Source organism: Cupressus sempervirens, chromosome 11 (assembly GCF_028749045.1).
Source record: "Cupressus sempervirens isolate cs-2001-9-10 chromosome 11, ASM2874904v1, whole genome shotgun sequence".
Taxonomy (NCBI): domain Eukaryota; kingdom Viridiplantae; phylum Streptophyta; class Pinopsida; order Cupressales; family Cupressaceae; genus Cupressus; species Cupressus sempervirens.
In genome coordinates this window covers 762,077,596-762,221,774 of record NC_143128.1, presented here as the reverse complement: position 1 = coordinate 762,221,774, position 144,179 = coordinate 762,077,596, and the positions used below count along the sequence as shown (strand labels likewise).

Sequence of the window (144,179 nt, the reverse complement as noted above, 5' to 3'; positions counted from 1 at the left end):
AATTCTAAGAGAGAGAGTTTGATGAGGACTCCAATGATCATAGAGGAATAAGTTTAGGGCTTGATTTTTCAATGAGATCATGGATCTCAATTGTAACTTTTAAAAATTCTTGTTGGAAACAACCTGAAAGACCTTAAAATTGGACATGTTTTTCAATCATTTGATGAATAAATAAGATATTTTTGTTCCTTTCTCTCTCCTTGGTGTTGTTCTCTGTGTTTTTCTTCCATTGTGTTTACTCAGTAAGGTGATTTGATATTCAATTTTTCCTCTAGCCCTAATTAGTTGGCCTACCTTTGTGTCAAAGAAATCTAATGAACTTTGGTTTGGGCATACACTTATTGTGAAATACTTTATAAATTTTTGGAAGAAAATGTTATATCAAGAGAGGGGACAATATAGGAAATTTTGATCTTAGAAGTGATGAAGGTATATTTATTGGATATTCAATGAAAAGAAAAGAATATAAATGTTTTAATTATAGATTGAAAATAATAATTGAAAGCACAAATGTCAAAGTTGATGAAAAAATCAGAATACAAGAGAGGATGCTTGACTATGATTATAATAATGAAACATGTGATATCAAAGGTCTAACAATCAAAATACAAAACAAGAATTATCCTATGAAATTGGTAATGATTTGCAAATTGATGAACAAAGAGAGGAACCAAGACTTGAAGTCAAAGAAGAAAAACCAACACCATAACATAGAATACCAAGATATGTGGAAAGGAATCACCCTAAGAAACAAATAATTGGAAGCACAAACAAAGGATTTTGGCAAGAGATCAGGTAAGAGATGATTTTTGTTTTTTAATAACAAAAGTTGAACTTGAGACTATAGAAGAAGCATATAAATATGAATATTAGATAAAGGCTATAAGGGAAGAACTTGATTAGATATAAAAGAACAAGATATGGGAATTGTTTCCTAGACCTAAAGATAATAATATTATTGGCACTAAGTGGGTATTCAGGAACAAGATGAATGAACAAGGAGAAATGGAAAAAAACAAGGAAAGATTGGTATATAAAGGATATTCACAACATGAAGGAATTGATTTTGAAGAAACTTTCACCCTTATTAAAAGACTTAAAGCAAGTAAGAATGGTTTTAGCATATGCATCCAACAAGAATTCCAAATTATATTAGATGGATGTCAAGTCAACATTTTTGAATGGAGAACTTGAGGAAGAGATTTACATTGGACAAACTAATGGCTTTCCATTGACTGAAGACAAAAACATGGTTTGTGTACTAAGAAAGGATTTGTATGGATTAAAGAAAGCACCTAGAGCTTGGTATTCAAGATAAGAAAAATACATGCAAAGCTTTGGATTCAAGAAAGGTAATTCAAACAATAACATGTACTTAAGACAAAATTTGGATGGATTACTGATTATTGAAGTAATTGTTGATGATAATATCTTTGGAGGCAACGATGAGGCTAGTGAAAAGATTTAAGAGGAAATACAGAGTGAATTTGAGATGAGGATGATTGGTGAGATGAAATATTTCTTGGGATGAAAATAGCTTAGAATAAAGATGAAATTTTTATACCACAAACAAAATATCTCAAAGATCTATTGACAAGGTTTGGATTGGAAAAATGTTAACTAGTTGGTGTTGTTAGATATCTGAGAGTGGGGGTGAATCAATTATATCCATTTATCCTACAAGGCTTTTAAATAATTTAGTATCAATTCAAACTTCATAAAAAATAATATGGTAATTACATTCAACTTCTCAAATCAAACTTATATCAACTTTACTTCAAAATGCTATCTCACTGTTCTTACTTATACCAAGTATCAGAGTAATAACTTAGCTTATACTGAGTTGTAAGATAAAATAAATAGCATGAAAATAAACTTTTCAACATATAAGCATTCACACATTTGATACCAATAAGTAATGTGGAAAATCTGTAAAGGGAAAAATCACTTGGGAATGAACAACCCAAAAATTTCATTCTTTTGAAATGAGCTCTGCTAGAAGCCAACCTTGTTAAAGGTTACATGCACATTTTTAGTGTGACTTGGTCAGAGGATTTTCAAAAAAGTTCATCTAGACCTTATCAATCCTTGACATTACTAAATAGTGGCTTTCTCTAAAGGAATTATGAACATCACTAATTGGTACTACTATATAGGATTTCAAAGACTTGTTAGGCCCACTCAATTAAGAGATTTTATCTTCTATAATGATAAGAAAGTATAAATTAAGTGATCAATTAAGTTTAGTACTACCTTGATTTTTTAGATCTCTTCTTCGCTTAGTTTCTTTGTTTCGATCTCTTACTAGATGATTTACACCTTGTTCTTCTTTCTTTCTTCTTCAACAAAAATTATTGCACAATCTACACTCTATTAGAAACCAAAAACAATCTTGTTCATCTCCTTGAATATGTAACTTCTCCATTCTAGACTCTTATAGAGCTTTTTTGCTTAATCATGATTATAGATCTCATATTCAATGAATTTAATCACTCAAAAAATAAAACTTCCTTGAACTTTGTGTTCATCTCCACTCTATTAAATCTCCTTCATTTGATCTTCATTAAATTTCTTTGGTCATAGATCTTGTAACTAACTTTGACTTTATCCTTTGAATTTTTTGAGCATTCTTAATTTTCATCAAAATTTAGGCTTAGATTAATGTTTTCTTTTGTTCTTCACATTCAAGCTTGGTGACCACTATAAATTTAATTGGGTCATATATCACTCAGTTAAAATTGAAATTACTCAGTTAACACTAAACTTTTAATCTTCCTTTCCAAGAACTCAGTGACAACTATAGTAACTTGGTTAATACTGTATCTCTTCTTTCATTAACAATACACTTATGAAATTCGTCACAACATTACACGATTGTAAAACAATCAGACCAACATTATACTATCACCATCCAATCCATTCAAGTACCCATTGAATACCAAAACTTATTAACTCATTCATCTTCATACTTTCTTCAAATCCTTTTCATCAATCAAATGATATGGTACTCTACTAAATTAGCATAATGTCTGACTAACTAAGGCTTGACATCAATGAAAAATAATAATGGATATGACTCTTTTACATATAATAACAACATTATTATTTAGGGCTAACGATCTCCCCCGTTGGAATTGATGACAACACATAAACATAAGATTTTACATTACAAAATCCCTCTAGCTTTATTCAAGTACTCTGCAACTAATTTCAACATTGGATTCACTTGATATGTATCTTCAACAACTTTATCTTCACAAATTATGCCCTTTAGGTATACTTCTCTTTTCGAATTCTCTCCCCCTTAGTTGTTGATTTCATCTTCACTGATTTTCTACTTATTACTTCACATCTTTAGCTCTTCTCCACTATTGACAACAATGTTAAAGGTAAATATAAGTTCCTATGTGAAACTTATAAAACCTTGTGGTAATACATTGTACCTTGCATGTATTGTATATATCAGTTTCATCACAATCACTCACATATCTTTAGAAAAAAGTTCCTAAAGAGTGAACTCTTACATCAACCACACAAAAATATATTTGATCATCCATGAATTGATGCAACATACATTTTTGCTTAGTGAATCATGGATAATGGAATGACCCCTAACTTACCTCTTAGTTACTCAAAATCACCCTCAAGCAATGGCTTAGTAGATCATCCATGAATTGATGCAACATACATTTTTTCTTAATGAATCATGGATAAGGGAATGACCCCTAACTTACCTATTAGATACTCAAAATCACCCTTAGGCAATGGCTTAGTAAATATGTCTACAATTTGTTCTTTAGATTTCACATATTTAATACTTACTTGCTTCTCTGTTACTTGCTCTCTCAAGTAGTGATACTTGATAGACATAAGTTTAATTTTTTCATGTGTCACCAAATTATTGGATATGTTTATTGCACTAGTGTTATCGCAATAAATAGTAATAGGCTCAGTTACTTCTTCTTGTGTTCCTTCCAATGATTGCTTAATCCAAATAATATTAGAATGGTTAATTGTAGCAACAACATACTTAGCTTTAGGTCGTTCTATGTAGATTTCCTCTTTCAAGTATTCCATCTAGAAATGTTGGCTTAGCATCCATTTAATATGCCTTGAATTTCTTGTAAGTAGCATAAGCCAACAAAGTTCTAACTCATTCTAATCTAGCAAAAGTGGCAAAAATTTCACCATAGTCAATTCCTTCTTCATGGGCATAACCTTTGCAAATTCATCATTCTCATTCAATTTATTTATGAAAATCCACTTTGTTCCAGTATGATCAATCCAGGTACTAGTGTCTATGTTTTATTTTTCTCAATTTGATCAATCTCTTCATTCATAGTATTAATCACATCTTCATTTTCAAGTGCAACTTTCACAATTCTTAGTTCAAACTCAGCAATCAAACATGTACTATCCTTCAAATTACTTATTGTCATGAATCCAACACTTTCATCTCCAATGATTTGCTAAGGTGAATGGTATTTTCTCACATATTTTTCTAGCACAAGTTTTGTTCTCTAATTTCCAACATTATCTTCACTCGGTTGGACTTAACATCATGTTCATATTTTTCTATCTATGACTCAGGTCTACAGGTTGATGCCCAGTGGCTCTTTGATGTTGATCAGTCTTATGGAAAAAGCATCATCATATACATAGAAAAATTTGTTGTAATCATTTGGCTCCTTTTTACTTTCCTCATTGTTCTTGTCTACAAACTCATCAATTCTTACATTTGCACTTTCAATCATTGTGTTAATAGCCTTGTCCAAATATTTATAAGCCTTTCTCTTAAAAGAATAACCAAATAAAATAACTTCATCACCATTAGAATAAAATTTACAATTCATTGGATCTTTATGAATGTAAGATCTACTTCCAAATATCTTGAAATATCTCACATTAGGTGTATGACCATACCAGAGTTCATAAGGCATTTTATTTGTTCCTTTCTTAAGTTGAAATCTATTGAGTATAAACTATAGTGCTAATGGTTTCTCTCTAGAACATTTGAGCAACTCCTTTTTCAATCACTAGTGTTCTTGCACAATCAACAATTGACCTATTACTTCTTTCAACAACCTCATTTTGTTGTGGTGTCCTTAGTGCTAACAACTATCTTTTATTTCATGCTCAACATAAAATTTAGTGAATTCAACATACAAAAACTCACCACCTCTATCAGATATCAAAAATTTCAATTATTTACCAATCTTTTTGTCAACTTTGTCTTTATACCATTTAAACATATTAAAATCATGTAACTTCAACTTCATAAATTTGATAGTCATCATCCTAGAACAATCATCAACAAACAATATGAAATATCTATCACTATAATAACTTTCTACTCTTATTGGTCCACACAAATAACTATGCACTAATTCCAAAATATCATTAGAAGTATGTGTCTTACTTGAAAATCTTAAGTCATCTTACTGAGATAATATTGTTTGCAAATAACATTCTTAGGTTTATGCAAATTCGGTAAGCTTCTAAGTCTTCTCTTTCTAGTGACCTTTACCATATTCTCAAAATTGACATGACATAACCTCTTATGCGATAACCACACATATTCTACTTTTGCAAATAAGCAGGTATCAACTAGAGGATCAAGATAAAATAGATTACCTTTTGTTTTCTCACTAGTGGCAATCAAATTTATATTGTCATCATAAACATTGACCTTCTTGTTCTAAAATTCCATCTTGTGACCTATATTATTCAACTAAGAAACACTCAACTAATTATATTTTAGACCTTGTACTTAATGTGCATTATCACATCTATTTTTTTGATTCAGCATCAATGAACCTCTACCTTTTATTGGACATGTAATATCATTCCTTAATTTAATAGTTCCATCATCACATTCTTCAAGCTTGTCAAACTTACTAATATCTCCAAACATATGATGTGAGCATCCACTATCAATGATCCATGTATCATTCTTACTAACATGTGAAATATGAGCTTTCTCATCCTCATACCTTTCCTCATTAGGGTCTTCTTTAATAACAACATAAACCACTTCTACTCCATCTTTATAATCCTTAGTGCTTGACTCAGTGTGCTCTTCCTCAACAATGAAACATACTTTACTCCCTTTGTCCATGTAGTATTTGTTATTTTTGTATTTATAATCTTTCTTATCATTTCTATCACTCTTTCTATTGTTAGGACATCTTGCAAAAATATGACCTACTACATTTCACTTAAAATAAGTTTACCTTTGAATTTACCTTTACCTCTTGGTAACCTCCTTGCAAGAAATACTTCAATGTCATCCATATCATCTTTTGATTTTGACTCACTTTCATCTTCATTGCTCTTTTCCTTCTTTGAACTACCAATGTTTAGAGAAGTCTTGAAATCATTCCCAAGTGTAGGCACACTATTATCAAAATTACTTACTTCAAATGTAGTCAAACGACCAACTAAACCATAAAGTGTAAGAGCATTACCAGACATAGCTTTGACTTCCTAAATTGTAGAAACTTTAATAGAATAAATAGGTAAGAGAGTTATGAGAACCTTACTTACAACTTCAGTATCACTGATATCTCATCCAACAGCTTTGACTGCACTCACAACTTCCTTGATTTGGTTCACATACTACACATCATTCTTACCTTCTTTCATTCTCATGCCATCATATTTGCCTCAGACTTTCTTCTCTTTCTCTCAGTACATTTTAATCTACACCATTTACAAGTGAAAACTTGTCCCACGTTTCTTTAATATTAGTATAGTTATTGACATCATCAAACTTGGCATCATTCAAGGCAGATGTAATCTCAATCATCAAACTATTATATTATTTCTTATGAACCATCTCTTTTATAGTCGTAGGAGGGGTAGGAGAAACATATGCATATTGTATCCATTGTGTAGCATTGTCTTCAATTCTAGATAAATGTAGCCTCATTCTATTTCTCCATGAGGATAAGTTCTCCTTGTCATCTTTAGTATCTTACTCTTATACATCTTTAGATCTTTAGTTCAAGTCCCTTCAAACTTCTTTCTTCAAGCACTAAGCTCTGATACCAATTTTTAGATAACTGAGAGGGGTAGTGAATCAATTATATCTAGATATCCTAAAAGCCTTTTAAAATAATACAGTATCAATTCAAACTTCATAATCTTTCACAACAATAACTCGGTAACTACATTTAACTTGTCAAATCAAGCTTATATCAATGTTACTTCAAATTGTTATCTCATTGTTCTTACTTATACCGAGTATCAAAGTAACAACTTAGCTAATACCAAGTTGCAACATCAAACAAATAAAATCAAAATAAACTTTGCAACACATAAATATTCACACATTTGACACATATATTTAACATTGAAACCCTATAAAGGGAAAAGCCACCTAAGAATTGACAACTCAAACATTTCACTTTTCTAAAGTGATCTCTACTATGATCCAACCTTGTTAAAGGTTACATGCACATTTTTAGTGTGACCTAGTTAGAGGATTTTCACCAAATATCATCTAGACCTTATCACTCCTTATCATTACTAAAGAATGGTTTGCACTAAAGGACTTACAACCATCACTAATCAATGCTACCATATAGGATTTTAAAGACTTTTTTGGTCCATTTGATTAAAATATTCTATCTACTACAATTATAAGAAAGTAAAAATCAAGTGATCTATTAGGTTTAGCACTACCTTTCTTACTCAGATGTCTACTTCACTTGATTTCTTCCTTTTGATCTTTACTGGTTGATTCACATGCTTTCACTATCACTTTGGACTTTCTCTACTTGATATTTTCGCTTATGTTATGTTTGGTTCACCTTGTTCTTATTTCTTTCTTATTCAACAAAAATTCTTTCACAATCAATGTTGTATCAACAATATTAGTAACCAAAAAAAATCACATTCATCTTCTTAAATAGGTAACTTCATCATTCCAGACTCTTCCATATTTTTTTGCTTAATCACAATTGTAGATCTCAGGTTCAACAAATTTAGTCACTCAAAAAATATAACTTCCTTGAAATTTGAGCTCATCTCCATTATGTTAAACCTCTTTCATCATTTTTTCATTAAACTTATTCAATTGTAGGTCTTGTAACTAATTTTGACTTCATCCTTTGAATTTTTTGAACATTCTTAATTTTTTGTCAAAAGTCAGCCTGAGATTAATCTTTTCTTTTTTTCTCAATATTCAAGTTTTATGAACACTACAAATTTACTTGGGAAATACATCACTTGATTACCATTGAAATTACTCAGCTAACACTAAACTTTAACTCTTCCTTGTCAACACTCAGTGACAACTGTTGTAACTTAGTTAATACTATATCTCTTCTTTCATTGACTAAAAAGTTATCAAATTCATCACAACATTACATGATTGTAAAAAAAACAAATCAACATTATACTATCACCATCCAATTCGTTCATGTATCCATTGAATATTGACACTTATCAACTCTTTCATTGTCATATTTTCTTCAAATCCTCTAAATCAATCAAATGATATGGTACTCTACTAAATTAGCTTAATGTCTAACCAACTAAGTCTTTACATCATTGAAAACATAACAAATGATATGACTCTTTTAAATACAATAAAAGCATTGTCAGTGAGGGCTAATAGGTGCACCTATGGTTACAGGTTGCAAAGTTTCAAGTAAAGATGAATCTATTAGTGCAATGCAAACAAAGTATAGATCAATGCTAGGAGGATTAAAACACCTAACTCATACAAGATCATATATAGATAATGCAGTTGGTATTGTGGTTAGATTCTGGGAAAATTATAAAGAGACATTTATTAGATGTAAAGAGGATATTTAGGTGTTTGAAGGGCACATCTAATTTTAGATTATGGTATGACAGATCACATGGTTTCACTTTATGTGGATACATTGATGCATGTTGGGAAGGAACTATTGATGGCATGATGAGTGTTAGTGGTGGATCATTCTTCTTGGGAGGAAGATTGGTTTCATGGTTAACCAAGAAACAAAAATGTAGTTCATAATTTACAACAAAAGAAGAGTATGCAGCTGCAACAAAAAAATATTAATAAAATCATTTGGATTAAGTAGATGTTGTAGGATATATGTATTGAGTTTCTAGAACCTATTATTATTCTTTGTGATAACATAAGCATAGTTAGTATGTCAAAGAGTCTAGTAATACATTCAAAGACTAAACACTTTTCTATAAAGTGTCACCTTTTAAGAGAGAAGGTAGTAGAAAAGGAAATCAGATTGTAGTATGTCAACACAAAGGAAATAATAGAAAATATTTTTACAAAACCATTGGCTAAAGATACTTTTGATTGCCTTAGAATCATGCTCAAGGTAATTCTTCAACCTACTTCAGAGGAATTGATAAAAGATTACACTAGTTGAATACTATTCACAACACTTTTTCATACACCTGGACTAGATATGTGGTGATGCTCTCATGAGGGAGTAGTCCCTTTGGAAAGAGTTATTGAGAACTCTTGAGCAATGACTTGTATAATAGTGTCTGTTGGCACTTGGCATTTGTACAGATAATTTTGAAGATGATTTTAATAATGAGAGCACTTCACATTCTTAGATCTGCATAATGTAACCTTTTTCATTGATGTCAGTTGGGAAGAAGTATACATAAAAAACTCATATATGAATTGGGGAGAACTTTCAGAGAATAGTATACGAATGTGAGAGAGATTCAGAGGATAGATTGATATTTCTTGGATTGATGGTTTTTCATCATATGTTGTCATCGATACCAAAGGGGGAGATTATTATCATTAATTTTGAGGGGATATTTTTAGCATGGGTGGAAGATATTGTTGAGTGGTTGGAACTTGGATTGATTTCTTATGTGTTGCATTCATGACATGGTTTTTCATTGATGTCAGCATATATGTATTCAAGTCTATGTTAGACACTATTACAGTATAACACAAAGGAATATTTGATCAATGAGAATAGAATGTGAAGAGTTAAGCTATGTGATCTTAGAGTCATGTTCATAAATTTCCTTAGATGCTACATCTATGTTCATATAAAGTTTTCTAAAGGATTGCATAAGTTAGAATTGGATATGTAAAGACTAGTCATAGGTTAGTGTGCAAGAAATAGTCTATTGGTAAATAAATTGTATTTTTTGAGTGAGATGGAATTTAATTGAGAGATATTTGATAGTGATTAAGGACATGTTCATAATGGTATGTTCAAGGTATCATATTTTAGAGATGATTTTGTGGAGGTCATTGAAGAGTAACATGTGATATATTCACTATCACTCAACTTTTTGGTTGTATTCTTTTGGGATGTGTAAATGCAATGTAATGTGTATTGCAATATCTTAATGAGGTCCTATATATTTAATTATACATTTGGGAATCCTCAAGGGTGACTCAAATAGTTATTAGGAAAAGGTATAAAGGAAAGGTTATTTCCTTGGTTGTAAGTGTCATTGTGTGGAATTGTGTTTGTGTTGATGTTGAGGATGTGAATTTGATCATAGAAGAGCAGTAGATGATGATGAGATTGTGTTGAGAACATCAAAGGAACTATATAGAAAAGAAGGTTTCTATAATAGTTAGTTCACAAATGGAAATTTTATCCTATAGATATATTTTGTGAAATAATTTTGAAGCAATTTGGACAATGGGTTCGATTGTCTCCACCTTAGCTCCTAACTAGGTTGGAATCTTCTAGCAGGGATTCAAAGTCTCCTAACATGGACTCAAATGTATTGATTGTATATAATTGACTCCTAACAAGGTCATATCCTTATACAATGAAATTTTATATTAGTGCATCATCTTGTACACATTATTCACATCAGAGTTTTCCTACTTAACATATCTTATGTTACTGTGCATGTTTCTTATCTTATGGTGGTTGCATATAGTGGTTATTGGAATTGAATTTAATAAGGTTAGTTTGAGTTTTAATATGCACAAAACTAATTCACCCCCCCACCAGTTGTGTTGGTGGACTTTACTTTCAACAAGTTATTACATACCAAGCATGTAACATTGAACTGCCACTCCCTTCTAAGAGACTTTAATGTTTGGACCGGTGATGTAGAAACATTGAATTTAATTAACATTCTTCATCTTTGTGTCCATATTTATTGCATATATACCAATATCCATTAAAACTAACAAAATTGGATCTACTACTAGGTCTAGATCTGCATTCATAAGTGGTATGACCATACTTATGAAAATTATAGAAATGACCCTCAAAAGAATAAGGTTTATTCACTAGTTTTCTCCTACACACATTTGCAATATGACTAGGCTTACCATAGTTATAACAAGTGTGTTTGTTAGGTTTCTAACAAAAAGAATTTGATCATTTTCTGGCTTCTTAGGTTTAAATTTGGACGACTCGGTGATAACAAATATTCCTTGGCCTGTGGAACTAAGACTAGTTGTGTCATTGTGTCTTCTTTCAATCTTCAATTTTCATCAATATTTTGCAATATTTGACTATATTGTTTCCTATTTCATTTTCCTCTTTCTTAGTTCACGATTCCTTCTTCAAATTCTCATTCTCCTCTTTAAGTCTTTCATTTTCACTTGTAATTTGGGTTTTCTCCTCATTTTTTGGATGAAGGTGCACATGTAGGATAACATTCTCTTGAGATATACGAAAAAATTAGTTCTCCTTTCCTCCAATGCATCCTCAACAACTTTATTTTCATCTTCTATAGTTTTCCTCAATTCTTCAACTAGTATTTTCCTTTCAAAATCTTCACACATCCTGATGGACTAACTTTCAAGCTCTCTTTTCAGATTTACAACTTTTTATTTAAGCTTATAGTTCTTATTCATCAAATTTGTAAGTGTTTCCTCATATTATTCGTGTTGGAAATATGAGAGGAGCAACTGAAAGGGTAGGGGTGAATCAATTACCACTAAAATAAATCCCAGATCCCTTAGATGTCAATACAAAACATAAACTTTAATAAAACTATTGCAACAACTCTGCCTCTACTATAGACTTAGAAATGTAGTTCTACTTCTTATTTTTCCAAGACATTAGTCTTTTACCAAGAAAGAATGCTCCACCACTGGTGCTCTTCCTATCATCAACACTTCCCACCCAATTAGCATCAGTGAAGGCTTTCAAATCTAAATTTCCTCCTTTCTTGTACCATAATCCATAGTCTTTAGTACCCTTCAGATACCTCATGATTCTCTATATTTCCATCATATGATTTTATTTAGGATTTGCTGAGAATCTTGCCACCGTACCAACTACTAATGCAATATCAAGCCTTATATGCACTACATATTGTAGTTTTCCAATCATTGATCTATATGTGGTCTAATCTACCTCCTTGGAATCATCATTTTTGGAAAGCTTATGTCTAGTAGACATAGGTGTTCCAACTGGTCGTGAATTCTCCATTCCAAACTTCTTCAATATCTCCTTGATATACTTAGATTGAGTAGTGTAGATACCATCTTTCTTCTATTGAATTTGTAATCCAACAAATAATTTTATCTCTCCAAACATAGACATCTCAAATTACTTACTCATTTCCTCTAAAAAATCTTTGAACAAATCATCATGTCTAGTAAATAATGTGTCATCCACAAAAAATTATGCCAACATAATCTTCTTGTCTAGTCCTTTGTCCTTTTAAAACCAATCTTCATCAAGTAGTTATGAAGTCTTTCATACCAAGCTCTAGGATCTTGCTTGAGAACATAAAATGCTTGGTGCAACTTGCAAACCATATCCTTTTTGCTAGGATCTACAAAAGATTTAAGTTTCTCTATGTAGACTTCCTCTTCAAGAATTCCTTTCAAGAATGTAGATTCACATCCATCTAATAAACCTTAAATCTTTTATGTGCAGCATAAACAAGTAAGGTCCTAACACCTTCTAATCTTGCAATAGGATAATTATTTTCACCATAATCAATACCTGCTTCTTGAGAATAACCTTTGCATACTAACGTTTCTTTGTTTCTTGAAACTTCTCCACCTTCATTCATCTTATTTTTGAAAACCCACTCTGTGCCAATTACATTCTTATCCTTGGGTCTAGGAACAAGAGTCCAGGTCTTATTCCTTTCTATATGTTATATCTCTTCATTCATTGGTTCAATCCAACTTTCATCAACCAAAGCATCTTTAAGTGATCTAGGTTCAAATTCAGTAAGCAAACATGTACCTTTCAATTTGCTTCTTGTCATAGTTTCATCAGACTTGTCTCCAATGATATGATCAGGTGCATGGTTCTTTCTGACCTATCTTGCTAATGCAAGTACTTTGGATTTAGAACTTTTTTTCACTTGCCTCACTATGATTTTCTGCATCATGTTCAAGTCCCACTGTCTATAACTTGGGTCCTTCAAACTCAGTTTTCTTTGGCTGCAACTCAGTAGCCTCTGACTATGACTTGAGTCCTTCATACAGTAACTCAGGTTGCACTAGATGCAACTGGTATGCTTCTAGAGATTTTGGGGACTTGGGAGGTGAAGTTTGTTGACTTCCAATTGGATTTTTCAGTGTATCAGGTTCAAATTAAATGAACTTTCTGTAATCTTTAGGTTCTTTGCTACTCTCTTCTTCACTATTTTCTACAAATTCATCAATTTTCACATGTGCAGTTTCTATGATCTTATGAGTAGTCAGATTCAAACATTTATATGGTTTACTTATGTTGGAGTATCCTAATAATATGCCTTCATCACCTTTGACATCAAACTTACCTTTCCTAGTCTCTTTTAGAATATAACATTTTCTACTAAATATTTTCAAGTAACTTACATTAGGTTTGTAGCCATAACATAGTTCATAAGAAGTTTGATTTGAATCTTTCTTCAGTTGTACTATGTTCAAGGTATGCACTATTGACTAATTGCTTCCTTCCAGTATTTGATGATTCTTTTCTATCATCAAGGTTCTTGCACAGTCCATGATTGATCTATTTTCTTTCAACTATACCATTATGATGTGGTGTACTAGGGGCTAGTGCTTGTCTTTTGATTCATCCTTTAGTGTAGAATTTAATGAATTGATTATAAATGAATTCACCTCCTTTATCTAATCTTAAACATTTTAGCTTCTTTCTTGTTTCCTTCTCTACATTTTCTAGATACCACTAAAACTTTTGAAAAGCTTCAAACTCATCTTTTAGATACATTACATTAATCATTCTAGAATAATCATCAACAAAAAGAATAAAGTACTTATCTCCATTATAGCTCTCAATTCCAATATGTCCACAAAGGTCTATATGAACCAACTCCAAGACTTCTTGAGAATGATAGTTCTTGCTCTTGACACTTGTAATGCCCATCTTACCAATTTGACAAATTTTCCATAGGCCCATATCAGGTTTCCTCAAACTAGGAATACCTCTCACTCTTTTGTTTTTGCTTATCTTGACCATATTATAAAAGTTCACATGACACAACCTCTTACACCATAACAAACCTTCTTCTACTTGAGAAATGAAACATGAACTTTCACTAAGATCTAGGTAGAATAAGTTACCTTTTGTTTGGTTACCAAACCTAACTAGATTTCCTTTTCCATCTAGCAGCTTGGCCTTCCCATTCATGAATTCTACCTTTAATCCAATGTTATTCAACTATGCCACTCTCAGTAGATTATGCTTCACTCCTTCAACCCAATAAGCATTATCACATCTAAGTTCATTGGTTAGTGAGATGCAACCTTTTCCCTTTATGCAACATGGTTCATTGCTTCCAAATCTTACACTTCCACCATCATAGTATTCCATATATTCAAACTTTATTTTGTCACCAATCATATGATGTGAACAACCACTATTAATAATCCATGTATCATTTTTTTCTAACATGAGAGATAAGTACCATTTTATCTTCTTGATCATCAGATTCATCTTTTACAGCAATATAAACCATTTTATCATCATCACTATTTGAATCTTTATCCATAAATCAAGACTTCTTACCTTTATCTTTATAGTCCTTGTAGTTTTTGAAATCCTTCTTGCCTTTGTACTTGCTCAATGTTGTTCTTCTTTTCTTCCATGTCTTCTCTATTTGGAAAGCTTGCAACAATGTGACCAACTTCTTCACAAGAAAAGAAGATGAAAGGAATTTTACCCTTGTACTTTTGTTTACCTTTGGGATGCCTTCTTACAATTAATGCTTCAATGGCTTCAAGATCACTATCAAAAATATCTTCATCTTCACTTTCAGGTTGTTTTCCTTTAGACCTTTTAGCTTTCTTCTTGAGTGACAACTTCTCTTCAAATGCATACTCAAGATTTCTAGAACTAGGAACATAATTGTCATAGTTATCTAGCTCAAATGTAGTCAATCTTCCAACTACTACATCCAATATTATATCATTCTTTAGATTGCATCTCATCTCTTGAATTGATGATACTCTTATTTCATATATAGGAATAAGTGTTTTGAGAAACTTACTTACCACTGTCTCATCATCAATCTTTCCTCCTGAGGCTTTGATTGCACAAACACTGGCTTTGATTCTATCAGTGTACTTTGTAATGTTCTCATATTCTCTCATCTTTATTTGATCAAATTGTCCTTTGTGACTTTCAGCTTTGGCTCTTCTTACATTATCATCTCCTTCATAGATGGCTTTCAGCTTGATCCACATCTCATAGGCAATACCACAATCTTTGATTTCATCAAATTAGGCCTAGTTGAGAGTTGAAGCAATATCAATCATCATAATGTTATGATTCTTCTTCTCTGCAATTTCTTCAACAGTCATAGTTCTAGCATGTGTCACATACTTGGAGTTAAGATATTTCAAAACTGAATCACTGATGGTTGTTAAATGTAACTTCATAAGTTTTTTCCATGCATTGAAGTTATCTCTGTTCAAATTAGGAATCTCCCTTATGTAAGACATCTTGATCTTTAGCTTAGGTCCTTGAAACCTTTTCTACAAGTACCAACAGCTCTGATACCAATTGTTGGAAATATGAGAGGAGTAATTGAGAGGAAAGGGGAGGGGTGAATCAGTTACCACTAAGATAATTCCCAAATCCCTTAGATGTCAATACAAAACATTAAATCTAATGAAACTATTGCAACTCAGTTAACACACAGGCACTCAATTAACACTAGCACTATGTTGTAACTTGGTGACCACTGAAATAACAATTGTTGACAAATACTAAACATGCAGAACTTTTTGATATTATCTATGATTATTCTTCATTAACTTAGTTGCATGTACAAAAGAAATAGCATGAACACAAGTGACACCAAGATTTAACATGGAAACCCAATTTGGAAAAAACCACCAATTACAAAATTTAGTTAATGATTTTCACTCTTTTGAAGTGAGTCCTGTTAGGAACCAAAAATGTTAAAGGTTACAAAACACACTATTAGGTGTGACCCTATAAGAGGATTTAATCACCCTGTTAGGAGTGGCCTTGTTAAAGGTCTTTAGATACTTCAATCTAAAAATGCCACCTTATTAGAGGATTTACAAATAGTTGTTAAGCCAACTTTTCTAAGAGATTTAATTCACTACTACAATGGTTAGAGAGTAACAATGATATGATCTAATTTCTGATGCAACTATATTGCTGATTTCATATCTCAATTCTAACTCGAATACTTGATCTTTTCTGCTCGAATGTATCTTTGTAGCTCCTCAAGGATATTCTTCTTATCTTTCTAATTCGCTTCCTCTTAGCATCTTCTATTTTTCCATACACTCACACTCATTCAATCCTCAACTTGACCTTATATCATACACATTGTCAAGTTGGCTTGAATACATCTTAGAATAATCAATATTTATCTCCTCAATTGGATAGAACCAACAAAAAAATCAATTAAACTCAATATGCCAAAACTAGAAAATCCTTCGTTAGCCGAGCTTGCTTAGTAGACACTAACTTAGAAATGATTTTCTTGTGTTAACCAAGTGAAATCGGTTAACACTACATCTTCGCTAACTTACTTTGGTAACCAAGCGAGCTCAATTAACATTGGTTTCATCCAACTTTCCTTCATTAACCGAGTGAGCTTGGTTAATACTCAACTTCTGCTAACTTATCTTCAACGCCTAAGTGAACTTGGTAGACATTGTCTTTTGAACTTGGCAAATACTGGAATGCTCGGAAGACATAGGAAACTATCTTCATCATCTGAGTGAGCTTGGCATACACTGACTAGTAAAGACATGAAATTTTGTGTAACATTAAAGACAATATACAATTGATCAATTATTTTCAACAATCTCCCTCTTTGGCATTGATGGCAACACAACATGTCATAATACAATGAAATTCTAGGGAAAAGCAATAGTAAGGTTAATATCCTTAGTTTCATTCTAATTCTCATCTATGAGAACTCCCTCTATCAGTGTGAACTCTCTCTAACTTGAATTTTCTCCCTCTGTCAGCAAACTTTGTTTTCAACATCTTCTTCTGATAGCAAACCTCTGTCCTTTGATATCAGACCAAGTTCATCCTCTTTGACATCTCTGACTAATATATGACTAAACTCTCCCTCTTTAATATCTTCAAGCAAAATTTTTGTAATATGACACACACAACTATCCCTTTTTAGAAAATTTCTATGAATATGACAACAAACTCTCCTTCTTTGACATCTTTATGCCAAAGACAATATTCAGTGAATGTCAATGTACCTAATGTACAGATTCATATGCAATCTTCCATTTCAATACTACATCAACTTGACTATTCTTCAACATGCTCTGGTTGATTCATCACTAAACTTCATTTAGTGAGCTTCAGATAGAGGAATGACCCCTAACTTTCCTCTTAGATATAAATATGCATCCTTAGGTAATGGCTTGGTGAATGTCTACAATTTGTTCTTTAGTATTCACATATTCCAATCTTTCCTCTTTGTCTTGCACCAGTTCTCTCAAAAAATGGTATTTTATTGCAATGTGCTTGGTCTTGGTATGCATCACAAGATTCTTTGATATATTAATTGCACTTGTGTTATCACAAAAGATAACCACTAGATCCTTGATTTCTACTTTCATACCTGTCAACAGTTGCTTGAGCCAAACAAAATTGGAACAATTAATTGGAGTAACTGAGAGGGGAGGAGTGAATCAATTACAACTAAAGTAAATCCAACACTTCAGACATGCCACCTTTAGATAATTTGATGAATGTAGTCTTGAATTTCATTTAACTTCTTAATAAGTTCTCTCCTTATTTTGATTTATTTCCTCAAATTTTCCTGCAGCTCATTGGTCATCTTGTTTTCATTTTCAAGTTGCTTCTTATATCTACAATTCTCCACAAATGTGGATATTTTCCTCAAGATTTTAGACTTATTACCAAGACCACTAGATTTATAATATCATTTTTTTGTCCCAAGGGATCAAATTACTTGGGTGGGGGGGGCAGGGCGTGGTGGGTGAATCAATAATCAACTAATCAAACACCTTTTCAACCTTTAAATCCTTGTCACAAGAATAAATTAATAGCAACAAATGAAAACTTAAATCACATAAACACATCCAAAAAAATTGACACAAAGATTTGGTTGAGTGGAAATCCAATTTAGGAAAAATTTGAGGTGAGGTTTGGTACCTACAAATTTTGCACTCTTTTGAAGTACAACCTATGAGGAGCTTAACCCTGATAGGAGTTTACAAAAACACTGCTAGTGCCACCCAGTTAAGGGGCTTACCTATAACCTTATTAGGAGCTATACCTTTGTTAGGAGTAGCCTTGTTAAAGGACTTATAAAACTAATTAAAGTTCCACCCTATTAAACGATTTACAATATAGGACCTATTAGGATCCACCTAGTTAAGGGATTTCACCGTTGTAACCGTTAGAGAATAACATAAAGAATGATCTATATAATAACACTACCTCTTATTGATTAGATCCACTAAAGATCAAACACCAATCACAAGATACTAAAGTCTACCCTAGCCTAGTCACAACTTGCACTCTTCAACTGCACTTGTTCAACCATGATCAAAAATTAAAATTGTTCAACTTTATATTGAACTTTTAAGTCAGCCATCTTAATCAAGCCGTAAGTTTAGAATAGATATGAATTTCAAATATCTTTCTTAGATCCAACACTCTACAGTACAAATTTAAAAATATAAACCACCTTTCCAAGGTTTTTCTAACCAAAATAATGTTTTACATAAAAATTTGTGTGAAGAAGTCAAACACATTTTGACAAAAAAATACACTTCCTCTAGGATCTTTTTCATACACTATCATCAAGCAATGTGATGCTAGATCATCGCCTCTAATCATGAAGATAAATCAACATGTTGTGATTAACTCAACTAGAGCCATTGGAACCTCAACATCGATCATTGATAATGAATTTTTTAACCATTACCCAAGAAGACAAAGCACTTCAATCTATTTAACAACTCTCTCTTTTCTCACAGATCACTTATCCTTCACAAGGGTCACACTAATGAGTTTTTGTCAAAACCATATTATCTAAATAATTTTATTTACTTTTTTCTCTAATTTATCCATATAACTCATCATGGATTTGATAAACCGATCAAATCACTTATCAATTGGCAATAACTATTCTAGTAGTCCCGGTGTGAACATTCATCTGATCATAACTTTCTCATGATAATTTTAACAATAAAGGTCATACTATATACCTTCAAAGGCATCCCTAGTTTTCTCATTAGGCTTGCTACCAATGAAACTCGATGCAAAACCCTATCCATCATGTTTATGCTCGACAACATACTAGGAACGCTAGGTCAATAGTTGACATCAATGACGACATAGTAACTGATCATTATGGAATCAAATCTATATTACAACAACAATAATCATCATCTAACATCACAAGTTATTCTAACACTTTTTTTATTTTCTCGATCAAGATAATATCAAGACTAGGTCTATTAAGGCCGTAGTTGTGGCAAGATATTATAAAACACGCTGGATGCAGATTCATCTTCATTACATAAGAGGCTATGATTACATAAGAGACTATGAGGAAGGAAAGTTAGGCATGATATAGTTTCCTCTTGTTATAGGTCTAGCCCATAATAAACTTTCATGATACAAGAGAGGATATAGTTTTCATCTTGAATATCTATCATAGGGATTTTATCTGTCATGATATATGTTCCTCTTGTTGTAGGTCTAGGCCATAATTATTTTTCATGATATGAGAGATGATGTAATTTTCACCTTGAATGTCTATCATAGGGATTTTCTCTATTATAATGAGAATTTTGAGGAAGCATTGATCCTCATCTTCTAGATTAGGCCATATAATTTTTTTTTTGTGTTTATATGATGTTGGGGTGGAGGATGAAGGACTAATTTTTTGGTCACATTTTCATTGGGAATAAACACACTTCTTAACTTGTAGCCAATAAAAGAATCTACAATAGCCAACCATAGTCACCAAAGGATTATAGGATATCCCCCTAAATTGGCATTTTTAGATACAAGAAATTGTAGGGCATTCTCATTAATCTAATGTGATCTATATCACCTAAATTACCCCCTTAGATATGATGGTAGAGCTCTACAAGTTGTAAAATAGTTGGTATTGGTTAGTTATTCCTTAATTATCTACTAAACATTATCTTTTTGGTCATGACATTTGTGATTTCACCAAGATCAATTAGAATATCTTTGATAAGGGTATCATTGATATGCACATATACAATAGGGCTACAAGGGTTTAAGTATTTAGGGACTACTAGGATTCCAAACATGAGATTGGCTAGATGTCCTATGACATGGACATTCTAAGGATCTTCCTTCTTTCTCCATAGATGTTTAAGACACAGGTCTCTAATATTTTAGTATTAATTGATACATATTTAATATCTTGGATGAGGTTTAAATATTCTTTAACATCCCTATAAGGTCAAAATTAGGCCCAAAATAGTAATTTTTTGTTAGCCAACCTCTTTGGAAAGGGAGTAACTATCTTCAGAGAAACATGTGGTTGGATCTATTTATGATGTGCATTGTAAGGGGCATGTATATTAATTTACCATTAGATGATTATATGTAGATTCTTTCATGTGTAAAGGTGGATTTCATTGATTTCAACCACATACATTGAATTCTAGGTGGACTCATTAGAATAGTCCTATAACATGTTTGTTTTTAGGAATGGGTGCAAGTTAGGAAGGCATTTTTTGTGCTCTTTGGTTATGTGTGACAAGAATTTTTTTGATTTGGTATGATGTATTTCTATTGAGATAAAACGTTAGGCATGCGTGTAGACTACTAGGTCAAATGTTGTTTTCATTACAAGTAAGACATATTGGGTTGTTTCGTTTGTTGGTTTCTTATACATAGTTGTGACCATGAACACTAATAGGACTGCCATTGATTATAATTGGAAAATTTATATTGGTATTCTTGTTTCTATTGTTGGAAATACATGTTTGAATGTGACTCTCTTAGTTGTCATTAATGACAAAAAATATGGTCTAGAGGTGTTACTTTGTACTCAAACACTATGGTCTAAAAGTATTTTTTGGTCACGTGATCATGTATATTTATTTGTTTGAAAGAAGGAAGTTGGTCCAAAAGAAGTAAGGTTGTGTGTTGAACATGTTAGTACTATAGAAAAATAGAAGACATGTATGTATTCAAGGCTCTAGAATAGTGAAAGATGTGTATGCATTCCTAAGATCATGTGAGCATGATGAAATGATTTTTCCAGTGCTTCAATGATATATTCTTATGTTTGAAGGTTAGTGGTTCAATATCATAGACATACAAATGAAGGCTTAAAATCAAAGATATATAGTTGACAATGACAATTATTCAGTTGTATTTTTCATAAGGTTTCCACTCCATAAATAAAGGTTCAAGATGTGAAAATGTGATTTGAATCATCCAAATCTGATATTAAAAGACTTCAAAAAATTGATATTGTTCCCTAACCTCTTGTCAAATCAATGGATCACACTAAGCTTACAACACACAAGGCTAAGTATTTTTGTTCCTATCATCATAGTATTAGTTGCATTACATTTAAAGGATGTATTTTAAGATCTTATAAACAAAGGAAATATAGACATTAAGCACACCCACGGATCCACTTCTCCACTTAATTATTTTAAAATTATGAAACTAAATGATGTGTATCTAGAGATTGTTTGTCTTCCCCATATCACATCCAATGAAGAAATTATACATGAAAAACAAAAACAAATAATACAACATTGATAAGTTGGTTCTTCTAGAGCATACATCTCTAAGAATTCCTACATCTCACTCTTGCTCATGGGGCATTGATCATGTTTATACATCTTCCAAGCACATTATGCACATGACTAGTGGGAATAGTTTCATTAGTTAAATCCTTCTATTCCTTATTGCCTTAAATTGGATTTCTTCTTCAATACTTTTTTTGTTTATGTTATGTCAATAATGTTTACCATATTTATTGTTACATTTTAATCATTTGTCTATGTTTAACATCTTTCTTGTTCTCATTATGCATGTTTTATATCATGGTCTATACTTTGATTCTCCATGCTAAGGAAATATTTGTCATGTTATGAGTTGTCATATTCATTATTCTTTTCTGCATCCTTCCAATTCTTATGGTTGTTTTCATTCTAACATACCACTCTAGTTTATTACTTTTTCCTTTTCTACATACTTTTATGATTTATGTTTTTTTATAATCCATGTCATTTATATGCTCATTATGCTAAACATGTGTGATGTCTTCAACATTCCACGATTGCTATCATATGGACACTTTGCTTGAATATTACATTCTATCTCATAATTACAAGTCTTAAACCCCCGTCATTAACCTATTTCACGCATCCAATTGATATTATTATAGTCATGTTTTTCTTTTTAAGGTCTTCTTCTTCTAATCACTTTTCTCATATTGGGAAACAATCATCCAAATCCATATATTTTCATTGTATTACCCCACTTGTGCTTGCATATTTATTCCCTCATTTCATTACATTCTTCATACACATTCATGTTCATGGATGATTTCCCTATACGAAGGGCAACATCTACATTGATGTGCAACCCTTGATTTTTAAAATCTTACTAGCATCTTAATATCTGATGCTACATCATTACATGATTATCTTGTTGCATCTTATGTCATTTCTTGGTGTTTTCATTTATTACTATCATCTTGTATTGTTTTTCCTTCAAGTCTTATACTTTACATTCTTTATTTCAAGATTTGATTAAATGATTATTATATTTGTTAAACCTAATTTTAATAAAGAGATCCATTTATCTTTTTATATCCATCCCTTCGAATTGTCCCCAACCAAAATAAACTAGAACACATGCTTCAATTTGATGATACGTCTCTTTGTCAATTACTCATTAGTTGTAAAGTCGTCATGGCTACCAAGTCTTGATGAAACCCAAAAAGATTATCCAACTTCTTATCTCAATAATGAATGTCTCAAAACAATGTGTAAATAATAATATAACTACCATAAATCAAAGCTTATCAACAACTCCCACTCTTGCATCAATTTTGAATAGAGTCCCCACCATAAATCATTAATCCCGCCTTTGTTTCAAGCCTCAAGATGAATATAAAATCTTTGCATCATGTGCTTCTAAGCTCTTTCTCTCATGTGGGTGCTTTGGAGCCTTTTCTATTGTGGTTGGGTCTAGATTTCATGTTGCCTCAACAACTCCTATTGTTTTGTGTGGGTGATGCTACCCGCCCAGTTAACACTATTTGTGAGGGGGCTTTTCCCTCTGTTGTGGATGTTCAGATCCCCCTTTTTAAGGGTTTTTCCCACTAAATATAGGACATTCTTTAGTCATGTTTGTAGATCTACTATTGCTCGTTCTTCCAAGGAAAAATCTCATCCTCTTCCTTGTGCCAAGACCATTGCTTTTGTAGTTTGTGCCAAAACCTAGTGGAAAATGTGGAATTCAAGATTACAAGTTGGTGTGTAGCTTTGTTGGTCTCTAACTTTCTTTCTGCATCTTGATCGTTGTGTGATATATTCTTGAAAGCCTTTAGTTGCTGGCAACATTGAGTTCTTCCCATGTGCTAGGGTTTTTTATTGCTTATTTGGCTTCTTATGATCATGACTTTGTGAGCAAGTTGTGAGTTTAAGGAGTTAACTCTCTCTTGGCCAAACCTTGGACACCTTTAACCCTCTTATTGAACCACTCAATCTACATCTAATTTGTGTTCATCTTCCCAATTTTTTCCTTCAGTTTTCAGAGAATTCTTATTATGAGGCCACTAACAACTCAATCAACTATGCCTTGAAAGTTGATGCTACCACTTCATTCATGGGTATTCTTTTTTCTCATACATTTTGATTGATATTAACATCTACATGACTCTTCTTAGGGATATGTTTCTCATAGCTGGGGATAGGCTATGGGATCAATTGTGGGGTTCTAAGGGACTCCCCATTCATTGTCATTGATGCTTCTTAACTATCGCTTGGTCATAGATTATTCTCTTACATCGTGAAGGAACTCATTTGTAGTAAAGGCACACTAACGATAATCACTTGATTGTCCAAGATTTTGATTCTTCTTTTGATGTTTCTTACCAGAATGATGATGACTTCTCCTAGGATGTTCATGTGCCTCTGGTTACTAGTGTGACCTCTTTTTTTCCATTTGGTCCTTGTTGGAGAACCTCATTCCCCATGTGTGCATCCTACTCTACATGGTGCCCCTATTCACCCTTAACCTTTTATAGAGGATGTCCATCCTCTTCCACTTTATGAGTTGAAAGGTTATTTACAAGGTCCCCCCCTCATATTTCCCTTTTTTTTGGTGTTCCTAATGACAATATTGCATTGACTATTGTTAGCCAACAAATGAGAGGTCATTCTCCCCCTCTTCCCAAACTCTTCCTGAGCAATGGGCTTGAGTTTTACCAACTCTTGATGTGGGTTGATAGTAGCGTGTATGTGGTTTGATCTTGTATTATATGTGATATGTCAATGAATTGTAAAATGTTGTAAGTAGCCTATTTTTGCCATGTGCTTCTTTTCCTTAGCTTTTTTTGTAGAGGATCAACATCCCAATTAACTATTTTTATTAATAAAACAATATGCAAATAATAATACCAAATTTAAACAACCTAAACTTAAATAAATTATATGTTAATACTCGAGCATCTAAGTCTACTTCGTCCCAATCTTCGTAAAAGGAATTCCCACTTCATACGAGTAAATATAATGCACAAAAATCAACCATGCAAAATTAATGAGATGAGAAACCAAATCCCTCTAAACACGAAATAAGAGGGAAACAAACATTTTTTTTTATTAAATGTTTATGATGTCATAAGATTAATCTTATAATATTCATTGCTCTGTAAATTAATCTACGAATTCTTTAGGAATGGACCTTCCCTTCTATGAAGGGTGAGGAAGGAAGGCAATCAAATTTGACAAAAGAACACAGAACAAAGGCTTATATATTTTGAGGAGACAAATTTAGGCAATACTTATGATCATTTCTTTTAATTCTCAAGACATTTTAAAGTATAAGGGAAAGAACTGCACTTAAAAAAATAGAAAAGACTTAGTAACTACAATTGTCATCCATATAATTAGAATCTTGAGGTGACTATTTATGAACTTTTACTTGCAACATTTGATTTTTCTTAAAGATGCCATATGAAGTGGTTTCTTCTATTCAAATCCCTTCTTACCTTTATTTTACCATTCATTTAAAAAGAATAATTCTATTACACATCAATTTCATGAATGTTCATAACTAAGAGCATCATTATTTATGAACAAAACATAATTCTTTATGGATATTTGCAAAGTTAGTTAAAATCCAACCCACTTAACCAAATGATGGAAATGTGGAGTTAGGTGAACCATTTTCTTTCTGGCGCCAATAAATATTGTGAGGACCATAAGTTCCAAGATATTAATAAAAAGGAAATAATATAGAATGCATTTCATTTGTCATTTAAACCCCAAAATTATGGACAAAACATTCATAGAAAACAAACAATCACAGAGACCAGCATAGAATTTGCATAAAAAATGTCCCATATCACTAAAAGGGGGATTGAAATATTCACCAAAAAAGATGGCATCATCATCTTGAAGCCTATTTAAGACAACTATAAAGCACCAAAAAAGAGCTAAGAAAAAATTAAAATTCGATGAGGTGCCCTGAGCTGAAATTAAATGATGAAATCAAAAACAGAGTTGAGAGAAACTTATGCACTGGCCACCATAAAATGCATTAAAATTTTAAAACTAAAAATGATAAGAAAGAGCATCAGCAAGAGTGTTCGAGAAGCCAATTCAGCAAATCCAGAGAAAGGAAAAAGAAACTCATGTTCCTTGGTAAATAAAAACTATAATGCATATTGAAGTAGGTTGTATACAATAACATTTGGCACAAAGCAGATGCCCATAGACGCTGATAAGAAAATAAATCTGAATCCAGAGACTGAGTACACTACCAAAACCATTCATATTGAGCATTAACAGCTTTCACATTACTGGGAACCAAGGGCATGTAGCCATAGAGAGTAACAAAATCATTAAGACATTTATTTCTCCGTTGACTATGTCCTTTCAAGCTACTGATGCCACTTGAACCAATTTCAAACACTTTACCTGCCACAAATACAAGAAACATTAAGTAAAATCATAGTATGGTTCTCTGCCCAGTTCAAATAAAGTTTACAAGAGAAAAGTTAAAAAGTGTTCCGAAAGTGTGCTGTGTAAAACTCGAGAGAAAATAAAAAATGTTGTCAAACTTCTTAATCAACAGTTTTAGATGTTCCTTAAGATCCCTGGAATTTAGGTATGCCCCCACATTAGACAGAATTATGTGGTTTCCCTTTGGTTCTTGTATAGAAAACCTAATTAGTTATTTGTGATGCCTTGAGTTCTCTCTCCCCCTCATTGCATGTTACAATGCTTAATAATTGGCAATTTCCATTGAACCTTAACTACATTGTCTTAGGGAAGTTAATTAGATCTTTAAAAAAAATCCTGATCCACAAATGCATCATTCAGTACAACCTCAAAATCTGTTGCTAAAGAAACCCTGTTGTTTTTATGTGCTAGTTTTACCGTGGGCAATGATTGCCCTCCCAACCATAGACAATACAAGATTGTCTCCCCCGAGCAATGTTTCTTCTCAATAATACAGATTGTGTATTCATTTCATTACTGAGAGAGGAAGATGAGTTCTTCCTTTGCACCAATCAGAGGTGCCCCTAAACCAAGGGGCACCACTCTTCCAAGTTGGCCCAATAATTAATTATATATATAATTAATATATAAAAATATTATCACTAAATGTTATAATATACAATAAATATTATAATTATATTATATTATTACAATAATAATATAAAATTATATTATCACAACCTTTATGTTATCTTTGTCGATCTGAAGGAATCCAACTATAGCTACGATAACATTAATACTCCCTCTTAGCTAGGGAGGGCGGGTTCATCATGGCTACTCCCATGAATGGAAATGCAAATGAACACAGGTGCTTATAAGTCTAGAATAAGCCCGCAAGGAGTAGCATACTACATTACCAACCAAGGATAATACATTTCCCACGTGTATTATTTTATAGTGATTAAAATTGAAAAGAAACCTGTGCTGAAGATGCCAAGGAAACCTATGTTGCGAGTGTTTGAAATAGACAACATTGTGATCCTCTCCACCTCAGATTTGTGTTGAAGGATCTCATACTTCAAGAGGACAGCAAGGAGAGTAATATACGAGTGGACAGCAAAGAACCCAATTAAACATAAGCTGTTATTGCTGCTAAGGAGATGAAATAGTGATTGTATAGATAAGAGGCATTTCCAAGCCTCACGTGGGAATAAAACCCATTAATCAGAATCTTCCAAACTGTTTCAAAACCATGGCTCAAAGATGATGGATGAAGACAAAACTGTTTGCTGGAACAATAACAATAAGTTGGCTATTCTTGGCAGAACCAATGAAGACAAAACTGTTTGCTGGAACGATAACAATAAGTTGGCTATTCTTGGCAGGACCAATTTCTGGTGTGTCGTTCCATTAGTTATTATTTGTATGGTCTACATTATCAAAACAGTTGTATAGTTGTTATAGCTGTGTATATATAAGCAGCGTAATGCAGAATAAAGTGTATTAATATTCTCCATTTGTTTCATCTGAGGAATGAAATAACAGTTCTGCTGATTAACTGAACGTAGAAAATCATAGTTTCTTCACTCACCTTGCAGACCAGAGAAAAGGGCCCGCTCTTGGAATGTTTGGTGAGATAGTTAATATTGTGAATTATTTTATAATGTATGCTGAGTGATATGTTTCGTACAGGGGAACTAGTCTGCAATATTGTGATTTACAGCTCAATTATCTTTTGAACTCTGAGTCAAATGGTCGAATTTGTTTAATTAAAATCATATTTTAATCGATCAATCCAATATTGAATATAGCTATTATCTAGAATTGGAATGTTTGTGTAGATTATTTATCATAGTGTTTGAAAATCTATTTTGTTTTCATATTTATTTGCTGCAAGTTTGCATTCTTGATTTCATCTTCGCATTTCATTCAAGTTCTCATTCTAATTTACTTCAAGAGTTATTTGTAGGAATAAGTTGTGATGTTCCCGTCATCAGGAAGTGACAGATCCTGCCGCTGGGATTTATTTGGTTTTTCATAGATTTGCTTTCACGTGTTGTAGCTGCATTCATAATCCCTCATCTCACAACTATCACCCCTTGATGGCATATTGCCCAGACACTTTTCACAGGGTTACGCTCTTGGATTGACACGATTAGACCAAGCTGAAACTCATCTAAAGTATTAATTATTTCTTAATTATTTGCCCCAGTGTTGGCCTATCAGCTACTCCCATGAGTGGAAAGAGAAACAAGGGCTTTCACCTCAAATTTCTCCATCTCAAAGAAAAATGAATTACAATGGCTAACACCTCAAATTTATTTGTCTCCAAGAAAAATGCATACAAGGGTTGATACCTCTAATTTCTCTGTCTCAAAGGAAAATGCATACAAAGGCCGATACCTCAGATTTCTCCATCTCAGAGAAAAATATATCCTGTGGATTGCACCTCAAACTTCTTCCTCAATAAGAAGAATTCATTAGCAAAGGATTGCACCTCAAACTTCTCCCTCACAAAGAAGCATGCATTAAAGTACGTTTCGAAAAATCACAAATGGTGAGACCCCCTCTTAGTAAGGGCTTCATTCTCAATAATTCCAAGCTTGTCTCAAAAATGCCTCACTTTGGCAAGAGGCTTGGTAAGAGTATCGGTTTTCTGAACTTCAGTGCTTTGGTACCTCAACTAAATAGCATTCCTTTACACCATACCTCTAATATTGTGATATATGCCCTCCATATGCTTTGACCTATCATGTAATACAAGGTTGGATTCTACATCACTCTTGGTGAATCCCAAGCTCACCATGTATCCATCAATCCAAGAATGTCATAACCTAGGTGTCTACATAAAGGCCTTCCAGCCTACATACATGGGACTCCATCTCATGAATCATAGTTCTCTGACTGCTATAGCTTCCTGGTCACTAGAGAAACCATCTTGACATGGTCTACTCCCTTTGAACCAAAATGACCAAGATCCTTGAAAGTCAACTGAAGCAGATCCTCTAGCTTCTCCCTCTTACACAGAAGCATACCCTTCTCACATGGTCCCAATCTCGAAAGATATCTTGTTCCAAGAATACCATCAAGTCTGAATTGTCTCCAATGTCTCCAATAGACTTCCACTTAAATAACATCTTCCAGTCTGAATCTCTGACAATTGAAAGGATTTGTTGCAGTCACTAGATGGATTGCCTGGCTTGACTGGATATTCTTTGTGTTCTATCTGTTCTTGATTATCAGAACTGTAATTGGTAATCTCCATATGTACATCATCCACCATCTGCTGTGTGTCGATAATCATCTCAGATTTTACATTTTTATTTTGGATTGAGAGAAGCATCTTGTAGGTGGCAGCTTAACTTGGAGACTTCAGAGGCCAGGTCCAGTGAAGAAATATGTGCTGCTATTGTATTATGACTGTCAGCTATGTATGTTAAGAGCACATCTATGCTATTGCCACTGAATTCTACTGAATTAGGAGTGTTTTGTTGTGGAAAAGTAAACTGTTCTTGACAACACGAAAAAAATTCCAGTCTGCAGAGCAACATCATTTGCAAAATTTTGTTCACCAAACTGATCAAATGTGCCAAAACAGCTTTGCACATTTTCAATGGCATTGTGTGGATTTTACAGGATCGGGGGATATTCAAGTCCTGAGAATTCATATATTCTTGAACATCCATTCCAGAATTTTGTTGCTCACACTTATCAGACTCATTGAAGCTTCCTTCCATTGAGAGTCTTAACAGTCTCTTTATGTCAATCCAACATCAGAGTTGCATATTACTTGTAAAGAATCTTCATAAATTGATTCACTGAGTTTCTTTGAATCATTGTGGTGAACATAGTAATATTTCTTTATGATGCTGCCCCTGGAATCCTTAGTAGAAGACAAAGATGAACACACATTACTAGAAATAGTCCTTTCCTTCATTTTCTCAAGAGTCTGTGCATCATAAGCAGCAGAACTATAAGAAAAGATTTATTCCCACTGATCTCTCACCTAAAATCTCTTCGTGTCAGCACCATAATCAGACCAATTGGAGAGTGAATTCATTTTCTTTGACCTTTTGACTCAAAGTCTCTTCCTTGTTGATACTACTACCAGATGAAGAGGCATTGTCTGAATTAGACTTTTCCTTGATTTACTATCCATTGCCTAGCTAGAATCATGAGTGTACAATTCCTACTAAGATAATACATTTATGCTCCTCTAAAGGGGTCTAACAACTCTTGACAATCTCTATGGGTAGCAAATATAATGATCTCTATATCTTTGAATTAATTTCTACCACTTATCTTTGGTGGTGTATTAGTCTAGCAATCACAATATGGTGAAGTCACGATAATATAAGTTCGTGGCTTGGTCTATGGGAAGAACCACAGGAAGCGATGTAAGTGCAACTAAAGCTATGCCTATATCTCCTGCTCCCAGCGTCTCCTAGGACTTGGTAGAGGAAGTTGGAAGCAAAGTACGATGTCTCACATGCTTTGGAAAGAAGCGTTTTGTGACACCATCTCCTTTTCTTGTGATGAAATTATCTTTATTCCATCTGAGAGAGCTAAGGGCACATCCCTGAGTTGTTCCTTATTCACACAGAGATAAGGCATTACTTTTTTCACTTTCCTGCTCTGCCTTAGATGATACTGGCACGGGCTTGTGCCCTTCCTCCATAGCAAAGGGACAAATTATTAATTCTTCAATTTCCTTCTTTGCCGCATATGGTAAATGTGAGTTTTTTTTCCCGCATTGCTGAAAGTGCCGCCTTCACCCCTATCTCAAAAGCATTCTCTGCACCTATGAAAGCATGTGGCCCAGCCTCAGTCACTGAGATTTTCTGAATTGCTGCAAGCGCTAGCTTCACCTTTTCATAAACATTCTCTCTATCAAAAAAAAGCAAGTGGTACAGCCTCCTCAGTTGCAGATTGGCTTGCCTCCATTGTTGTATGCAGCACTTTGGCCCTGCAACTTCTGCTCATCTGAGTTGGCATAGAAATGCCAGGAAATGAACGCTGTGGAATGCACCACTTAAATCTTGAGAACTCAATTGCAAACATTATCTCTCTTGCATTCCATTCGGAAAGTGCCATCCAGAAAATGCAATGTATAAAAATCAAGCGCTTTAATTTTATCAGGACTAAGATCAGACAAGAAGGCAGCTCTCGACAACTGTTTTTAAACCCGGTCACTTATCACTGATGTCTGTCATAACTATATTAGTCATTTACTTCAGACAAACATCTTTATTCAGACAGGTAATTTTAACAATTACTGATGTAATTAATCGCACATAGATATAGTTTTATGATTTATCAACTTTAAGCACCTCCCAACAATAGAAATGCAATCTTATTATCTCTGTTGAAAGTTGAAACAATAACTGTACATTCTTCAGAACAAATATTTGTATTTTCAGACCAAATAGTGAAGAGTTTCAGATTTTGCAAAATTGACTTTGTTGAAACCTCACACGTTGGCAGGAAAAATCCGCTTTACTACGATGTTTTTATGTGCTCATTTTACTGCGGTGTATGATTTTCTCAACCAACCATAGACAATACACAATTGTGTCCCCTAAGCACTGCTTCTTCTCAATAATACAGATTTATGTATTAATTTCATTACTGAGAGAGGAAGAAGCATTCTTCCTTTATACCGATCAGAGGTGACCCTTCACCAAGGAATGCCACTCTGCCAAGTTGGCCCCAATACTTAATTATATAATTATATTATGACAGTAATACTATAATAATTATATTATCAATATAATTATTATATCACAATAATTATATTATCACAACCTTTACATTATCTATGTCGGCCTGAAGGAATCTGACCATAGCTACAATAACATTAACAAACTCCTCAAATTCTATTGAACTCGAATTGTTGTATACAACTGAAACATAATGCAATCGATAAATTGTGTCTAAACAAACTGAAAATTGCTTCAGCAGTACTAGGCATATTACCACAAAGGCAACAAAATGGGAGATAGATGAGTAGACAAGCAATGAAATGGGGAGAAAAGAATAAGAGACAAGTTAAAGTACTCTGTTCAAGCAGCTACACTCCTCAAGCTGGGGGGCATGTGTAAGAACAGGTTAACAAGCATCATGTCAAAACAATAATATCTTCATAATTAGAAAAATCTTTAAAAATACACCCCTCGAACATGACTTGTAAGTTGCAACCCTTTAGGTGGTCAATGGTAGATGGTGCGCTCTTCCCATATTCGAAAGATAGTGGATACACATTACTTTAGCAACAAAAAGAAAACTAAATGAAAAATAGAAATTAATATTTGTAGTATTCCAAAGTTCCCAACTCTGCAAAATAACATATTTTACAGTGTAAGTGTAGATTGAAGAGCAACAGGAAATACTGAGAGGCAAGAGGGAGGGTGATCAATATTTTAGAACTTTTCAACTTTTAAATGCATAAACCACATAAACATAAAGAAATCAACCACCAAAAAATGCTAACACCAAATTTCTTGCAGAGAACCCTTACGGGTAAAAAAACATAGCATAGAAAAGCTTTTATTAACAAAAATGGGCACCAGCCCAGATTACAAAACTGAGCACCAACCCACAGAGTACCAACTCTGAAAGAGCATCAACCCTCTATGAAGAACCAACTAGGAACATGGAGGCACCAACTCTCATTAGCTGAAGCACCAACCCTCTTTGAAATACCAACTCCAAACAACCAAGGCACCAACCCCAGTTTGAGAGCACCAACTCTCAAAACACAAATTTAAAAACAATAAGCAAAACACAAATTTGAAACCAATAAGTCAATGAATTTGCTCATAAAAAACTACACAATTAAATCCTTATAGAAATATCACAATTTGATTTGTTGGGGAAAATATCTCCTACTTATCAATTGATGAGCTTAAGGAGCTTTCTAATGAATGGTTCATAAGGCATAATACTTGTTGAAGGTTTTGCAAATGGGGTTGCAAGAAGAGTGGGTTTAACAAGGAGGAAACTTTGTAGTTAAGCATGCTAAAGTTGGAGTTGTACTGGGATGGGTGACCTCCAAGGAAGTCTTGATGCTTCACCTATGTGAGCATCACTTAGATGCAACAAGTGCTAAGTGTTCCATTAATTCTCATGAGAGATGGGTTCATGTGAACCACTACTCGTGAAACATGGGTCAAAAGCTTGACTCAAAATAAACTATATGGTTGAATCTTGATAGCAATATCACAATTTGACTTGTGGAAAATATTTCCTACTTATCAAGTGATAAGCTTAAGGGACATTCTAATGAATGGTTCATAAGGAACAATACTGCTAAAGGCTTTGCAAATGGGGTTGCAAGCAAAGTGGGTTTAACCATGGAGGAAACCTCATAGTTAATCACACTCAAGTTGGAGTAGTACTGGGATGGGTGACCTGCCAGGAAGTCCCAGTGCTTCACTTCTATGAGCATCACTGTAAGAGCCCTGCTGACTTACACTAATGCAATGCTGGAGAATGTTTTTCTTTTTGTAGTTTAAAATTTTTTTAAAAAATTATATAAGGTTTTTTGAATAAGAATATATATAAATGCTAAAGCAAATAACATGAAATGTATCGGCTAGTAACGGTTGTAAGCTTGGAATTTCAATTGCAATTTAAAGTTTGCCAAACAATGAACAATCTCAAAGAACAAGTGAATTTCTAAGAACCTGATTCGTTATGCAGTTAATTTGAATATCGCTGCCAAGACAGGGAATATGGAATGCCACCTTTCAGCTTGCAAATACCAGTAGATAAACTCCCAATGTGGCTTTGGACTTGAAACGCCACCTTAGACTCGTGAATGCAGACTGTGAAGTGCTGCTACAGCAACGTCTTGACTGCTAGAACACCAAATGCAGGACCTTAGGAGGAGATCACAGCTCTTGCTAGCTTCTCAAACGTTCACTGTCAATCCCTTAATTGATGAAGTACATGCCAAACACTGCTTCAAATATTGCAGAGGTTAACCCCAGGAGTAATCACCTAAACTAATGAGGAATTCCTTCACCTTTCTTCAGCTACAGCAGTAATATTTTCCCTTACACATGAAACCCTTTTTGGACACCAATTCTCAGATTAAACAGTGCTCAAATTGTTATACAACAACAACAATTTGATTAATGATCAAAATCAGAATACCACATAATTCAAAGGCTCTCTTACCACCTCAGAGAGTCAACCACAGATGAAGGAATCAACCCTCTCAGAATTCCAGCGTGAAAACCCTCATCAGTTCACAAAATGTTAAAAAAAGCATAAGGCAAAGAGATGGGTCGATTTTCTCCATGAGGTCTATTTTATAATACAAAATGACGTGTATCTTCCTCCTCACACTTACACTTTCAAATTATAACATTATAATGATAAAGTTATTCATTAAGATAGTCTCAATACATAACTTATAATATGAAGCTCCATTAAATGAACCAATCGATCATTGAAGATGCCAATCACCAGGTGCCTCAACTGCATTGCTAAAAAAAGTAACTAGGCTAGAACCGACTCACTATAGATAGCAAGTCACTCAACTGAGACCCTCAAAACATGTCGTCAGCTCACGAGGGTCGCGATGATGAATTGACATCGCCAAGCTATAGGAACCTGCTAAATTGGGGACATTACAATCACCTAGATGCAATGAGTGCTAAGTGTTCCATTCATTCTCATGAGAGATGGGTTCATGTGAACCACTACTCATGAAACATGGGTCAACGAGTTTGTCTCAAAAGCAATTACACACTTAAATCCTAATAGCAATATCACAATTTGACTTGTTGTGGAAAATATCTCCTACTTATCAATTGATAAGCGTAAGGGCTTTCTAATGAATGGTCCATAAGCACAATACTTGCTGAAGGTTTTGCAAATAGGGTTGCAAGCAGAGTGGGTTTAACCATGGAGGAAACTTAGTAGTTAAGCGTGCTCGACTTGGATTGGTACTAGAATGGGTGACCTCCCAGGAAGTCCTGGCGCTTCATCTCTGTGAGCCTCACCTAGACACAATGAGTTTCATAACTTTATTTATATCTTAATATCATTCCATAGTTATTGTTATTATTCTTCCTATATTTCTACACTTCCTTATTTATATGTTTTTTCCTTTTTCTTTTTGCCCAGTATTAAGTTTGAGTTTTATTGATCACTAGGAAAAGCTTGGCCCAAACCAGGAGTAATTATACCTTCCCAATGAAGCACCAACAATAAGACCCATTAGAAAGTCCAACATTAAATCCTTCTAAAAACGCCTCAAACTAACACCCTCTGAAAACAAGTAATTAATATCGTTTACCATTCGCACGTCCCTTAGTCTAAGAGCGTACTTCCTTATTGAAAGGGTCCTTCATGCTTTCTTTTCTTTTTTCCTTTTCACAGCTTGCCAACCTTCTTCCACCTGGGCAATCTTGTTCTGCCAATCCAACCTAAGTTACCGATTCGTCCTCAGCAACCCTAGATGCAGAAGCTGGTGTGTGTGGATGCCAGGTGTGTCCAGAAGCCTTGTGGATGCCACCCATAGTCACCCAGATGCGGACATGTATAGGCAGGGATTTCTGTGCATTTCTACTTGATGGTGTTGGCGTATAAAGAGGGAAAAGATGGTATTGGCATCCATCGTCTTTGCATTTATCTGTTTCAGTTATGAACGTAACAACAAAACTTTCATATTCCTTGATGAAGTCCATGTGTCTCTTTTGGAAGACTACTCAGCATGGGCGCATCGCAGAAAACAAGGCTTTGGTCAGCATATGGTTCTTGGGGAGTCCAAGTTAGAATTTTTTCTGAAGCGTGATTTGTTCTGCAAAGAATCTGAATGTCTAAGATATATGTTTAATAAGTTGAGATACTGGAGATGTAGCAAAGTTGCGATCGTGTATCTTATTTTCATATGATCAATACATATTTTGTTAGTGTATTTAGAAGTTGCAGTACCTGTGAGAACACATCCGCATCCCCCCCAAAACAAAAAACCCGCATCCACTTCCAGATCTGCATCCAAATCGGTAACTTAGAATCCAACAAACCCTCACAAGGGTTCCTCTATATGTCAAATAAGCAACAATCTTTCTGAATCTGACCTCCCTCTACCACCATTTCCTCCTCCTCATGTGACCCCACAGGCCTTTTATTCTCCCTACCCTCCGGTGTCACAGCAGTAGTTTTAAGCCCATCCAGTATTACAGTTTTAACACTGTTTAATACAAGAGAATTTGGATTGTCAGATAACTGTTGTGACCCACCAACCCTCACAGCCTGCCAATAACTCTGCTGCTTCCCATTCTTCTTCTCAACTGTGTAATTCCTAGTGGCGGTATCCTTCCACCAAGTAGCCATTTTCAGTGCTTTTGGTTTGGCACCGTGATCAGCCAAATGCCCCATCTGAAAACACCTACATCTCAAAGGAAACCCTTCATAATCCAGTGGCTATTGCCACCAGTGCATTGAAGTTTTTATTTATATGTCTATTATTGTTCTTACATATATGTTCTTCAAATCATATATCTTTTACAGTGATCTTCTCATTTTTGCATATGAAGATATGTAGATATTTATCAGTATATCTATCTATGCCTTTAACTTCTAAGAGTCACACTTGGCATAGATACTTCTTGGAAAAGACGTGTCTTCCCATTTGCTGCATTTCTTCCTCCAATCAATAATTGTTTTTATCGCACTAAAATCGTGTCCTCACTAAATCTTACTATGGAATATGAAATCATTTTAATTGCGCTTGCTTACTCTTGCTTCTTAAGTACACTTTTTGAGCACTAAGAAATGCATCTTTTTGAATAATTTCTGTCTTTAACAAAGATTAGTTTACTGGGAACTAACTTCAATGAATCACACCTTGTCTGGCTTTTCAAATTACACCTCTAATCATATAGTGAACCACTGCTCTTTATCTCTGCCTATTAATTTTTATATTTGCTGTCTTCTTTTGCCTGTTAAATTGTATAGTTGCTGTCTTCTTTTGGCTTATACGACTTTTATCATATATCACTTATGTCTTTTGTCTTTTTCTTTATTTTGTCTTATGTGACTTGTTTTTGTCTTATACGCTATATTTGTTGCCCTTTATTTGTCTTAGTTGGTAATCCTTGATCATCAACCAATCTTCAAGTTGGCTGATATATAAATCGGCTGTTAAAGTCTCAATCGCTGTCTTACATAACTATCTCCTTTTTTATTTCTTTTTGTAAAGTGCTTGCCTGTGATTTGCCTTGATCATAGTCATAGTCCTGTGATTTGGAATTGTATGGCGTTTTTCAGCAATATTGCTTCAAATCTTTTTGTCTGCAATAGCAACCACCTTTCAGATTTCCTTGGTCTTGAGTATATTATGCAACAAACCCTCACAAGGGTTCCTCTATATGTCAAATAAGCAACAATCTTGCTGAATCTGACCTCCCTCTAGCACCATTTCCTCCTTGTCACATGACCCCATGGGCCTGTTTTCTCCCCTTTTTTCTCCCCACCCTCCAGTGTCACAGCAGTCGTATTATGCTTCCACTTCTCAGCCCATCCAGTATTAGAAGCATTAACACTGTTTAATACCAGAGAATTTGGATTGTCAGATAACTGTTGTGACCCACCACCCCTCACAGCCTGGGAATAGCTTTGCTGCTTCCCATTCTTCTTCTCAACTGTGTAATTCCTAGTAGCGGCATCCTTCAACCAAGTTTTCATTTTCAGCCCTTTTGGTTTGGCACAGTGATCAGCCAAATGACCTGTTTGAAAACACCTCCTACATCTCAAAAGAAAACCTTCACAATCCAGGGCTGTTGCCACCACCACATTGAAGTTTTTATTTATATGTCTAGTATGTTCTTACATATATGTTCTTCAAATCATATATCTTTTACAATGATCTTCTCAGTTTTGCATATGAAGATCTGTAGATATTAATCATTATCTCTATTTATGCCTTTAACTTCTAAGAGTCATACTCCTTGGCATAGATACTTCTTGGAAAAGACATTTCTTCCCATTTACTGCATTTCTTCCTCCAATCAATAATTTTTTTTTATCACACTAAAATCATGTCCTCATTATATCATACTTATGGAATATGAAAACATTTTAATTGTGCTTGCTTACTCTTTCTTCTTAAGTGCACCTTTTGAGCACTAATAAATGCATCTTTTTGAAGAATTTCTGTCTTTAACAAAGATTAGTTTACTGGGAACTAACTTCAATGAATCACACCTTGTCTGGCTTTTCAAATTACACCTCTTGTCATATAGTGAACCACTGCTCTTTATCTCTGCCTATTAATTTTAATATTTGCTCTTCTTTTGCCTATTAACTTCTATATTTTCTGTCTTCTTTTGGCTTATATGACTTTTATCATATATCATATATGTCTTTTGTCTTTTTCTTTATTTTGTCTTATATGCTATATTTGTCGCTCTTTATTTGTCTTAGTCGATAATCCTTGATCATTAATCAATCTTCAAGTTGACTGATATATAAATCGGTTGTTCAAGTCTCAATTGCTGTCTTACATAACTATCTCCTTTGTCATTTCTGTTTGTAAAGTGCATGCCTGTGATTTGCCTTGATCATAGTCACAGTCCAGTGATTTGGAATTTTATGGCTTCCTTCAGCAATACTGCTTCAAATCTTTTTGACTGTGATAGCAACCACCTTTCAGATTTCCTTGGTCATAATTATATTCTAAGTTACCAATTCATCCTCGGCAACCATGGATGAGGGAGCTGGTGCATGCAGATGCCTGGTGCATAAGGAAGCCCTGTGGATGCCACCCATAGGCACCCAGATGCTCACATGTCCAAGCAAGGATTTCTGTGCATTTCTACTTGATGGTGTTGGCATCTAAATCATAATCACCGTCTAAGATGGTCTTGAGGGAAAATTGAAAATATGGTGTTAGCATAGAAATCATAATCACCGTCTTTGCATTTATTTTTTTCAGTTATGAACGTGACAGCAGACCTTTCATATTCCTTGGTGAAGTCCATTTTTCTCTTTTGGAAGACTACTCAACAATGGGCCCATCACAGAAAACAAGGCATTGGTCAGCATATGGTTCTTGGGGAGTCCAGGTTAGAAACTTTCTGCTGCGTGATTTGTTCTGCAAAGAATCAGAATGTCTAAGATATATCTTTAATAAGTTTTGAGTTACTGGAGATATAGCAGAGTTGTGATTGTGTATCTTATTTGCATATGATCAATACATATTTTGTTAGTCTTTTCAGAAGTTGCAGTATTTGTGAAATACTCTTTTGTTTATTCTGTTATCTATATATATGTATACGGATCCATACACATCAACATTCCCCCGCACCCACCCCCAAAAAAAATTCCTGCATCCTGCATCCTGATCCAAATCGGTAACATAGATTATATTCAATCTTTCTTTTGATCTGATTAGCTATCTTCTCAAACCTGGTTCAACGGATGGCTTGAATCCATGATCTTTATCATCTCATGGAATGCTACAGCAATCATCACTTTTCATGATCAACTATAACATCTGATCTTAATCGCTATATATCACAACATTTTGTATTATTCATGCACGATTGCTGTCCATTATTGCCTATCTATAATCTGCATACTGTCATAGCATTATCCTTCACGAAAATTTGTGAATGAAGACATCACTATAAGGAAGATTCAATGTTGACATTAATGGCTTAATATTGGAAATCTTGTCTATTTATTTTGACATCAATGAAATTTTTTCCCAACAGATACATATTCATGTTTTCTTCTTGCCTTTTCTGATGCTAACAGAGTCAAAGTAGGGACAAAAGCAACTGATTGTAGCAAAGTTAACAGGTTAATGAATGAGGTTTTCATGCATGCTCTCAGCCTTCTCAGAACACCTACAAAAGAAACTCATCTTGCATTAAAAAATCCTACATTTATTAAAAACATGTTATGGGCTATTCCTTGGAGACCTCAGCTCAGAAAATGATTCTGGTCAAGAAAGGAGAGATGAAACTGGTGTCTTCAAGTATACTGTTAAATTTTGAGATCAGATTTATTCATCTTAACTGAATTTAGTATGAGAGTTGTTAATCCTTTTGATAAATTTAAATCTTTTCAATCAATATATTATATTAAATATATTGAACCTTGAATGCTAGATTGTGTGTCTAATTTCACTTTATAATGATTAGATGAAAACCGTTGAGATGTTCTACAAGCGAACCATAAAATGAATCGCAGTCTGCTTAAAATGTTCTCAGAACCCATTAACTTTGGCAGCGATCAAGTCAACTTAGAAAGCAGGTAACCGCTGCAATATTAAATTGAACTAACGCTGCACTGTATTCACCGAAGACTGTAATAAGGTATGTGTTCGATTTGTTTGATGTATTCAAAATACAGTAGCAGCAAGTATCAAGTATATGGTCGGGAAGTCACATCCCTGATGGGAGTGACTCCAGCGTGGAGTCATGTCCCATCGGGCATGTGACCCCGATCTTAATCAAACTAATTCAGAATTTTACGACTGTTAATCCATTTATGGACCATAATACAGTCAACACATATAGTCAATCAAGTACATTGAATACTTGGTATGTAATATGATAGTATTATTGTATAATAAGTCCCTTTTTAAATATCAACTTTAATATATGTTTGTGTGTGTGTGATATCTCAGTTAATTTTACAATAATAACAACATAATATATTGGAAGATTATAGTGATATATAACACAAATATATCTATATTTTATCCGACTGAACAAACTCATTAACATATACAACTAAGTCTACAAGGTGGTTTGTATGTATGGCACACCCTACCTATATAGGTGAAACAGGGCGCTCTTTCAGCACCAAAATCAAAGACCACAGTGCCGATATCAAGTATAAGGTCAACAAATCTGACTTAGCCGAACACTCATCAGCCGCCAAATACCATATTTGTTTGGGAAACACACAAATCATATTTAAGGAGCCAAACTTTTTCAAGAGAAAGCTTTAAGGAAGCCATAGAAATCAACCTCCAGCCAATCAACCTCATTCAAGATGAGGGTTGCTCCTTAAGCCTATCTTGGCAACCTTTGATAGCTGTCATTGTCCTTAAGCCTGGCCTGTTTCTCCCTCTTTTCTTGTCTTTTTCATTATCCCCCGCCTTGGCCTTTCCCTTGTTTTCGTTGTTCCTTGCTCTCCCATCCTCTCCTTGCCTTCCCTTTCGTGGTCCCTCCCCCTCTTGCTTCTCTCTTCCCCCCCCCCCCCCCCCCCCTTTGTTCTTTTGATGGTTCTAGCCCCCTTCCTCGTCCCCCTTCCTTTTCCTCTCTACTTCCCGTTAGTGTGCTTCAAATCTATTTTTTGTGTTGTTTCTGGTTATTCTTGGTTGCTTGTTGTCCTTTTGTAAGTTTTTGTTTTGTTCTCCTTCCTTAGCTCATTTCTTTTGTTTCCTTCTTTAAAATCCTTGGCTTCATAGTTTTTATTGTTTCCCGTCCCTTTTCCTTTTCTTCTTTTTCCTTTTTGTGGTGTTTTTATGTGGTTAGGTGGTCTGCATGTTTTTAGGTCTTTATGGATATTTCTTTTTGGCCTTGGTGTTAGGGCTTAGAGTCCTTGTGCTGGTTGCTTGTTGTCCTTTTGTAAGTTTTTGTTTTGTTCTCCTTCCATAGCTCATTTCTTTTGTTTCCTTCTTTAAAATCCCTGGCTTCATAGTTTTTATTGTTTCCCGTCCCTTTTCCTTTTCTTCTTTTTCCTTTTTGTGGTGTTTTTATGTGGTTAGGTGGTCCACATGTTTTTAGGCCTTTATGGATCTTTCTTTTTGGCCTTGGTGTTAGGGCTTAGAGTCCTTGTGCTTAGTTATTTCATTTTGTTCTACTTCTCATGTCTTTCTGAGCCTTTGTTTTATTTTGTAGGATGTCTTAATTCATTTCATATAGGTAGTGTTTTTGTTATTGATGTATTATATATGTGCGTGCGCACATGCGTAAATATTTACTTTCTTTTGTATTGTTTAGGTTTTCTTAATTTTGTGAGATATTTCTTTGCTTTCAAGTTCATGGTCTTGTTTTGTATTTAGTTTATGATATTTTGTTGTGTTTAGTTATTATTTTTTTCCTCTCACACCAGCTGTCACACACACAAATCTGTACACAGAATTTTGTAGGATGATGTGTTTATATATATGAATAAGATTTTTATTTCTTATTATATATAGGTCATGTATGCATATATATGTATGTCTGTACATATGTGCTCAATTCATATTCCATTTATATATTTTTGCATAATTTTGAGAAGCAAGCATTTATTTTGCATTCTTTTTTATACCATTTTTAGCCCTCCTTAGTGTGTTGCTTATATTAGGACCTCACATTGCACTTAATTGCATAATTAATTTAAATCAAGGTCTTTTTCTTCCTTCAATCTTGCTCAAAACTCTGAGTTGGCCCTAATTTCTATACACAATTTCGCATTTATCCATCCATTTACATAATTCACTTTCTTCTTGGCCCCATTTTAGCCTTTACACTTGATTTTCCCACTTATCTTTCCGTTTTTCCCCAAAATTTTAAATACTTCTCAGATCCTACACAATTTACCTCAAATTTAACCCTTCTAGGTATAAGTCGCACTTATAGAGGCCTATACCTATACTGGGTATAGGCCACAATTATGGCAACCTATACCTTAGGGCTTTAATTTCTGTGAGTTTTGGGGCCCAATGCAAAGTATTTACTTTTTCCCGGCCAGCAGAGTCAACCTTTGTGAAAATTAACCCCAAAAGCACTATAAAAGGAGACTTCCTCTCTTCATTTTCACATCCATGACATCCATCAATTGAGAGACATCCAAGCAATCAAGCAAGATATTGTGCACCTAGGGTTTCAAGCAAGCAAGCATTCATTGAAGGCATTCATCCATTATCCATCAAGCATGCATTTCCTTCTATAGATCTAGCTTCTTTCTTCATTGGAGACAAAGGAGTTGGCCATCAAGGGAGGATATCTACATTCATCCATTCAAGCTTTTCTCTTCCATTCAATATTGAGCTGAATTACAAGCATCTACTACATAATGTTTTGTATTACATAAATTCCTTTTGGTTTTTATGTTGAGTCAAAGCTATTGCATCAACATATTTGATCACATACTAAGCAAACTTGCATTAACATACTTCATTGTTGTTTAATCTCTACTATATGATAGCATTTCTTTTATTTCAATTAAAGATTAATTCCAAAATGGGCTTGACCAAGGCAAGCCTCCTCCCTCTAACAATTTCCCCTTCTCTTTGGTGTGTAGGTGCAGATTCACAAAGTTCTAGATCTAGACTATCATAAAGTTTACTAAATTCCACGCATGAAGTTCGAATTTGGGCGAACTACAAATATTTCAATAAAAATCATTAAAATTTGACTGGTGTTTGTATGAAAATGAGGATGGGATTTTTCATCAAGGCAAAAATTTTGAAACAATGTTTAGGGGTTTGAAATACCATTGTTAAGGGTTTTCGACTCTTGCTTTTCTAAACAATGCTGCTTGACTTCATTGTAAAATCTCATGGGAGTTGATTGTTTGAGGGAGGCAAGACAGGAGCTAAGAACCAATCCGAATTCAACTAATAAAGTCAATTATTTGTTGTCCAATTTGAGCTCGTAGGGATGGATTTCAAGCACATATAGGGGCAAGCCTCCACTTTTGTCGATAAATCCCCAACATTCTTGTTAGGATTAACCACATACAGAAATAACAATTACATGCAAATATAACCAATAATCATAAAATAATAAATTGCACAAAAGAGAACACAAGACAAAGATTTAACGTAGTTCACCGAATCCCTGGGCTACATCCACCAAACAGCGAGTCCAATATTTTATTATTTAGTGATTACAATTCGTAATCCCTTACAGCTCAATACCGCCACAAGAAGCTACTATCGCATCACCCATTATGAAATCCCTAACCCTAAGCCATTTTATACAATATTTTTGCCGCTTTAGGGTTATAGTCAGTTACAACATGTCGGCCCAAAATTTGCCGATAAAATAGCCCCAAATTTTTTTTTGGAGAGTGCACAGTACTTCCCTGATTAGTCACCACAAACCAACAATCTCCTACTTGGGGATTGATCAGGCTCCACACTAGACAACAATCTTCCACTTGGAGACTGATCCTGTAGCAATACCGCTACTCCATGAGGCTCCCACTAAATCGAACCACCCTGGACTCAACTATTCTTTTTTTCTGTTCAGTCTAAAGACCAACTGAAACTAAAGAGGAGTTCAACTTCTCCCTTGTCACTACCTTGGCAAACATATCTGCTAGATTATCATCTATATGTATCTTCTCCAGCTTTAATTCTCCATCATCCAAAACTGACTGAATGAAATGGTACCGCAATTGTATGTGCTTTGTCTTTGAATGTAGAGCACAATTCTCGGCAAGATGAATGACACTCTAACTATCGATATACAAATAATTATCCCTTTGTAGATGTCCCAATTCTTCCATGAAGAATTGAAGCCATAACATCTCCTTGGTTGCCTTTGTAGCAGTAAATACTCTACCTCTATAGTGGATAAAGAATTCACTTTCTGTAACCGAGAAACCTAGCTCACTGTTGTCCCACCAACAGTAAATACATAACCTGTAGTACTCCACCTAGTATCAATATCCCTTGCCAAATCTGAGTGAACATAGCCTTGTAAATCAGTAGTAGAGCACTTAAAATGTAAACTCTTACTGGATGTTCCTCTCAAATATCTAAGAATCCATTTAGTTGCATTCCAATGCCGAATACCAGGATGACTCATATACTTGCTAACAAGTCCCACTGCATGTGCAATATCTGGTCTAGTACAAACCATGGCATACATTAAGCTCCCTATAGCTAAAGCATAAGTTACCTTTGACATTTTATCCTCCTCGTTTTATGTCTTTGTACACATCTCCTTAGTCAAATTCAAATGACTAGGCAAAGGTGTGTTGACAAATTTTGGCATTCTCCATAGAGAAACGTTGCAACACCTTCTCAATATAATTAGCCCGAGATAAAATTAGTTTTTTGTTCTTCCTATCTCTACAATTTTTATACCAAGGATTTGTTTTGCAGCCCCCAAATCCTTCATAGCAAATGAATGTGCTAACTATTGTTTTAACCCCTGAATGTGGTGCAAGAGAACCTATTCATCGGATGTCTCATGGATAAATTCATATTTTAAATTGTCTTTAATATGGTTTCAATATTATGTAAGGACCTAATTACCATTTGGAGTTCATTCAAATTATTTTTTAAGGCTATAAAAGTCATTAAAATCATAGTGACTTATAAGGTCCTTGAAAAGTTATGATAAAACCAATCAAATGTATAAAAAATTAAAAATAGAGTTAAACTGATATAATTTGTCTTGAAGTTAGAGCTATCATATTTTAAAGGGTTTATGAAAAGTTTGAAGTCATTTGGATAATAATTGTAAAAGTTGTTCAAAAGTTGTAAAATTGTAATGACAACTTTTACAACTTGGTGACAACTTTTTAAAAGTTGGTTTAAAGATGTTAATGGGTAGTTGTAAGTTGGTTGGAGAGTTTAATGTGATTAAAATTATATATATTTGGTCTCCAAAACACAGTGTAACACAGGGACGTCCTCGGGACGGGGGGCAGCGCCTCGTCATTTCGGGCAGCGCCACTTAGAACGCCACCTCCACCGGAGATGACGAGACATCTCCTGTGTATGGGTGCGAGGGGACGCAACGAAGTCTCCTTTATTGTGGGGGAACGCGACGGAGTCTCCTTTATTGTGGGTGTGGGGAGACTTGTAGTTTTTGTTTGCATTATAATATTATATACTTATTTTGATATCATGATTCATGGCACGTGATACTTATTGTAATCATCTTTATGCCATGACTCATGAGTCATGACTCATATGATCATTGATTACTTTTAGATAGTAGAATCTAGATACTCATACTATTGATCTGAAGACTGATATATAGACTAATATTTGTTGATGTTCAATGTCAATGTTTATTGTTTGTTTGTCATTTGATCATGAATCATGATGTTCCAATTCAAAACTTCAATGCAATGTTCAATTTTAAATTTTTATTGTTTAAGTTTACTATTTTTTTACATCTTTATATGATTATATCAAGTTATATTATATAATTGTAGAACATATTTTCATAACTAGCATTTTAAGTACCATATGTATAGTATATACACCCGTGCTCCCCCCGCCACCCACCCATTCCCGGCCATCGTCCTCTCGCCGTCCCCAAATCAAGGCCCCTTTGTCTCCACCTCTTGGAAACTTGTCCCACCATCCCCCCGTCTCCCAAGGCGGTGTAACTATGCCAAAACACAAAATTGTAAGTTGGAGAAGTTGGAGGAAGGATTTGGAATGGAAGAAAACTTATTTTGATGTTGTATATTTCAGTTTTCTGGTTATTTGTTTCTTGCAATTTCTCTAATATTTTGGTTGATGTGAACTCATTTTGAATGATACAGACCTAAAACTTATACTTTCAGAAAGGTATATGAGTTATCTTTCATTTGGTTTTGGTTTGGATGATGTTAATTACGTTTGGAAGAAGTTATGGTCATTTTTTGTGAAGACTAATAAGATTTTGTCATAATATGAACAATATTGAGGAAATTGCCATAACTTTTATTTCCTTGCTTGGATTTGGCTACAAATTGGGAAAACTGTTGGTAATTCACTGTTCTTTAATTTCACAAAAGGAATTGGTTGAATTATTTTATTTATGAGTTATAAATGATTTATTAAGGGTTTTAAATTCTGCCCTCGTTGAGAAATCATTCTTAAAAGTTGCAACATTCTTGCATTCATTTGAAAGGTTGGAAAAGATTATTAATGTGAATCCCTACCTAAGAATTAAGTGGAATAATATATTTGAAGTTTTGTATTGATTCTATGTACCCATTCCTTGGTACTTTCTTTGTAATCCAAGTTTAATTAGGCCTATTAGGTCTGGGAACATAGTAAGGGTTAAGGAGTGTTGGAGTAGAGTTGGCTCTATAACTTTGAAATTTTGTGGACAGCCCATAAAGCACACTTTTGTTGTGCTCTTTGCATCAGAATGTGATCCATGTTAGGCCCAGCTACAAGCATATCATCAACATATAAACATAAAATAATGTAGTTCTCATCATCCGACCTCTTAAAATAAACATAATGATCTGAATGACATTTAGCATATCCATGCTCATGCATATAACTGTCAAATTTAAGATACCATTGCCAAGGTGCTTGCTTCAAGCCATATGAACTTTTCTTCAATCTGCACACTAAATTTGTAATAACCCAACTAGCTCACACTACTATAATGTTTGATAAGATTGTTTTTGTTTTGAAATGTCTTGCAATCTTGTATTTTTTCAGAATATATGAATGTTTGGTGTATATCAAATACTGGAATATGCAAGTAAATAACTCACAACTAATAATGCCAAATATCAAATTCTAAACAATCTTGCAATTAATGACTTGCAAATTTATTGTTTCACAAATTGAAAATAACAATTGAATATAAGGGGAACCTGAAATGTTTGATATAATTCCAAGTTGCAGCGGATTGAACACATTCCACCTTGAGCTTTAAATGACACCAATCACAGCATGTATAAGAAAGGCCCACATCCTTCAGCAGTCACCAACAATGCCAACAATGGCTCCAATACTGCAGCCCTTTAAATTCCCAGATAATGGCATTAAAACCAGACTTCCGATCAGTTTCTAGACACCTAGATTTGTGATTGTAGCAGCTTGGGAAAGCACCAATAATGATGTCTGAAAGCTGGAATTCCCTTCACAAATTCAGCCAGCTAAACCCTCTCCTTAGAAATAGTAGCAACTGTCAAGAGGAATGACAAATCGTATACCTCAGCACAATTTGCCAACCAATCTCGGAATAATTCTCAGAATTGAATCTACAATACTTCAACTATAGATCCCAAACTCTTATATTTCAACAAGGGCACAAAATTCAAAACTTTAGAAGTGTCACATAAACAACAAAGAAAGAAAAGATAATCAAATAATTGGAATGCTTTACTCATCAAATGGGCTCATATTTATAATCTCCAAATGGCACAAAGTTTCCCAAATGAACTTAAGAAGCTTCCCACACACAATATTAAAATATAATAAAGTGCCATCATAAACTAATTTATTAATTGTTTTTGACTTTGAAAATGACCTTTTCCACCATAACTTCAAATTCTGACACGTAAGGCCACTTTTTCTTGTTCCCATGATTTAAAACTTTTTGTCCCGGTTCCAACAAGCTATGATACTGAGGTGACCGACGAACAACACCAATGAAAATAGCAACCTTAGCGTATTTAGATGAATAATAATAATTCACCCATCTTGCAAAAACAACTGAAGAAGCATCAGAATCGAAATCTAACAACATCAAAGTGATCCTGATGATGAAAGATGATGAATGAACCTAACGGGGTGACTTACTATAAATAGACGCTCCCTCCAAGATTCTTGGAACCCAAACCGGAAGCCTGAAATAAAAATAGAGAGCATCCTCCAACTCCTCTGACTCAAATGAGCTCATTAGAACCAATAGATTGGCTTACTATAAATAGTAAGTCCCTCAAACAGAGTCAAAATACACCATAGGCTGTTGGAAAGCCTATAACCACACAACTGAGACCCTCAAATCCTACTGTCATCTCACGAGGGTCACGATGGTGAACTAACTTGGCCAACTGCAAGAACTTGCTAAAAATGGGGACATTACAAAATTCTCTTTACCTTTGACCTCAAATCCCGGTGGTTATGCCATATATATCTCTTCATCCAGATGACCATGAAGAAAGGTTGTTTTAACATCAAGCTGCTCCAAATGCAAATCTTCAGTAGCCACAATACTTAAAACAATGTGAATAGAAGTCCTTTTAACAACAGGAGAAAATATCTCATCAAAATCAATGCCCTATTTTCTGTATAAATCCTTTTACAACTAACCTGGCTTCAAATCTTTTCTTACCTCCATCATCTTCTTTTAACCTGTAAAACCATTTATTCTATAAAGCCCTTTTACCTGCAGGTAACTTAGATAAATCCCAAGTCTTATTTTTCAGCAAGGAGTCTATTTCTTTTGTCATTGTTGACTCCCATTGAATCTTTCTATCCACCTACACAGGTTTACCATCATCTGTTAATAAAATAAAATAAAAAGAGGGAGAAAATTTGTCTGGAGGTCTACTTAGCCTTGTTGACCGTCTAACATTCACTGGGTGTGTGGTATTCGTTGTTGTGGTTGTTGCGGAAAATGAAGGGTTATTGGAACATCATCCTTTTGAGTATCATCCAACATTACATAATCATTTTCTTTCTTCTCATGCTGCTACAACAGATCTTTGTACAACACTTTCTTATTGAATATGGCATCCCTACTTCTTACAATTTTATGATTTTCAAAATCCCAAAACCTATAACCAATTTCATCAATGCCATATCCAACAAATATATACTTCTTAGATTTAGCTTCCAGTTTGGTTCTATTTTTAGAATCTATATGTGCAAATGCTTCACAACCAAAAGTTTTGTGAAAAGAATAACTCACGATATGAGTCCATGCTTCCTTTGGAATACCATAGCCCAAAGGAGTAGAGGGACCTCTATTAATCAAACATACATCAGTATTGACAACCTCTACCCACATGTTTAAGAGTAGCCCAACATGCAATCTCATACTCCTTATACTCTCCATTATTGTCCGGTTCATGCGTTCAACCACTCCATTTTCTTGTGGAGTCCTTGAAACACTTTTTTGCCTATGACTACCATTAGTGGAGCAATAATCTTCAAATTCATTGCTGCAATACTCACCATCACTATCAAATCTGTGATATTTTAATTTTTTACCAGTCTCATTTTCAACCAAGCATTTCCATTTCTAAAAAGTTATAAATATATCAGATTTTTGTCTAAGGAAATAAACTCATACTTTTCTAGTTGCATCATCAATAAATATAATATAATAATGAGAGCTACCAAAGGAAGATACTTGAGTTGGTCCTCATACATCTGTATGCACAAGCTCTAATTTCTCATTTTTCTTTTCCTCCCAACTCTTGAAAAAACTTACTTTGTTTTGCTTTCCATACATACAACTTTCACAGAAATCCATATTGGCACATTTCAAACCTAGTAAAAAATTCTTTGAATGAAGTAATTTCATACATTTCTCACTCATGTGCCCATGTCTATTGTGCCATAGTATTGTATCAAAATCTACAGTTGTTTGTTCTCCCCGCTCAATTGCAGCAACTATTCCTGAACATTCATTTTTCTCTTAAACAATTATAGCAGAAGGAACAGTATGACCTATACAAAGATATAAGGTGCCTACTTTCACACCTTTTTCTACTACAAGTGAGCCTTTTGAAACCTTCCAATTTTTATCATTAAAAGTAACTGTGCAACCCTCATCACCTAGTTGCCCTACTGAAATTAAATTTCTACTCAGTCTTGGAACATGTCTTACCTCTTATAATAGCCAATGATTCCCACTCTACAACTTAATCTTAATTTTTTCCTTTCCAACAATCTATAGGGTTCATTATGCCCCAAATAAACAAGCCCAAAATCCCCTTGGACATAATCACGGAAATAACTGTAGGAGTTGATGAAATCCAACTCCGCAGTCGCCAAGATCACCGACATGTAAAATAACCTGTTGAAAGGAAACCAAGAAGGAAGAGGTGGAGCTTGAAAAAACCCTAAACGGATACGAGAGAGAAATAATGCAAAACAATGAAATTGTATTTACAATGAGAATGCAATGTGAGTTACAATGAGAAAGCTCGAATATAAAGGCCTCATGGAAGCTTGTAGAACAAGCTGGAAAGAGGTAGAAGATAAGGTTGACAACTAAGCACTCTTCTACCAAAAGGCGGAACATGCTAGAAGGGAACAAACTCTCGTGTTGTCAACAACTCATCACTACAACTATTAAATACTAAATATTAAATAAATGCATTAACCTAAGTAAGCTTAAGTAAATAGAATAAATAATTAATAATTAATTAATTATTTACTCTAACACCCCCCCTTAAGTGCAACTTAGGGAAATGCCTTAAGCTCACAAAACTAAGATGAAATGCAGAATGGGTCTCGACAACGAGGCCATGTTAGGTACCTATGTACAATTCAAAGAGATGCAAACTTTGTAAATGGGGAAAGAGAGAAAACCACATGGGAAAAACCCTCTCCCAAAAAGAGGTAAGAACCTAGTGAAGAACTGAAGAAGCCTCCAACTAGGGGAATGTCCCCTAAAACAGGAACAAAAAATGATCATGAAGGGCATCATTGAAACATGAAGAAGCTGCAAAATTTGCCATCAGAAAGAAACTACTGATCTGAAGAACCTCCATGGAAGAAGAAGGCACGAACCGAGCATGTCTATATTGTAGCTGATCCATCTCACCGAAATGCATAGGTAGCCAGCCACTACAATCGCCTCGTATATAGGATCAACCACTGAATACATAGCTCACACTATCGAACCAAGGATGCATTAAAACAATAGCATAACCCCCCCTTAATGCAGACAGGGTGAGATGACAGGCAATTAAGAAGGTGGGCCAAAAATCTCCTGCAAACAGAACCAAGAACGGCGAGAGAGGAAAAGGTACAAACACCTATAAAGACACGATCACAATGACGCTGCATGGGGCTAATGTCGTGGAAGGGACACTCACTTGACAAAGGGAGAAGGCCTAAAACAGCAAACAACTATCCCCCCCATGGTGCTTTATAAAAATAGTGCATGTACAACTATCTCAAAAAACAACATTCATGAACCCGAATGCAAAAGTGGCACTTTATCTCAGTGCGTATACAAAAGAGCTTACAAATGATGTCTACAATGATCAGAACAAAGAAAAAGCTGACACAAAAGAAAGTACAGCCTAAAACAAAAGAAACCATGCCAGGAAAACAATCCTCGGACCTAAAACAACCAAGATATCCACCATAGAGGAAAAACGCCAAAAATATGATAGAAAGAGCATAGGCTAGAATCTAAGGAAAAAGACCACATTTCTAAAAAGGTGACAAAACCAGCTTCCCAAAAATATAACGTTTTCAAAAAACTAACATGGGACACAAAATATATGCATGTCGGAGTCAAAAACAGAACTTCGGACTTCAATTGAAAAAATGGGCAACAAAACTACATCAAAACTTGAAAATACCTGAACCAATGTCTCCGTCTCGGAACCAGCTTTCCAGCACTTCTTTCGGATCGAAAAAATACCTCTGTATGCTCAAGTTATGGCCAAAAAACCGAAGGTAAGTCAAAAAAGGACCTTGGAGAGGTGGAAGAGGATGATGTAGGATGACGTCATGCTGATGTTAGCAGACAACGAGCTTAAAATTGACGGCCTACGACCCGTCGAGGCAAAAAAAGATGTCATGTGGCAGTGCCAAGTGGATACCACATGGCAAATAGGATGACATGGCAGTGTCCATTTGGGCCCAAAGTGCTCCGAAAAAATGCTCTTCCCTTGGATTGAAGAAACAAACTAGGGTTTGTGTCTCCGAATCACAACTTCAAAAAACCTTCAACGAAGCAGCAAAAGGGAGGCTTTGATACCATGTAAGAGTTGATGAAATCCAACTCCACAATCGCCAAGATCACCTACATGCAAAATAACCTGTCGAAGGGAAACCAAGAAGGAAGAGGTGGAGCTTGGAAAAACCCTAAACGGACATGAGAGAGAAATAATGCAAAACAATGAAATTGTATTTACAATGAGAATGCAATGTGAGTTACAATGAGAGAGCCCGAATATAAAGGCCTCATGGAAGCTTGTAGAACAAGCTGGAAAGAGGTAAAAGATAAAGTTGACAACTAAGCACTCTTCTACAAAAAGGTGGAACATGCTAGAAGGGAACAAACTCCCGCGTTGTCAACAATTCATCACAACAACTATTAAATACTAAATATTAAATAAATGCATTAACATAAGTAAGCTTAAGTAAATAGAATAAATAATTAATAATTAATTAATTATTTACTCTAACAATAACCTCTATGGGGAGTAGCATGAAATGAAGCCCTTGAATCTAAAACCCATGAATCATCAACACTTTCTAAAGAAAGAAGCAAAACATCCTCTTCGAATTTATTACTTACCACATTTGCCTCCTTGTTCCCTTCTTGTTTGTCTCCTTCATTGTTTTTTTGAGTCCAACAATCTTTCTTCTTATGCCTCACTTTCCTGCAATACCAACAATCTCTTGGTCCTCTTGATTGAGACCTCTTCCCCTTCAATTTTCCTCTTGATTTCCCACGATTTCCAGAATTGTTTCCTCTCATTTGTTTTGTCTCTACTCTGTGCATTCAAAACACTTCCTGATGTAGATCCACCTGAGTTTTTCCTACAAGTTTCCTACTCTAAATAACACCAATCACATCATCAAATTTTAGGGTATTTGATCCAAAAATAGAATTACTAACAGCCATTACCAAGTCATTCCAACTTTCAGGCAAAGAACACAAAATCAAGAGAGCCCTAATTTTCTTCATCAAAATTAACATTTAAAGAAGATAATTGACTAGTAGCCGTATTAAACTCATTTAAATGATCTGCAACAAATCCACCTTCTGTCATCTTCATATTAAATAAATGCTTCATGAGTAATACCTTGTTTGAAGCGGAGGGCTTTTCATACAACCTTGCTAAGTTTGCATCAACTCTTCCATCGTCTTTGCTTTTGTAATATTAAATGTCACCAATTGCGTCAGGCATAAACGAATACTTCCAAGTGCCTTTCTATATAAAATCTCCTAGTCCTCATCTGTCATAGAGGTTGTTTCTTGGATTTTCCTTCCAATGGCTGGCATAAATCCTTTTGATAACGATAGCGTTAGAAATAGGAAATATTGAGAGCAGGTTGGGGGTGAATCAGTATTTCACAAACTTTTACCCAAAATTGGATATATTTAGCATCCTTATAACTTGCATAAGAAAGTAAACTAACTATGTTGAATAGTAAACATAACCATGCAATAAAGTAACTCATAACAACATATCTTGTTAATTAGGGAAACCCTGGCCAAGGGAAAACCCCGATGGGGATGCTACTGACAAAATGATCCACTAATCAAAAGTATCTGGTTAAAGATATTGACCCTGTTAGGAGTCTATTACATTTGTATAGTGTCTCGGACCTTGTTAGATGACTTAGGCCTTGTTAGAAGCGTCAACCCTATTAGGAGTTGTTATATGTAATTACAAAATGTATGTCCCACCGCTCAAACATGCAATGTCCAATACAGTTATTCAATACAAAAGATAAATACAAAAACCTTTGTGTTGTTGCTGATATTTTCAATATCTGATATTGTCTTTTTTGCTCTTTCACAAAACTTTTATCACAATTTTCATTCCTCTTATCATACATCAGAATTTGCATCATACACAATTTCATTCGATCTACACAAAATACTTCACATAACTTTGCATTTTCAATATTTCCTTTATACCTTGCTAATTAACAAATATATGCTCAATCGGCCTTCATACATTTATACACTTTATCAATATACAAAATCAACTCTTGCCCACTTAGGGTTGACATCTAGGATGTCGTCCCTAATTAGTTAAATACTTATTTCATAAACAAAATAATTCCTTAACCAAAAATATCTTGTCATGCTCTGTTCTGCATGTACAATATTGTAATTGATAAAATCAATATAACTCTGTCTGTACTGACCATATTGTCCTGCGAACTTGCACACGTCATCATCAGTCTCCGATAGCTGTACCTAACTCCATATGTGTCCATAATATGCCTATGAAGTTCGCCAATCAAAACTCTAACTATTCTGCTAGATAAACTACATAACACTAAGACAATTTTCTAAGTCTAACTGTCATAACTTCATCTTCATGCTCTACTCACTTCATATGATTGATATGTTGCCATAAATGACAACATCATAAAGTCTGACCTAGCCAAATTGTCAACAGATAGTCCTCCATTTGCATTTTCTATAACTGAAAGTTCTACCCATTAAACTTCTCAACCTTCAGCTTACTCTTGTCTGCCATTTCTCCCACTCAACCGTGAGGCTTTCCTGCAAAGAATAACTAAAGCAACTAGGCTCTAATACCACTGGTTAGGATTAATCACAGAAAAATAACAATTACATGCAAATATAACCAATAATCAAAAAATAATAAATCACATAGAAGAGAACACAAGACACAAAGATTTAACGTGATTCACCCAATCCCTGGGCAAAGTCCACCAAACAATAAGTCCAATATTTTATTATCCAGTGATTACAACTTGATTACAATCTGTAATCCCTTACAGCTCAATACCGCCGCAAGAAGCTACTATCACACCACCCATTAAGAAATCCCTAACCCTAAGCCATTTTATACAACATTTTTGCCACTTTAGGGTTATAGTCAATTACAACATGTCGGCCCAAAAGTAGTTCCTTTCTCATCAATCTAAATCAACCAAAGAAGAAAGATAGGTTGTCCGCATTGGGTCAGGTGAAATTGCTTCAACAAGACATACTCTAGCAATGAGAGAGACGAGATCACTAGACTTAGCACTCTACTTCTTTCCGTCGTGTCACACAATTCATTCTTTTTGCACATTAGCTTTTCCAAATGCGACAGCAAGGCTTAATGCAGGCCAACAATAGTCAGACATTATTATTGTTTTAGGTTTCTTAGTGTTTACAGTTAATTTTATGTTTAATATTACTATATAGTTATTCGTTTTTCATATTTAGGTTTTCTTATATGATTTTTAATCTATTTTAAAAAGTTGAAATATTTTGCTAATTTACTATTTTATATGTATATGGCAAATTTAATGTCAAACGTTTTTTTCCTAATTTTTTCTCTTGCCGAACTCCGTCCAAATTTTATGGTTGTCGAGCTCGAATTTGAATTCGAACCTTGTGACTTAGGATCCAGATTTGGAGCTTTGGAAGTATAACTTCAGTCATAGTCCCAAGACCTCCAAATTTAGCCCTCCCAAGTATAGGTTGCCTCATATTCGACCCATACTAGTATAAGTTGCCCCAAGTTCGAATTTTTCCTCCATTATTCAATTTTTTTCAGCAGAGAGCTCCAACCTTAGTTGTTCTTGGTTTCAGTATAGTTTGATAGGGGTTCCTACAAATTTTAAGTCGCCTTTGCTCGCCCTCAAGGTGAGTAGCTTTTTTCTCTCTTTCATAGCACTTACTTTGATACACTAGATCTGATATCTTGTTGTCTATCATTGCATGATTGTTTTCTTTATTTTATCTAACAGAAAAGACCCTAGAATCATACATCCTTTTGCAACTAGATCTTGCATTAGCACCCCTTCCTCTACTTAGGTTGTGCTAATCAGGCTTAGTTAAAGGGGTTACATTTTAGGGGCCCTTCCAATGTATGTGTGAACTAGTGATCTACCATTGATCACCATTTTATATTATACATTTTCTTTATATATTGTTTGTGTGCATTTTTCATATTTTCATTTTTGTTGATTGTGTGCGCATATATCTAATTTTACCATCTTATTTCTTTTTATATGTTATTTAGTCATCCATTTAATCTCCTTTTTATAATTTATATATATTCTGTCATAAAGAAATGTATGTTCTCTTGATGTATGCATATTAACAAGTGTGTATACATATATTTCAAAATATGCTCTTTTATATGTTTAGGTGTGTATGTTTGTATATATAGATATGTTGTTGCATTTATTTGTTTGAGTCTAGACATGTTTATCCATAGGTTTATCCTCTCTTTGTTCTTTTCTTTTTCTTTTTCCTTGTTTGAGATTTTCTTCTTTTTATTCCATTCCAACCTCTTTCCTTCTCACTTTTTGTGTTCCCCCTCTCCCCATCTCTTCATATATCTCTTAAGTTGGTCATAGTTTGCACTTTACATTATTCATAGCTCTTTCACTCTCTCTATCCTAATGATGGATTATAGAATGTGATCTGAAATGTTGATGCTAAGAATAATTACACAATCAAATCCAAAAGATCATATTGTTAGCTTAAAGATTCTCCATTGCAAATCAAAGGCAATATGCATGCATGTGCATGTAGACATTATTATTGGGAAGTACAAACAGAACTAGAATAGCTAATGTCAATATTCAAGTAAAGAGAAGAAAGATAAGCTTTGCATTTTCAAGAAAATAGCCTAATTTTGGATTAAGATGAAAATCCTCCAAACTACAAGGCACAAATATGGTGTTCACACATAATGAAGAGATGTGGAAATATTGAGTGTTAATGTAAATGGTTATCTCACACATCACATAGATAGTTCCAAATGGCATTAAGCCTACTCAAGTGTCCAAGTTAGTGGGAGTTAGTTCACCACCTCTTGTAAGTCATAGGGAAATTGACTCGTCACCACTCTCAATTAATGGGAATCGACTATCTAGGTTTCTTCACTATTCAAGGTGGCAGTTTCTTCCTTTTCCTATATGTACATATATTTTGATGGCTTAATATATCAATGTCGATATCCATTTTCATGTGCAATCAATGTTTATTCATTTATCTCATAGGTAGGACTCGGAGCTTGCATGTGCTAAACTCTACTTTGATCTAGTATAAGCATTCAACATGAAGGAACTCGGCCGGATTCTTACATGGTATCAAAGCCAGGTTGTTTATCAAATATTTAGTTCATATAGTTTATTTTAAAACATTAGGTGTATGCCCTTCTTTGGTTTGTTGTGGACTGTGTGTGGTGCTCTTACATGTGTGTACAAACGAGAATTCATAGCTTCTCTCAATTTAATTCTACGCGTTTGAAGGCCAATCTGCATATATTGAAAACTGTGTTTGCATCTATTGTGAATTGAGGTTTATCAAATGGGAAGCTAAATCCAGTGTTTATGAGCAGCAATCTCCCTTTTTTGTGTAAAGTCCCAACCAACACAGGTGAAGGCCAAAGCAACATAGAACCTAAGTAGTGGTCATTGTGTGTGGAGGATTAGGTTGATAGGAAGGTCCATCCAACATAGGGGTGTCTTATGCAGGCACAATACATCATGCAAGGGTGACTTGCATAGGTGCATAGGTCTCTAGTACAAGAATGTAGCACAAAGGGCATCAAAATTAGCACAGCTTGAAGATGTACTACTCATTAAATGCCATGAATCAATGACATAAGCATTTACACCCAAAATTAACGTAGCTTGAAGGGGTACTATTCATTGAATGCCACAAATTGCTAACATCAGCATTTTCACTCAAAATACATTAGTAGGGAGACAGACACCAACAGATTAGCCCCTGGTCATTTGAGGGATTAAACCCCAACCAACCTACTAGCAAGAGCTTAACTTTAGTTTCCTCTCCAATCTCCACTTAGAAGGCAATTTTAAATTTGTGAATGCAGTTTATGTAGGCAATATAGACTAAAAGAAACTATTGGTAACTTGAATAATATTTTATTCCCAATCCATTGGCAACATCATCATGCTAAATTTTTGAGTACTTTTTTTTGTCTTTTGTTCCATTGGACTTGCCTATCCACTAATCATATAAAGTGCCAAATCTGTGGATGCTTCTCACAGTATTGAATCAAAGGGGGGTGTTTTGCATTGTATAATGAGCACTTCCACATTTATATCAATTCTGTAACATATTCGCCTCAAACATGGATTCAGATTAGACTGGCATGCCTTTAGTACCCTTTTAATTATCATTGTTGAAAACTAGAAGTACGGCTTGTACTAAAGAACAAAGGGGTGTTTAGTGTAACAAAGGGCATTGAGAAAGAACCTACTGGTAAGGTTCTAAGGAAGTTAAAAAGAAATGGATTAATAGATGTGAGTAAGATTCCGAACTCTTATGCCATAATGTGTCTCCTGAGATTTTCTTTCCTGTATAAACCTTGCATGCACTCACCGAAGTTTGGTTTGCTTTAGAAAAACTCTTTGGGAACATAGATGAAAGGAAAGGTCATTGTAATGTCCCTTTTTGAGATACTCCTGATTTTTGCCTATAAAACAATAACATTTACTCAAAATGATAATAGCTTTATCAAAGATTAAGAATTTACAATAATATTCAGATTAATAAATCATAGCGCAATTCTCAAAATCAATCATGTAGTGGATTCTCTTGAAAATACAAATTTTCTGAATGAGTTTAACACAATTGTGGCAATATCAAGATTTTTTGCCCTTCCAACAGCATTAAAAGATTTTTGTCCTTCCAACTCTTAGTCCACCATGAAGGTTTTGATCCTCCTTGACCAAGATTTGAGGTTTTGCCCAAACTTGACAAGAACAATGAGGATTTCAATCCCTATCCTCTAATGAGCTTGGAAGGGATTTTATCCTTCCTTTTTGCATGACACTTCCTCAAGTACAAAATTGATTGCTTGATGTATTCACTATATTATTTCTGACTGCCTTTGCTGATTAATATTTCTTGATGAATTGAAAAGTCAATGTTTGGATAATGCTTGAACAATTTTACAAATGATTGATGTTTGAATTGTTTTTCTTGCAAGGTTCATGATCTCTTCCCCAAGAAATGGTCTCCCCTTCATATCTCATTCTTGAGGCAGTCCAGGCCTTTAACAAGAAATGAGTCACCGCTCTTTATTGCTTCCCTTTTGACAATATTAATTTATATCCAATTTATTGCTTGAACTAATTCCTTCATTACCAATTGATTAATGAATGCTTGTTTTTCTTATGAATTAACAATCTATTCATTTTATACCTTTGATCCTCCAGTAGTCATAATTCTTTGTTTCATGCACATGACCATTCATTTAACTTAATTTAACTTTTATTCTTAGTCTTCATATTTTAATTTATTATTATATTCAATTTATCCTATTTCAAATAGGGGAAATTATAGTATAGTGTACACCCTTCCTAGGATTGTTTGTCCTCAAGCAATCACAAATTACAATACTTTTAACACTTGACTAATCCTAAAATTGTGAAATCTATGATGATGCATGCACATTATTTTTCACCTCACACTTGAATTCGAGAGATATGCCATGTAAAATCAATAATTGAGGCAGTTGTAAGGTCCATGGTCAATCCAGATACAAGTTGTCCTTCCTAGATCACCATAATCAAAATAAAAGTCTTCAAAACTTTCAAGAGTAGAAATAGGGAAAGAAACAACCTAGGGTGATTCGAGTGGCAACCCTTATCCAAAATCTTGTTGACCATCAACAGCTTCAAGAGGTTGTAGTTGGCAATGGATCATCCCACTAGCATCAACACTGAACTCATGGGTGGGTAAGCAGGATCACTATTGAAATCAAGCCCATGGAATATTGCTAAAGGTGGCTTGTCCTTGAATAGAATGAATCACACATCCTTGTGAGCATCGCTAAGTGCATCCTTGGAAATTAAAAGATTTCTTGATGAGTTCTTTGAATATCTCCCCAAGTTGATCAAATGCAAAGTCCCACTATAGCTTGGCCTTCATCTTGTTCTACCATGGGGTTGCATGTAGAAATTTCTTTAGGAACATCTTGCAATTCTTCATGTGTATTCTCATGAAGCATTGATTCCTCAAAATTAACAAGAGAACCATCACCAAACATCCTCATGAGTTCATCAAATTCAATTTCAAGTGGTAAGATCTTTGAGGTCGAAGTTGATGGTGAACAGAGCTACTTCCAACAAATTATCTATCTTGGAATGTAGTTGGCAATTATTGCCTTTTTGTTCTTTCTCTGAGACCATTCAATCCCATTGCCCCTTAGAATAATGTGGTGATGATGTCATGTAATGCCTTGTCAAATTTCTCTTCATATCTGGATCCATTCATAATTACTTAGAGTTCTTTGTTCAACCTGTCCACTTGATTGCTTCCTGCTCCAAGGGTGTTTGAGATTTGTTGCAATTCATCCTCAAGAATCTGACCTTGGAGCATACAAGAAAGTTCACCGAGGATAACCTCTTCAAACTTGTGATGATCTTCTTGTAGTTCTTTAAGGGTTTCCCCATGTCCACCTTCACTTGCTGTCATTTCTTTTCCTTGAATGAATTCTTTTGCTTCCTTGATATATCCTCAACAACTTCCTCTTGTAATGTGATGCATGAAAATTTGTGTTTGTCATTATTCTCAAACATGCCATTCTCTTGCAAGTTGCTTTCTTCTTTGTCGGATGACAATATGCTCATACTTGCTGAAAGGACTTTTTGAAGTTACTGTTTTCAAGTCCAATGCAATTCATTCTTTGGAAAATATTATATAATTAATTTTCTTCTAGTCCTACGGACTTATCTTTTCTATAGCAAAAAGTATTCCTTTTTGTCTTATTATTTGTCCTACCCTTGGTCCTCCATTTATTCCATGGTTTTGGGATAGAGATTTAATTCTCCTTTCTTTTCCCATGCCCAGTAAATACATCCATACCAGTAATCTATATTTTCCTCCACAAATGATTTTTGAACTTCTATTTATACGCGGCTAGATAGAAGGGTCACACTATATGGAGAAAACATATAATGCCTTCATAATATTAAGGAATCTACTTTGTTAATTGCATTTTACAATTATCAATCAGCCTCTCTTTATTAATTGTTTTCCTTAGGACAATTTCTTGCACTTATGATAACTAGTTATCATAATCATGTTTGGTCAGTATTTGTTGATTCTCGTTATTGTATTCATTTATTCCTTGCATTATTATCACTTTATAGTTATTTTAAGAATTAATATTTGGGTTTATTAATCTTATTTTTTATCATGATAATAGTGAATATCTTATATCATATAATAAGGGTGATCAACATTATTAACTGAGTCATTATCCCTCATGTATTGATACTAAATGTTAGTGATTGTCTTGACACTTACATTGCCATGTTTATGAGCCATTATTTTGTCTCTTGATAATATCTATTTTTAGTCATTGCTCTTTCACATTTTGACCAATCATATATTTAGGAGACGTACCAAATAGATTGAATTTGGGATATCCTTCCATTGTATTACACTATCCAAAACTCACATTGATCAAGTATCATATGGAACATAATCGTTGATGGTTATAGCGTCTTTTCTATCGTCTACCAATTCCTTCCTAAGGGATTCTATAAGCACTTGATGTTGTGTATGTTTTAATTTTATTATTAGTCATTTATATACTGTTTTTTAAAATTAGGCCATCATCATTAGGGTTTCAAATGAGGAATATGACACAATTGCAACTCATGGAAAACCATTGACAAAATATTATTTTCCTTCTTCACATTTTGCTAATCATTATTTGAGGCCTTCATCTTTTCTGATATCTAAACATACATTATTAAAGATTCCTCAATAAATACTATCCCATCAAACATAAGTTTACTAAACCATTTATAAACTGTCAAAGTGATGGATGATTCCTTCTAATTTGTTTCAGTTTGTTCGGGTTCAACCCTTCAATAAGAATATTCACACTTTGGTCAATAAACCGATAATCCATTTGCAAAACAAATTGGATAAAGGTAGTCAAAGTGTTTGTTTACTCGTTTCTATGACACCAAATTATTTTGCTCCTCTTCCTCGACTCTTTTCGCTAATGCTCCCATAGAGAACTTTGCATGATAAATGTCCCCTTCAATAGTAGAAGGACCAATATCCACTCCACTTAAAGCTAAAGTCCTATTCTATGACTTTGTCTTCATTTTTTTTCTCCAATTTGGTCTGCAATCTCTAAGAATCTATGGCCAAAATTGAGGTCAATGACCATACTTGACATTCTCCTGGCTTTCTTAATTTTGGGACTATCCTATAGCAATTCAGCTACACTGTCGATCTCTATGTGTACCATTAAAGTATATATTTTCTTTTTCTCTACAACTTTCTTTAATCAAGGAAGAGAGATAACAATAAAAGAGCTAGGAACATTGGCTGTTGCATTAATGGGTGCTCGAGGTGTAGAATCAAAAGGAATAGAATCACCAAGCATAGAATAATCTGAAATGTCAAAGAATGTATTGGAAATGTCGTCTCCACCAATTTGGTTTAAGATGAAGGAATCACTTTCTTGGGAAGTCCCTACTGATAAGGGGGAAATGTGAATCAAGGATATAAAACCTTAAGTTCATCACATAACCCGTTTACACAACTCAAAGAGGGAGTCAAGGAAATTGATCTTCTCAATCCCAATTCTAAAGGACTAGATCTAGAAAAATTAGTGCCAAGTAAAAGAAAGAGGAACACCAATGCAAGCTAGCTCTAGTGGGGGTCGAATAGGGGAATAGATGCAAAAGTCCTTGAGGTCCCTGTGAGATAATGAAAGCTAGGGCTACAAATGTAAATAAAATAAGTTGATGTGCTGAAATGACAAGGAAGATAGAGGATAGACCTTTTACATCTGATTTTATACTTGTTGTACTGCTCAAAATGGATAAAAATCTAAACCTGAAATGCTGAAATCTAAGACACCCAGAAATCATTTAGTGATCTGACAGGGGTGACTTCCATCGACAAGGGTGACGTCTGTGGGCACTAAATTCAGGGCCAACCTACTTTGGCCTTGTAAGATTGTATGTGACAGAGATTCTGATTTTGCAATTCCGAAGAAAGCTGAAAAGAGTATCCAAATCTACATGTTCGTCAATCTAAGATTTGCAACCAATTGATTTGGATCAAGAAGATGAAGATAGATGGATGCAAAAGATGTATAAAGGACCTTGAATGGATTAAAGGATATCTTGAAGATAAACTCCTTCAATTGCTTGAATGCTTGAATCCTTGATCTTCAGTGGAGGAATTGCTTGAAGGATGCTTGAATACTTGAGCGCAAGTGCAAGAGCTTGAGAGTGCTTCATCTTGTGAATGTGTGATGATGTGAAAATGAGGAAATGGAAGGGTTTATAGAGGGCTCGGAATTGGCTAACTCTCGCAAGGCAACCCACCTAGGAAATAACACCCTGAAGTTATCCGGACACAGGACCCAAGCAAAGGACCCAAAATAGGGCCCAAACAAGGACCCACTGTGCTTCTGATTGGCCCATCAGGGGTGCATTGTGTCCTTGTCAATCAAGGCCTAGAACCTTTGAGAATCCCTCGAGATCTCGAAACATGTCCCAGATTCCATAAATCGGGTACAAAGTCCAAGATATAACCGTTTCAGTGCGGATAAGAGATTCTGAGTGATTGGATGAGGGAAAGGGAGGACCTAAGCGATTAGATCCTACCTCGAGCTTTATGCCATGAAAAATAGAAGCTTTAAAGAGGATCAATTAGATCTTACCCCAATTCCAACTAGGAAAAAGGAGAAGAAAAGAGGAGAGATGAAAGGAGATAATGATCTCATATTAAATAGGTGCTAAACCTTCATTAACTTGGGGCGCTTCCAATTTAAGACGGTACACCTACAATAGTTGACAAGTTGTCACATGTTAGAGAAAACACGAACAATAGTTTCTTTGTCTACTTTTTCCTTAGTGGATGTTGATGCATCTTCCTTGTAGATGGGTTTTAACTTCATATTGTCCTCTAGTTGTTCTCAATCTCCTCTAAATTGAGAGTTAATTCTTAGGGTAGTAGGTTGAAATGGTTGGAGTCATAGAAACATCGGGGTTTTAAAATGCACTTTGTTCCAAGCTTGGTGTCCCCTTGGATACAAAGGAACCAACACCTTCTTTTGCTTTCTTCTATATCCATCTTCTTTTCGTTTCTGTAGGTAGCATTTTCCATTGCACCAAAAGCTCAAACTCTTAATGCCCGATACAAATGCTAAGAATTACCCAGATCCAAAGCACAAATCTCCAAGAAGGTGCTAATTGCCAAGTCAACACTCTCAACAATCTTCCCCTCAGCATCGACTGAGCCTTTAGCTCCAACTAAAGGGAGACTCAAACCCGTGACCCAAGGGCTCTAATACCAATTGTAGGTAGCATTTGTCGTTGCACCAAAAGTTCAAACTCTTAATGCCCAATACAAATGTTGAGAATTACCTAGATCCACGGCACAAATCTCCAAGGAGGTGTTGATTGCCAAGTCAACACTCAACACTTTCTGCCACATTAGAGGTTATGTCCATGCCATACTTATTTGACCACGAGAACAATGGAAGAGGTCCAAGAACAATATTCTAATAAGTTTCATCAACCATTGTTGAGTTGTCAACATATTAGAATAATCTTTATGTTTCTTTTTAATGCTCACTATTGTATCTTATTGTATCTCTGTAAATATTAGAATGTTTCTAATATTTAGGTGTAGACTAGAATACAATGTTTCTATTCTATTCGACTCTCCTCTTTGTATGTATAGATCATTTTGATCTCTAATTAATAGAAAAAGTATTCTGCCATTTACGTTTGTAATATGGTACCAGAGCCAATACTTCAATTTCTTTCGACAAACTTATTTTCTTTCAAAATTATTTGTTCAAAATTTTCAAAAATTATTTCAGTCTCTCTACAACCCATCTGGGGTTTTTGCCTTGAGAAAATTGAATGCTAAAACGCATCTAATTTTTGTCTCCAACTCGCGTTTGAAACAGGTCTATTTTTTTTGGCTCCAAATCGTTCCTAGAAACACATCTACGTTTTGACTCCAAATAGCATCTGAAACACGTCTTGTTTTTGCTCCAAATCGCATCTGAAACACATCTGGATATTTGCTCCAAAACGCGTTTGAAATGCGTCTAGTTATTTGCTCCAAATCACATCTCATCCTAGGGTTTTTCCTCTGCTACACTTGCCATTTTTTGAGGTCGTTTCTAGTAGATGTGCGACCACTAGACTCGTGTTTTTAGGGTGAAATCATTGTTTTTTTGTGACAACCTTTCATTGCCTTTATCGTCTCAGCAAAAATGTGCCCAATCTGCAACTAAAATTGGCCTGTTTTGTTCACATCTGCCTTTTTTCTTTTCTAAAAATTTGACTCTCCAGTCCGTCGACTAGTTTTTTGGCTTGAAACCCTAATTTTTGGGGTCGAAATGTTTTTTTGTTTTCAAATTCTTGGTGGATTTTTTGAGATCTCAAATGGGTTGTCGTCAAATTTTTCTGGGTGCCTCAATTTTTGTGCCTTGATTTTTAAGCGAGCGGATCCGGATTCCAACAGCATATTATTTCTAGGTTTTTCAAGCTCTCTTCTAGGTACTTCTCTGATTTTTTTGGGTCTTTCATTTTCTCACCTTGAAGTTTGTGCCATTCACATATTATGAGCATCTATATCAGCAGCATCAAAAGTCAAACTCAATTAAAAAGCAAGTCAATGCTACCCAACACTCAAAGCAGAAAGAATCTATCTACCATGCCTTTATGGCCAGCATACCTGCAAATCATGTGAAATCTTCTGCCTGGTACATAGATTCTGGCGCCTCTCGACATTTCACTCACAAGGGTGATTGGTTTGTTGAATTCACTCCCTATTCTGACTCAGTAATCTTTGGAGGCGGCGAAGAATACAATATTATCAACAAGGGCAATGTTCAGATTCAGTCCGGAGGAAAAAGACTCATGTTCCTCAATATATGTTATGTTCCTAGCATGAAACATAATCTTTTGTCTGTTAGTCAAATTATGAAGCACTCGCCTCAGTCGGATGTCATTTTCAATGGAAATAAGTGTTTGATTATTGATCATGCTTCTCGCACTACACTTGTTGTAGGTCTTGAGGACCATAGTATTTATAGGCTTGTCGATTAAGGCGATTCCCTTAAGCATGCCTTCATCGCCAAATCATCCACTCTCAGCAGCCTCTGGCATCAACGATACGATCACCTAAACATTCAATATCTAGCACAACTTGCTCAGGATAATTTAGTCCATGGCCTACCTAATATCTAGACCCACAACCATTGCATTTGCAGAGTTTTCCAAGCAAGGAAGCAACATAGGACACCATTTAAGGATGGTGAATCATAGCAGGCATCTAAAGTACTCCAGCTGGTCCACGCTAATGTATGTGGTCCTATGAATACTCCTTTTGTTACTGGGAACAGGTACTTCGTACTCTTTGTGGATGATTTCAGTCGCAAAATGTGGGTATATTTTCTTAAGCAAAAATCAGATCCTTTTCCTGTATTTCAGCAGTTTAAAGCCCTAGTAGAAAAAGAGTCTGGTTCCCCCATCCGTACTCTTAGGACTGATAATGGGGGGGAATTCTGTTCTTCTGCTTTCTCTACCTTCTGTACTACTCATGGCATTAGATGTTAGTTCACCACACTTCACACCCCTCCGCAAAATAGTGTTGTAGAGCGTCGAAACCGTACCATCACAGAAATGGCTAGAACATAGAAATGTTCCCAGAAAATATTGAGCAGAAGCAATATCCACAACTGTCTACCTTCGTAACCGGTCACCCACCCTTGCAGTTAACCATAAGACTCCTAAGGAAGCCTGGTCTGGTCACAAACCTAGGATCAACCATTTGAAATTTTTTGGCTCTCTAGCATATGTATGGATTCCTAATGCCAAATGCACTACGTTGGATTCCAAAAGCCAGAAACTCATGTTTATAGGATATAGTCACACACATAAGGCCTACAGACTGATTGATGTAAACACTGATCGTTTAATCTTCAGTCGTGATGTTGTGTTTGATGAGAAACTTATACCATTTCAGCTCTCTACCTCCTTGCCACATTCTAAGATTCAGTCTTCAACAATCTCTAACTTGGGTCCTTCTATTTTATATGAGTCATGTAATGTTATTGATACACCATCTCAGCCACCTCCAGATAATACAGCTCCTGCTCTTGTTCCTCATCCAGCTATTCCGATAGCATCTAATATTGGATCCCCTACTCTTCGGCCAAAATGGTGGGCTCAAACGATTAGTGATCTTCATCCTGATGAACTCATTGAGGCTAGATCCTCAAAAAATAAGAGCATTCAGCACAACACAGTTAATGTTTCTCTTATGGCCAACATCCATAGTATCCCTAAGCCCTAGACATATGCAAAGGCCAAAGGAATTCCAGAATGGGAATAGGCAATGGATGCTAAGCTTCAGAGTCTTCAAAAGAATCACACCTAGGTTCTTTCAAATCTCCCTCCTGGGAAGAAACCCATTAGCTGTAAATGAGTTTATAAGGTCAAGTACCATGCAAATGGTACCTTGGACAAATACAAAGCCAGACTTGTTGCTCAAGGATTCACCCAGCGCAAAGGCATTGACTATGAGGAGACCTTTGCCCTGATAGCCAAGATGAGCACTATTCGCATTCTTCTTGCCATTACAGCTCAGTATGGTTGGAAAGTTCATCAGATGGATGTGAATAGTGCTTTTCTCAATGGTGAATTACAGGAAGAAGTCTACATGACGTAGCCCCCAGGTTTCAAGGTTGCCAGTTTAGAACCAAAAGTATGTAGACTCCAGAAGGCCTTCTATGGTCTTAAACAGGCCCCTCGGGCTTGGTACATAAAGATTGATCAGTACTTGGTTGCTCAGGGATTTCAGCGCAGCCCATCAGACAGTAATATGTATATTAAACACTCTAGTAATGATATTCTTTTTCTTGTTGTCTATGTTAATTTCAGAAATCAAATAGGATCTATGCAGAACTTTTGATATGACAGATCTCGGATTGCTTCATTATTGTTTAGGTACTGAGGTTTGGCAGATTGACAACAGTATTTTTTTGTCTTAGTCCAAGTATGCCAGAAATTTGCTTGAGAGGTTTTGAATGTAGGATTGCAAACTTGCCTCCACTCCTATGGAGACTAGTTTGAAATTGTCCGCACAATCTGATTCTCCTCCTGTAGATGAAACACTCTTCAGGAAACTAGCAGGTAGTCTCATCTACCTTACTACTACTAGACCTGATCTCAATTTTGCAGTCAGCTACATCTCATGGTTCATGACGAACCCCAAGACTAATCATTAGATTTCAGTGAAAAGTGTGTTACGCTATGTACATGGTACTTCAGATTATGGTCTTCTTTACACAAGGAGTACTACTCCTCAGCTCAGTGGATTCACCGATTCCAATTAGGCCGGCTCAATTGATGACAGGAAATCTACTTCTGGCTATGTGTTCAATATTGAGTTTGTAGCAATTACCTGGACTAGTAAGAAGCAACAGGTACGGGCACTCTCCTCTATAGGAGCAGAATATAGAGGAGCTGTCAAGGCAGCTTGTGAAGTAGTATGGCTCCATCAGATGCTTGCAAATATGCATATTCCTCAAGCAGGTCCGACTTCTTTGTTTTCAGACAATCAAGAAGTACTCAAACTTGCCAAGAACCTAGTTATTCATGAATGAACCAAGCACATAGAGCTTCATTGCCATTACATCCGACAATTAGTAGAAGATGGATCTATTCAGTTACTCTATGTCCCTACCTCAGAGCAACCAACAGATATTTTCACAAAACCCCTTGGTCCTAACAAGTTTGTAAATTCAGGGGATCTATTGGTGTAGTAAATAGATCGAGCATTAAGGGGGGGTATTAGAATAATCTTTATGTTTCTTTTTAATGCTCACTATTGTATCTTATTGTATCTCTGTAAATATTAGAATGTTTCTAATATTTAGGTGTAGACTAGAATAGAATGTTTCTATTCTATTGGACTCTCCTCTTTGTATATATAGATCATTTTGATCTCTGATTAATAGAAAAAGTATTCTACCATTTACATTTGTAACACAACAGTCTTTAGGAATTGATAGAGGTAACTTAAAGGTCCTGACTTGATTTAGAGTCAGCCTCATCCAATCTCTTTTATGCACTTCACTTCAATTTGGGAAGTCCTCCCAATAGTCTCCTAATTATAGATATGCAAGTATGTTTTTCTCCCATTTAAATTAGCTAGAATAAAGCCTTTCTTGTTATTATAAGGCCTCTAAGATAGAAATTGGAAATTGAACTTTAACAAAGATTTTTTTTTGTCTTGGGAACTTTAATTCTCTTGCAAGAGAAATCCATTAGGGAAAGGGGAAATGATTATCCCTTATTCATATTACCTACACATCTAACATTCACTCACACCATCTAGCATCTTTCAACACACTTCCAAGAGCACGAAATAATTAGAAACATATTTGGGAAATTTAAACAAGGCATTTTCTAAACACCCCAATCCTTATGTAGGAAAATATGTCAAATTAAATGGAGTAGTTGCCATATTGAGTCACTAGGGCTGCAGCTTCAAAAGAAATCCTCTTTTCCAGTGACCCTTCAATCTTCTTAATCACAATTCACATAAAGGTGTTACTAACACAAAGATAATTCTTCATTTCTACTCTTCTCTGCAATTGTGGAAAGTACTCATATATAGGTGTATCTGCAATGGGACTCTAGGGTTTATAGGAGAGGCCAAGCAATTTCTCTACCAAAAAGAATGTACAATGAACACATATGGAAAGATTCCCTTCATCTATAACTAGCCAGTTGTTCATGTAAAAGTTGGCTCATTGACTTTGCCTAGTTAATGTATTGATTATCACTATAGATGACTACCATGAACTGATACATCTAGAAAGGAAATTCTTCTAATTTAGCAATCCCCACAACACGATGCAATAGAATAATTGCATCAGCAATTTCTTCTTTAAAATGACCCCACTTGAAGAGTGAGGGGAGTCTAGCTTTATCATTCCTTGACTTTTTGCTAGCTCGTAGCAATACAATTTAGGCACCATTCTCTTTTATTAGAAAAATAATCCCACTCAAACTTCACATATATGTTCACAAATTGCTCCTAGTCAAGTAGCTTGAGCACTTGACACACGACCTTTGTGTCAATTTGACAATTATTGAGAAACTAGAAGTTGGAAGCTCACGAGACTCAAGGAGGTAATGGTTGGCACAAGAAACAACCAATTCAATACATGGGAAAGCAATTGGGAAACTGCCAACTTCGAGAAGGCTACTCTCAACGACTTTCTTTGTAATGGGGGAAGTAGATTCTAGCACAAAAAATAGTTAACTTTGTGATTTTGGTTCGCAAGGCATAGGTATGTTGAAGACTCACAGGATTTTGTCCCACGGGCATTGTCCCCGAGGAATTCTTCCGCTTGATGTCCCCGTGGACTTCTTTCCGCGAAGACCCCTTTTTTTTTTTCTCTCTCCGCGGATTTGTCCTCCGTCCGTTGCAAATTGTCCTCCGCGGGCTTATAACTCTTTTCTGCGGGCATACAACAGGGTTTCCTTGCATACTTTGTGCCTTCGGTGATAATCCTTAGCAGCAATGACATCCGCTGTGCAATGGTCGACTTGGCATGATGGATACGAGGTGACGGCGGACTCAGATCTCCACCGCTTGGTGTTCTTTGAAAGGCTTGTCTGTATATTGGTTTTCATTGTTGGAGGAGACGTTTCACCAGAAGTTTGTTGGAGTTCTGTTTCTCATTGAGTTCGTGTAGAAGATGGGTGTGAGCATTTTTTTTAGCAAGCTAAAAAAAAAAAAAATGACGACAGATTCAAGTTGTTCAGAATGAGTTACAGATGGTGCCAAAGGGAAGGGGACGCATCAGTGGTTGCCAGAAAGAGTGCAGAATTGGCAGATAATGACAGAAATGGTGTGTTTCATGCATTTCTGTGTGGGTTGCGAAGTGTTAATTTGGTCTTGGCATCGAGGGGCGCTGCCCCTCGACCTCGCCCTGTACTGTGAAGCGCACCCGGGGCGCTGCCCCAAGACCCCGCGGGGGCGCTGCCCCCTGGACCCCCAGTCGTTGCAGATATCAATCGTGGGAGTCTGACCAGTTGAGAAGAGTTGAAGTTGCTGCAAGCATGGACTTTCTGTGTACCAAAGGCAGTGGGAGCAAGTGTTGGCTGTGAGGCTGTCTTGGTGGATGCGTAGAGAGCTCGGGAGGAGTTGATCATCCAGTTGGAGGCAGTGTAGCGACACTTGGCTCAGGGTACCGAGGAATTGAAAACAGAGAAAGCAGCACAGGTGGCTATCAAGGTCAGCTTCATCAAGGAGGCAGTGTTGTGTTAGCAGAGGTTACAGGCACGGGACGAAGTCGTCATTTGTCAAGCAAACTCATAAGTGAACTCCTAAACTTATCGCACTAGCTAGCTTTTAGAAAAAGATTCACTTCTAAGTAAAAGAAGGGAGAAATGGGAAAGAGAACTACTAGTCTAACAATTTCATATATGTATCTACAAACTCTCCTTCATTGTTTTTGGCTCCTCAAGCCGAAATGAATGTTTTGAAGCAGCATTGCCCTTTTAAAGGAGAAACATTAAATTCATTTAATTTCCGTATTAGGAGTACCCTCCTTTTTCAAAAAAAGTCTCAATAGACTGGCATGTCTTTTGGCACCTAAACAATCATTAATAAATCATACTTGCTAATACCTTGAGATAATTGCACCTCAAGGAATGAGAAATCTCTTTAAGTCGAGAAGTTGACATTTTTTTGTACTTATTGAACTATGACAAACAAGGGGTGTAGTTTTTAAAAATCCTTGAACTCACTGACTATGAAGACTCCACTAACACGGTGACAAGCAATGAGGCGCATATTATGATAATAGATAGTTTCTAATTACTCTCTTTCGTCTTTTTCTAATGGTCACTCTCTTTGTAATGTTTCATTAACTCTCTTTGTTCGTTATGGAAACTTTCTCTCTCTCTTCAAAATGCTTCTATTTCTCTCTCTTTGTTCGTTATAGAAACATTCTTGAGTATACTTGTGTATATAGATCATTTATGATCTTTGATTAATAATACATTCAATATTTTACCATAATATGGTATCAAAGCAAATTCCTCGCCTCTTCGGAAAAATTTAATTCCTTTTTTTGAAATTATTAGTTCAAAATTTTCAAAATACTTGCCTGAGTGTATTCAAAATTTGCATCTTTTTTTCCCTCGAAACCCGACTAGGGATTCGGCATCCAATTTTTTTTGCAATTTTCTTTGTGCAAAATCGCAAGTCATTACAATTGCATTTTTTCCTCAAGATTGTGGGCATCTTCCTCCTGTTGCAGATGCGTCTCTGACTTCTAGTCGTATTTTTCTTGTTTTTTATGGACTTAGGGATTTTTTGATGTTCTGCAACCCTTTTTATTCACCCATAGTCTCTTTTTCTGCAAAATGCGCTAGTTTCATCGCCCTTTCTAGTGTTTTTCTGCAACGTTTTGCTCAAATGTGATGCTTCTTTGACCTTTCTCGCGATTTCTGCCTCTATCTTCTACATTCTTAAGCTAACACGACCCCTTGCATGGATTAAAAATCTGCCTTTTTTCAAATCCACCCTCTATTCAAGAACTCTGCAAATTTTTTCTATATTTTTAATCTAACTAAGTTTTCTTTGAAAACCCTCAATTCTCATGTTGAATTAACAAAAAATTTGCATATTCCTGGTGGGTTTTTCCAAACCTCAATTGGGCTAGTCTAGCTTTTTTTTGGGTGTTTTATTTTTTGTGACTTGATTTTTTAGCCAGCAGATTCTACCTGTCTCTTCAAATTTTTTGGGCCTTCTATCAATCCGCCTCAAAGCTCATGTCATTTTTTATATTCATGTTTTTTGCATCGAAAAATGTATCATGGCATCTCTCACCAATCTTCTCTTAGAAGGCAATCAATGATTCAATGGAAAGAACTATAACACTTGGAAGCAAAGAATGATGACAATCTCTGAGTACTGTCGCCTTGAGGCGCTTGTTTTGGGTACTAAGACTCATCCTGCCATAATGGATGCTACTCAAGAGAAGTTTGATGAGCGTAATTGTGAAGGGATTATGCTTATTAAGCTTTCAGTTACTGATGATCAATTGCCTCAAGTGTTATCTAGCAAAACAGCTGTAGAGATCTGAACAACATTGAAGGATCTCCACAAGACATCAAATAAAAGCAGAGTGTTCTTTCTGAAGATTTAGCTATTCTCTATTATTATGGATGAACATATGTCCCTACAGGAGCATCTACTAAAGATTAAGGATATCAGAGATCGGCTTGGGCCAATGGTTGTAGTATTATAGTTCAAAATCTCGTTCTCTGCCACTTATCGGCGAGGTAAAAATAAAGTTCTCGCAAATATCGGAGATAAATTGGCAACTTCTTGAGAAAAGTCGAGAATTTTTAAAATGACGTAAATTTAATTAGAAAAGCATTATTTTGCTAAATTCAATAAGGATATGTGTCTAATGAGCCAATAAATGAGTAAACAAGCCAAACAAGCTGATCTACATATATATAAATGCAATATGTAACAAAGTTGCATCCTCATGTGGAATGTTGTTGATTGGTAGCCATATTCTGAGACTCTGAACTCTAAAGCAAACTAGAAATAGAAAATTGTCTTTGTTAAAAGAGAAGAAAATATAAGTGTCAAGTAAAATATGAAACTAATCTACATCTTCCTCTTCTTGTTTCCTTTCCCACTAAAAAGAAAAAAAAATTAGAAAACTTACTCGTGAATCTGAAATCTGCCTTGAATCTATTTGTGATCTATCTACAAGGCTGCCAAAAACTCTCTTTAGCAAAACCCTTCTCCTCTCCTTCAAACACTGAAAATCGCAAAACAAACAATGAATACGCAACTTGTTGGTGTTCCAATTTTATTGGTGTTGCCCAAGAGTAGTTAAGTTATCGCAAGAAGTTCACAATTTATCGCAGAGAAGTGGCCAACTTATCAATGAGAGTTTGAGGTCTTCTCAGCTTGAACTTCTCGCCATAAAACCTTACATTTTCTCATTTTGGAAAAGTTCTCGTGAGAAGTAGAGATATCAACCACTTCTCGGAGAGATTTTAATCTATGGGTTGTACAATGGAGGAAGAGGATATGGTGGTCATTACTCTAAAAAGTCTATCATCATCCTATGAGCACTTTGTTGAGACACTCATCATTACTACAACTAATGTTGACCTCAAATTTTCAGATTTGTGTACCAAATTTCTGCAGTAGGACCGTTGGAAACAATAATTTGGCAGCAATGCTCCTTCATCCTCTTCTGAACAAGAATTTTCAGCCCAATCCTTTAACAAGGATAAAGGCCCATCTCAATCATCTGCTCAGTCTTAGAATAGCTCCAAGAAGAAGCAAATCCGATGCAAATATTGCCACAAATATGGTCATGTGATCCAAGAATGCAGGACTTGCATTGCTTCTGACCAATGGAAGTAGGGAGAGTCTTAGCCACAGGCCAACATTACAGACCTCTCTGATCAACCCGAGGCTGCCTTGTACACTTTTTGAGGACATGCAAATTTCTATTTTTTGAAGATAGACTAACCAATAAGGGAGGGTATTACAATAATAGATAGTTAATATTTTCTCTCTTCCGTCTTTTTTTAATGGTCACTCTTCTTGTAATTTTTCCATAAACTCCTTTTGTTCATTATGGAAACTTTCTCTCTCTCTTCAGAATGATTCTATTTCTTTTTTTGTTCGTTATAGAAACATTCTTGTGTATACTTGTATATAGATCATTTATACTCTCTGTTTAATAAAACATTCATTATTTTACCACAGTAGCAAACGCTTTGAAGAGTAATCAAGCAATTTACAGATTTGATAGCTTATGAACCATACGAATGAAAGGGTACATAGGTTCAAGGATTACCCAACTGACCTAATGGAACTCTAAATTTTGGCAAAATTTAGAGTCCCAAGCACCATGGAAAAGAGGAAATGTTCAGACCTTACCCACTACTTATATTCAAACAATGTTTCAAAATGCTAAGAAAAGTCATGATCAGAAGAATATGGAAAGGGAAGTTGTTTCATATAGGCATGCATTTCATCACTATCCAAAATGGCTTGATATCAGACTCATCATGATGAACTTTCAGATCAATGCCCAACCTCATTAATTGTGAAACATGAAGGATGTTATATGCATATGAGAATCTGGTCCAGAAAATCACTCAATGTCTCTCAAGTTAATGAAGATTTTGTTTGTTTTCAATAAATCTGTGGATGATGCTATAACAGGATAGTACTTTTTTCTATAAAGACTGTGTTTGATATATGTTTAGCTAAAGAGTCTTTCCCAAAGGACTGGTTGAGATATAGTCAGATATGCTGGAATTAACCCATTCCTGCTAAAGACTGTTCTGGAATGGAGTTTTATTGTAGAGTATTGTATGCAAAATGGTCAGCAATCAATACATGAAGTCCTGTCATTATGTTAACAATGATGGGTAGACATCCTTAGCATATTAACTATGTATTCCATGCAGAGGTAAATCACACGGGCATCATAAATATTTAGTAACAACAGATTATGGTAGAGTATGTGCGGCAGATTGAATGAGACAATATGCTGGAGTTTATATCTGTATATTGGGGGTTTCTAAACCATCAATTCCCTACTGTACACAGAAGATTCACAGCCACATACATGGCAAGAAGCAATGTAAATAAGTCTAATCCTATCAACAAAGTTTGGGGGATTATCTATATCCAGCCAATGATTTTTTCTCAGGCAAAATGATACAGAGATACTGTGTGTTTTTAAAGCAATTCATTATCAAGATCTTCACCATATCTGTGAAATCTGGAGATGATAGATTATTTTCAAGTCTTGAACATCTGTAAATTGCTCTCTGTATTATATATTTGTGGATTCACTTATACAGGAACTAATACTGGATATGTTTGTCGAATAATAAGAATATCATCCTTTAGGCACTGCCTTAATATGGTTTATGAAGTGATGGAAAATGAGCAACCATATGATCATTCACCGAAGTTATTTTGAAGTTTAGCATATCGATAGTCAAAGGAGAACATATCTGTGTGTTTAATAGATACGAGCGATGAAAGTAGATGCCCAGTTAGACATCTGAGATGGAAGGTACAAACAAAAAGGATATTTGTAAAATATCTTGTCTGGTGAAGGAGTTCAAATAGTGCCCATGTGAAAAGTAGATGCTATCGAGAATATCAAGCAGCGTGTGTTTGGGCATTGGAAATCTATGGAAAAGCCACCTTGTTCTCTAGTCGATTAATATTTCATTTATTAATCAACATCTAATGTTTCTTGGCATTTTTGAATTTTTCACAGGAACACATGTGAAATGAGGATTAGTATGGGATCTCTGGAACTTTCATCGCACTTTCTGAACATTGACCAGACTCCAGACGTGGTCATATTGTGTTTATGAGAAAGGACACGCCTGACTATTTGTAGACACAAATGATGAAAATGCGAATTACACAGGAGGCATCAAAATGCTACTCAATTTGCATGATTCAGAAGCCAAACCGATCATTCTGGTTTAATTTAGCATTACTTATTGCTTCTTTGTGTTTGTTGCAGATTTAATGAAAAGTGTGCCGGAGATGAGAAACTGTGTTCAACCATAGATATACGAGTTTGGAGATCAGAGTGGAGGCAACTGATGAATTCATACGTTATTTGTGCCTAAAGAGGAGAATGGCAAGAGAAAATACGTAGAAGCCCATTCATTTCCAGAATTCACTTTAGAGCCCATGATTCTTTGGTTGGAGATCTGCTGTGCACCTCTGAGGATATGAATATACACAAACAATTGTCTGGATTATGTATGCAGGAGCGCCTTATGCAGATCATCTGGAGTTCACAGCGTTGGTATTCCAGCAGATGTTTAAGCATTTGGAATTACACGTTGGAAGGAGGAAGCGCTTGTATTGATATGGAGTGGATGATTCTAGCCTATTCACGCATGGAACAAACTATTTAAATTATTCATGCCACTGAATATGATTCGCAAAGTTATAAAACCACCAGGTATGTCAAATTAAAATTATGATTAATTCTTCAGTTATTTGTTATAAAAGGGTGCGATGGTTAATAATGCCCCTTCATCCTTTATAAATAAGGAATGTAAAAGACACAACAGATAATACACACACATATACATATACAATTCCAAAAAAATTATGGCACACCTGATATATTATTTTCTCATTGGTGGAGAAAGGATTTTTTGAACTAAGCCAGTGGATTGTGGATTACAGAATAAATTATTATGCGTTTTTGGGATCAAATTATAGTGGATGGATCATCCGTAAGGAGTGTCTCCATTGCAATTTTATTTCCGACATGATTAGTAAGAATATTTATTTTATTTTATTTGCATGAAGCTTTAGAGTTAAAATATTATATAGTTTCGTCCTTTTTAATTATTATTTTTAATTTTATAAATAATTTCTATGATAGATAAGTGGACATGATCAATTATAGCATTTTAAAATTGAATATTTATAGATATTGAGAAATATTTAATTGTTTCCAAATCTATGTTTGGTTTGTCTCTGAACCACAGGAGTTTAAATACATTCAAGACTCTTTTAAAATTGCGTCCATATATTTGATTTATCGCATCTTGATTACTAAATTGTTTATAATTTATGTGCATAGAATTTTATAAAGTTGTATGTTTTGAACTTATAATACTGACTCTATTGCTCTTTGGCACTGGTCTTTATATTTTTCATAATTTGCAATCCATACGCTGGCAATTATTTCATATCTTTTCTTTGAATAATTAATATATTCATTTGTTGCATTAATCTATACTTCTTATTTTAAAACATTCATATATTATTTATTCTTAATTCATAATTTGCAAGTTAAAAGCTTTCTATAATTCTTGTCATTTTGGAAGCTTTCATTATATTCGCATTCTAATCAATTTGCTATAAGCATCCTAGGCTTAAGTGCTTTATTCAAGATTAGGTACACCCACCTTGGTTTTGCAAAGTCAGAAGCGCAGGAGATTTGGATCACAATGATCAGTCACGTCAAGTTGGCCATAACTGGTTGGATATCCCACCATCGAGTTGGCAAGACTCATACGATTCCAATTTGCGGTTTTGGGAACCAACATGACCAGCCATGAAGACTCTCTTAACAAACATGACCACCAATAAAAATCTTGAACCTACGGAATTGCCAAGCAGTCAGCAGTTTTACAAACTTTGCACCATGAACAGTTCAAAAACCTAAGAGCTTGTTGACTGGGTAAAAAATTTGGACAAAGAGCTGACTATGAATCGAGTAGTGAAAATGTGAAGTCCGGCTTAAACCAAGAACAGGATTTGAATCAGAACTTGGGTTAAAATGAGGCAGCCAACAATTTCAAAATTTTAGGGTAACAAAAACAAAGGATACATAAATAAAAATCTTTTTTAACCTTTCTCGAACAAGAATTTCACTTTTGTTTTCCTTGTTTCAGATCACATGACGCAAAGAAGCAAAGGATATAGCAAAGTCATAATCCTATTTGACAAAACAAAAAACTTAAACTAAAGGACAAACTAAAAAAATAAAATATGACAACTTCTTGTTCTATAATTGAAAAGGTTAAGATTTGATTACAATTCATTTATATTATTCATTGAATCATGATCCTTTTGCAAACTAATAACTATTGAAGCTAAAATTTTGAATTGAAATTTGCAACAAGGTATATGAATTTTATCAATAATGACAACAATATACAACTAGGTAAATATGAATTTTGTCAATGTTGATGACAATATATGGCCATGTTAATGGATTCTATCAACACAAAAATGACAATATGCAAACTGGTGTACGAACTTTAACAACATACGTGTCACTATACAACCGATTGAGCATATAGAATCTAATATCTATCAACACAATTGCTAATATACAGCCTGGTATATGACTTTTGACAACATGAATGTCAGATAATTGTCTTTTTGGATTAAACTGTGTCTGATTTTTTACCATCGCCGGCCAGTTATATACATTCTATCAACCTAATTGATGGTAGATAACCTACTATATAGATTTTAACAGTATAAATCATGAAACAAATTTTTAAAAATCTAAAAACCAGTCATAGAAGCCTATCTCTTGTATGACAAATGCTAGTTTTAATCCTTATAGAAACTGGGCATTACTCCTACTCTTGCTCCTCCGCAACCCTCTTGCTGTTCACTTACTCTTTCACCTTGCACTTGCAGGCATGCTGCTCTTACTTTCACACTCACTGCTATCAGTTGCTTGTTGATTTGCTTTTGTGATTTAAATAAGATTAGGATGCAGTTTATAGAGTTTTTTGGGTTTGGGTAGCATCTTGACCATTAGGGTTTGACCCTATGCATAGGGTTCAAAACAATTGACTTTTTTCTAAAGTTATTTTTTTCCTGCGTGTCCCCAAGAGAGTCGGGACACCCCTGGGAGTCCTCTGGACGTCCCAAGGATATCTAGAGATCCCTTGGTCTCAGAAAGGTTTCCTATGAGAGGGAGATGTCCCAAAGACAACTGTCCGTGTGGCAAAGTGGCGGAGGGTATCTCTGGATTTGGGGACATCCCCTCCAAGATCCCAAATCCAGAGATGTCCCTGCCCTAGAACTGCAGGAATTTTTATGGGGGTGGGGGAGGTATCCGTGGTATTCTATTACTGTACTACATACGGATACTCAAAAAATGAGGATAATATTCACTTGTCAAAATAATGGTCATTATCACTTCTAAAACAACACAAACATCCTCTGATAATAGGAACATACAACAATAATTCCTACATGACTAAAAAAACAAAATCACATGGCTGTGAACTCATTTTGACATTTCCCTATAATTTTTCCTCAAGGAGGCACAATACTGCAAGTGTAGAACAACCAAGCAATTTAAAACAGAACTATAAGAAAGAGATATCAATGCATTAGATAGATGCTATGGTAGTCTCAGTTACCTTTGACCCAGATTGGAGGAGCTCCAGTTGCGTTTGCAACAAGAAATGACATTGCAATATCTTCACAATTCCTGTAATGATAAATGAAAACAATAAATATTTTTTGCCTCAGACATGTCACGCATTGTCAAAATAATAAAATTAAAATCATCCATCTTCATTGAGATGTAAAAATTCCTAAACCAAAACCTGATTTGCTAATTTGCTGAACAGACCTTTCCCTGCTTACATATTCTTGAACTGACGCTGGCATTTGATAAGTATACATTTCTAAATATTTTTTATGAAAAAAGGCTGCTTTAGAAAGCACCATGCTATAAGTGCCCATCCACCAAACAGACCACCAGCCGCCATAGTTATAATGCAGAGCACCAGACTTCTGCATATGAAAGAACAAAATATTGAAAGAAAAATCAGGGGAAGGTTATCAGAAGGTAAGTGTCTAGAATATCAATTTGAAAGAAAAAACAGCAAATCCAAATGCATACTCAAGAATTCAGAATTTTCCCATAACTGAATCTTAACTTGTGAAAGATCTGAATTATTCCATAGGAATAAGAAACACAAATTCGATTCTACACTTGCAACAGAACTATTCCATGACAATGAAATTAGTACCAGCCTTATAGTCTATGGAATTATCTTGTGACAATGAAACGAGTGATCTCATCTGTCCCGAAGCCGTATTATCTTTTCTTAATTTTCTCTTGTGTTTCAGGAAAGTGCTTTATCAATATACTGTGAGAAAATACATCTACTTGAACAATTTCATTTAGATAATCCCATTAGAAGTTTACCAGCTTAGAACTACATTCCAAATTGGTGAAAATGTTAGTAGTGTATATTGAAGTGTAGCCACAGATACATGCTCATACATTCAGTGTAAAAGACTAGAAAGGAAAAGATACAAGGAAATGAATATTAAAGACAGTTTCTCGTTTTTTGGGTATATCAACTCTGGAAAAATTCAATACAAAATTCTAGATGAATCCATCCTATATTTGATGCTGTGGGTTTTTCCATGGTGCTCTTTAGACAAGAGACAAATGTCTTACTTGTGCTGTCCACAAAGAAGCAGCGGGGATTAAAGCCAGACCGGTGCAAGAATTCTGATGAGGTTTATCTCCCTTAAGTAATGAGAACCCATTTTAGCATAGAAGAAATGTGGGGATATGGGAAACCCATTTTTCTCTGTGACTTCTTTGAAGCCTCTTTTTGGCTCCCTCTTGCTATTGTCTCTAGTTGTATTTTAAATTCTGGCCCATTTACGTCACTTATGGAGATAAATGTAATAAATTAATATCTTTATTTTTGTATATTTCATCCAGTTTCTGCTTCTATAGATCTTGACAGCAACTAGGTTCAGGGATCTGAAAGCTGAGCCAGAGTAATCTTCAGTTTCACACAAAGCAATAACAAAACTATTGCCTTACTGGAAAACATTCAGCCACCAGAAAACAAATTTGAGCTAATTATGAGGATTTCATTAGAAAAGAAATCTGATGGCACAAATTTTGAATAACCAGTTGTTAATTCTATATAACTCTGATATCATATTGTTCTGAACTACAGATTGTACAGTTCTAGTAAAGCATGAATATCCTTAGAAAGGATTGACCTCTTAAATAACCTTATATGTTTAACCAAATCGGCACCTTCTTTGGGAGCATTTAAAATGTTCTAATTGCATAAGTTACTATTAGTTTACTTGCTAACTAATTGTAATCCTGGGAGATGCCAATCTTGGCAATATATTTAGTAATTTATATAGAGGGCCGACCTGGAAAGAGTAATGTCCTTTCTAAGGACATGCCTCTTGGGTGCTATAAAAGTAAGAGGTAAGAATGTGGATAAAGGACACACGAATTACAAGTCTGCTCCTTTAGCATTTACTGCCTCCTACAATTTTTAGCGGAAATAAATATTTATCAGAATTATACATCATAACGAGAACACTTAAATATAAGATCTGGTATATTTAAAGACCATCTTCAGCAAGTCTAAAGGCACTATATCAGTATTGGAAGTTCAGAATTTGCAGAAACTTTACATGGTATTAGAGCCCTGGTAGTCGAACATTGGCTCTGCAAATTAGTAATCAGACTTAATTCATATCTAGCTTCATTCTTCTACCTACAATGACTGCAACGGCTAATGCAATCAGACCTGAAGATAGATTCGATAGTAAAGAACATTTCATTGCATGGAAATTCAGAATTATGATGGCTCTTGACGAAAATGACGTATCACACTTCGTTGATAAGGAATCCAAGCAACCTGATATTGAACCTAATAAAACTACTTGGATCAAAGGAAACAAGAAAGCCATGAGAATCATATTAGATGGAGTAAAAAATGAAATAGTACCTATGCTAATTGTAAGAATTTGCCTAAGGGCAAAATTCACCTAGGAACTAAGAAATCAAACACAAGCACAACTGTAGACCAAGAGAGAGAGAGTATGATCAGAATAACGATATATTCAATATGCCATGATAAGAGTACACTAGGAGTGCCTGTATATAAAGGTCTCTCAGGAAGCACCTAGAATGTCTCTAGAAACAACCAGGAGATAAGACAACTAAGCACCTTATCCAACATTCTAGATGAATGGATAAGAATGACAAAGTGTCATATATGTGTAGAAGATTCCTATGTTGTAGACATGTGCTTAAAAAAGGTACGGACCCCTATGATGTCATCATGACAACTCACAAGAGTGCACATACTCCTAGGTGACTAATAAATAAAACTAATAAAATAATGCAAAATAATTAAATAATGCATTAACCTAAGTAAACTTAAGTAAGTGTAAATAGTGAATACTAATTTACACCAACACCCCCCCTTAAGTGCAACTTAGGGAAATGCCCTTAAGCTTATGAAAACTAGGATGAAGATGCAGAATGGGTCCCAGCTACTATGCCATGTTAGGTACATAATGAAGATGCAATCTCTCGTAAAGCGGAGAAAGAGGGAAAACCTCATGGGAAAAACCCTCCCTCAAAAAGAGAGATAAATAGGGATGCATCGATGGATGGAGTAATCAAGACCCCCCCATTACGACATACATCCAGTATATACATAAGAGAATGAGAGAAGGAAGAGAGACAGAATAGGCTCCCCCAGCAAAAGAAGAATGCCAACAAGTGAAAGCCGCTTTGATGAAGAAGCTGGTCCAAGAATGCAGAAGTGTTCCTCCCCTTAGGAAGAAACAAAGGCAAAGGTACACTCCTAAAGATGTATGATGGCCTTGAAACCTGCTCAAGTATCCCTGTGTTGATGCTGGTGTTCACCCCTTTCAACTATGCTGAAAAGAATGAATGCAGATCTGGCAAGGATGTCTGTTGAACCTATTCCATTGAACCATCTGTCTCTTCAACTGACAAAGAGACCTCCACTAATTGTTGTTCATAACGATCCACAATCATGCCAACCTGTACAGATTGATCATGTAGAGAATGGACATGAGGGTCAGAGTGAGCCCTCACAACAACTGTAGAAGGATCATTGTCATCAATGAGGTGGTCTCCCAAATCAAGTGAAGCTGGAGCTGGAAGACAAGATGTACCATGCGGTGATGGACCTTTCACTGTGGCACTGTAAGCATGTGGACTGGACTGATGTGACCTCTCACTGCAACTGTCGATAGAACCCCACGTATTTGAACCTGTTGAGGCACTATCGCTAGTGTCACTATCAATTTCCACTGTGTATGATGTGCGGAGAGGAGTAGAGGACAAGTTGGGAGAACTTTCCTCAAAGTGAACATCCTTCTCCACAAAAATCTCATGTGTCTCGGGATCCATTAGCCTATAAGCCTTTGCACTGTCTTCATAAGCGATGAAGGTACAAAGCCTTGGTGCCAGTGCCTTGCAACTCCTGGAAGAAAGGTTAGCCCATGTTGGACAACCAAAGACTCTAAGGTGACTCACAACTGGTTTTCTGCCGCACCATGCCTCAAAAAAAGTCTTCCAATCTAAGGCATTATGAGGAGACCTATGAAGTATGTGAGTAGCACTGCTAATGGCTTCAACTTCAAGTGTAGAATTGAGATACTTGACCTTTATCATGCAACTTGCCATGGTCTTGAAAGTCCTAATCCTCCTAGCTGCAACATCTGTCTTGTGCGGACTGAATGCTCGTGAGTTCTGAAGATCAATCCCCTCAATTCTGCAAAAGTTCTTGAGTCTTCTGTCTACATATCTGTTCTCATTGTCCACCCTTAGTACCTTGATGGCTTTTCTTGATTTGTGTTCAACATGAGTCTTGAAATCTTGAAGCTTATGAACCACTTCATTCTTATGATGAAGGAAGTAGAGCCAAGTGAATCTTGAAAAGTCATCAACAAATGTGAGGACGTAGCGGCCTTGACTGATTGAAGTCACTTCAAAGGGTCCTGCTAAAACCATGTGAACTAACTGAAGAACAACTAGAGCTCGAGAAGACTTCCCTTTATCATACTTCTCCTTGAGATTCATATCCACTGAACAAGATGAATACTGTCCCGCAGAAAAGTTGATATTAGGTAAACCTTTGACCATATGTTTTGGGCAAAATTGTTGAAGAAAGCGAAAGTCAAGGTGACCAAACCACTCATGCCATAAGTTGATGTTTGAAGTAGAGTGAGTCAACAAGGCTTGAAAAGGAGACTTAGGCACAAAGTGGGAGAAGGAATAAAGCCTCTTGTCATCATTGACTTTCCCCACTGCAACCAATGAATCATCTCTTAGACTTTGAACCACCACTAAATCTGGAAGGAACTCAACTTTATGACCATCTCCAAGGTGAGTGATTTTGTAAACTGATAGGAGATTGGAGCTAAGGTTTGGAACATAGAGAACATCTTTGAATTCCCCATTTTCCATTTCCACATGTCTTTTCCCTTCAACTTCCATCTTAGTATCATCTCCCACGAAGATGTGTGGTACCTTACACTGCTTCAATGAAGAAAAGTCTTCCTTTGAAGAACTCATATGGTAGGAGGCACCTGAGTCAAGTATCCATTCCGAAGAAGAACTTGCATTTTGCATAAGATCTTTCCCTTTACCCTTTGAAGAGGTTGGAGTAGAATCCTTGGAAGTACCTGCCACTTGAATCTTGTTCTTCCTAAGTAGATTTTCTAACTCATCGATTCTTTTTGTCTTGCAATGATACTCGTCATGATTTGGCTTTTTGCAATATGCACAAAAAAGTTTGTCCTTTTCATTACTTCCCTTCTTGTTGGAAGAAGAATTGCCTTGTTGAGAGGAGGATTGTTGTGTCTCAGATTGTGTTTTCTGCTTCCACTGCTTCTTCTTCTTGTTACTGTTCCTCCCTTGAATTGATTTGTGCTCATCACTAGCCACCAAGGCTTTGGTCTTTGATGACTTGAGAAGTCCAAAATCCATCAAGTGAGATTGTTCAACAATCAACATCTCTGCAAATGCATCAAAGGAAGGATTGTGGTAAGCAAATCCCATGGTCAACCTGTGAGTATTAAAACTCGAAACAAAGTTAGCGTACTCAAAAGGTAGCCTCTTCAAGATGTGATGAATCAACCTATCATCCTTCATGGGATTTCCACAATCTTTAAGAAGTGCCCTATGCTCATTGACTTTGATGATGTAATCCTAAATTGTGTCAAAAAAATTTGGATCCAAGAGAAGTAGATCATCCTCAATCTGAAATCCCTTTTCTTCATCCACCTTACCATACAACTGTTCAAGTTTATCCCAAGCTTCTTTGGATTCTTAACAATTTTTAATGTGAAAGAGAAGATCCCCATGTACACAACTCCTGATAACTCCTAAAGCCTATCGGTCTTGAGTTTGCCAATCAATGAGTTCTTTAGCATCAGTAGGTTTGGTAATTGTACCATCAACATAAAGACTATATCCTTTTTCCATTAATTTACTCCATGCAATATCTTTCCATGTAGAATAGTTGTGTGAAGTTAGAGGACATTTAAAACCCATGATGCAGAAAATGAAAAGAGCACAATAGAGAGACACAAAAACACAGCACACACCCCCCCTTTTCACTCAATCAAAAGACCCCCCCCCCAAAAAAGATACTATTGGCACTTTATAAGTAGTGCGTTTACAATGGGCCACTTGTTAAAATGAACAAAATGGACTTTCTGATTTTGCTTTTACAACTGCCTTATAAGGCTTAAATCTATCACTTAAGCATTGTAGCTCAGATTTACAACAATTCTGAAAAAGAATGAAAGCTTTACAATGCCGAAAAGGCCTAATTCTAAAAGTGAGAAATTGGTCCACACAACCCTAGAATTTGACTTCAGATCTGAAAAGTAGACGAAAAAATACGAACTTCTAAAAAAACAAAACCTGAAAAAGAGACAAGATGTGCCCGTATAGAGCTTTTGAAGTTGCAAAATGCAGATTATGCAAATATAGTTGCCAAAAAATGCAATTTTTGCAAAATCTGTGCACCAAATCCAGAAAACAACACCACCACTTGAAAATTTAGGACATTCTACCCAATTTCAAAAAAAATTGCACCTGAATCGGAGTCCGGATGTCCGAGTTATGGGCTCGCAAAGTTAGGCTGTCAAACTGAAAAGCAATCTGGAGAGGGGTCTAGAGCAAAAACTACGAGTCTAAATTTGATGGTCAAACGATTGTCACTGCAATTGTAAATTGACTGGGTTTGACAGTCAGACGACCGTCAATTTTAATACAGTAAAAATATGATGTCAATGAAAAACGGGCCCCTCGACTAATGTGTCAGACTGATTTGGCATCCGTACAGTACGAAATGATGACGTGTCGAACTACTGTACTACTGACGTGGCACTATCGGATTCCATGTGGCACGTGGCAATTCCAGACTTACGTGTCCACTGAGGTGTCAATGCAGGCTAAGTTGTCTAATGATGATGTGTGCCATCTGTGGTAGGTCGGACTGAAGACATGTGTCCAAGTCTAGAGGGCCCGTGTGTCAGTCACTGGTGCAGTACGCGGCCACATGGCAAAACATTTTTGCCGGAAAAGGTCAAGATAGCTGCCGCAAGTTTAAACCCATTACCGGAGTTAATGAATGTTGCACCGGAGCAGGAAGTTTGCTATTTTAAACAGCGTTGCCGAAAATTTAAGTCTGCGACGCCGAAACCTTGTGCGCGGGGTCGAATTTCGTTGGCAGCGTTGCCAGAAAATCGTGAACTGCCAGAGCAAACAAGTTTGTTGATGCCAGTTTTCAGAGAGTGCGCAGTTCTCCGGTTTTTGAAATACGGAAGCCAGAAAAGCTTTGCGCTGCCGATATTTGAAAAAGCGTTTGCCGGCTTATTTTAAAAGATCCCACATTGGTGGGATGTGAGGAATACAAGGTGAATAAAAGTAATGCGCCCAACTCACATAAACAAATGTGAAGCGCTCGTGTGCGAAATGTTGAGGAGCCTCTCGCCGGTGAAGTAATTCCGACCGGTGGGGAAGTTGATTATCGCCAGATTTGTCTGTCCGCTGCGGATTTATAGATCTGCAGTACGGCCTCTGGTTTGGCCGCGGATTTAATAAATCTCTTGCAACAAAATAAATACCTCCAAAAATGGCAAAGTCGAGGTGTCACTGCCTGGTTCTGCTAAAAAAATCTCTGTCGGGAAATAAATTTCGAAAATTTCTTACGAAAATTTAAAAAAATTGCAGAGAAAATAAAAAATACAAATCGAAAAATAATAAATGAGATCTGCAAATGACCATACCCGATCTGCAAATCGGGGCCTCTGGGTTCCAATTTGCAAAAAAAATTTGCCTCACGGTCGACTTTGGGCCAAGGTAGCCAAGTTTATAGTCAATTTTCACCGAATCAACATTTCGGACGCAATGCCAAGGTCAGATCTGGTTCTAGACGCTCCCAATTTCTGCAGTACTCCAGATTCAGGCTGAGGTGATGAAGCAAGCATGGTCTCGAATGGCTATGTGATGATAAAATCTCCAAGCGCTCTGATACCATGTAAGAATTTTCCTAAGGGCAAAATTCACTTAGAAACTAAGAACTCAAACACAAGCACAATTGTAGACCAAGAAAGAGAGTATGATCAGAATGACAATATATTCAACATGTCATGATAAGAGTACACTAGGAGTGGCTGTATATAAAGGCCTCTCAGGAAGCACCTAGAATGTCTCTAGAAACAACTAGGAGATAAGACAACTAAGCACCTTATCCAACATTCTAGATGAATAGATAAGAATAACAAAGTGTCATATGTGTGTAGAAGATTTTTATGTTGTAGACAACATGTGCTTAAAAGAGGTGTAGACTCCTGTGATGTCATCATGACAACTCGCAAAAGTGCATATACTCCTAGGTGACTAATAAATAAAACTAATAAAATAATGCAAAATAATTAAATAATGCATTAACCTAAGTAAACTTAAGTAAGTGTAAATAATGAATACTAATTTACACCAACACTAATGAAACATCAAATGGCATTCAAAATTATGAGTCCACTAATAAATGCACATGAGGTTAATAATAAAACCAAAACCCTCTCACTAAAAAGGCATCTAAATCATATAAAAATAAGGAAGGGAAGATCTATGAATTCATACTTCCTAAGGGTGGCTAGTCGAAGAGATGAACTTACAAGCATTGGGTACATAATTGATGATGAAGAATTAACCTTAATGGCAATAGATGGATTACCAGATTCATGGGAAATATTCTCACAAGGAATAAGTGCTAGAGACAAACTTCTAAACTTCAATAGACTTAAAGGAGATTGCCTTCAAGAATAATCTAGGCAACTCAAGAAAGGAGGAAAATTGAAAACCAAAGATGAAGAACTTCATGTTCTCAACATAAATTTCAATAAAAGTGAGAAGAAGCACTTCAAGAAGAAGGGTAATCGAAGAAATGACAAACCTAAGAGAGATTTATCCAAAATAAAATGCTTCAAATGTGAAAAATTTGGACACTATAAATCTAATTGCCCCAAGAATACAAAGTAGCAAGTAAACTATACAAACGTTACTAGGAAAGAAGAAAACTATGATCCTGAGAAACATGTATTGTATTCAACATTATTAAATGAAGTATCAAGCAAAGCATGGGTAATTGATAGTGGATCATTTCGACACATTACAGGATACAAAGAAATACTAGACTCAATATCAGAAAAAGTTAATGACGAAATTACCATAGTTGATAATTCCACTCATTCTGTAAAAGGAATTGGGAACTGCACCTTGAAACTTAAGTCGGGTATTTCTCTCCATCTCAAAAGAGTACTTCGCTGTGTTGGGTGGATGTTTTTCAACCGACGGTTTTGAGTAAAAACCTAGTTGCAAAATAGGATGACCAGCCACAACATGTGAGACAAACTCTTTCCTACCTTAAAGGGAAGGCTCCCCCTTCTCACCATTCCTTGAATCAACTCAAGGTGAGCAAGAAATTGAGAGATTTATAAACAGGGTGTTACTATTATCCTTTCTTAACTTTCAAAAAATGATCCACTTACTCGTAGATCGAATAATGGGTGAGGTGAATCTCTAACTACACTTCTATCAAGAGCTAGAAACAGTGATACCGATAAACTTTTACTAACTCAAAGGCTAGCCAAAATGTACCAGTTTGGCTCTAAGTCCGGTTGTACTTCTATATGGTAAAAGTTTTACAATTAGGGCACAAAGACTCCTAAAAGTAAGAACAATCTAACTATTTTGCAAATTAAGACGAACATATAAGCTACAGACAAAGCTTCTAGCTATGGATTTTCACAATTGTTCCAAAGCTTGGGCTTCAATTGTTTCTTAACTCTTTTCTATCAATTTAAAAGATATAATATCAATAACAAAAGATAGTACGAATAAAAGATAATTTGAATGAATTATAGACAAAGCTTACAATTCATACAAATAACAATTTCACTTAATCAAAGTTAAGTCTCAAATGCTCCTTTCTATTCAGTTTCTCTCAAAATAATGCTCACACAAAGAAAGTTATGCTAGTACAATTTCTCAAGAGCTCTCTTGCATAAAGATAATGATGATTTTACAACGAGGGGGCACTGCTTTATATAGGCAAAGAAGTTGAGGAAAAGGTCGAGAAAAAAGTGGGAGCAGCTCAACCAACTTTGACCAAATCTAACTACAAAAACTAAAAGGTTATATGCAACTGCACATGCAATGCGCATTACATCTTTTGCATACATGCAATTACACTTTTTCATGTAATACATTCTAAACAACTATGAAATAAAAACTATACAACAATCTTAGAGATTGCTTCTTAATGCCTTGAATTTCACAATGACGTCATGCACTGTGGGAAGATCAGTAATCTCCATAGTCTTTGATATGGCTTTAATTCTCATTGCATTTTCATATGTCGATTGCACAAATTTGGAATTTGTTGTATTATCTAACAAGTGTTTTGTCAAGGATTTGTACAAAACAAACTTGTTCATTGTGTGCGAACCAAAATCTTCGAAATCTACATCAGCATTGATCCTGATTGTATATTTTGTATTCACTCTCTCTAATGCCAAAAGATTACCAAGATTATCAGTAACACAGCATCCCAATTGCTCCAAATCATAAGTAAGGCTTGTTTCAACTGCTTGACAATCTTCAAGAGCCATTTGCAATTTTGTGATCAACTTTCTTAAGGTCTCATCCTTGTAACCAATGAGTCCTTGAAATCTGAAAACCATTTCACATGATGGAAGAACGTCACATGAGACCATAGCATTCAAATCAAATTTTATCATTTCATCCCAATCCTCAAGGATTTCCTTCAAGATATCTGCTTCTTGAGTCAAAGAAGAAATTAAGCTTAGTTTCATTTTGTTCATCTCTTTGACATGCCTTAGAACAGCAAGCGTTTCTGTGATAGCTCAAACTCCTTCAACAATGATTTCCTGTATCCAATACTTAGCAGCTTCAATCAACCTTCTCTCTTTAGATGTTTGTGATGTAACAATAACATTTTGAGAAGACTGCTTTTGGATGACCTCATTCAAACAAGCTATTTCCTGTTTCAACTGATTCTTCTTTTCTCAAATCTCATGACTATTTTTTGATACATTTGTCAATGCATCTTGAGCATCTTGTAAACAACTGAAACGAGATTGCTTTCCAACTTCAACCTTAGTAAACTTATAATCAAAACTAGTAAGTTCTTCAACAAGCTTGTCTATTAAGGGCTTAGCAACCTCAACATATTTGGTTTTGTCAGAATCAACCAAAATTATGGAAACAATCTTGTCTTTCAGAGATTTGGATTTAGTCTTCTTTACAGGAAGATTGTCAGGAGGAATAATTACTTTCCTTCTTTTTGTTATTATTCTACTCAACCATGCAAGTAGGCTGAAACTTTCATCCGCAGAAGCAGGCACAGTGAAGACCATTGGCATTGATCCAGACTGTATATCTGTAGTGACCGAGCATGATTCAATCTATACTGCTTAAGGCATAGGAACATGTTGAGAAGACTCCTTCATAAAGAGTTCAAATCCTATCAAAGATGTATCAAGTTGGGAAACTTGACCACTGGTAAGAGTCAGAAAATCTTCAAACACATTTGCTCAGTGTTCATATTGATCATGTGCAGGAACACGAGGAGTAGCAGATGAAATCGGAAGAGCCATGGTGTTAACTTCTAAGACTGGAATGGAGTGAGTGAAAACAGTAGAGAATGAATCTACATCATCATCAACTTCATGCAAAAAGGGCTGTTCATGTCGAGAAGATGTGCAAGCTCGTACAGGCTTTGGAGGAGATGTGATCCTAATTTCTCCTTCATTTGAATCTTCTTTCTCGAATTCTGTTTCCAATTCTTCTTCTGATTCTGTCGCTAATTCTTGAATTGGTTCAGGAACTTGAGATTATTTAGTTCCTTTTCCGCCCTTTAATTTGAATATGAGGGTATTCTTGGCATTTAAAGATGAGGCACCATCTTTCCCTGTAATTTCCAATTGTGGTTTCCTACCAGGAGGACCAAAACTTCCACAATCCAGGCCCATCTTAGGATTTACTCTTTTAAGGCCTTTACTTTTCAACCATTTGTTAGTGTTTACTAGGATAGATTGAAACCTATCCATGATAGATGTACCTTCCTTTTGTTGCCATTGAATAGGGAAAGGGCTTCTTATCAAAACTAGCTTGATGGAATTCTGGATCAAGGATGTGGCCATCATCTTCAACTTGAAAATCTGAAGGGATTTCCAACATATTAAGATCGATTATTTGTTGCAAGGTTAACCTACAATAATCCATCTTCATAATGTCAAGTTCTATTCTCATGTCAATCCAAATATCTTCAATGCGATGAACATGAGTGCAAGCCCTTTTTATCTAAGAGTTCATCTCTTGATAATCAAAACCAAATCTAGTTTTGAACCTCTTCAATGTAATCAATTGCAACTCTACTTCATATTTTTCGCTTTAGGCACAAAAACAATTGAATAATTGCCAATAGATAAAGGCCTAGCTGAGGTAATGCCAAATCTAGGCCTATGTGAAGTATGTTGATCACTCTGCACGTCCATGAATTGTCTTGCTAACTCCATTAGAATGATTCGATCTGTAGCATACCTAGGTAAGGTATATGGTTCTCCCTTCAAATATCCAACTCTCAAGTATGTAAAAGTGGGACATTGAAGAAAAATGCAGCCGTACTGGTTTACCTTTTCCCATGCTGCATCAAATACTCTTTTGATAGACAACTGTTTGTCGAACAAACACTTGTAATGTCCAAAGAAGGCATCTTGGACTCTTCTGTAATGGAATTTACTATTAGCCAAAGTGATTTGGTCATAGTATTCCCAAACCGGTACTTGAAGATGATCACCTTTGGTAGAAAGACCCGAAAAAATCCCATGGCAGCAGCAATGTAAACTAGATACGAATTCATGTAAAAAAGTACTGATGTTCCTACATTGCATATCTGCTGACAGAGTGCAATACTGATAAGCTCCCCAAAAGATGTGTTCTTTGTTCTCTATAATTTGAAACATAAATTTGTACATCGATGGCTCAAAATCGGAAGAATCCTTAAGACCACAGATCCTGCTAAGAAGGATGATGAGATCCTTGTATTCTTGTTTAACATTTGACTGATGAAGAGTCTTTGGCCACCTGGAAAAATTGTTTCTTTTGTTGTCTAACCAGTAAAGGTTGACATACTTTTGATAATTATTTTTTTGCTCATTCCAACAAGCCAATGACGATTCTTTGGTCAAATCAGCACATTCTAATTTATGAGGAACTTTGAAGATTTGTTCAATAACTTCAGGATCAAAGCTAATGATAACCTTTCTGTCAACGTCTTTGATATTTCTTGTCTTAAAAGTGAACTGCCAAGCACGTCCATAAACAAAATTAGGTTTTATAGCTGCCATGGGATGTTGTTTCTTTTAATACGTTTCATTTCATGAGTAAATGGAGCTTCAATCCTTTGTAGAAAATCAGCCACATCTACATAACCAATCTTGGTGTCTAGCACGTTATCCAAAACAGATGTGACTGAAGAAGGAACTGCATGAGTCAATTCTTTATCATAGTAATATTTCATCTTGCCCTTGGATTTGAATGGCGAGGACATATCTTGTACTTGTGCTGCAACACAAAAATCTCAAAACATAAATACATCATCAGAAGGAATCTCCATGCAAGTGAACTCTGGAGCGACAGTGAAGATTTGAAAAAGGAGTGACTTTCAAAGAGAAGGCATATGCATATGCAATGGAATGGAAAGTGAAATGAAATGAACAGAAAGTGGAATGAAATGATATGAAAGTGCGATAATGGAAAACGGAATGGAATGGAAATGTGCGAAGATGAAAAGCATGGGAATGCATGCAAAATGAAAGTTGCTGATTTCAAAAGTGACCTAATGTTTTCAAAGCTTTATTGTATGAAACATGCATATACGTAAATGCAATATGTAACAGAAAGTGGAAGGTGAAATGAGATGCAAGTGCGAATGAAAGGTACACTTTACGTGTATATGCGGATGAAGGATAGCATGTAAAGCATGTAATGAGGTGGAAACATGTACTTATTCATGTAAGTGCAAATGCATATGAGAAGATGGAAATGAAAAATGGAGGTAAGATAATGAGTTATATAGTCACTTTTGGAGTAAAGAAGTCAAAGTATCCGGAAAGCGAAAATGACATCTTTTCGTCTTTTCAAAATATGACTTTTGATCAAAATCGGACCTTTTGGATGCAATTACATGTAAGACATTTCGTGTAATCGTGTCGTGCGAATGGAAGCGAAAGGTGAGATGGATGAAAATGGAAACGGAAAATGGGATTACATTCATGTGTGGATGGCGAATGAGATGAAAAACATGTAATTACATTTGTCGAATGAGATGTGAGATGGAATGACATGAAAATGGAAAGTGAAAGATGATAATGTTTTCGCATGTAATGAAGGAAAAACAAGTTTTTTGCAAAACATTTGCAACTTCTCCAAATGGAGAAAAACTGACAAACAACCACACAAAACCAAAACAAAAGAAAAAACGTACCTTTGAAAACAACTCAAAACATGCCAAGATGCAATGCACTCCAAAGTTTAAATTCAAATTTGGGACTTGGGGAAGACCCAAAAACATCAAAATGAAAGAAAACTTCATATTTAAAGGAAAAAAAAAAAGAAAACTTCATATTTAAAAGAAAAATGCACATTCTAAGGCAAGGATTTTTACAAATGACAACCATTCAACGATTTCATGCATAAAATCAGCAAAGATGAGCATGAATTAAAATGCAAGAAGGAAGAAGTCCACTTACATGAAGAATAAGTCTCAAAATTGAAGGAAAAAGATGTTCTTTGTTTGAAATCTTCATCAAAAATGGTGAGAACTTTTCCAATCTTGTAAATTCGAATGATGAAGGGCAGAAAACAAGGAGATTAATTTGCAAGATGCCAAAACGTGCCCTAAATCCTCTCCCTTTTCCAACGTTTTGAAAATTTCAAGCTCTTGAGACTTTTTTGCAAAAACGTGTTTCTTCAAGATTTCCAAGCAAATCGATTTGGTGTTTAAACACCAAAATAATGATCACAATGCAATGTAATCAGCTAATAAGGCAAAAATGACTTGATTCCAAACAAAAACATTTTCAAAATTTGAAGATTTATGGAGTTTTTTGCAAAAACGTGCCCTAACTTGGGAGATTTAAAAACGTTTTTTTGGCTCATTAAACTGATTTTTAATGGAGGCAAAACGATCACCAACCCAAAACGCCTTGAATGCAAAAGATTTCATTCAAATACATGGAGAAAATCTTGAGTTATGGCTAAAATCGGATTCTTTGGGAGCAAGAACACATTTTCTTCTCAAAATAGGACATTTTCATGACCATTGCATATTTTAAAACATGTATGCTTGTAAAATCGGACCTTTTGGAGTCTACTGCATGTTTTAAAATGTCTTTATGCATAATCTCACTTTTTGAAGTGCATTGCATATTTTAAAATGTGTTGATCGGCAAAATCGGACCTTTTGGGGTCACTTACATGTTTTAAAACATGTCTCACCTTTTTGATGCATAAGCACAAAAACTCTACTTTTCGTGCCATTGCATTAAAAAGGTCCACTTTCACAAGCTTTTGATGTAATGGCATGAAAAGTATCCTCAAAGTGAGTTTTTATATGCAATAACATGAAGAGTTTTTACTTTTCATAGTTTTTTACATGCATTTGCACATAAAAAGTCCACTTTGAGGCCTTTAAGTCATGTATTTCACTTAAATTTAATAAAATGTCATCAATATGGGTCAAAAATAACATTTATGCATCATATTATCCAATATAATACATAAACATTATGTTAAAGTGACATTTAGATAAGGATTTGATTTTAAAATCAAAAATTTAAAATGTAACTATATAGTTCTATAGTTACTTTAAGTGAAAAATTAAAAAGTAACTCAACTTAAAATTATAACATAAAGTGCACTATATTCACTTTAAGTTATAAATTTAAAATAAAAGTAACTTCAAAACATAACAAAAAGTGAGTAAAATGTTATATTTTTGAAAAAGTGAATGTCAAAATAAAAATATAACATCATTTTTTTTTATTCGTGCTATTGCACCTAAAATGTCCACTTTTGAGACACTAAAATGACCATATCTCTTGACTAACAACTCCGATTGACCTCTAGGTTAGACCGAATCAAAAGGAAAAACGAAAGGCATGACATGAGCAAATCCAAAGGACTAAAAACAAGCAGAAGAAAACTCAAAAGGAAAGAACGGACTATGAAGGCTTCAAAAATCAAGCAAAGGCTCGACAGAAAACAAAACGAAAACGACTTGACGAAGGCCTTCAGTAAAACAATTTGATATTTGAATTGAAAAGAATTAATTGATCAACACTAAGCAATTGAATATCAAATTCAAACTTTAAAAAAATCCGAAACTAGCTTAAAAAAGTTTCGCATTGTTACCTACATTTTGTGATGACAAAATGCAAAACAACATGCTGCACCATCTAGAATCTTCAGAGAAAGCAAAAGACCCAAAAGATTTTCTAGTTATGCAGCAAACATGAGTGATTTATCTAAATCAGAACCAACCAATGTTTCAGATGCTATGAAACATACAGCTTAGAAGGATGCCATGACAGAAGAATACCAATCCATTGTTAAGAATGATGTTTGGGAAATTGTTCCAAGGCCTGAAGGAAAATTTGTTGTTTCTTCTAAGTTGATATTTAAAATCAGGCATGCTGCTGAAGCTAGCATTGAAAAATATAAAGCCAGATTCGTAGCCAAAGGATTCTCTCAGAAGGAGGGAATTGATTATGAAGAAACCTTTTCTCCAATTGTCGGATACCTCTGTAAGAGCAGTCCTAGCTATTGCAGCATTGAAGGGATGGAAAGTACATCGAATGGATGGGAAAACAACATTTCTGAATGGAAAGATTACAGAAGAGGTATATTGGGAACAACCTGAAGGATTTGAAACTCATAATCATGAAATCTTTGTTTGCAGACTCAAGAAGCTCTCTATGGGCTTAAACAAGCTCCCAAGGCTTGGTATGAAAGAATTGATACATATCTCACCAGTTTAGGATTCTCTAAGAATGAAACTGATCCAAATCTCTATTATGAAAGGAATAAAGATGATATGATTATTTTGATACTATATGTTGATGATTTACTAATAATAGGTGATGATGTTCTTATAGATCAATGCAAGAAAGATCTAATCAAAGAATTTGATAGGACTCCTTCATTACTTCTTAGGACTGGAAATGTAGCATAACTCTAATAGCATCATACTTAATCAAGGAAAGTATATTGTTGTGATGTTCTCACACCATTGCCCCAAAATTTTGGGGACCCCCCTTTTTTAATCGCCTTGGCAAATTTTTGGATTGTCCAACAATTTTAATTTTCTGAGAATTTTGAGTCTTAGACACCTTCAAGCCAGATGGGGAGAGAGCTAGATTTATTTTCAACCGCTTTCAGCTTGATTTTCCAGAGCAACCAATTTCATCCTTAGGCCAGACAAAATTTCAAGAGGCAATGCTCAGCAGGATAAAATTGTAAACTTGTACTTAATTGATTTCTTTTGAAAATCTTGTTATAATTGTGTGAACTTAGAAAATTTTCAAAAAAAAAAAAGAAATTTAGTTAGATTTGAGTTTTGGAAAATCTTAAATTTTTCTTTGGCGAAAAAATTAATTTTGTGGAGATGAAGTCAAATTGCAAAATTGGTTTTAGACTCTAGAAATGATTTTATTTTTGTCAAAATAAAATTAAATGGTATAGCAAAATCGATTTGGATAACAATTGCAAAAATTGACTTTAATGGATTAAAATTGCCTTGAAAAAAATTTTAAGCCTTTAATGAAATTGGTAATTTAATATTGAAAAATGGCTTTTGGTTAGCCAAAATCCAGTTTTAATGACATATTAATTACTAAATCCTCATTAAATGAGAATATTTAACACCTCCAAGGCATTATTTAATTTCTTTTTGCAATTTGGAACTAATTGACAATTTAAAAAAGCAATTTTCATTTTGGCAAAGTTAATTCCGTGCTTAACATTTAATTGGGGGTTGTATCTTGTGCACTAATTAATTTATTTTTGCTCCCAGGGTCCCAATCGGCCAGCTTGGGAGGATGAACAAATTGGGTATAAGAGGAAACTTTTTCCTCTCATTTCCTCACTTCTCACTCTTCCTCCTCAAGGTGTTGGCAATTTTAGCAAAGGCAGTCCTCTCTTCTTTTTGGGCGAATTCTACCTTGGAGCAGCTCTTCTCCTCCTTTGGCGATTTCTCTTGGGGGGCAGATTTTTTGCATTTTTGGGCAATTTTGCTTGCAATTAAGCATTTTCAGTCCTTGGCAATTTTTCATGGAGGCAGATTTTTGCATTATTTGGTGATTTTTCTCCTTCTATTAGGGCTGCGATGTATGCCCTAGATGACTTTGGAGGGCAAATTGGAGACTTCCCATGCTTTGGCAAATTGATTTGAAGGCAGAACTTTCCACTCTTGGCATTTTTTGAGGGCAGACCTGAGTTTTGTGCCATAGGCAATCTATGATGGAGGTCTGATTTTCTCCATTTGGGGACTGTATTTTTCACATCAGACTTAGGGGATTTTATTTGGGAGGAGATACATGAGTAAAGTCTATTTTTTAGGCTAAAGGTGGACAATTCCAAAGAAGTAAAATTCTGATTTTGCAAGAGGGTTTGAAATTCTCAAGGTCTGATCCTAAATTCCAAAAGAGTCAAGATCCGGCTATTGGTAGAGGTGACTTTTAATCATTTAGAGTTGAAAGTGGTCCTTAAGCTGACTTCCTTCTTTCGTTCTAGTCTAAGGATTGCCTCCCTTGGTTCTGCTAGTGTAATTGTCCGCCACTTTCCATCCCATGATAGGGTGATGAGATGGAAGATGTTAGTACAAGCAAGAATCCTAAGGGGACAAACACTAAGAAAAACAAAGAGGATATGATGCCCAAAACACCTTTCTTCTCGAAAATGAAGCGAATAACTGACACCAATATCGGTACAGTAGACATAATACGGGTAAAGGACAAACTAAAGGAAGGACAATCCCCCTTGGCAAAAAAGATATATAGAAGCGGTATTGTACATGCAGCAGCTTTCCCTCCTACATTGCCTTGTTAGGAATTGGTTTTGGAATGCACGTCCAGGTTTGATCTAACCAGTAGATCCATCATTTTTGATGAAGGGAAGAGAGTGTTGGCCACTATTGGCGGACAAGCAATTGAAGAAGCATTTAACATTCCCCAATACAAGAGCATGATAGTAGTGATGATGGATCAAGTAGCTAAATCATTTCAAGATAACCACGAGGCCTATTTCAGACATCTAAAGCAGAATTGGCTACACGTGGGAAAGAAGGAAGTTAACAGATCATCGAGGCTTACAATGGCGGACTTCAAATCAGAATACGGAGATCTCATTGTTCTTCTTAGCCGAATCATGGGCCTAGCTCAATGCAATTTGAAAACTGGATGTATTTTTTCATTGATGAAATTGAAAAGGGAAAAAGAAGATTTGATTGGGCTAGGATCATAAGTGAGAACCTAGAATTGCAACTCAAAACCGTCCAAAACCAAAAGCAATTCTACATGGAATCTTATATGTTTACCTAATTGCTAGATTGTACAAGAGTCTGGGATTTAAGGCTTTAGGAGAAGTTGGCAAGGGGTCGGGGCAATATTTGGTACATGAATGCTATCCACAGCTCCATTTGCACAACAATAAGGATTACAAGATATTCTATGACGCCTTTGCCATGAAGACGGTAAGGGTACTACAAGGGACACCTGCTAAGAGACTTTCATCAGAAGTAGAGGCAAAGATAAAGAAGTTTGGAAGTTGGTTCATCCAATTTCCGCAATTCACCTACATTAGAGTAGCAAGGAGTACAGTTTGTCCCAAGAGGCTTCCAAGATACCCACCCGACAAGGTAGTTTTGATGGAATTGGCTAGGCAACTTGAGCACTATGATAGAATAATGAGAAATAAAGGTAAAACAGGCATTACCTTCTCACTCGCAATTGGCAATGATAGTTGCCCCAATCGGGCCACCTTTACAGCTGTAGAGAAGTAATTGGAATGGTATCCTCTAGGATGGTACAGAGCAAGGCAAGAGTTTGATCCTAATGGTCTTATCAAGGTATCTCATGGAAATGAATTTAAGCATGTTCCACTATATAGGACTTTTGGGCCAACGCCAAAGATGACTTTCAAGTGAGAAAGCTAGCTTTCTCAAGATTGTCGGTCAACATGATGAGAGATATCAAATGGAGAGGCCTTGATATTCCCGATCAACTAGAAGATGATGGAAATGTGCTGAGAGAAGATTATGATATAGTAGAAGGAATAGAATTGAATCCATTTGATTGGGATGATCATCAAGATCCTTCCTTGGAGGCAATCACCAGGACATTTGATTTGCATACCGAGTCGTGGTATATAATGAAAGATTAAGGAGGCTACAAAGACAAAGGGTACCCCTTATGAGATGATGAAGCCAAAAGAGGGGCAAACAGAATTAGTCGAATAGAGGAATGAAATAGCCGGCAACAAGAAACAGTTAACAGCAAGAAGAGAGCTTTGGAGGTTGAGAAAAGAAAAGAATATCTGAAACCTCCAGCCAAGAGACAGCATGCAGCACCGTCAAGAGAAAGCATAGTTGAGGCTAGAAGCCAAGAGGTCAATTCAAGCGATAAAGGGACCGCAGTGGAAGTAAGCTCTGATTCATAATCAAGTGGTTATAGTGAGAGCACCGAGTATTCCCCTCTCTCAGAAAACCAACAAGGAGATGATATGGCAGTAACTAGTGGAGAAGAAGATGAGCCAATCGACATTGAGGCAATAAGTGAGGCACTCAAGGCCGTTGGTGATGCTTTGTTAGTTGAACCAAATCCAGATTTGGGGAGATGCACCGCACCACTATGGTTAAGGCAAATGCTCATGCCACGAGGCAAGGTGGTAACTGCACAAATAGTGGAAGACATTCGAGGATTAATAGAAAAGGGTAATAGCGAGAATCAGAAACAAATGGAAAAGACGGTGGCAAAGGTAATCAGGAGCGACAATGATGGTCACCGAAAGGTTCAGATTGCTATACCAACAGTCAATAAGGTAGTGGATGAGATTGCGGCCCAGGAATATCAGATAGTGGAACAAAACTTGGGAAGAAACACGGATGATATGGAATGTGAAGAGATTCAGGAGGGTATAGCTTCAATCAGGGAAAGGTTGAGGAAGGCAAATGAAAGGATCGAAAAGTTGGACATCGAAAACAAATACTGGAGAGATTGCCAGCCCATCCAACAGTTGCACCAGGCAGCCCTTCCTCAAGATAGCTGGAGCAACCTCGAAGAGACATCAGCTCAGCTACATGAAGTTAGGGATTGGATCCATGATACAATCCAAGATGGGCGAAATTTCTTGCCTTCCTTCATCTCGACATTTCGGTCATTGTGATGTGAATATCAGGATTTAACTGTGTGATTTTTGAGTCAAACTCGATGACCCATGTTTCATGAGTAGTGATTCAACATGAATCCATCTCTCATGAGAATGAATGGAACACTTAGCACTCATTGGATCTAGGTGATGCTCACAGGGGTGAAGCACCGGGACTTCCCGGGAAGTCCTGGTGCTTCACCCCTGTGAGCATCACCTAGATCCAATGAGTGCTAAGTGTTCCATTCATTCTCATGAGAGATGGATTCATGTTGAATCACTACTCATGAAACATGGGTCATCGAGTTTGACTCAAAAATCACACAGTTAAATCCTGATATTCACATCACAATTTGACTAGCTGTGGAAATCATCTCCTACTTATCAATTTCGGTCATTACTGACTATTAAAGACAAGTTCAGATTATTTGAAGAAGAGTGGAAAGATTTCCTTCCCATCAAAGATTTAACTATTCCCAGGCTACAGGCATTCATTGGGCTATCGGAGGCATATTTGTAGAGGGCCAGGTTGGTTAATGAGAGAGGATTGGGTACGGTCGAATCTTGGTTTGTCGCCTTGACTACTAGATTGAGAATACTCGAAGAGATACGGGAAGCAGTTGCACAGAACAACCCAGGCGTCAACACTTCCATATCAACCATGATGAACGACATTGGGATGGCACTTGATTTTGAAGACATCAGAGAAGAGGATATCAATGAGACAAGACTTGGATCGATATTGGATGAGCTAGGAAAGGTTGCTATCAAAAAGAAACATTTGAACACCCTTTCCTCCCTAAATGCTTTTATTGGATTCGCAAAGGAGTATGAGAAAGATCATGAGAAGACACTACAGGCAGCAAACAGCGTGATGAAATCGGTGGAGCTCAAGATAAAGCACACACCTTGTCCTCCTATAGAGGAAGTCAACGAAAGGCTAGCTAGGTTCATTGCCTTAGCTAAAAGAATGAAAGAAAAGGGAGAAGTTATATTAAAAGATCATTTAATGTAAGCGCAAGAGGCAATTTCTCTCTCTTCTAGAATAGGACAAGTGTCTATTTCTGATTGGCTGCCATTTTGGTGCCTTCTCATTGGTTGCCACTTTTACACTTTTTTCATTGGTCCATTGACGAGGTGGCGTCTTCTCATTGGCCGATGGGGTGGCAACCCTAATTAGGGTTTCTAGGATTCAATCTAGATCGTCAGTTTTGCCTTTGATCTCTACCGTCGGTTGTAATTTTGGCATCTATAAAAGGCCATTTGCTCTCATTTGTAAGGGTCAGAGAAAATTGTTGCATAAGATAATACCAAAATTCGCTATTTCTTTCTCATTGTTGTGACTTGCATGGTGATTAAGGGCCTTTGGTATTATTGCATGATTTCTACTTCCAAAAGCTAGAGTAGATTTCTTTTCAAGTTGTCGAAGAAAATTTCATTTCAAGTTGCTAAGTAAGAGTAAAGTAGATGGATAGTTGTATGGTAGCAGATGTTTGATAGGGATCAATACTAGACCACTAGCATCCTAGCAGCTTGTTGGGAAGCCTCGTGTGGCAAACTAGTTTACTTTTCCTTCGAATCATTGCACTTGTGGAAGTGAGGCCACTGGTTAACTTTCATTAGGTTCGATCCCAGTCCATTTGCTAGTCTTCCATCCATAGGAGTAGGAGTAGGATAGCAAGTAATTTAGGACTTAGAATTTAAGAGAAGAGAGTTACAAAAACACCAGCCGTAAGAACCATTCGCCCTCCACCACCATCACTTTCCCATCAACGCCATCTAGCATTCACACCGAACCACAACCTCCATCATCCCACTAAAGTCCAAGTCATCCTCAACAATTTGCGTAAGGCCGCCTACGTGATTACCAGCGAATCACATTGATAAAACTAAGTGAATATCCACAAGTGTAAGGAACATTGGAGTTATCCTCATATCCATGAGCAATAACTTTTCAAAAGAGGAATTGTATGTTTGATACTCCGTATCGGATATCCAATTACTAATATGTTATGTAAGTGATACAAAACTCGCATCAACATATACCTTAGACATCTTGAAGAGATTTGGAATGTGGAACTACAAACCTATGTCTTCTCCAATGGAGACTAATCTACACAAACTTAAGGAAGTAGCAACAGAATCACCTTCCATAGATTCTACTCTTTACAAATAGATAATTGAGTCTCTGATGTACCTGATATATGCTATGTTGTTAATGCCTTAAGTCAATTTATTTGTGAGCCAAGGAGATTCACCTAGTTGCAGTCAAACACATTATGAGATACTTACAAAGCACTCTTAACCTTGGGCTCAAGTATGAGAAAGTTGATTTGGACTTACATGGGTTCACAAACTCAGATTGGGCTGGAAGTGTTACTGATAGGAAAAGCACTGCTGGATGTAGTTTCAATTTAGGCTCACTGATGATATCATGGATATGCAGAAAGCAAGCATCAATAGCACAGAGTTCCACATAAGCTGAATATATTGCAGCAGCAATGGCCTCTCGGGAAGCAGTTTGGCTTAGAAAGTTACTTGTGGGATTATTTGGTCAACCCATGAATCCCACTATTATTTCTTGTGATAATCAGAGTTGCATCAAGCTTTCTATGAATCCAATTTTCCATGACAGGTCCAAACATATTGAAATTCCTTACCATTATGTAAGAGATATGGTAGATAGGAAAATTGTCAAATTAGAATACATTTGCACTATAGATCAGACAGCAAATATTCTTACCAAACCTCTCTCTCGAGTGAAGATAGATCACTTCAAGAAAAGACTTGGTATGGTTGAAATATAATACATTTGTATTCTTTAATTATTAATAAAATTATTGTGTTAAAATTATTATTGTCAGGCTATTGACTATTATGGACTTCACCATTTGTATTCATTATCTAAGAGGTGACGAGCTCTGAGATAATGAACACTTGTATAAAAGACATTATATGAGATGACGATCTCTAAGATAATACACTAAACAGTACAGAACTACTCTCAGATTTGGATGAGTTCAAGATCACATTGTGATGTAAACATTTCTATGCCTATGAGTCATAGCTTGGATAAAGAAAGAATTTAATCATTCTCCAGATTTTATCCTATATACTAGTAGATCTTAACTCGGGATCATATTGTGATATAGGCCTGCCAGTACCTATGAGTCAAAACTTGGATAAAGGAAAAATTTAATCATTCTCCGGATTTTATCCTATATACTAGTAGATCTTAACTCGGGATCATATTGTGATATAGGCCTGCCAGTACCTATGAGTCACCACTTGGATAAAGGAAGAATTTAATAACTCTCCGGATTTATCCTGTATATTGCATACCATGCAACACTGTTATCACAGGTATAAGTGATAAGTCATATCACAGGTATAGTAATATGGCATAGTATCATGTGTTCAATAATACCACAAGCTTAGAAGATTCAGATAGATTTAGAGTATCAATCTATGCTTATTCATCTTAATTGATGGTGCTAGATATGTTACCTCTCAATATGATTATCAAGTTAAGAGGGAGTGTTAATTCTATATAACTCTGATATCATATTGTTTTGAACTACAGATCATACAGTTCTAGTAAAGCATGAATATCCTTAGATAGGATTGACCTCTTAAATAACCTTATATGTTTAACCAAATCAGTGACTTCTTTGGGAGCATTTAAAATGTTCTAATTGCATAAGTTATTGTTAGTATACTTGCTAACTAATTGTAATCCTGGAAAGCGCCGATCTTGGCAATATATTTAGTAATTTATATAGAGGGCTAACCTAGAAAGAGTCATGTCCTTTCTAAGGACATGCCTCTTGGGTGCCATATAAGTAAGGGGTAAGAATGTGGATAAAGGATGCACAAATTACAACAAGTCTTCTCCTTTAGCATTTACTGCCTCCTACAATTTATAGCAGAAATAAATATTTATCAGAACTATACATCATAACCAGAATACTAAACATAAGATCTGGTATATTTAAAGACCATCTTCAGCAAGTCTAAAGGCACTATATCAGTAGTGGAAATTCAGAATTTGCAGAAACTTTACACCAGTAACTCTGCATTTATTTTTCTTCCCATGCAACAACTGAGGAAATGTTAACACAGCAGCTACCATCTATTTGATCACAACAAGGCCTTAATCACAGGAAATAGCTTCAGCAAAATGTTTGCAATATTTATGTCGACGTCAATAAAGGTGGCCAAGGCACACACCAGCTCCTCCCACACCACTTGAATAAAGTCTTAAATAGTCCAAGCGTCTATTTCTGCTATATTTAGCATGGAATGTTGCTCAATGGCTTGAATGAGGACCAAGGTGCAACCACATATATACATTAAATTTCTTTCAAGACAGATCAACCTCCAACATAAAAGAAGGTCAGCCTTTTATTGGTTCACCTCCATAACAGGCTGGTCCTCTTTGATTTTTAGCAATTATCATTCTCTGAGACCAACCAAGACAATGAAAATCATAAAACCTTGTTCCAATTTGATTGACAAAAAGAAAGAAGTCCAAGAAATGGTCTTCAAAAGGAAAGCCAAGTATAGGTGCATCATACTTTATTTCATGCTTAAAGTAAGTTCCAGATTGATTGGTCTCTTGAACATGATAAAATCAAAGATGCAGAGTGTCTTTACTTCAGATGGTAAACAATTATCTGGCCCCTTCATCTGATGAAACATAACTTAGAAACTTGTTGAAAATTTTCATATTAAATTGCGGATAGGTAAAACCATAAAAGTATAAATCATATTATCCCCTTTATATCAATTTCAAAGAGACTTGGAAGTCACAGTCTACTGTCTAAGTGACAAAAAACTGGGCCTCAATGAGTTGAAAGTTGAAACCTCATTAAATCTTCTGTGGTTAATTGAATTTAAACCTTAAAATTGATAACATAAACTTTACATAAACATAAATGATAGAAGATTTGGCTAAGATATAGAAACCTAAACAATTAGCCCATTTTGCAGGTCATAACAGAATGTATGGTGTTAGAAATCAATCATAATACTATAACATCACAATCTGAATGTATAGTGCTAGAAATGAATCATATTGCTGTAACATCACAATCTGACATAAATGTTGTTCAATAACATCAATTGAGCATAGATATCATGAGCAACAAGATGTTGGAAAAAGGATCCATGTCAATGGATTGTAAAGCAAAACATTCATGTTGATTCTGGATCTTACATGAAGCAGATCTTTGCAGATGATAAGACATCAATCATAGAGGTGTAATGATGTCATAATTTGCAACCTTAAATGTTTTTCAATTTGACACAAAATGTGTGAGTAATATGCCACTGAATAAAGTATTTTTGGTAAATGAGTCGCACAATGGAACATCCATGTCAATTTTGGATCATGAATGTATCAGATCAATTCAGATGTTACATCAGCTTCAGTACTTTCAGCAGGTCGGTTTGTTCATTGATATGAAGCTAATGATTCTAAGAGTAATGAATGAGATCAAAGAGACCCTATATTGCCTATAGGAACATTTTGTATTCCAATTAGTAAATAGTACATCACGATCTTCCATAATTCTCCTCACCATTAGCTATTGGAAGCATTGATCTGATATGGAAGAAGTCCAAACTTCTACTTGATTGCTGATAAGCTTGACATATTCTGGAAGAAATCAACTACATATGCACTTCCAAGAGATATACTCTTTATGGTTCTGAGTCATTCATAACTGTTAGTACTAGCTGCAAAGCTTTATCTCAACCTTATCCTAGACCAACTTATCTAATGCTAAAAGGTTTATCCAACCCCAAGAACTGCTAGCAGATTTATATGAAGTTGAGCGCTGAGGCCATACTATCTGAAGAAAGCAGGAAAAGTAAGTTTTATTACAATTAACTATCCCTTCTTACACAGAAGAGTAGCATAAACAAAAAAGTGATGCATCTTCAATATGACAATCAGCAAAATATTTCAATTTCCTTTCTATGAACCAAAGTACCCACAATTGTTGATTACTAAAAGGTGGAAAACATTAGACATAGCACAACAGGAAAAGGCACTCAAAGATTTGTAGTAAGAGTGGATGCTTTTGCCAGTTGGTAATGCATGGTTCCACAGAGATTTGTTGCAGTTACTCTGATCACATTGACAAGCCTCCGGCCTGTTACATTCTCTTGGCTCGAACCCTCCTGTTACATTCTCTTGGCTTGAACCCTCCTGTTACATTCTCTTGGCTCCAACCCTCCTTGCCCTTCTATTCCATGATTCTGCATCTTGATATTTTATCAATTTAGGGCATGTAAGTTGTTTACTAATTTTCAAAATTATCTTCAGGCTAACTTGATAAGAAACCATCAAATATTCTAATTGTTGGATAATTCTTGTTTCTACCAATCCTTTATTGGGTTCGTTAGGTTTGTTTTAGCCTTAATGGTTTCACTAGAGTGTTTCATCTGTTGCTAAAACCCATGATGCTAGATGGAGTTAATTCAGGCCCAACCAGCTTTTCATTTTGTAGTTCTAATTTAAACTCAGTTGTGCTCATCCTCATTGTAGGTTGGTTACTCCAATCTTATATTCTTCTTTAGCTATCCATTTTTTGTTCTGAACTGGTAGTCATGTGGTGTTTCATGAGTGATGTTTAAAGTGGATCTCTTGCTAATCTAACCCTTCTGGATTTTAGGCTTATATTTTTTATGGCTTGTCCTCTGTAATCTAGACTGAACCTTACATGGATTTTTATATTGATTGCCTTTTATAGTCTAAAAGGTAGCTGCATTACAGCCACAAAGTGGAATTTACATAGAGAGGCAACAAGCTTGAAATTTTATGGCCTGTTAGGTAGCCTGATGGAGAGTGCCTGTTACAACTATTATGGAATTTTCTATATTTCTATGTTGGTACATCCTCAACACGTAGAGCAACTGGTTTTCAGCATCCCTCAAAAATTTGCCAGTTGATTGTTCTCTTCAGTTTGTTCTGTTAGCTTTACATACACTGCATTGTTAAAATGGATACAGGTATTTGTCATTTTATAATAGTTATGCAGTCACTTTCCAAGTTTAAAATTGTTGGAGATTGTAGCTGCAATAGAGATTTTTATCTCTGGGCATTAATACCGTTATGGTCACCTTCAGCGGAAAAGGACATTTATGATAAATTGTAATATTAAATATAAAGGCATGTGTCATATAACATGCGTTGAGGCATGAAAATATGAAGAGTTGTATTTGAAAATAATGAGTTATGTTTTGGGAAATTAAAGAGACCTTTGGTTGTAATGTGAAGAGTCTCTTTATGTGTTATATATATCGCATTTAGCAAAAAGCATTGTACACTTGAATTTTATTATCAATAAAAGTGATCTTTTGTTGTGTGGTTGGGATTTTCCCTTCATTTTAGAAGGGTTTTCCCAGGGTAATTTTGTGTCTCTTGTATCTGGTTTGTCTTTTCCTTATTGCTATTTATCTTTATTTTTCTGAGCAAATATATAACATGGTATCAAAGCCAAATTAGATTACAGAATTGAAGGAAATGTTTATGTTAATTCTAGGAGAGTTCCTTCTTTCCTATTATGTTTGTGAAACTCTTTTCTATGCCATATTGGAGATTTTATTATTATGGCAATTGCTGTTGTGTTCATTCTTCCTAGTGGGCATAAAATATATGTTCCTTTCCGTGGTCAATGATGTTCATGGCTGTCACCAGTTAGGATTTTGTGACATCAAAAGGTTTCTTATTGAGATTGTGCAACTTCCTTAATTATGATCAAGTTGTTCTTTCATCACCTGACTTTCTCCTTTCTGCTGAGTTAGTATGTATGGCATTGTGTATGCTTTGCCTTGGTATCGTGATTTTGTCTTAGTGTTTTCGTTTGGCAGTTGCAAGTTTTTTTGCTTCGATTGGTATGGATTGATTTTGTATTGGCTCTCTTCATATGTCCCACAGTGAAAGTCTTATCAATATGAGTTGGGTGCTCTCTTTTGTTCCATTGTGAAGAATCATTTGAATTCATGCTTTTTGATATCGTGTATCAGCAATATTAAGGCTATTCATGTTGTTCGATATGTTCCTGTGATACTTAATTTATTGTCATCTCCTTATTCCCCTTTTTCTTCTTCTTTTAACAGATGTCATGGCAATATGGTTTCTCCATGGTTGAGGTGGCGCATATGTTTGTCTTGCATGTTCTTGTCATCACTAGATGATATTTTAACCACCGACGTTTCATTTAGCTTTTCAGCAATGTCTATTGGTTTTTTCCAAGGTCATCGAGAGATGGGGGGACTTAGAGGTCTCCGGTACTAGTACTAGTACCGGTACAGCAATTTTCCAAAAATAGGAGACTAGGATACTTGGAGACAACAAAGTTTTTTTTAATAGTTTAAGAAGTCTAATACTAAATACAAAATAGTAATTCTGCAAAACTAAATAACAAAAGTAAATAATAATAGTAATGTCACATTAATATAGTCAAATATTTCCAAACTCGCATAATCACATTACTGTATCTCATAGTCATACTTGTTTTCTGAATATTGCATATGATCATCATCATATCAGAGTGATAATCACTAAGATTATCATTATATATTCAAATTTAAAATTTAAAAAAGCACAATTTGATGCTGAATTGCCAATATGCAAACAAAAATGAACAAACTTCGTAAAGTTTACAAAAAGCAGAAATCTATCTAGTACTAGTATGTTGATGGTACTATCATCTACTCCACAAGGGTTCGATCATCGATCTCAACGTCTTCAGCTATCATGCTCTCCAAAAAATCATTTAAATTGCCATTGGTCTTAATTTTTCCATTAAAAAACCCTTAAAATGAGGACTAAAATACATAGAATAATTTAATATTAACTGTTTACATTTTTTTAAAATTTTTTATTAGGAGACTTCAGGGAGACTTCACTTTTTGGATTAGGAGACTAGGAGACTTCAGGAGACTTCGTCATGGAGTCTCCAACCTTTTATGAGGTCTCCAGAGATGCAAAAAGTCTCTGAGACGCGTCTTTTAGGGGGGAGACAGGTCTCCCTGTAACCATGGTTTTTTTTGAGAAGAGACCATTTGTTTCTCATAGAGTGTTTGTGTGTATCAATCTTATAGAAGCTTCCCTTCAGAGTAGAAGGCGCTCAATTTTTATCCTTAAAGAAAGATTTCTTCAGTTGCTCCGTGCAATCTCTAGGAGGAAGGATGATCTGTGTGTGGTCCTACATTGAAGTTGTCGGAAATTTTAATATTGCATCACTCTTTTCCTAATGCCTTCAATATTCTCATCATTTATTCTTTGATGTTTGCGGGAAAGTAAAGCCTTGCCATTGGAAGACTCACTACATGCAGAAATAAACAGTCTTGTCTCTTCCCCTGCATGGTTCTATTTCCTATTGACGCCATGTTGTCTGTTGTTAAACTTTTTCGACGAGCTCTATCCTTGAGTTATCACTTCATCATTTGGAAGAGAGGTGGGCATTGGACATTCTTCTTCCGCATTAAGGGAGTGAATTAGACATATCCTGTGTGGAAACTAGTTGTATCTCCTTGTTGACATTTTCTTATTCTTCCTTGCCAGCGTTGATTCTCAGAGTGCTGAATTCGTATGCATCCCAAGCTAGATAAGCAAGCTCTACCGCTATACCAGTTACATGATGATGGGCCATAATTCATAAATGTGATTGGTAACCATTTTTTTTCTTGTAAGATTATGGTGAGATGGCACCACTTTTATTAAACCTTGGGAACGTGTGAAGACATTGTCGTTTACCTGCATTTATGGTCAATGTCTTGTAACCGAAAAAACATTTGTCGGCCGTAGCAAAGTTTAAAGAATGGATTTGTCAGTTTCAAAAGAAAATAAAATAAAGGACTCGTGAAATATATGCTTCGTTGGGAACAACAAAAATATCTATTGAAGGAGTCGAGGCTTCAAAATCATTGTGCTCGAAAAGTTTATAGATTTTCAATTTTCAAATACAAGCTGGCAGGCTCAACAAGTATTAATCTGCAACTGGGGGTTTCGATTCTCTAAGAAGAGAGAATACAATGGTCTCAACTCGATTCTCGATCATATTGTTGTCAAACTTTGCATATTGTCCATGGTACTAAATCAAAGATACCATGACTTACAGAAAGAATGCAAAACGAGGATGAGACAGGGCATGTTCTTCGTGCCCTTATAATCTAGAGATTTGGGCTAGATAGACTTCATCTTCAAAATCATGAATTCTTGAGATAAAGATAAGTTTTTATATGCCTTGGATAATCTTTTATTTCGTATATTATAGTGCATAATGTGTGTTATTAGTATCTTTTTTGTAATGACCATTGCATCAAGTGTAGATACAAATGACAATCTCTTTTGTATGTATTGAGTATTTTGTAATTATAGTTTAAAGTATGAATCTGTGATTGCCCTTTACATTGATCCCTATATATTTTATGATGAGATTTTTATATTTTTGATTGAAGGATGCAACAAGATAAGGATTACATATTTAGAGTGAGATGTTGAGAGGGCAATCTTGAGCTTCAGAGGGAGGATACAATCAGGATCTTATTGCATTAATCAAAGTAGTCCTTGATTGATCCATATGATAAGTTGATGTTAATTTAATCTCTATTGGTTGTAGGATGTAACAACAATGATCTTTAGAGGGAGATGTTCAACATCAAAGGGAGTTGTTCTTGGTTGAGAGGGAGTCTTTATACTATCCCTACCCTTCTTATACATGGCTCTAATGTTTGTGGTTTTGAGACTATTGTTGGTAAAAGAGTTTCAGCTGTGATTTCCTTTATTGTAGATTTCAAGACTCTTGTTGAAAAAGAGTTTCAGCTGTTATTCAAGTGAAATTGATAATAAATTATAAGGAAAACCTGATAACTCTTTCACTTATGAGAGATTCATAGTGAACATCATGTAGATAGAGTCCATGATGTTATCACATTAAGAGATTTCGTGATGGGAATTGGAAGTTACATTGAGAGAGTCCATGATTGTATCACGTTGAGACAGTCCATGATAAAATGCTGGTTGTGAACCTTACTAACATGTCATGTTGAGAGGTTCCATGACAGCATTGATCATTGAGTGATTCAATGATGAAAGTTGATTGTGATTCTTGCAGTTTTGTCATTATGAGAGATTCCATTATTATTAGTTATAAATAAACATTTTCATCTATCATGTTCAATGATTGCATGATTATGAGTAATTGTTACAGGTCTATCATGTTGAGTGATTCCATGATTATTAATGAGTAATTGTTACAGGTCTATCATGTTGAGAGATTTCATGAAAACAACACAAGTCTATGAAGAAAGTTGGTTGTGTTTCTTGCAGAGTTTTCATGTTGAGTGATTCCATGAATTTTTAGGATCTATGTGATTAGATTTTATCATCTACATTTTGGTTGCAGCCTTTTGTGACTATTCAGCTAAAGATCTCTCTCTCACTAAGAGGGAGCAATGGAGATTGTAGTTGTGATAGAGATCTTTATCTCTAGGCATTAGTATCGTTATGGTCACCTTCAACTGAAAAGGACATTTATGATAAATTGTAATATTAAATATAAAGACGTGTTGAGGCATGGAAATACGAAAAGCTGTATTTGAAAAAAAAGAGTTATGTTTTGGGAAATTGAAGAGACCTTCAGTTGTAATGTGAAGAATCTCTCTATATGTTATGTATATCGCATCTAGCAACAGACATTGTACACTTGAATTTTATTATCAATAAAAGTGATATTTTGTTGTGTGGCTGGTTTTTTCCCTTCATTTTAGAAGGGTTTTCCCAAGGTAATTTTGTACGTCTCTTGTATCCGGTTTGTCTTTTCCTTATTGCTGTTTATCACGATAATAGTTATGTAGTCACCTTCCAAGTCAACTCTATATTTTTGCTTCTATCTAACACTGCACACCTACAATAAAAGAAACTAAATACACAGAGAGAAAATTCAAAAGCAAGTAAAGGAAAAGGCTACAAATCTTTGAGACATCAGAAAAATTGATACGACAGCTGTGAGCAATAAGAAGGCATGTTAAACAAGAGAAGATTACACACATTATTACAAGACTTAATACAGTATTAAATAAATTTCAAAGCCACATTATTAAATCTAATCACAAAGTGAAAATGAAAATCAGCTAAGAGTCAACTGTTTATGCAAGGCAGTGATGTTCTAAAACAGGAATCATCAAAATCTGGAATTGCAATAATGGGAACAAAATACCTTGGCATCAACCCAGTGCATGCGTGGTACAAACCCCACCATACTCTCTGGAGCACTTTGCCACACACTGAATGCAAACTCCAGGGTGGGACATGGAATTATAACATTGTCATCAATAGTAAAAATTGCATCAGTTCTTAAGCCCTCAATTGGTTTGAATCTGTTGTTAAGATTGTCATCATCATTGAGATCAAACGTGAATTTGAGTTTATAACTGCTTGAAGATTTTGAGTAAACAGACTTCCGGAGATCTGACTCAAGAGTTTCTGATGGTAGATCATCCTCACTCCATACAACATGTATAGAATCAATGCTGCTACAAGATGCATAATGGGCCACGGCTTGCTTAAGAAGATAATTTCTCCTCCATGTATTAATCAGCACAGTGTACCGTAGTCTGCAAGGAAATCAAAAATGAAATAAGTTTCCAATAATTGTTCATTAATCAGTAAATGATTTAGTATATAGTCAAAAAACTAATTAAAAGCTGGTCGAAGCCATCACTGGTAAGATGATACTAGTGATGACCTAAAGGTCTCAAAATCAAGAAAGAAACATGAAAAAGCAATACAGTGGACCTCAATATACGACAAAAATGCTAACCTTCCCATTTATAAAAAATGTCTGCAAGTGTTCCCAAAAGCTGAAAAGGCTATCAAGTTAAGGCTTTATACCTGAATGAGCTGATTTTTTCAGGAGGGTTGTTCAAAATTATTTATCACAGTAATTTCCACAGTACTCTCAACATTTGAAATTTTGCTATATTATTAATGGAAAAGGGGATTAAGGTAAGCACCCAAATCATTTTTGCTGAGGATAATGCTTTTAAAATTTGTCCACTTATAATGGTTTTTTTATTTCACATGCCGAGGAGATAGGAGCGGTTGACTTGGCACAAGGCAAGGTGATTAAATTGAACCAAAAAACCCGACGATAATGTATTATACTATTATATCTGTCATGAGAAAAATGAGTTAACTGCATTGATAATAGCAGTACGATCCAAAACAAAACCACAGGCATGCATTTTGGGCATTAAGTTAAATATCGTGACTTGCTCCAATGCATTTCTCAAAGCATTTGTTTTGATAAACACTCTCTATATGACAACACTATCTTATGTCTACAATCATTCCATTATTGGATTATTTCAATGAGCCTTCATGTTCAAAAATAAAAAGAATTCCTTTTTTATAAATTTATTGAACATTGAAACTTAAGGTTGGACAATGGTCTTTTTTTCTTTTTCTCATCTCAGATGCGCAGGAGAAAGATTTGGTGCTAAGGTACAAAATCTTTAGAGTATTGCAGTTGGAGTATTGAGCCAACCATTGAATGCTTCAGGTTTTGAGTGCAATCGGAGTATGTTTGAGCACATACAGTCCGATGCACAATAAATTGTGATCAAGTTTATGTTCATTACACCCTTCAACTTCACCACAGACAAATTTTGGATACTGACTTATTACCCATCAAGCTAGAGGAGGTTGATCCATGCTTAGATTAGATAACTGAAGCTGAGGAACCTATCTTTGAAGATGAGGACCTTGATTGGGTTGACCAGGTGAATAGAAAGGCAAGGGTCATGGCCACTGAAGAGGAGGATGATAGAGCATGAGCACACTCCTTGGACACTGGTGTGAGTGTCACTGAGATACAGACAGATATCACTTGTGCATCATCATCGAGGACCTAACTTAGGCGTCTATGTAGGAAGACTGAGTTTTGCAGGCTGCTCAGAGCCATAGACTTCTAGCTTTTGTTTTAATACCATGAATTTTGTATACAAATGACAATATTTATGTATCTATAATATGTTCTTTCCTTCAACTAAAATTTGTTGTCTCTACTTATGTGATTGATGTATACTTGTGTATGCAACCAAAGTAGCTTCTATTTGATGAGGCTACTGTGTTTTTAAGGTTTATTTATTAAAGGATGCATGAAACAATTCTTCAAATCCTTAAATCTTTGAATTTCTCAGGTTTTACAATTTGTCAAATCTGGTCACCAAGTTCGAGTCCAAGTCAAAATCAAGCTTCAACTTGCCAAGTCTGAGGAAAGTCTGAGTCATGTAACACTGGTCAAATGTACGTAATAAGTTGGTCGCCAAGTGTAACTCCCCCTTACAGCTCTTTATGTGTCATGTAATTATTGTTAGGAACAACATTCATATTTATTTTTATGCAATTATTAAGTGTTTGGCATGTGAATTAATTGCAAGAAATGGAAATGTGCAAAAATGGTATCACATCAGCAATAAAGAGATAGACATAAGAAGTTAACCTGGAGAAAGCTGATATGAAAAACCTCCAAAAGGGTGAAGCATTGCTTCCTCCACTCTGCTATGCTCTTTGAAGCTTACAACTTTCTTGAGACCTTCAAGGACACCTACATCTTAGCACTTGCAAAAGCACCCTCTATAATCTATAGTTGATTGCATGCTTTGTCAAATAACTTAACTCCTTTCTCGATTTTAGCTACATAATCTTCACAATTCAGTTTTAAACATGCTTCTGAAAATGTACATGAATTGCTCTTGCGTACAGTAACTTCACTGAGACATTCAATTGCTCCCTATGAGCTTCATGAGGTCTTTGACAAACTTGCAACATGTGTGAGGCTCAAGCACAAGCCCAAACGTCTCAAATGCAGAGACAAAGTCTCTAAATTGCTTCCTCTTCTCGCACAGTGCAGCAGGATGAAAATGATGGTTGTAACAAAACTGACACGTTACATGAGTCTTAAAATAAAACCACTCATTTCATGTATTATTTTAAACAAAACATCCCCTTTTGCCAACAGCCCCTTTTGCAAAAAAGTTGCTTAACATATTTACAAGTATCACTAATTGCAAACCACCACATTAAACAATTACCACACCACCACTAACAAAAATAAAACTCTCACTTAGCTGTTCCACGATTATTGCACCATACAGAGGCCACAGCATTGTCTATAAAATTGAAATCAACTGTCATTTTTTAAAAGAGCAGAACTTTTCAAGAGAATTACAAATATGTAATAAAGTTTCACTTTACATATCTCCCTTATGCTGCTTTTTGCCTTGAAACAAACTTGCACCTATAAGATCATACTATATACACACTCCCAATAGTCAACTAGCTTACTTTGATGATTTTCTATTAACCAATTACAGCTCACAGTGGCTCCCCATTCCTTCTGCATAATGCTATATATGATATCAAGAACTATGTGCAGGATCATTCAACCACAGATCAGTCTGCTGTATGGACTAGATGACTGCATAGAAGTTCTAAAGAAAATCCAAAGAATTATTGTTTAGCACCTTGGTGCAGAACTGCTTGACGAAGTAAGAAAGTTATCGTCCCTTGAAAGTCCTATTGTGGTGGGAAAATATAACAAGGGTAAAGAAGAATGAACTTCCTGCTAGTGGTGGGAATAGACAATGAAGGAAAAGAAGAAGAATTTTGCTGCTATCTCACTCTCTTGATGCTATATTTATGTGATGTCTTATCAAGCTCTTGAAATTAGCTGTCTTTCCGCAGTGCTTGTATTTGCTCCATAAATGTTTCTTGTGTGTAACTCAGTGTTTCCTCCATTAGGTGTTGGTTCGAGTATCACAAATGCTTGTCCACAAGAACAAGCATGAGATTGATTGATTATTTTAAATGCTTCAAAAACAAATGTACATGTTTCACCAAAGCTCATATCTCTAAGCACGGACTCTTATTTGCCATTAAAACCTTATTTCTCTACCATAAATTGTGCGTACAATTCATTGTGATATTTTATAATTTGTCTTGTTTATTAACCGTAGTATTTAAACTGAACAATACTCTTTGAATTAGCTATCTTTCCACGGTGATTGTATTTGCTCCATACATGTTTCTTGTGTATAACTCAGTGTTTCCTCCACAAGGCATTGGTTCCAGTATCATAAATGCTTGTCCACGAGAACAAGCATGAGATTGATTGATTACTTTAAATGCTTCTAAAACAAATGAACATGTTTCGCCAAAGCTCATATCTCTAAGCGTGGACTCTTATTTGCCATCAAAACCTTATTTCTCTGCCATGAATTATGCATACAATTCATTATGATCTCTATAATTTGTCTGGTTTATTAACTGTAGTATTTAAACTGAACAATACTCTTTGAATTACAACTTCGATGATGCAAATCTTCTGTATTAAAGCGGGACAAATAGAGTCATCAATATAAATGCCCTTCTAAATGATAAAAAGAACAAAAAACATTTATTAACTCGAATCAACCCACAATACAGGACCAATTTTATTTTTGTGATAGAAAACAAAACCCGATCGAATAACTTCAAATTCAGAGGTGAGTTGATTTTTTCCAAATCAGTTGAGGAGACCAGGTATGATGATAAGGCAGAGCACTTTGTTGTAATGTAACTAAGAAACTTTTCATGTGAGATCCTCGTGTACAAAATCTTGTATACCCCAAATTGGTGTCGTAACTAGCGGTGATCTAAAGAGGAAAACCTTTATTTTCCATACACCAGTGAGGGCTGCAAATTAGGAGTTTTATTTCTGGTGTCGCCCTTCAATGACCTGGACTAATCCGTGCCATGCATGCTCACCATGGACAACATGGCTCCCAAGCAGAAAGGTGCTCTATGTCTGATTAATAATGGTTAAACCTCACCTAATAGAAAAAAAAATTGTAAAATTAAATACCCAAATTAAAAATTTATCATGTCAACAGTTCAAATTCCAAAGTAGCGATGCCCAAGTGAATCATAGCCAATAGGACAGTAATAATTAACTATAATTGGAAAAAAGTAAAATCGAAGAATTACAAAAAAACAGGGGAACCAAATTGGGGTAAATAAAACGCATGCCTGGAGTTTAAAGACTTATTATGGAGAGAACGATGATAATGCCATCCCATTAAGGAACCAGTTGGAGAGGCTATGAGAAGAAGAGTGACAACTATACACAGAACCAGCGGGATTTTTAGCTTGAAGAACCCAATATGAGTTAACGCCACCCGAATCCGTTTGATGACGGAATATCTGCTTCCCCCTCTCATCACTCCTTTCTCCCTTGAAGGTGAGTAAACAGTTTCACTGGTATTCAGTCCCATTCTACGTTTAAAATTATCAGTGAACTTAATACCATTTCTCCGCTAATTCCTTACCTTGCCATTAATTTACAGACAACGGATGACACTACTGATAATTTCAGACAGCCAACAGACAAACAAAATAGCCCACTGATTAAATATCCTCTGAATTCCGACACATGAATTGCTGATCTTTGTTGTTTGAGCAATTTGGTCTAGCTTCCAAACCGGCTTCTTTCCTGTATCTTTCTACCTTTGGGTCTTTTCTGGCTTAAAGAATTATTTTCTGTTCTTGTTTCAAAGATGTGGACAGTGCAGACGTTTTTTGTTTTTTTTAATTTTAATATTATAAATATGGAACTTCATATCATAGTGAAACAAATTTCTAAATAAAAATATTTTTGATTTAAAATATTTCTATTTCCTAAGGGTTTATAAAGAAGAGGAGATAAATGTGTATTGACCCTAAAATTGGAATGTGGGAAAGGTAAAGATTATTTTTCAAAGTGTGTCATTTATGTTAGCATGGATGCTGATGGTATTCTTATAGGGCAGTATCTTAGCGGTGTTGGAGACATGATTCAGAGGTTGTGTGTTGCATTCATGATAGAGTTTTTCATTGATGTCAGCATATTGGTTATTCAGTGAAGACAATAGAGCAACATACAGAGTTTGGCTTTGTGCACTTCGAAGATTGAAAATTGGCTTATGTGCACTTGGGAATATGTTCTAGAGTATGTCTAGATGCTACAGTTATGAGCGTGTATGGAAATATGAAGACTGGACAGAGTTATGATGGATTTAATGAAGGCAACCTTTAGACAACGTTTTTGGAAAGCAGGTACTAATGTTTTGCTTGTATCTCCTAACAGAGATGGAATATGGTTGAGCGAACTTAGACAGAGGTTGAAGACATGTTGAAGATGTTGTGGTTAATTATGCACATCCTGATGATTAGCGAGTAAAGAGTTATGAAGACTATGAGCTGACAGATTGTTTGTAATGAGAAGATGTATTATTATAATGTAACATGTAACATTACTTAAGTTGGTCCTATATTATTATTGTAAATTGGGAAAGCCTCAAGGCTGACTCAATAATTTATTCTAGAACTTGGTATAAAGGAAAGGTCATTTCCTTGTGGTAGAGTGTGTAGATCAGTTAGATCATTTCATATGATATTATATTGTGTGAACTTACATGCGAATATCTTTTGAATCAGAGAAGTGATTGGTGGAGTTGAGGCATGGTGAGCCTACAAGGAATTGTATTTGGCAAAGAAGTTGTTGGACGATTGTTGATGTACACTTGTATTATTCAGTGAGGATAGAATTGAATTTGTTTGGACAGTGGGTCCATATGTCTTCCTTTCAACTCCTAACAAGGTTGGCACAACTCCTAACAAAGTTGGAATCTCCTAATAGGGATTCAAAGTCTTCTAACAAGGACTCATATGTACTGATTGTATTTCACTAACTCCTAACAGGTTTCATCCTTTCACAAGGAACTTTTATATTAATACATCATCTTGCGGGTACCATCCCCGCCGAGGTTTTTCCTCCGATTAAGGGTTTCCCTACTTAACAAATCTGGTGTTGTGTATGGTTATGTTTTTGTGGTTGTTGCATCTATTATTTACATATTTCAAAATTAATAAAGATATTGAGAGTTGTTTCAATTGCATAACTAACTCACCACCCCCCTCTCAGTTATCTTGGTGGACTTTACTATCTAACAACTGATATCAAAGCATTAAGTCCTTGATGGAAAAGCTTAACAACTTAAGGAGATCTATGGCACAATTTAGGAAAGATAAGTTTGAAGTTTGATGGAGTTAACTATGATAGTTGGAAGGAAAACATGAAGACATGTTTGTTATTTATCATGGGTCTAGGTTATTGGTTGATTACTAAGAGTAAAAAGGATGTGATTGAAGAAGACAAGCTTGAAGGTTGTGATGAAGCTCAAAAAGACATATTCACGTTCAATATGCTTGCAAGAGAAGCACTATGATAAGCTCTTCCTAAAACTGAATTTTCTCAGGTAAATCTTTAAGACTTGCTCATGAAATTTGGAAATCTTTGCAAAGTACATTTGAAGATGATAATCATGCTTAGAAGGTTAGATTACATAACTTGGTATGCTTCTTTCAAGATGATTAAATGATGGAAGATGAATCTATAAGAAGTTGCTTTGGTAGAATAGTAGATATTGTTACAAGAATTAAGACTTGTGAAGGAGAAAAATTTGAAGATGAAGTGTATAGAAGATATTGAACACTTTAACACCTGCATACAAATAGACAACACAAATGATTAAAGAAGTTATTCCCTTAACAACTGATTTTACAAGATAAACTCTTCTTGGGAGATTACAGTCAGCAGAAATGTGGATGAGACAAAGTAGAGAGTTGCCTAAAGTTGAAATTGCTTTCAATGCATTGAGTGTTCCACCTATGTTGACAAGGAGTGCAAGTACAAGTGGAGATTATGTTAGTAGCAGCCAAACAAAAGTGGATGAAGACAAAAAGATTGAGAAAGGACTTGCCTTACTTATGAAAAGAGAACCTAAAGGTAAAAAAAAAATTTAAGTGTTGGACTTGTAATGAATATGGTCATTATTCTTCCAAATGTCCTAAGAGAGCAAAGAAGTTTAAGAAGCCCAACAAATCAAGAATGCCTAAGGAATGTCTTTTTTCTAATGAAGAGAAATTTAATGTTGGAGTAGAAGAATAATTGAGTGAACATGATTATGAGAATGATGAATTAGGATTTGTTTCTATTAAGGAAGAAATCCCTGAAAAAGAATAAATTAGAGAAGAAAAAACCTTGGTATCACAAGTTAAAAAGAAGAATCTGATTAGATTATTGATAGTGGTTGTTTCCATCACATGATTGGAGATAAGTTTGTTGAATTCAATAGCTATAATGGAGTATTAGTTAGAGTTGGAAATAATGTAGCCTACCATATAAAAGGAAAACAATTTATTATACTTGATGGAAAGACTAACACCAATGATCTTTACTTTGTGGATGATTTGAAACATAATCTTTTGAGTGTTGGACAACTACTGGACAAGGGATATCAATTGTAGTTCACAAAAAAGATTTGCATTGTCAAAGACAAAGATGGTTCATTGATTGGTATTGGTACAAGGACAACAGATAATGCATTTCAATTGAATCCTACTAAGAGGACGTGCTAAGGTGGATGATAGTTGGTTATGGCATAAGAGATTTTGTCATATCAACTTTGATAACATTGTTAAGGTCAATACTACATTTGCAGTTAGAGATTTGCTTAAGAATATTGTGAAGCCTACTAACATGATGTGTAAAGAATGTGTAAGGGTGAAACATAAGAAATACTCATTTCCAAGCAAGAAATTTAATACATCTGTGAAGTTGGAGATTATGTACATAGACTTGATTGGTTCTACTAAGACAAGAGCATTCTATGGTGAAAGGTATTTTCCGATTCTTATTGATGATTTCACTAGAATGATGTCAGTAGCATTTCTTAGAGAAATTTTTGAATCTTTTGAGAAATTCAAGATATATAAAGATTAGAGCTGAGAATGAATCTGGTTTGAAGATTAGATGTTTGAGATCTGATAGAGTGGAAGGAGAATTTACTTCAAATGAGTATAACAATTTTTGTAAAGATAATGGTATAAAGAGACATCTTTCAACCCCTAAAGAACCTGGACAAAATGGAATAGCATAAAGAACATAATAGTGATAGAAGCAACAAGAGCAATGATGTTTGAGAACAATGTATCAAAGATCTTTTGGCGAGAAGTAGTAAATACATCAATATACACTATGAACATAGTACAAATTAGACAAGGCATCAGTAAGACACCTTATGAACTTTGGTTTGGACATACACCTTCTGTGAAGTATTTCAGAATCTTTGGAAGTAAATGTGTTGTAGGAGCATCCTGGGCTTTCTTGCAATCTTGCATCATTAGAGGTATTTTGGTTAAGTTTTGTGGACTTGGTCACCAAATAGTGGTACTTGGTTAGTGAAGGGTGTACTTGTGGTCAACGAGCTTGGTCATTGAAGGGGCTTGGTTGTTGAAGGAGCTCGACAAATACAGTTTTCTCAACATTCTCTATGGTGCTAAGCTTGTATTGGGTTGCTCGGCAGTACTTGACCTATTGGTTATCAAAATCACAAGATAGAAACCTACGAGCCTTGCCTGCTCGATATTGGGTATCTAACTTATTTTAGCCAACTTGACAGGATTGGCTCCAATCCTCTGTGCTTTTGGTTTCGCTAGACCAAGGCCCATTTACCTAAATCTTGGATAGCAAAACTTAATTCCAAGACAATTTATAGCAGATCATAGCAATCAAATGAACTCCTCAATTGGAAAGCATCAAGGAAACGTTCTGGATTATTTATCTTCAAACTTCAATTAGTTTATTTAAGATATTATATGTTGCTGAAACAAAAATAGACAAATTATTAAATGAAATCAGATTGCCAAAGGGAAAGAAAAGAGAAATGTCAGCATTGGGTTCAAAACTTATGAGCAATTTTATGATCAGTGTTGAATTCTAATTGGGCGATAGAGTCAAACATACATTTCTTGCATACAACCTTACAGTATTGTTGGCATGATATTTATTAATAACTTAGTCGATTTGATACCACAAATTGTCACAACTTAATGTATTCAAATCAGTCTATTATGATTTAACCATCACACGGGCATAATAGATACAAATAATGAGAACAAGATGATATCCTACACTATTTGTATTGATCAAATCTGAATAGCAGTGAACAATTTAATGTACTTATCAAATTAATAAATTAGAAACAAATGGACAACTTAACTATAAAGGACGAGTTATGTATGATTCAACTCTAAGACAAATAAAACTTCTTACTGATTTATTGTTGTACAAATCATGATGAAGACACTCAAAATCTTGATGCTCAATCCAACACAACTAGATCCATACAATTTCTGGAAACAATACTCAAAAAATTGAACTCCCATTTGCTTTGTTCAAATATCCAGCCTCTCTTAGACAAAAAGATTTCAACAATACTAAACAAAGTTTATAGATTTCAAAGGAAGCAGTCTCAATGTCACTTTTTAAAAGCAAAAAAAATGAATTTTGTCCCTATTTGAACTTTACATCTTATATATATAGACAATGAAAGGTCATATTTTGAAAGGTTATGTCTTTTATGAAGAATTGTGTTTTAATCTCATACCCTTTCAAAACAAATGACCAATCGTTATTTTTTATAAAATAATCAAAATACAAACAATTCTTTAGCCGACAATTTAATAAGCTTATTATATTTCTTCACCACCTCCTGCCTTTTTACTCATGCACATCTAAAATTTGGTGTCCATAGGCACAATCTATCCATACTTCTGCACTTTAACAATTCATACATCTGGGTATGTGCTTAATCATTGTAACTTTGTTCGCCTGTGGCCACTATCATCTACTCTTTCTATGCCCATCTAAAACTTACTGGCGTCAAATGCAATCATCAATCCTTTTCTCTCTCCAATTCGTGGTGAGTGTCCATACTCAGGCTTCCAGGCAAATTTGCGTGAAGTTTCTTTTAAGCCTCTGCTCAACACGTACATGCCTCGTATCCAATGCCTCATCTGTTCCTTCGTATACCTACAACGAAAGGAAAGAAATCGGGAATCGATTAATAAAAATTAAAGCCTAAGTACAGACGCATGATATAAGGGCCATAGATTTGTTTGATTGTCCCATGAAAACACTCAGGGTTTGCTCATTAATGTCTCCTTCAAAGGAGAATCGCAAACATTCTACACCAGACAATCTGATGCACGTGACCTATCTGCATGGACAGATATTTGCTTTCCCAAACTAGTATGTGTAGTGGTTTTCTTGTTTTTTAATACAGTCTTTGTTATAATCGAAAGAATGCAATGTTAGACAGAGAATTTAATGAATACTGTGTAACTCCTATCTTCAAAAGACTACACCTAGTGTTATCAACAAATAATAATATACAAATTAAGCCCTCAATTTAATCACATCAAACAAGATCAAGGCCCTACTGCAAATTTTTGCCAAAGATAATGCATCATTCCATGTCCTTGGTATTGCGCAAGAATGTAATCTAGCTTACAGCCTGGACCATACGCCCGAGTGGATAAAACTCATGGGGCCATTCCTCTTAGCTTATGCAGTATTTGCTCTCCTCATTTCCATGTGGCTGAGAATCAAATGATATCCGACCATACAAAAGACCCCGAGTAACCTTTGTTTCATTGAGAGCTAAGAGAACTCGAACAAAAGCATCATCATCTATTTTCATGATATATTTTTCCTGTACAACTTTGGTCCCATAAATGCAAATGGAGATGGTCTTTAATGTGATTAGAACAAAGGGCATCAACTGAATATCACCATATGTCTAAGCCTCTTTCTTCATTAACTTGCTTGCTCATGATGTCCTATAATCCTTAGATTCATTGCAACTAACTCCATAAGTGGGGCTAATGAATTGTGATTGTGACGTACACGTAAAGCTTCAAACAAGTTTCCAAAGCTACCATTATATCTGTTTCTTGGGCCTCCTTCTCCCATAACCATGCTTTCCCTTCCCTCATTAGCTACTGGTATTTGCAAGCATTTGCCTCTTGAGTCTACTCTTCTTTTCAACAGTTTGAGAATCCGACCCCTGAAATACAAAATTCTACAGAACAATTTGTGTTTCTATTAACACTATTTGTGTAAAAGCATTTTGTAACTTTTTTGCAAATCCAAGAATGTCATCAATCAATGCATAGGCATTAGCCACCATAATGTAGTTTTCAGGATTGAACTTCTGACAAACTCCAAATAGCAATGTATCAAATTTCTCTAATGTCCTCGTCAGCTAGGTCTCTATTCTAGGGTTCATCTCTTGTATAGCAAAAAAATCTATATAATGATTCAATAGTTGTAAATATTCTACTAAGATTTGAAATGCTCTACTGTAATTCCCTTCCTCCACAAAGCTATCTAGTGAAGAGCACAAATCTAAACAATGTTGTAGTTGTGTCAAGACAAGAAGCATATCCCCATCATAATTTCATGAATGAAGACATAAAATTCTCAGGCTCCATCAGTGGCTCTTGTTGGGGACGTATACCCCCTATGGGTATATCAAGATCTCAGTTGTCTTTGAAGGAGCAGACCTGCCAAAAAATTAGAAACAATCAGTTTATGAAATAACGCAAACAAAACTCTACAAAACAAAATAAAAGAGAAGAGTGAAAATAAAGAAAATAAAGAAAAGTGGAATTACTTCCCTTTCATACTTATTGAAAGAATGGTTTGAGGTATTGTCCATGGACTAGAAAATCCTGAATATGACCATCAGTATCCTACAAAAAATAATATTGTTCTCCCGCTTTATTAGAAATAATAAATGGTCCAAGCTATAGGGCTTCGAACTTGCCATGCTTACCTTTTTCTTGATCCTTAGCTTTCCATTTCAAGACCCAATCACCTGCCTTAAAAGATTGCTTAGAAGATTTTTTGTCATGAAGGAATTTGACCTATTGCTACCTATTTATATTTTGCTCTTGTGCTAACTTTCTTACCTCATCTAGCTCAATCAATGCATTTAGCCTATTTTCCATAAAATTTACATCTTCTAATTGTTCTTTAGTAACAAATTTATAAATAGGTAATAAGTTATTCAAGGGAAGCTTGGCCTCTTTTCCGTAAACTAAGTTGAAAGGAGCGAAACTTGTTGATTTCTTTACCGTGGTTCTATCTGCCCATAATGCTAGATTCAAATTTGAATCCCAAGCACGTTTGTTGGTATCTGCTTATCCATTACCCTGGGGGTGATATGGAGATGAATATGAAACTGCAATGCCATATTTAAGGGCAAAACTCGGTAAAATCATTAGATCTAAAACACATACCATTGTCTGCTATGATCTTTTGGGGAACTCTGAATCTAGTCAAGATGTTCTCAGTAAGAAATTTAATAACCACTTTACTTGTTGATTGCTGAGTAGGTATAGCTTCTACCCATTTGGTAAAGTAATCAGTGGCTACTAAAATCCAGCTATGTCCACCACTCAACTTTTCACTAATCTCTCCTGTAAAATCAATTCCCCACATTTGGAAAGGTTCCTTTGCTTGCAATGTCCTTAAAGGGAGCGCGCCATCATACTTCAACTTATCGAAGAATTTCTGACAAGCTTCACACTTTCGAATATAGGCATGGAAATCCTTGAAAAGTTGAGGCCAATAGTAACCTACTTGTAATATCTTATGTGCTAGTTCTGGCTAAAAAATGACCACCGCAAACCCCTTCATGCATTTCTTTGAGAATAACTATTGATTGGGCAATATCTAAACAAAATAATAGAATCTCATCCTGATTTTTCCAATATAGATATCCCTGAATTAAAACATATTTCGCAGCCTGTAACTTAATAGTTCTTTTCTAATTTTCATTCAAATCATCTCTACATTTAGTGTGTTGTAAATAATACACTATATCTATGTACCAAGGGCATCTCCCAATACTAACTTTAGCATGTTCGTCATCAATTTGGTTGACTTGCACAGACTCCAAATTTGACTCTGCCATAAGCTTAGCTAGACCTTGCCCTCTAACTAATTTCATGATTTGAATATCTATGTTGAACTCCTAGATTTGATTTATCCAATGACATCGCCTTCCAGTAGTTTGAGATTGCCTAAATATGTCATTGATGGAAACATTTGGCACATAGGCTATAACCTCAGCTCCTACTAAATAAGGTCGAAAGGATTTCACTGCCTTAACAAGAGCATAAGCCTTTTTTTCATTCATGTCATAATTTAATTTAGCCGCTTGTAAACTCTTGCTAAAGAACGCAATCGGTTGTTCATGTCCCTCATCATTCTTTTGTAACATACCTGCAGCTATGGTATGGTAAGAAGCAAATGAAAATAATTGGAACAATTTCTTAAAATTAGGAGATTTTAGAACAGGGGCTTCTTTTATAGCTTGCTTTATCTTAGCAAATGCTCCTAGAGCCTCGGTATCCCAAGCAATCTTTGCTCCCTTCTTAAGCATCTTAGCAATAGGTTTGACGATTTCAACAAAGTTAGAAACAAATCTTCTCACAAAGTTGATTTGCCCAAAGAATGATTGATTTCCTTTAATTGTTTTAGATATCTAAATATTGTTGATGGCTGCTACCCTTTCAGGATCAATTCTTACCCCTTCCTTAGAGACGATCTGACCTAATAATTTTCCTTCAATTACCCCGAATTGACATTTTTTAGGGTTCAAAGAGATTCCAAATTCAAGGGCTCTTACAAAAATCTTCTCTAGGTGCTTACAATGGTCTTCTGCTTTCTTTGAATAAGTGGTAAGGTCATTCTGGTAAACAACCATGATTAAGTCAATTAACCCATCAAAAGCAACATCCATTGCCCTTTGAAAGGTAGCTCCCACATTTGTTAGCCCAAAAGGCATCCTAGCATAGACATAGGTACCCCAAGGTGTCATAAAAAGCAGTCTTATATTGTTTGGATTCTTTAACTTTGACTTGATTGTAACTTGAGAATCTGTCCATCATAGATAGTAGTTCATTACTAGTTACTTTTTGTAATAAAATGTCCATGTTAGGTAACACATAACTTTCCTTAAGGGAAGATATATTCAAATTTCTGAAATCTATACATAATTGTATCTCTCTGTTCTTCTTCCTTACTGGAACTAAATTTGAAACCCACGTAGAGTGGCTTATAGGTTTTATAATTCCAGCATCTCTTAATTTGATGAGTTCATTTTTCATTTTTAGAGCTAAGATTGGATTTATAGGATATTGTCTTTTTCTAAATGGTTTGGCATCAGGTTTTAGAGGTATTTCATACTAAAACAAATCTTCCCTATATGCTTTAAGCTCGTCATAACTCCAAGCAAAGACGTGCCTATATTTTCTTAATTAAGCAATTAGGTCAGCCCTTATTTTTTATGACAATTTCTTTCCTATGTAAACCTTTTTTGGAGAACTTTCACTTCCCAAATTTATTTCCTCAATTTCATTTTGGATCTTGGTAGATTTGTTGTTTTTTGGACTTTCCTTTTCATCAAAAATTTGTTCTAAAGCAACCAGACCCTTTGGTATTTTATTAGTCTTTAATTGCATTATTTCCTTTCCAAATAATGTTTCCTTACTGTCTTTCTCTTCTACACACCCATTCCAATCAATGAATTGATTGGAATAATCTTCCTAATAAGTTAAAAATTTAATAATATCCTTGTCATCTTCAAAAACTTGCCAGTTTTAGACATTGTCTGGTATCGAGGGTTTATTTTTCATTTCAACCTGAATGACCTCATCAAAAGGGATATCTATTTGCCTAATAGCTAGATTAGCCATTATATCAGCTAGGTAATTAATTGATCTGTCAACCATTTAATTGAAAAGGCATCAAAAAATTCTAGCAAATCCCACACATAGTTTTGGTATTGTTTTAACCTTGGGTTCCTAGTTGAAAATTTATGCCTAATTTGTGAAACAATTAAATCCAAGTCCCCTAAGACAACAAGCATTTTAATCCCATATGTTTTTGCAATACCAAGACCAATAATTAACACCTCATATTCAGCAATGTTATTAGTACATTCAAAATTTAGTAAGAAAGAAAATTTAAAAGTTTTACTTGCATAAAAATAATGCCAGCCCCGTTTTCTTCCTTACTACAAGTGCCATCAAAAAACATTTTCCAAATATCATTACAATTTTCTTTTGCATAAATTAAAATTGGATCAACAATTTTAGAGGTAGGTTTAGTTATGCTTACCTGGAAGTTGTCCATGTTAGAATGGCAGAAGTTAACTTCGGGATCCAGAATATAATCCTCAACCAAATAGTATGACAGGGATTCCTTTAAATCTAAATTTCCTTGCCTCCCACAGGTATGGTAGTGTAAGATAGATCCAACTACACATGACCTTCAACCAAATTTGACCATTGCCTAGATAACAATATACCATAACTTGCTGATATTTCAACTACTGTAATGTTAGTTTTGTATGATATAGTTTTGTATGATATATATGGAAATGATGAAAAATGAAATTCAACATTTTTGATAATTTCAACTACAGGTACAGATTTTTTATCCATGGCATAACATTTTCCAAAAGGAGTATCAACTTTAAGACCTATTTCTTTCATTACATCAGCAGACATGATATTGACTATCGTGCCAGAATCAATCATACAATTCCTTACTAATTTATTGTTTATCAATAGTGTTAAATAAAATGAGTCTACTTGATTTGACCTTTTATTTAATGTTGTTCCTAAATATACAATAGCTCTTTCTTCATTATTTTTAACATCATCCTTATTGTTAATATCTTGCACACTAGATAATATCTTCAAAGTCTCATCCCTGTAATTAGAAAATTTCATCATCTCCATTAGAGACACAATAATTTTCAACTGAGATAAAGCATGACTAATAAAACTATGACAATAAGATATTTTCTTACCATTAGTTTGCACAAATGGTTGCTTGGTCATCCTATAAGATTTATTACCTTCCTTTTGCTTGGCTTGGGCTTGGTTATCGGGCTTTTTAGATGTTTCAATCTGCTACTGATTTCTCGCAAATATACTAGTGGGACTTCCTTGATCAGCATTATTATCTTTATTCCTTCTTTGATATGTATGCTTAGCGTGCTCAACTGCTACAATAGTACAAGCTCTTCTTTCTTCTGATGTTAATCTATGAAAGGTAGGCTTGTCTTCCTCATCTAAAAACATTTGTTGAGTATATTGCTGCTAGTTAGAATCCCTATAATAACAATAAGCATTTTGGTCTTCATCCGCAGAATCATCTTCATCTCTCCCCCATAATGGTTGGGATGATATTGTGTTGACTATGGGTTTTTCTTCACTTTCCTAATTTTCTTCTTCAAAAATAGCTTGCGCAACAATACAATGATTAGGGTTGTGGGGTAGCCTGCAAGCATCACACCATGGGCCATCATCAATGATATTTACTTTCTTCAAAGGATCAAGTGTATCTTCAACATGAGTTAGTCTTTCTGGTTTTTCATCTTTCCTATTCGTGTTGTAAGGCATATCATGCAATCTTACCTTGTCATTTCTATTAAAGGGTGGCCTCTCATTTCTACTTTGTTTGACTTTTATCTCCTTCAACATATCCATTATTTCTTTAAGTTCATCCTTCTTAGGGTTTTTTGGGTTATATAGTTTTGGATCATCCCTCTTATTAACTCTTCCCACTACCTTCCTATCATTTTCAATAGTCATAGCAATTTTGAAAGCTTAAGGCAGCGAAGAAGGTCTTTGAGATCTTATTTCATAGTGAGTTTTACTATCAAAGGCACTTAAGTAAAAATCAATCAAGAATGAATCTACCGGCCTAGTTTCTCTTGGAATCCTATTGAGAACTTTATTAAACCTTTTGTTGAATTCTGAGACTGATTCGTTTGAGTTCTTTTTAATGCTTGTTAACTCATGTGACACAAAATATGTATCTGTGTGATCCCCAAATTGCTCAATAAATTGATCCATGAAATTACACCATCCAAAAATGGATCTATCTGGAAAACTTCTGTACCATTCTGCAATGTCTTCTATTAATGATTGAATAGACAATTTCATGAATACATCTTCATGATCTTCCTCAAAATCTTCAATTACATTCTTTAGGTTAATAACACGTCTTTCAACTGGTTCAGTTCCATTCCCTAAAAATTTTGGGATGACATTCCTTAGGTCATTTGAAATAGGATTTGGATATCCTTGAATTCCATTGAAATCAAGTTGTCTATAGCATTCAATTGCCATAGGTTGCCTCATCATTTGATTTCTATTGCCTTGATTTTGCATCACATGTCCTTGGATGTTTTGATTATTGTTATTCTAATTCAGCCCATAAGGTTGCCTAGTATTCCCACCATTTTGTTGAATTCCTCTATTATGTTGTCCATTGTTCCATGCTCGTTGATTATTATTTCTATTAAAATTATTATCTTGATTTCTATCTCTTATGTTCTCATTGAGCGAATTATCATGACTAGTAGCATATTGTGCTTCCAAATTCTTTCTGTGAGGCAGGTTGTACTTAGGCGAGGTATTTTGATTTGACTTTTCTTCCCTCCATCTATCTGATCACTATTCATTACAAGCTTTAGGTGGGGAAGTAATACGATCTTTTGATATTCCTATTTTTGCTAGGATATCATTTGGCTGCATTTTTAATGTTTTTGCCAATATTGCGCTATTACCATTCATAGTTTTAGCCATTTTCTTTATTATCATGTCCCACTGCATTATTTGTTCCTGTTCATCATCATCCTCTATATGAGTTATTTCACATTGAGGCTCTTCATCAATCCTAAGAATGTGAAAGAATGGATTTTCCTCTTCTTTTTCCTGGCTATTATGACTTGATTCACCTATTTCGGGTTGTTTGCTGGTCCTTTCCTGGAAGTTTCTATGTCCTGTGTAAAACATCTTTGCCTTTTAATTTTAACCTTTCTTATTCTTTGACTTTTTCTCAAAAGTTAGTATTGCAAGTCTTTTAGGCTGGGGATTTACTGATCTTCTACCCCACATACACTTCTAAAGCAAACAATTGATGCTAAAAATATAATATCCAAACAAGATAGAGTCGTAACTTTCCTTTAAATAGAAAGAAATAAAGATCTAGTTTTTTATCCAGCAGAGTTAATGCCAATAACTTGAGAACAATTTGCTGAAAACAAGAAAAGAAATTCTACTTGAGTTGTTGTTTAGTGTTTATGTGAGATATATACAATTAAAATTCAAGCCAAACTTTAAGATTTTTGAACACAGCTTGAAATTTTCAGGAAAGATTTGCAAATTTTATCCAAATGCTGCTTAAAAATCTAAATTACTAAAGTTTGAAAATTATAAACAGCAAATGGAAAAATAAGGCTCACTAATGTTTTTATGCTTGTAATGAAAGAAAACAAAATCAAAGAACTCACCTCAAGACTTATGCCTAAATGAAACTCTAAACTGGTCTTGGAGTAAGTAAACCTTACTTGCGACTTTCCCCAGTAGAGTTGCCAATCTGTTGGTTATCAAAATTACAGGTTAGAAACCTACGAGCCTTGCCTGCTCGATGCTGGGTCTCTAATTGATTTTGGCCAACTTGACAGGATTGGCTCCAATCCTCTGCACTTTTGGTTCCACTAGACTAAGACATGTTTACCTAAATCCTGGATAGGAAAACTTAATTCCAAGACAATTTATAGCAGATTATAGCAATCAAATGAACTCCTCAATTGGCAAGCATCAAGGAAACATTCTGGATTATTTATCTTCAAGCTTCAATTACTTTATTTAAGATATTATATTTTGTTGAAATGAAAATAGACAAATTATTAAATGAAATCAGATTGCCAAAGGAAAAGAAAAGAGAAATGCCAACATTGGGTTCAAAACTTATGAGCAATTTTATGATTAGTGTTGAATTCTAATTGGGCGATAGAGTCAAACATACATTTCTTACATACAACCTTACAGTATTGTTGGCATGATATTTATTAATAACTTAGTTAATTTGATACCACAAATTGTCACAACTTAACGTATTCAGATCAGTCTATTATGATTTAACCATCACACGAGCATAATTGATACAAATAATGAGAACAAGATGATATCCTACACTATTTGTATTGATCAAATCTGAATAGCAGTGAACAATTTAATGTACTTATCAAATTAATAAATTAGAAACAAATGGAGAACTTAACTATAAAGGACGAGTTATGTATGATTCAACTCTAAGACAAATAAAATTTCTTATTGATTTATTGTTGGACAAATCATGATGAAGACACTCAAAATCTTGATGCTCAATCCAACAAAACTGGATCCATACAATTTCTAGAAACAATACTCAAAAAATTGAACTCCCCTTTGCTTTGTTCAAATCTCTAGTCTCTCTCTTAGACAATAAGATTCCAACAATACTAATACAAAGTTTATAGATTTCAAAGGAAGGAGTCTCAATGTCACTTTTTAAAAGAAAAAAAATGAATTATGTCCCTATTTGAACTTTACTTCTTATATATATAGACAATGAAAGGTCATATTGTGAAAGGTTATGTCTTTTATGAAGAGTTGTGTTTTAATCTCATACCCTTTCAAAACAAATGACCAACCACTATTTTTCATGAAATAATCAAAATACAAACAATTCTTTAGCAGACGGTTTAATTAGCATATTATATCTCTTCACCACCTCTTGCCTTTTTACTCATGGGCATCCAAACTTTGGTGTATGTAGGCACAATCTATCCATACTTCTGCACTTTAACAATTCATACATCTGGGTATGTGCTTAATCATTATAACTTTGTTCGCCTGTGGCCACTATCATCTGCTCTTTCTATGCCCATCTAAAACTTACTGGCGTCAAATGCAATCATCAATCCTTTTCACTCTCCAATTCGTGGTGAGTGTCCATACTCAGGCTTCTAGGTAACTTTGTATGAAGTTCCTTTTAAGCCTCTGCTCAACACATACACACCTCATATCTAGTGTCCCATCCATTCCTTCATATACCTGCAATGAAAGGAAAGATATCAGGAATCAATAAATAAAAATTGAAGCCTAAGTACAGATGCATGATATAAGGGCCATAGATTTGTTTGATTGTCCCATGATAACACTCAGGGTTTTCTCATTATGTCTCCTTTGAAGGAGAATCACAAACATTCTACACCAGAAAATCTGATGCACGTGACCTATCTACGTGGACAAATTCCCAAACTAGTATGTGTAGTGGTTTTCTTCTTTTTTAATACAATCTTTGTTATAATAGAAAGAATGCATTGTTAGACAGAGACTTTAATGAACACTGTGTAACTCCTATCTTCAAAAGACTAAACCTGGTGTTAGCAACAAATAATAATGTACAAATTAAGTCCTCAATTTAATCACACCAAACAAGATCAGGGCCCTGCTACAACTTTTTGCCAAAGACAATGCATCGTTCCATGTCCTTGGTATTGCACAAGAATGTAATCTGGCTTACAGCCTAGACCATGTGCTCGAGTGGATAAAACTCATGGGGCCATTCCTCTCAACTTATGCATTATTTTCTCTCTTCATTTTTGTGTGGCTGAGAATGAAATGATATCCGACCATACAAAAGACCTCGAGTAACCTTTGTTTCATTGAGAGCTGAGAGAACTCAAACAAAAGCATCATCATCTATTTTCATGATATATTTTGCCTGTACAACTTTGCTCCCATAAATGAAAATGGAAATGATCTTTAATGTGATTAGAACAAAGGGCATCAACTGAATATCACCATATGTCTGAGCCTCTTTCTTCATTAACTTGCTTGCTCGTGATGTCCTATAATCCTCAAATTCATTGCAACTGACTGCATAAGTGGGGCTGATGAATTGCAATTGTGACATACATGTAAATCTTCAGACAAGCTTCCAAAGCTACCATTATATCTATGTCTTGGGCCTCCTTCTCCCATAACCATGCTTTCCCTTCCCTCATTAGCTATTGGTATTTGCAAGCATTCACCTCTTGAGTCTGCTCTTCTTCTCAATAGTTTGAGAATCCAAACCCTCAAATACAAAATCCTACAGAACAGTTTGTGTTTCTATTAACACTATTTGTGTAAAAGCATTCTGTAACTTTTTTGCAAATCTGAGAATCTCATCAATCAATGCATAGGCATCAGCCACCATAATGTAGTTTTCAGGATTGAACTTTCGACAAACTCCAAACAACAATGTATCAAATTTCTCTAATGTCCTCATCAACTAGGTCTCTATTCTAGGGTTCATCTCTTATACAATAGAAAACTCTATTTAATGATTCAATAGTTGTAAATATTCTGCTAAGATTTGAAATGCTCTACTGTAATTCCCTTCCTCCACAAAGCTATCTAGTGAAGATCACAAATCTAAACAATGTTGTAGTTGTGTCAAGATAGGAAGCATATCCCCATCATAATTTCATGAATGAAGACATAAAATTCTTAAGCTCCATCATGGCCTATGTTGGTTGCAGTGCTTGGGAGTTTATTGATGCTTGGCTTGATCATTCTGATGCTCGGTTTGGTCTTGGTTCTTGTTGGTGTTGAGTTGTCTATGAGTCAACTTTGGGTATTTAATTTGCATTGTAGTCGACTTGTGGCTCAAATATGTTTAATCTAAGGGTTTTTATTTAATTTTTAATGAACTGGGCCAACTTGTGGCTTAGTTGGGTATAAGTGGGGGGTTTTGCGAAGTTTTTAGGTATGATCATCCAACTTGGAGAAGAGGATGTGAACTTTGAAGTGCTAGTAGTTGCGGCTTGAGAACTAAAGGATTTCTTAGTGGACTTGAGGGTACAAGTGTTGATTATTCTTGGTGTTTTTAGCTAGTGGTGGATTTGGACTAGCTGAGATTGGATTTTGTGTTGTAAGTTAGATCTTGTAGAACTGTTTTATTGTAATTACTATTATATTTAGCCCTAACCCAGAAGGCTCTATAGCAAGGCATATTGCATGTAATCAATTATTTTATGAATAAAGAATTGTGATTTGGTTTCATATATTGCATTTTTTTTGTGTTTCCATTGTGTAGTTATTTGTTGGGGGCTAGGACATCTCCTTTGGGGATTCTCTTACCTTGCATTACATTAGATGGTATCAGACCTAAGTGTGTGGACAGATTGTTAAAGTTGAGGTAGTTTGCACCAGGACTTGGATGAAGGTTGAAAGAGAAAGTTGATCTAGTGGAGTTGATTGATCTTCTAGTTTTGTGGATCTATTGCTTAGGGTTTATGAAAATTTTGGAAGATGCCTCCAAGAAGATTGGATCCTAGAGCAATTGATGGTCTTAGTGATGTTGTAGAGGAAAGGATCTCAAAGAAGATTAGAGTGGAACTCAAATATGAGATTGCATTGATGAAGAGTGGCATGATTGTTGAAATTGTGAATGCTTTAAGTGGTGTACCTAGACATGTGGGTACTAATGATGGCTATGAGGAAGTTGTTGAAGACTTTGAAGTTAGTAGATCTAGTGGTTAGGATAGAACTAATCATTTGGAGAGGCCTATTGGAACTAGGGCTAGTCAATTTGCTAGGCTTGGATCTTGAAGTTTGAAGCATAAGATGAAGGTTTCTAATTTCTCAAGTACTTTGACTCTTGAAGACCTAACTGATTGGGTTGGTGAATTGGAAGACTACTTTGAGCTTGAGGATATTGAAGATCCACTCAGAATGAGGTTGGCACAAACTAAGTTGAAGGGGCGTGTTGCTCTTTGGTGGAAAGAACTACAAAGAGACAAAGAGGAGGAAGGTGAAATGAAGATCACTAGATAAAGGTTGATGGTGACTAAGTTGAAGGCTAAGTTCATTCTTGCTAATTATGAACTTGAGTTGTTTCAGAGGTTGCATAATCTGAAGCAGAAGGATATGCCTATGAAGGATTATACTAAGGAGTTCTACAAGTTGACTGTTCGGTTTGGACATAGAGAATTGTCAAATGAGAAGGTAACTTGGTACATTAATGGTTTGTGATTCAATATTTAGGATGAGGTTGGTATGCTAAATATCTCTTCAGTTGAGGATGCTTATCAGTATGCTTTGAAGGCAAAAGATAAGTTGGAGAGAAAAATTCAAGGTAATGCTAGAGGAAAGGAGAAGCATGATAGCTTGAAAAAAGCTAAACCAAGTGCAAAAGGTGAATCAAAACCTATTGATCAAAAGAGGAGGATAGGTAGAGGTGAGTTTAGTGGTAATTATTTCATATGTGGTGAAGAAGGGCATAGATCTTTTGGATGTCCTCATGGTAGGAAATATGTTGTTGTGAATGAGATTGTAGTCCAAGATAGTTAGCCTGAGCAAGGAGACAGTTTAATGACTCAGAGAGTACTGGTTGGTTAGAGGACACTGGATTCTTGTTAGAGGACTAGTTTGTTCATGACTTGTTGTAAGTCTGGTGGGAAATTCTACAAGGTGATTGTATATGGTGGTAGTATTGATAACCTTGTTGTCGAGGAGATGGTTTAGAAACTTGGTTTGAAGAAAGTGAGGCATCCTTATCCTTATGGGATTGGTTGGTTGCAAGGTGAGCATGCTTTGGAGGTGAGGGAGAAGTGCCTTGTCAATTTCTTGATTGGGTAGTATAAGGATCAAGTGTTGTGTGATATTGTGGACATGAACAATTTTCATGTGTTGCTTGTTAGACCTTGGCAATATGATTGGAGGGTTGTGCATGATTGTGTCAAGAATGTGTTTACTATTGAGAAAGGTGGCATGAAGCATTCCTTGATTCTTTTGTAGAATGAAGAGCTTGGTAGGAGGAACTTGAGTATTGGTAGCTGAGTTGAGTTGAAGGATTCTAAGAAGGTTGAAGATTAGCATGGAAGGAAGACTTACAACACATCGAGGACAGATGTGAAGAAGTAGAAGAAGAACAAGGGAAAGAGTCTACAAGTTGAAAACTTGGAGGATATGTATGTGAAGAACTAGTTTGGGATTTATGTGTTGAATCCTAGAAGATGTTCTTCCATATATTGAGAACATCTTTTCAAAGTTGGGGTGTCTGATGCAAGAGCATCTTGGGCTTTCTTGCAATCCTACATGGTTGGAGGTATTTTGGTTAAGTGTTGTGGATTTGATCACCAAACAATGGTGCTCGATCGTTGAAGGGTGTAGTTGTGGCTGAGGATCTTAATCATTGAAGGGGTGCAGTCAATAAAGGAGCTCAACAAATATAGTTTGCTTGACATTCTCTGTGGTGCTCAGCTTGTATTGGGTTGCTCGACAGTGCTCACCCTGTGTTGGTTGCTCGACATGCACTGGGAGCTTGATAGTGCTTGGGAGTTTACTAATGCTTAGCTTGGTCTTTCTGACACTTAGCTTGGTCTTGGTTCCTATTGGTGCCAAGTTTTCTGTGAGTGAACTTTGGGTATTTATTTTGTGTTGTAGCTAACTTTGGGTATTTAATTTTTGTTGTAGGTGACTTGTGGCTTAGTTGGGTATATGTAGGGAATTTTGGGAGTTTTTAGGTATGATCATCCAACTTGGAGAAGAGGATGTGAACTTTGAAGAGCTAGTAGCTGTGACTTGAGAACTAGAGGATTGCTTGGTGGATCTGAGGGTACAAGTGAAAATTCTTCTTGGTGTTCTTATCTAGTTGTGGATTTGGACTAGTTGAGATTGGGGTTTTGTGTTGTAAGTTGGATCTTGAAGAAATATTCTATTGTAATTGCTATTGTGTTTGGCCCTAACCCAAAAGGCCTTACAACTAGGCATATTGCATGTAATCAATTATTTTATGAATAAAGAATTGTGATTTGGTTTCAGATCTTGCATTTTTGTTGCTTTGTTGTTGTGTTTCCATTGTGTGGTTATTTTTTGGGGGCTAGGACATCTCCTTTGGGGATTCTCCTACCTTGTACTACATCAAAATGTTACAATAAGAGAGATGATGATAATGGAAAGTTTGATTGAAGAAGTGATTAAGGTATGTTCTTTGGATATTCATTGAAGAATAGGGCATTATATATACTAAAACAAGCACCTAGAGCCTAGTATGCAAGATTGAATAAGCACTTGACAAAATTAGGATTTGTGAAAGGTAATGTCAATAGTAACTTGTATTTGAGAAAAGATGATAGAGTATTATTAATTGTTGTGGTTTTTGTGGATCTCATTATTTTTAGAGGTAATGATGAAGCAGGTAAGGTATTTAAAGAAGAAATTTGAAATAAGTATGATTGGTGAGATGAAACATTTCTTGGGATTGTAGATTGTTCAGAACAATGATGGTATTTTCATATCACAAACTAAGTATCTTAAGGACTTAATGAAGAGATTTGGAAAGTTGTAAACCTGTTGGAACACTTAGGGTAACTAGACATAAATTATCTAGCAAAGATGAATCCCCTACAATTGAGAAGAAAAAGTACAAATTTATGATTGGTGGATTGCAATATTTGACACACACTAGACCTGATATAGCTAATGCATTTGGAATTGTGGCAACATTTCAAATAGATCCTAAAGAGACACATTATAGATTTTGAAGGTACACCTGACTATGGATTATAGTATAACAGATCAAACAATTTTACTTTATGTGCATACATTGATGCAAATTGGGTAGGAAGTGTAGATGATAGAAAAAGTACTAGTGGTGGAGCATTTTTCTTGGGAGGAAGATTGAATTCATGGTTAAGAAAGGAACAAGATTGTATTTCATAGAGAGTATGTTGCGGTAGCAAAAGTTGCAATTAGAATATTTGGATGAAGAAAATATTTAAATACAATGGAATTGAGTTTATGGAGCCTATTATCATACATCATGATAACACAAGTACAATGAGTATATCAAAGAATCTAGTTATACGTTCAAAGATAAAGCATATATCTATTGTGTATCACTTTTTGAGAGAGAAAATTGTTGAGAAAGAGATCATATAACAGACATATTTACAAAACCTCTAGTGAAGGACACATTTCAATACGTGAGAGGTATGCTTGGGGTTATGCCCTAGCCTACTTTTGAGTAGTTGATGCAAAGATTGCATTAGTCCATTGGTAATAGGGCACTCTTTCTTTTATATGGAAAAATGTTTGATGCTTCCTCGATGGGGGAGATCTATATTTTAGCTGAGTCATGAAGGACTCTTGGTAATTGGTATTAAATAGTGTCTTTGGACACTTGAGGTTATTGTAGATCTTATGTAGAGAATTGACACAATGATACCTTTGTCATTGATGTCAATGGGGGAGAGAATAACACATGGGAATGATAGCACATGAAAAATATCCTATGAGTAATGGGGGAGATTAACACATGAAAAGTATTCTTATATATTGATTGATGTCAATCAGGGAAGAAGATTAAGAGAATATTGTCCTTTGGGAGAGTAATTTTCTAGGGAGATAGATCGATGAAGGTGATTTGAAAAGGTAATGATGTATGAGGGAGATTAACACTTTCCTTGTGCATTATGGTTACAATGTTAACATTAATGGACATCATGAATGGGGAATAGTTGCAGTAGAGGCATTTGGTAGAAATAAAGAATGTTCGAGAAGTTTAAAGGTGTGAGTCAAAGTTTGTTACAAGAAATAAGAGAGATAAGTAGTGATGAGAGAGATAATTTACAAATGGTAAAATACATTAATCTCTATGGGGTGAATTGACTTATACCTGATGATCCATGAGATTATGTGGGATGCTCGTGAAAGGGATTTAGGTTTCTACATATCTAAATCAATTGTCTTATGTTAGCTAAAAAAATATTGATACATATACTTAAAATTAGATCGAATATTATCATCACATATGAATTATAAATAGTAAAAGTTACATGAAAAATTAATCAAATTAATTGTTCAACAAAATTAATGCTTTACAAGAAAATGTACCTGAAGAATTATTAGCTCAAAATCAAGAACATGGTGTTGATTTCCCTTATTAGGTCTGACATAGACACCATGAAAATGATCTCATATTTTACTGGCCTACCATATTATATATTGAGCATCCTACACAACTTTCATATGCTTTGTGTCTTCAATTGATTTATTAAAACATTCATGAAAAAGGAAAAAGAAATGTATCATTTCTCTCATTAGGTCTGACATAGATGCCATGAAAATGATCTCATATTTTACTGGCTTGCCATATTAAAATATGGGGCATCTTACACAACTTTTGTTCACTTTTCGTCTTTAAGTGCTTTATTAAAATGTTCATGAAAAAGGCCAATTAAATCCACATGTGTGCATTCCACAAGAATCATGTCTCTCCTTTCATTAAAATCATAAGACCCAAGATATACAATGCAATATATAATATATGGAACCCTTCATGGGTATGAAAATAAAAAATTAGTCAGGGTTTCTGTTTTATACAAGCTTTTCATTGGTAGATCTAGATAAATCAATTCCTTCAATTGGGTTTTTTTGATGCTTCAATTGGATTTCTTGGGTTTGAATCCAAAACACGTATAATAGGTAAGACATATTATTCATACTTAGATTATAGCCTAAGGCGGTGGAGCTAAAAATTGCATTTGTTTATATATATTTGGGGCTGTTGCATTCTACTGGTATTTGGCACAGTTTTTCCAATGCCAACAAGAAGGATAACATGTGCCACCAAACTAGGTCAACGTCTATCCAAAAAATTCAATTTTGTTGGCAATTAAACTTGAAAGTTAGAATGTGAGCATCAAAGATTTCCCATATGTTCAAAACTCAAACCAAATGGATGTTGGTAGTTTTGTACTAATAAACATGAATGGTTCAATTCCATTCCCATATATCTTGTTGGTTAAAAATGGATATAGGTGTTTGTATCCAATTGATGTTCTCACAAATTTTGTAATTCATTTTGTTATCTAAAAATGCATTTTCCTCCCTTTTTTGAATTTCCTTGAATAAGATTAAAGAATAACCCCCACACATATAATGTACAATCATAAACCACTAAATGATGTCTTGCACCTATAAAGAGTTGCATTACATATGTTAGATTTGCTATCATAGAAAATAAATTGTAACAAACACTCACATATATTCCAATACATATATTGCCTTATATGCACAATTGGTCAATAATGTACCTTATAGAAAATAAAATTTTATAGGTACAATTGCTCAATCTTGTACTACACTATATTAGATGTTTTCTATTATGCATAATGTTTAGCTTTTCCATTGCTTATAATATTCAAAAATACCCTTAACCCTAACTACATTTGTTTACAGTCATCATCATTAAGAGAACTACCTCCACATTATTAGAAAATATCTCAAAATAAACCATAATCAACAAGCTCATGATAGAGATGAGGATAGATAAAATGAAATCCATGTTATAATCAATAAAAAGTTGGCTGATTATAATTCTCTTTGTTAATATCCTCCTTTGTGTCACTTGATTTTGAATTCTTCTTGAAGATGTAAATTCTTAGATTTTTTTTTTATTTCATTGGTTTATGAACTTCATCAGTAAAACACCTAATGAAGACTATTGGTTACCAACCAATTATTAAAACCTGGCAATGTATTTAATTATGCTTCCCAACCATAGAATCCTACAAGATAGAAACTCTAAATGTGTCTTGTAAAACCATAGACAACATGACACATGGTTGGCGAGAATAAGGAAATCAGCTTGAAACATGATATCAGGGATCCACAAGGAGACACAGATATTGGGATTTATTAACATCACCGAATTATGTTGCCCTGGTGATTTCAAGGATAATAAACATTAGA

At 35.2% G+C, this 144,179-nt stretch overlaps 1 protein-coding gene across 2 annotated transcripts; it reads right to left on the bottom strand.

The window, feature by feature from the left end:
* Positions 1-26,293: 26,293 nt before the first annotated feature.
* Positions 26,294-120,160, bottom strand: LOC149531840 (glycosylinositol phosphorylceramide mannosyl transferase 1-like). 2 transcript variants are annotated; one of them, XM_089810009.1, is made up of 5 exons: positions 119,664-120,160; positions 114,811-115,207; positions 81,368-81,531; positions 81,153-81,223; positions 26,294-26,572 (listed from the first exon to the last, which is right to left on the bottom strand). In XM_089810009.1, exons 1-5 carry the CDS (start codon positions 119,906-119,908, stop codon positions 26,412-26,414), a joined length of 1,038 nt encoding a protein of 345 aa, XP_089666135.1. In that variant the 5' UTR covers positions 119,909-120,160; the 3' UTR covers positions 26,294-26,411. The 2 variants fall into 2 exon arrangements, with proteins under 2 accessions (XP_089666135.1, XP_089666136.1); XM_089810010.1 differs by having other exon boundaries at positions 81,342-81,531; positions 119,664-120,150.
* Positions 120,161-144,179: the final 24,019 nt, after the last annotated feature.

What these genes read in the sequence shown, in the direction of transcription:
- LOC149531840 (XM_089810009.1), bottom strand. Translation starts at nt 119,908, where the DNA reads ATGGGACTGAATACCAGTGAAACTGTTTACTCACCTTCAAGGGAGAAA. An exon ending in GAATATGTAAGCAGGGAAAG is followed by an intron (nt 81,224 to 81,367) that starts GTCTGTTCAGCA and finishes TTATCATTACAG; the next exon opens with GAATTGTGAAGATATTGCAA. An exon ending in TCCTCCAATCTGGGTCAAAG is followed by an intron (nt 26,573 to 81,152) that starts GTAACTGAGACT and finishes TATTTGTGGCAG; the next exon opens with GTAAAGTGTTTGAAATTGGT.